This window comes from Xenopus laevis, chromosome 5S (assembly GCF_017654675.1).
Source record: "Xenopus laevis strain J_2021 chromosome 5S, Xenopus_laevis_v10.1, whole genome shotgun sequence".
NCBI classification, from domain to species: Eukaryota; Metazoa; Chordata; class Amphibia; order Anura; family Pipidae; genus Xenopus; species Xenopus laevis.
In genome coordinates, this window is record NC_054380.1 from 82,313,695 (window position 1) to 82,425,044 (window position 111,350).

The window sequence follows — 111,350 nt, forward strand, 5'->3', positions numbered from 1 at the left end:
AGCATTTACAGTACATTGCTTCCAGCCAAGTCATGGGCTCCACACATTTCCTAATGCAACCATTTGCAGGATTGGATTGGCAGAGCACCAGAGTAATTCCTGATGGGCCCAGGCCCTAAAAATTAGACAGCAAACTGGGCTGCTCTTGCTGGGGAGGGGGGTTGTTACCCTTAGGCTAATGCCATACACAGGGCAGCCATCAGAAAGCTTGAGGCCCTGTACAACAAAAAATTTTGGGTCCCCTGGGCCCTTCCCACCACAGGCCCCGTCCTAAACCTCTCACCACAGTAAGAAAACCACACAAACATGGAGGGCCTGGGAGCTAAAAAAACCATTGGTGGCCAGGGTCTCCCCTACAAGTTAAGAAAAAATTGTGGGTCAGGGCCCCAATAAAAGTTTCAAAAACTTCACTGGGGGGGGCCCTTACAAGTTAAAATACAATTGGTGGTCAGGGGCCCCATGGAAAATTTAAAAAAAAAAAACCCATTGGTTGCAAGGGGCCTATAGAGGATTAAAATAATACATTGGTGGCCAGCAGTTTAATAAAATTAAAAAAACAAAACACATTGGTGTTCAGTGGAACTTACCTTAAGTTCTTCTTCCTTGTCTTTTTTCTTCGGTTCCTTTCAGGGCTTCTCGTGGCTTCAGCTCCAGCTCCTTTTGTGACTTCGGGTCTTTTCGCGTCTTCAGGGCTTCAGCTTCTTTCATGCTGTTAAAGGGGCCTGGCTAATTCAGAAAGTAAAAGCCCCCCTTTAGGCCCAGTTTTTTGGAAATCGTTCTGGTAAAATATAAACGTTGCAGATAGGAAGTGATGAATAAAGCATGATATAACATATGCTCTTGGCTCAAGGTGCTAAATACTGGGCTAGAAATGTTGTTCTATGTCAAATGATGCATAACGTTATAAAACTGTTCCTTGGCAGCACTGAAAATCTCTCATGTATGTATGTGTGTGGATACAGAACAAGATGTTACAATATACATAATCGACAGTGTTAGCTACAGGAACGAGATTCCTCCCTCCCACCGAATACATTTAAGATTACAATATTATGTATTATGCTGATAAAATTGCTGGCAAAAAGGTAATTCCCTTTAGAGAACTTTAAAGTGAATGAAAAAGAATGGGCCGACTCTAAATTACATTACACGAGTACTGGAGTCACCTGTGATCTGAATGTAGCCAAAATAATTCCCCAAAGGAGAACACCTGAGCAAGGCTGCAGCAGCCACGGTCACATGAAGCCGCACTATGCAGACACATTCACCACCACTTTGTGGAACGTGGTTAAAATACTATAGTGCTGAGCTGTGAATATAAAGGGGAAGCGCAGGAAGATAAAATACTATAACAAAGGCTTCCGTGCGCCAGTGCAATACTGGAAGGTGAAAATAGAATCAGACACCTATTTTCAATAGGCACACTCTTCTGTGCGTAATTACGCGCAGGGCGTGCTGCAGTTCTACAAAGGCGATCTATGCCTATTACACTCATACACATATGTGTGTGTGTATTAAAGTTTACGTGTAACCCAAACGAACCTGTGGTTCCTCAACTTCTGCAAAACATAACATAAAGCTTCTGGCACAGGATGCTGGGAGTTGTAGTGCAGCAAAAGTTGAAGTGGCAAAGGTTGAAGCTCTACCAAGGCAAGTACTCTACACAGAGCAGTTTGCAAGCAGAGGAAAAGGGGTTAAGCGTGCTTTTCCTCCCCAGTTTCAGATTACAATGAGAAGACTCTTGTTTCCCAGCAGGGTCCTGCTTCCATTCCACTATATACGCCTTCAGATCTCTCTGACAGTTTGCTCTATGTACGTGCAAATAGCATAGAGACCCCGCAAAACATTCAATGAACCTGAATGCATTTTGCAAAGTAATTCAGCTGTAAAAGAGTGGGATGATCATTGACAGGGGGAGCAAGCTTTAATGTTTTCAGGGCGTTTGCTGTGGGTGCTAATAGTAAGGTTTCAGTTGCGGGTGGCTTAGAGTGTCAGTAGAAAGTAAGCTGGGGCAAAGAACTTGCTGAGATGTAGTAACGCTGAACTTTCACTACTACATGGGTGCACGGGACATGGGAATGAGTGAATGAATCATGGACATTTGCCTGAAGGAGACTTCTCATTTGCGATTTAGATTGCACCACATCTGGGACCTCTAGAAGAGACTGTCTTGAAACATGTCCTAGCCATGACTGGCATTGACCTACGATAGATTTGCTTCCACTGCTGATTAAGTTGAGGACTTCAGGGGCTTGGTGAATTTAAAGGGAAGCTGCGAAGGACTCCCACCCCTTGAGAAAATGTTTGTGGACACCTATCTCCTTAGGCTGCTCGTGGTGCTGTTTTGGAGTTTCCATGCTACGTGCGCCTTGCCTGGAAACCATGTCCACTCCAGCTTCATATACAGAAGACTGCGGAATCATGAGAGAAAGGAGATCCAAAGGGAGATTCTGTCTATTTTGGGTTTACCCCACAGACCCAGGCCATTCTCCCCAGGGAAACAAGCCTCTTCAGCACCCCTGTTCATGCTGGATTTGTACAATGCTATGACTAAGGAGGATGACCATGGCATGTTGGGGTACACAATAAGTGGGGCAATGCTGGAGAGTAGGGGGCTGAGAAAGGGCTATCCTGTCCTTGCCAACGGGTATTCACGAAAAGCCCAGGCTTATCGGAACCCTCCACTTGCCACCCAGCGCCCACCTTTAGCCAGCCTCCATGACTCCAACTTTCTCATCGATGCGGACATGGTCATGAGCTTCGTTAACCTAGGTAGGTCTGATCATTGCTAATATTTCAGAAACCTGTGGTTTGTTCTTTTTCACTCGCAGTAAAGAAGATCTGAAAGATAAGCTTTAGGGGAGAAATGAGTGTTTGTGAGATGGAGAGAGAGTCTAACTGTTCTTAATGTCTTTTAGAGGTGTCATCCACCCAATAAATATTATTTTTGTACAATAACAAAAAATTAAGAAACTTTTCAATACACATGAATTAAAAATGTTCAATGGGTTCGAAGTGTTTTGCATGCATTAAAATCGGAATCTATCTGATGTTTACATTCTGCGCGCTACTGGTTTTTATGCCTGAAACTATGCAGCAGAATTCAGCTGAGCAGACCTGGAGAAGAACTGACTTCTGCTACATCTTTTTAAAAACCGAAAACGTTTAACCAACATAGTGCCCAACATAGTGCTGCTTGGAGTTATGATTTCTTTCATTATGCCAAAAACGCCAGTTTTGGGTTGGAGATATAGTTAGTGCAAGAGGTACACGATTTAGTTATCTTCTTCTTATACATTCATCCAACTGTATTCCCCTATGTGTCTAAATGAGCCATGTTTTTGTTTAGGTAAAACATGTAATATCCAGTGAGTGATAGGATCTTGATACTACAATCATGTTAACTTTGGGAGCCAGCTTTTTCAGTTACGTTGTGTGTTTCAGTGCAATACAATATCTTTCCCAAGATAACACTGCGCACCCTCTTTCAGCACTTGACTGCTCCATGTGTATTTGGGAGATATTATCTGGCTGCTTTTAGGGGTCGCTCATTTAAGGACTGACGGATTAGCTATATTATATTGCCAAATCACCAGAAATCCATTTTTTTTAAATCGAAACAGCGAGGTTGCTACATCAGACTGAAACTGCATTTGACAGGTCACATATTGTACTGATCAGAGCCCCTTTGCCTTGTTTTAGATTGTAGCCTTCAGCACATGTGTTCCTTAGTACAGTACTTGGTTACAATATTTAGAACTTAGGTACAGTAAAGGCTGCTGCGTTATTAATCCTATTGGTTTTATTTGTTTGATCGATTTTGTTGCTTAAGAACAATTGCTTACCCAGTGTTTTGTAAGGAGTGATGTAACAATGTGACTGTTGATAACGATGCAACAATGTGTATGTTGTCTAAACCGTTTGTCTCGATTCCCTGTAGTGGTAATGACCTCACTGCAAAGCCTATGCTCTATACACCTCCGTACAGGGGCCGTGTAGGCACAAGTCCTTTAGTGCAGCCTGCGGTTCTTACCTACAGAGAACATACAACAAAATCAAGAGTCAGTCTTACAAATCCTTAGTTCACATTCTCATAATTCTCATAATTCTCATAATTACCATAATGCTTATCTAATATATCTGCCTCAAATAAGTGTATTATGAACCTATAAAGGGAGTAGTTGTAGTAATAATTACACTAATAATTATAATTATTATTTATAATAGGCAGCACTGTACCGACAACCTAATTAAGGGAATTCCCTTGATTAACATTGATGACATGCAAGAAATGTGCAGGGTAACTGCTTTTGATGTTGTAATTCTTACTTTTAATAAGTCGATTATCAAACTATTGCTACCTATTTTAAACTAATGGGCGTCATTTGAGCATAAATAAAGAGTCTATGAACTAAAAACTTATATATTTAGCAGTGCTAAAATACTGAATAATACATGCTAATATTGAGCCTATTTACACACAACAATATTTAAACAAAAGGCAAAATGTAAAGGATACATTAAAAGAATTTATAATTTATGAAAATGTTTGAAGCCCTTCTGGATATAAAAGTATTGTACAAAGAGCCGCCATTGCAGCCAATGCTGATTCCACTGTCCATGGGGAATGGGAATACATAGAAGTTGTTCTTAATGGCAGCTCCTGGGTCGGACTTTGGTGGAAGCAAGGAAGGAAATAATTAGTTGCAACCGGGCAGGATTAGAGCAGGCACTTGACCTCCAGAGCGCAATTCTCTGCCAATAATATTGTGACATAAGACAACACAGATTCCATGAACCTTAAACAGAACCAGATATTGAAAACAAAAGGTGCCGTTGTATTCCGACTTCTTCAGAGCCCCCCTCAGTCAAAATCAAATCTGAACTTCTCACCTTTTTAAAAAAAGTCCATAAACAACGCTTTGACTGAAACAAAAAGGAGGCAGCAACAAGTTAGTGACATATATTCCTACATGATGCTTTAGTACTCTAATGGTAGTGACATATTCCTACAAGGTAAAGTCTGACAAACTTAAGTGGCATTTATTTAAGCATGATATAATGTGTAATAATTGTGTCTACTTACAGGCTGCACAATCAATTTAAGAAAATAAACTGCTACCAAATAACAAGGTCTATCATGTATCCAGGGGCGTAACTATAGAGGAAGCAGACCCTGCGGCTGCAGGGGGGCCGAGGAGGTATAGGGGCCCCATGAGGCCCTAATTCATATACAATTTCAATAAATATTGGAGAACAAGTCAACATCTAAACATTTTGGGGGCCTGAAAAATAATTTGCTGTGGGGCCCAGTAATATCTAGTGACGCCACTGCATGTATCTGTCTGTCCAGTTATTATCTAATCTTCCATCTATACATCATTTATAATTGAGCATGAGTATAGTAGCAGTGTATAACTGCAAATAACTAAATTAGCTCGTTTTTGATTACTAAATTGAAATTAGGAAGGGTTATTGTTTTAGAACGAAGCAAGGAAGAATAACTACAGGTAGGGGAAAGGCAGGTAGAAATGCAGTTGATTCAGCACATGGAAAGCAAACGTCTCTGCTGATATCTTTTACATGGATTGGGGAATTTGCGCTAATATAGGGCTTTTTTCCAGACCTCGGGGGCTCATTTATCAACACTGGGCAAATTTGCCCATGGGCAGTTGCCTATAGCAACCTATCAGTGTTTAGCTTTTTAAAGCCAGCTGCAAGTAAAACAATAAATGCAGCAATTTGATTGGTTGACATGGGTTACTGCCCATGGGCAAATTTGCCCAGTGTTCATAAATGAGACCCGTCTTTTGTTTGTTATGCAATAGATTTTTCTGCATCCAGAACTGAAGAGGGGAAAGCCCTCTTTCAGAGTGGAGAACAATTTTCTAATACCAAGGACAGTCACTTTATAGTCACCGTTCTTAAGTACAATATAGGCAATAAAAATGGTCAATGAAAAGAATAAAAATGACATGCTGCTTGAACCGAACGGGAAGAATGGGAATGGGAAGACGTGAGTGGTTCTGATCTATTAAGAGAGTATATTGCTCTGATTTCAATACGTTAACATAAATACGCCCAAGAGCTTATAGCCTTTTATAAAAGACCTCTCTATCTTTCCAATTCTGAATGGGCTTTTCCTTCACTAATAGTTTTTCGAAATAGACGGCGGGGAGTGATGGGAGTTGTAGTTTAGTAACAGAGTTGCAGACTAATCACAGTTTAATGATACAGTCAGTCAATGAACATGAATGAATGGATAAAAGTTGTGAGGTGATGGCTGAAACATCTTCACTGTAATATTTGGACATGATGAGAAGATGTGAAGAGGAGGAATTAGTTCTCGTAAGGAAAGGGTTCAGGAGAGAGCAGTTGTGACAAGCACAGATTTGACTTGATTCCTCCCATCACATTCTTACTTTTAATTAAAACACATTACTAGCAGGTTTCTCAGCTGAAAAACAAGACGCCCAAGCTACAAAGAGGGACAGAAGGAATGATCTGACTTTCTTATTTTGATGTGATGGAGCCGCCGCCCAGTCCAGGAGCTACAATTTGGAATTTATCCATCAGGATTTGGATTAAGCCCCAAGCAGGAGAAAATGAACAGTTTATGAAGTGGCAGTGAGGCTCCCCTGGGTTTGCCCTGCTTGGGATTCTGCCATTTGGGATATTTCCCACACTCCCAGGCCCGGACTGGCAATCTGTGGGTTCTGGCAAATGCCAGAGGGTCTGCTGTAAGTTGCCATAGACAGGCACTATTTATTGGGCAGGTGAGGTGCTGTTTGGGCCTCTGTGTAGCTTAAATGCCAGGGCCTATTTTGAATCTCAGTCCAGACCTGCACACTCCTGCCTTCTCTTATAAACCCATTTGTTCTTCTCTACCTATAAAGCATTTTATTGCTCGCCCATATAAGATGGCCATAGGCAAGCGAGCAGAGGTAGTTCAGGTCGATGGCGACGGTATTTGCTCACGCGACCCCCAAGAAATGCCACAGCCAGGGGGTCGACGCCACTGTTAACATACTTTATAAGAAATAACTAACGTTTTGGATCTTTATTCCATAAAAAAATATAGCAGCATATTTTGACAGTCACAGGATTTCGACTGCTTTGCGGCCTGGTCTGTATGAGCACCTCACAGGCACAGCACAAATGCCCTCCTTGTCCTTAGAAGGCCTGGCATATTTTCCCTTAGTAACAATCCCAATTCAATAACACTGACTGAGCCGTGGGAAAGCTCTTGCTGCTGTTAATGGAAGTGGCGGCGTGGGTGCCAGGATCGGCCATGATGAGGAGAGGCCTGAAGGGAACAAGAGGCGCCATTGTTCTCTCTGTATTTTTGAATGACTCACGCTGCCCTCATACATTATATTTTATTAGTCATGACGTAGGGTTTCCCCATTTGCTGATTTAATAAAATAAAACACAGGACAGGAAAATGCAGGAAAAGTTGCCGTACTGTGTTAGCCAGTAAAAATGTTGCAGGACAACCCTTTTGAAAAAAAATAAATAAAAAAAGTGGTATAAAGGTGATACCTTTATTGGCTAACTAATATAATCATAGCAAGCTTTCAGAACATTTAAGTTCCTTTTTCAGGCTGATTAAAATGCACCTTACCATACTGGAAATGAAAGAACCAAGTTATTTAACAAGATTATCTCTTCGAAAGATTAATGGTTATTCCAACCGGAGCCAAATTTTTATTCCCATGAAAGGTAATGAATGGCTGGAACTGGAGCGGGACACCGTTTACATTGTCCTTTAACTTTCTGCAGGGGAGGGGGTAACTTCTAGAATAAGTTTGTTAAATTGTGTTTCCTTCAGCTTCCAGCTTACCCTTTGCCTCTTTCTATTTCTGAGGTGAATGATGTGTTTAATATCCTGTGTCATACAAAAGTATAAGTACTTCATGGGATTATGCAATATGGCCGACATGGCTGGACAGGCACCTAAACCGTTTCAGTACCTATGGGTCAACAACCAATGAATTTATTCATTATTACCTATTTAATAATAAACTACACATATTAAATTAGTCTTGTGCCATGCCATGTGTTGAACTACTAATTCTCAATAGGCACTGATAGCCTTCCTCCGTCACAGGTTGCCCATCCCTGTTTGCTGGTTTCTCAGGTAATTGGGAATATTGCTTAATTTGCTGCCTCAAGATGACTACATCAATAAAGCCTAGAGCTGGCACATTGCTGCAATTTATTTCCCCCAGTAATTTAATCCAAAGGGAAAGTCTTTGGAAATTTTTGTTAAATGGATCATTATGGTATAAACAGACAGATGATACTTGGAAAATTAATTCTCTTCAATGGAGAATAGACTTACCTTACTCACCTATAGACCAAGATTTATTAAATAGCAATTACCACTTGTTTAGAACTATAAATTGTCGGTTATTAACTCTGGGATAGTAACTCCCAATTTACTGATGTTTTTGGTCTTAAATAGGTGCTTGAACTTTTTAAGTTTCCCTTATACTGTTCTTTTTGCTAAAATAAGCATTTTAGCAAAATGGACCCTTAACAAATTATTTAATGTTATTTAAACGTGGTTTTTAGTATAAGAGTGTAATTACTTAGTCCACAGCATTCACTGCATTGGATAACAATTCATACTATGAAAATAAGGAAGGGAGAGGCAGGGCATGCATAGTGGAACTAGAAACTTGCGCTAGCCCTTACTGGACATAAGTCGAGCAGGTCAATGACTTGACAAAAACAAAGTCCACTGGAGAGCAAAGCAAGTGCAACTTGTGTATAGTTTTTATAGATGCATAGCACTATATGTTTTGTACCCCATAGGTTCTTCTTCTGGTTCAGTTTTTTTAAATGGCCCCTATTGCCAAAATGTTGACCAATCAGAACTATCTATCATTGTAGCTACACCTTTTGCTTCCTGGACATGTGTTGGCAACTTTCATTATTCCTGCAGGAGAAAATAATATTAGTCTATGAGGTAGAGTACTGCATTGGGTCAGGTGCAACCCGCAAGGTTTTCAGGTTTTGGGCAGAAAGACATCTGTCCCCTGATAATAGGGGCTGTCTCCAGGTACTCTCAGGGCCAGATTAACATAGTGGGCACCCCTAGGCCCGCTGCCATTTGTCACCCCCCATTCCCTCCCCTGTTTTCATTGTGGGGGCCGAAGCAATGGGGAATGGCACAGTGGAAATTTAAAAAACTGTCTTATCTCCTGTACATCCCCTGTGTTTTTGAACCAATTTGGGTGTGATTGGACAGCACTGGGACACCTAAAATCCTGCCGTCCTAGGCCTGTCGAGGGCCAATGGATCTGGGTTCGGCTCTTGCCTAGAGGGTCTGGGTTGGGCACGAGTCTGCCCAACTGGACCCGTACAGGACTCTACCATGATGCTTGTCACATAGGTATCACGACATCGCCGGAAAAATTAGTAGTTGCTAATATTTATGTGTGATATAAGCCTAAGGGAAAGGCACTGACCAGAAAATCATGATATCTAAGCTGGAGGCAATTTTGAACACCTGACAGATAGATAATGCTTTCAAAGGAAGTTCAGTTTACAAATAACTTTAACTAAAATTATGTAACATTAGGCCAAGCAGACTGGGTGCCTTAGGGAGCTAGCATACGGGCAGATTCAAGGAGATTTAGTCGCCTGGTGACTAATCGCCTCTTCTGCGAAAAGCCCCGAAAGCCAGGACCAATGCACTCGCGGCTCTTCGGTTTCTGAAGTCGCACAAAGTTTCCTTGAATCTGCTGTGTGCTAAAGCCCTCAGGAAACCCCCACTGTGCATGCGCATGGGCACTCACTCATGCCAACAGTGACCGACTGCGATGTTTGCGCATGCACAAATGCTTACTACCCTGAAATGTTGCACATCTGCAATAAACATGTAAGGGGTTGTCCCTGCTTGTAACTGTTTGTGTGCCAGCATTCACTTATCTAGGAAGGAGGAGAGTGACAGGGAGGGTAAACAACAGGGAGGGAAGGGAGGGGGTAAGCAGAAGACCCAGAACGTACCTGCCCAGTGCCCCCCATTGTTGCGCCCTAGGCAGTTGCCTCTTCTTCTTACCCCTATTTCCGGAACTTGGGAAAGCTGCTTAGAATTATATTTTCTTTTGTTTGGTAAAAATTTATTATTCAGGCATAGAATTAATTTGTCTGTGCCAGCACTATTTCAGTTGAAAGCTATTTTCTCTGTTTCTGGGATTCAGAGGCAATCCTGTATGAGTAGACACTAAACTGAAGGCGCATAGGTTGGATTCCGTTGTGGATAGAAACGCTAAGTGAAAGAGCTGTGTAAAATCTTCTTTTATTAAATCTTCATTAAAAGCACCAAAAACTGGACAAGCATAGCAGGGGAGTGCATGGCTCAACGCATTTCGTGACTACAACGGTCACTTCATCAGAAGCCCTGTATGAGTAGCAAGACATGTAAATAACTCCTTTTTCCAGTTCAGTTGGTTTCAGATAGATCACCAGAAATAAAGACTTTTTCCTATTACTTTCTATTTTCTATTTGCAATAGTTTTTCTAATATTGAAGTGTAAAGTTCAATTTTTCACCTTCTAAAGCAGCTCTGGGGGGTTGCCAACTCTTTAAACAGTTCTAAATTGACATTTAGTTGATACATTTATTATCTTTGTCCCTGCTGTGCAGAATCCCTGAGTTTCATTAAAGGGGTGGCTCACCTTCAAACAACTAGTTGTTTTCAGATAGATCACCAGAAATAACGACTTTTTCCAATGACTTTCCATTTTCTACGTGTCACAGTTTTTCTAATATTGAAGTGTAAAGTGTCATTTTTCACCTTCTGAAGCCGCACTGGGAGGGGGGGTCGCCGACCCTGTAAACTGTTCTAAATGGATACATTTAGTTAATAAATTTCTTATCTTTGTCCCTGGTGAGCTGAATCTGAGTTTCATTACAGGCAGCTGTTAGAATCGATACAATAGTTGCTAATACTCCAGAGATGCTGCTGAGAAATGTATCAACCAAATGTTGCAAAATTGTAACCGTTGAGAATCTGCACCTGAATTACTGAGCTGTCAGACTCAAACACCGGAGGACAGGGACATTAAACTTTAAACTTAGATTTTGGAAAAACAGTTAAAAATAAATAATGGAAAGTAATTGAAAAAAGTCTTTATTTCTGGTGAACAATCTGCAAACAACTCAATTGAAAAAAGTGTTTGGAAGGTGAATAACCCCTTTAAAGGCAGCTGTCAGAATTGATACAATAGTTGCTAATGTTCCTCAGATGCTGCTGAGAAATGTATCAACTAAATGTATCAACTAAATGTATTAAATAAATGTAGCAAACAGTTCAGATGCTCCTGGATCACTGAGCTGCCAGACTGAAACACCAGAGACAGGAGTATTAAAATATAAACTGAAAACAACTCAACTAAAAAAAGTATTTGGAAGGCAAACAACCCCTTTAATATAACATGTTGAAAATGAAATGTTATTCTTTTAATCATAAGAACAATGTATTTTGCTAAGGTTTTGCTGTCTTAAAGTACTAATTGAGAATTGTTTCCCCCAATTAATTCTCATTCTCTCCCCCAGTAAGCAGGTTAATTTGTTTAAATGGAGATAATAAGCTCTGTATAAACAAACTTTACTAACTGAGACCATGTTGGCATGTACCTGTTGTTTATTGTTCATATTTTACAATGAAAACTTTTGGTTACCTCAAAACACCATAACATTTGGTTTGTCCTTTTTAAATTAAAAGGGTTACTTTACTTCAGTCAGAAAAAAACTGATTTTTGCACAATGAAAGAAAAAGTAGCTATAAGAACCCAATCAGTATGTTAATTAAAAAAAACAATATTATTAAAGTTATTTCTAAGGACATTGGCACACCAAATTGTTTCTCCATCTGCACAGAAAAAGCTGATCCAAGTTGATCCACTCCCATTTGCTCCTTGCTGTAAGTGCACTAATAGATATGGCTGTGGTCTTTGTGCATTGAACACAGGCAAGTATCCAGTGATCAATTTGTACATTCACTCTGCAAACATAATTTATTCACTTATTAAGATTAAGGCCTAGTTGAGCTGATCTGAACAGATGACCCACAGTTATTTCATGGTTTGGTTGTGTCCACACAGACACTGATGGCACTGATTTAAATGCCTGACCATATTATTGCATGTATGGTTGGCTTGTAATTGAATGGTTGGGTATGTATGAATGAGTATGTAGGGAATATATAAAAAAATGAGATTGCTCCCTAAAAATGAATCATGCCTATCTTCTTTTTTTTTAAAGAGCCCATCATTACATAAAATTAGTTTGTACCATTTTGTGTAATATGACTTGATACGTTTCCTCTTTTTCTATTGCTAGTTTTAGAGCTTTGTTGGGGGTTCCTTCTATTATGCAAGTTATTTTCCTTTGAGTGCTTTCTTAAATGGACATGATGCTCAAACTTTGCTATGTGACTTGTTCTAACTCATAGTGCCTAAACTGAATTAAAGATAAAATGGCTGTTATTGTTCCTTTAATCCCTGATTTATAGCCATCAATGCAGATGGCAATTCAATTATCCCCCATGTCATTCAAGTACAGTTTTGATGCTGTAGAAAGCCTGACCTTGGCCTTAGGGTGCAAGGGCAAAACAAGGACCATTTATTCCCTCCAATATGTATTAGCCCACATTCCATCCATGGTTACCAACCTACGTTAACCACAGTTTGTATCACAATGCCCCCAAGCTAACTTCCAACTTTGAGAGGCTAGTGTCGACCAGGTAAAGTCTGGAGGACATACAATAACTGAGGAAGTACAGGTGAAATATGTTTTCCTGATGCTCTGGGGTAGTAGTTATTCTGTAGCTAAGTAGTATGTCTTTTACAATTATTCAACAGGATTCCACTGTATCCAAGTGCTGACACTGCAATTTCAAGAACAGAAATACTCACTTATAATGCAGTGCTTATTCAGAATATAATTTTAACAGACTAGTTTACTATATACAGTAAGTACAAAGGGACACTCAATAGTCACACCAGATCTATGGCTAAATCTTCTAAAAGCTTTTTTCATATGATCTGGTAACCTAAATACAATGCAAGGGCTTCACTAACTTTAATGCAGATCAGTAGATATCATTACACTGTGAATATATATATTAGTACCATATACTTTAAAAATTCACAAAAGCTTTTCTGGAATAATATCTCAAATATTATGTGTGTTAGATGGGTACTCACAAGCATTTAGCTTTAAAACACAATCATTAAAGAGACCAAAGTGGGGCTGGCAGGTGTTGTTTCATGCTAGTAGAGACAAGGCATGCAGAGCAAGTGTTGGGCATCTTACTAAAGGAGGGGCAGTCAGACTTATCTGAAAGATATGATTGTGGGGGTTTTAACTTGTAATGTAATGACCTTCTGTACCTTTGGGATGTATAGTTGTCATATGACTGGTATATACAGCTACTGTTTGTTTTAGTGCCTAGCTACAAACATCACTATCTTAGGGGCATTCCACATGATTGTATGCTGGTATTCTTGCTGTGAACTAAAGCTACAGAAGCTCAGATGTGATTTACCCTCATTCACAAGAGAGATACTGCTGCTAATCATATAATCTAACTATGGCTCTTAAATTACATAAGCCACATAGATAAAGGGCTAGTTTTGATAACCATTTCAATAATAAATCACAAAATTCGAATTTTACCACAATTCAGATTTCTATTTTGTCTCAAATCATATTTATAAAAATCTATGATTTGTGTGAAAACCACAAAAAACTTTAATACAAAACTGTGAAAAGTGAAAGCTGTCGAGGTTCCATGGAAGTCATTGGGAGCTGCTCTGATCCTATTGAACCATATTTAATACATTTGGACTTATAAAGGTGTAACAGGTGGATGGTCAGGGTCTGCCTTAACCTTCCTTGGGTTACTATACACTGGTTCCTGAACCCGGGCAAGGGGTCCAACTCCCAGCAACTGCCGGTAGGCAGTGGCATAACTACCGGGGTAGCAGGGGGTGCGATTGGGCCAGTGCCCGCACCCCCTCAGGGCCCCCCCGGCAGCTCATGCGCCACGATTCCCGGGCGGTACCGGGTGTACACAGGGGGGCAGGGGGCCTGGCAGCGCGTCCCGCACCAGGGCCCGCCCCCCTCTAGTTATGCCACTGCCGGTAGGCACATTATAATTAGACTCTTTATCTTAAGGTGGGGTCCCTGCTTCTTCCATGGTATATAGGAAGGGATTATCACTCTGGTAAAACAGCAGAACAATTTATTGAACTGGTGGTACACTTCTTAATGGTCAATCACATGTTCAAGATTTATGCTCAGATGATACACTCCACAAACAAGTAGTGGCAGCAGGTCATCTACACAAATACTGTATACTCACTGTTACTGTCTGATCCTTTGTTAGTTGAGAATTGAGTTGCTTCGGCTGCCTTTGGTGCACCATCCCCATTGAAGGTGAATCTCGCAGCTGGTCTTATGCTCCAAGGAGATCTCTATCCCTGAGCCTGACAACTTGAGTCCCTAACCTGGCGGCCTTGTCACCGCAGGGTGCTAACCCTTCACTAAACTCCTTGGGGCATATTTATCAAAGAATGAAGTTAGAGATCACCACAGTCCACGAGCATGAAATACTGCCTCTCTCTATTCATTTCTATGGGATTTTAAAGGCGTATTTATCAAACAGTGAACTTTCACTTTCACCATGTGATAAATACGCCTTTAAAAATCCCATAGAAACGAATGGAGAGAGGCGGTATTTCACTCTAGTCGACTGTGGTGATCTCTAACTTCTGATAAATATACCCCATTGTTGGAGCCTTAGCTGCTCACTAACTTTCCTGAACCTATCTGTCACTCCTATAGCAACGTGACACTTGCTTGCTCCTATACTGAGGTCTACCTCCACCTCAGGCCCTCCCAGCCACACACCACCTCCTCCAGCGAGTGGTGCACCAGAAAGAGAGGCCGAACACATGGCAGTATCCATTTTTATAACCTCTGGGGAACTACTCCCCCCTCCCCTCTGGCCAACTAAATACTTGGTGTAAAAAATAACTTACCCTTTTATAAAATATAATAAAATATAATCTACTGGCCAGTCACTCAACTGCCAGTACAATACTTTCACGTAGGAAAAATTAAACCGATTCCCTTCTAAAACTGAGGACCCAATCTAGGTGTCTAAATTTTGTCCAGGAGACCAAAGGACCTAGAGGTTAGCAAAACCTTTACCCTCCTACATAGGTTTTCTGATTTTTTTCCCCTTTTTGAAATGTCTGAAATTTTAAAATTTTTAGAGGTTATAGAGGTTTTCAAATTTTTTTAGTGCATTGATCAGCATTTTTTTTTCTGTTAGTACTTTTTATATTTGGTTCTTTTAGTTACTTACATGGCATTTATGGTTGTAGAGAATATTGGGGGAATGTAATAAAAGTCACAAAGAGCAGGGCCCCCATACCCCTCCAAGGGCCCCCTCTCCAGGCGCAACCCCCCGTCCCTCTCCTGCCCCGCTTGCCGGGGCGTACCATCTCATCTTGATGCGATTGGGTGGAGGGGGAGGAGGTCAGACTTTGTGGAGGAGGTCAGGCAGACAGGCACTGTGGAAGTAGGTCTGGGGCCCACCAGGTTCTTTCCTGGCGTCCCATCAGCCCAGTCCGAGGCTGATTTCGACCTTTAATAAAAATGCCTCTCTGTGCCAAGGCTTACCTAAGTGCACAAAACATGACTCACGCACAATAAACCATCTTTTCTACCTCATCTAGAACTATTTTGGGGATTTGACAGGGTTGAACTTGATAAGCTTATTTTTTCAGCCCTATGCCTTCCTCCTTCCAGTCACAGCATTCCTCCTTGCAGGCAGATTTCAGTGCCAAAAAGCGAGAGTTTGCATGTCAAATGCAAGAATAGGGGTTGATTCTAGCATTTTGTGCACTTTTGATCTGTTTTATGAATACATTCTGAGGTGAAAACCAGATGTTAGTAGTGATTAAAAAGCAATTGACCATACCGCCCAAGGGCTGGGCATATACAGTAGCCTACTATCAAGAGCTGTGTATGTTTTGTCATTTTACAAACCTGGTAAATGTCTTTATAGAAATGCCATTTGTAAAGCAAAACAAGATTACATACTTTTGCATTAGTAATGGCAAGTTATTTATTAAAGGGCAAAATAGTAATATGAAAAACATATCACTGAACTATAACTGCAACTAGACATAATATTCCCCCTTATGCCCCTTTTGAGGGAGTAGGAGTTAGTAGGGGTGGGGGGGGGGTTCTCATAGCAGCTCTATTGCAGAATGTGTTAAAGACTTAAATCTTTATTTCATTCCTCACCATTAAGCCATTCACTGTTATTTGGATTTCCATACCCTGAGCATAGTAGTGAAGTCAACATTTTTGTGAACATTTAATTGTATTTATTTTTTATGCCAAGTAGCTTAGTCTTCCTAATTGATGTTTATTTGTGTTACAAAGTGAAAAGTAAGAGCAAACTAAGTTATACTTACAAGTAATTTTCAAATTTAATAAAAGCCAGCTTTACTGCTAACAGAAATAATCAACCAAAAAAAATGAATATATAAAATGTAAAAGAAAATGAATATACATAGTCCAGTAGGGGGAAATAGTAAAGTATATTCAAAAGCACTAATTAGGAATAAAATGTGGCCACTTAAGGAGTTGATACTATTGGTCTTTTTGCACTGATAACCAAATACATTAGCATTATATAATATTATGATGTACATTCTAGGAAGTTTAAGAGGGGTCTAGTTCTTTACCTCTGTTTTGTACACAGGCGGATCTACTTTTATGCACTCAATCCTGTAGCCAGGCCCAGGCCAGGCATCAGCCTGTGTGGGGCTACAAGGCGTGGATATTGGCATGGAAACTCATAAGTATGCATTTTTGCACCAATATCTGCTCTATGTAGCTCAACACAGACAGATGCCGGGCCTGTCAACAAAGCTACACTACTGAATGCTATGTGTGCCCTTGCCCTAAAAATTAAAGTTTATCATGTAGATTAATGTGGCCATACATTTTATAGATTGATTAAATAGGGCACATGCAGGGACATTTTCAGATGCAAAGAAACCCTTGTTTTTTTACTCATAATACAGCAGCCTCTGAATTTCATCATAATTACCAGGGTGCACTGTTGCATCTACCACAACTTACATGCAATGCGCCATCACATATGAAAATTAGGGGCCTGACTTTCAACCATCATCTGTCTTAATTTACTAAAAATTTGGAGTGAAAATTGTACATGCGGGAAAAGACTTTTTAAAATTCTCGCCTGAAAAACTTGAATTTATTGGACTATCGAATGAACATCGGAGTCAAAACAGCCCGAAACACTCGACGATGAAGGCAAAAAACATGTTCCAATTGTAAAAGGGACTTTTTGCCACTAATTCAAATTTTTAGTAGCTTTGGAGCATAATAAACTTTTATTTATTTTCCCTTCTAATAATTCAAATTTTTCCTCTTAAAAACTCAACCAGAAAAATGTGCGGGTTAATAAATAGGCCCACAGTGCCCATTACAATAAATTACATGCAAATTGTTGAACATTTTCTTGCATTTGTGTTGGAATTTGTTAAAGACAACATTAACATTAGAATCCCGTCAGCTGCAACTCACTGAGGGAACTTTGAACTTGATGGCAAGTCCAGACTGACACTAATTCCAGAATGAGTGAAACAGTGAACTTGCACATAATTTAGTAGAGCAGGCTGAAGGGGTGCATTGGCTTTGCTCAAGTTGCAAAGGAGGATGTATTAATGAAAATACCTTTCTGAATAGTGTCACTGCCATCTTAATTTTGTGTCCATTTGTGCACTTGCCAGTTTCTGCTTGTATTCATAAATGAGCCTTATTGTTCCTTATTGTGTACATTTTTATTATCAGCATTATCTGTATTTAGTGATGAAGCATTTCGCTTCGATGAAAAATTTTGCGAAATTCGAAATTCGCGAAAAGGCTAAAAATTTCTGAAACGGCCGGCGTCCCTTTTTTGGCAACATTTTTTTATGCCGGCGGCGAATTGCGCAAATTCGCCGTGAACTATCTGTATTCGTTTAATAAACTTTCCTTTGATGAAGGTTCAAACTGTGACCAATTTGTTATAACAAATGACTGAATACTGAAGCTTTTACTCACATAAGGACCTTTGAGAGTAGGTTTTCTAGTTTATAATTTGAATATGAACTATAAATATGTATACACTTCACTCTCTTCTATCATTGAAGTACACTGTTTGTTGTGTCTCCAGCTTCTTACAACCTCTGTAACCCTGACTTTCAAAGCCGACTCTTATCAGATGACTGTCTGACCCCTTTGTTAAATGTGTCTAATTGATTCCATCTGTCATTTTGTTTAGTGAATTGGTCAATGCTTGAATAACATTATTATCACTAATGCCAACATACTTTCAATTCTTATAAGCAAACACACTTAGAACTACTATGCGCTGAGAAGCTGGAAGCAAATAATTATACAGAACTATGCCATTGCCTGATGGAGGCCCCAGAGTAGCCATATATTATTCTAAGCAACATTGTGATGCACTTACTAATTTGTATCTGGGGATTTCGATAAATACACCTATTTAAATTTCTATGTTCTAGTTTATTTTGAAGGAAAATACATTCCTAGTCTGTTTAAAATTGGAGATTACATTTCAGGGAAGAATCAATATGGAACTATTTTAGAAATGCCTAATTAAAGGCCTAATAGGTGGCAGGCCACTAAGGCGACACATATGACTGTAGCAAGCACCTCAATGTTACGGTGGTCTCAAATCACTTAATTACAGTGACTGTATTTAGTGCCTTGTTCAGACCAGTTTATAAAGTGTTGCCATTGGCTAAATAATCCTTCTCTCTTCACCAACAGGCACTGCTGATTCCACTTTGAACTATTTCTTCTCACAAATTGTATATTAGAGAGGTAAAAAACAAAATCATAAGTCTCCCAAAGTTTATAAAGACAATCATTATTATAATTTTTGCTTCAGAAACGCAACTATAGTTTATATGAACAAGCTGCTGTATGGCCATGGGGGCAGCCATTCAAGCACAGGATACACAGTAGATAACAGATAAGTTCTGAAGTGTTACAAAACAGAGGTGCATCCGTCCATTCTACGGTTCTGAATTGTGCTCACATTGGCAACAGGGAATCATAGAGCTCCTGCCACCTTTGACCACCAGTGGCCATCATAAGTACATGTAGAGGACTTACACCTTAATGATCATGCACGGGTATAATTTTGATACCAAGCATTCCACCAAGCATCTCCCTTATGTTACTGTACCAACATTTTTAACTGTTTGTTTTGCTTTTCTACCTAAGGAAAGCGACTGAAACCTTCAATATTTTTTTTAATTTAACATTTTTTCTTGTTTTTTAGTCCTGTTATGTGCGATGGTTTGTTTGGCTATATTAGGACTAGGTTTAGGCAGGATAGGCATGTGCCTAGGAGGCAGTTGTTTGTGTGTGTGTGTGTGTGGGGGGGTGCTAGGCACATACCTCTTCTGTCTTCAGCCTTCCTAGGGTGCCCATCTGTCCAGGCTGCCTTTGCTTAGGGCACAATTTGCTATTGTAAGTAGTGGGTTACAATACTGCTTTTACTTGTACCCAGGCCGTCTGTCTATCATCGATATTGCTATTTGTATTGTGTATAAATAATAAACTGAACAACATTAGCAGGAAGGAAATGCAAATTAGGAACAGTGAAATGCACAGGCACTAGAGTGCATTTATAAAATATCTGGCATATGGCTTCTACTGTAATGGTGAGTCACATGTTTGTGCTTAACACTAGTTTGATACTCAGCACTTACGGTCCAAATAAATATTCACCTTGCTCTATATAAGAGATCCAGTAAAAAGAATACAACACACATAGTGAGACTACCCTACTCTCGAACACTCTTTGTACCATTGTACCTCTGAGAACAAGTTAGAAGGTAGGGTCATACACCTGAAATGTGGAGGCACACCGTTTCAAACTAAATGAATTTGGAAAAAGGGCCCATTTACTAAGCGGTTAGGCTCAACTGTAGGAATGTTAAGGGATACAACATCTTGGCTGTTAGAGCTCCAAGTACTAACGGACTTGTATAGCCCCTTAAATGCTGCTGATACACTCCACAGCCTTAGCCATGTTTAAAATAAGAAATGAATATTACTTATAAAATGTTGTTCGTAACATGTCTTTTGCTTTCAGTTATTCATTTTTAATTTAGTTATACTCAAGGTAATGGTAGGGCAGAAAAGATAAATTATATTTACAGATTCACCTGGATTCAGGCTGATTGAAAAAGCAAAGATTAGATTTGTATAACATAAGCATCTCTTCACAGGTCCATATGTCACAGGCGGAAGGAATTTAGAGAATGAGGTCTGCAATTCATTGGGCTGATTTTCAACATACATAGGGGCCGATTCACTAAGCTCGAGTGAAGGATTCGAATGAAAAATACTTCGAATTTCGAAGTATTTTTTGGGTACTTCGACCATCGAATGGGCTACTTCGACCTTCGACTACGACCTTCGACTTCGATTCGAACGATTCGAACGAAAAATCGTTCGACTATTCGACCATTCCATAGTCGAAGTACTTTCCCTTTAAAAAAAACTTCGACCCCCTACTTCGGCAGATAAAACCTACCGAAGTCAATGTTAGCCTATGGGGAAGGTCCCCATAGGCTTGCTAAACTTTTTTTGATCGAAGGATTTTCCTTCGATCGTTGGATTAAAATCCTTCGAATCGTTCGATTCGAAGGATTTAATCGTTCGATCGAACGAAAAATCCTTCGATCGAACGAACGAACGTATAGCGCTAAATCCTTCGACTTCGATATTCGAAGTCGAAGGATTTCAATTCGAGGGTCGAATTTCGAAGTATTTTTTACTTCGAAATTCGACCCTTAGTGAATCTGCCCCATAAAGTTGCATCAAGGGGATTGATGTATAACAAAGGAAGGAACTGTTTAACACATACAAGCAAGCACTACCATCCTCTTAGAATAAAATTCAACCATTAATTCATTTAAGATTAATTGCTAAAAGATTTGTTTTGATTAAAGATCAAGTACACCAAAGAAATAATGATAGCCTAATTAGTTATTATCATGAATCCTGCACTACAGAAAGTATATGTATATATATATATATATATATATATATATATATATATATATATATATATATATATATATATATATATATATATATATATATATATATAGCTTTAATGCGAAGAATGAATTATTGGATTCACGTTCCATTATTCAACTAATTCCAAATGTAGGTGGTGGTTATAGGGGAAGCTAGGACTGTGGATTTATATCATGTGACCACCAGCTATGGCAATACTAGAAATTATATTGGACCTGTAGCTAATGTTTTAGGGAACCGGAACTCTGGGAACATGGCTTCTTTTACAAACATATGCCTTAATCCTTCCTCTAAACAACGCTAGCATACGGTGTGTTTTTTTTTTTTTGGCTACTAGAGGCTTTTGATCAACTTGATTTGTAGAGTTCCTGGGAGAAAAGATATCCAGATGGTACAATATTGCTGAAGAAATGGACCCCATGTTTGAAAGAAATGGACAATATGGTAGTCATGTTTTCACTAATTGCAGACAGTTGAGACCTATGGAAGCTGAGAGAGTTGAGAGCTTTGTGGAGTCTATTTAAGGTACAGTGTCCCTATAGACTTGTGTTTACCAGCCATGAATTCCAGTAGGGGACCAGTCATAAATAGGGACATATATTTTAGTTAGCAGCAAAGCTTTTGTTTAGTTGTTTACAGTTGTCATTGAGACTGGATGGGTGAATTATATAAGACACTTCAGTCTATTACCAAGCCCTGAGCAAAAAAAAAAATGTAAGTACCTATGTGTCACTGAACAGTGGAGAAAATATAACCCAAAATGCATCATATGGCATCAGTGCAGCACTTCGCTTTCTCTTCTTCTTAGTGATGTTATTTCAGTCCTTGCTGGAAACATTGTCTGTTTGGACAATGCATGAAATCAAGTGAAGAGGCCACCCAATGAATAAGACAAATATATAATGCAAATGCTTTTTAGCATTAAGGAGCTGTACTGTATTAGTTCAGAGAATATTGAGAACATTTTCCAAAGCTCACTGGGAAGAGAAACATTCATCATTTTGAAGGCCACCTAACTTATAGAGTTACTGTGAGTAATTCAACTTCAGTAGTGTATATATTTTTATATATTTCTTCACACAAATGCTAAATTATATAAGCAAAGGAAATTCAATTAAAGGATTGCTTGTGTGCCCAGAGTGGAACTGTTTAACCTCCTCAATACTGAACAAATAATAAAAAAATTACTGTGAAGAAATAATGGGGAATTTATTGCGATGTGACATTCCAGTCTATTGTTTAGCCTTTTTTCATGTCACTTAAAAAGTAAAAGGTACACATTTTTAAGAAGTGCATTTAATCAAAAGAAATGAGATTTAAATTATTATTCATAGATTGAAAATTTCAATTACATATTTAGTAAGTGCTAATAAAATAAATTTGATTACCAGCTGCTTATAAATACTATATGGCTTGTGTGCAAAATCAGTTTATATAAATATTGTGTCTAGATGAATATCCCATATAAATGAATGGAGAGAGGCAGTATTTCCCTCTTGCAGAATGTGGTAATCTCTATTCTCTAGTGTCACTTTTTGATAAATACACCCTAGACTTATGCATATTTAAAAAAATATAAATCAGATTACAAATGTCAAATGAGTGGATAGTCTATACATGTACAACTCAAGTACACTATACACATCATTGCAATACTAAGGGGCATATTTATTATGCTGTGTAAAAAAACAGTGGGATAATACACCACACATCACGTTTTTCATAGAGTGGCTTCTGCCCGAAGCAATCTACAGTAACGGCGTCAAATCTGACTTTCGCATGGCATAAAATTACACACACCTTGATAAATTTGCCATTTATTTTACACAGCTTTTTACATCTAAATTTCATTTTACATAGCACAATAAATATGCCCCGACTCGTTGGTATTCTACCAATTCAGTAACCCAGGGGCAAGTCAAAATTAGCTGATCAGTAGTATTATTATGATACATAGGCAACATTACTATTTTGGGAAAGTCAAAATATATGTGTTTTTTTGAAATGGCTAAAATGTCCTTTTTTTCATTTTTGGTCTCTTAATATTAATTAAGTATTTACATTAAGAATTAGCTAGAAACAGCTAGGAGGGGAAATTGAATTTGTCCTGATTATAAATTGTTGTGCGTTGTGAAATCTTTTAGAAGAGTCCAAACTAGGTATTGTGATGTAAACCACACATTTATAATTACAAGTGTATGTCTTAATCAGTAATCTTCTCTAAGGATGTGAAAACAATCTCTCATCATTAAAGATTTGCATTGAGCACCACGAAGTGCAGGAAAGCCCCAATGGGGTGGTGCTTAAATTACAGTCACTAACATCCTTTTTACTTAACTCATCATTTAGATTAATATTCCTTTGCAATCATTACAACATTTTATTTGTTAGCCTTTTTACAACTGGCAAAATGTATGGGTTCTATCCCTATCCATGTCATAACTTAATGAGCATAAAAAGACCACAGGAACACTAAACAGTTACATCAAAGAATGAATAGATACTTAATACATTTGTCCTGTGAATTTTGAGTCTGAGAAATAAAAGATTATTATTATTAATAAAATGTGGTTATATAGTGCCAACATATTATGCAGTGCTGTACAATAAATGGATGTATACATATAGATAACATAAAAATAGAGACAAATTCAAGAGGTAAAGTGTGACAAAATACAAGGCCGTTATTATACAGGTATGGGACCTGTTATCCAGAATGCTCGTGACCTGGGGGTTTCTGGATAATGGATCTTTCTGTAATTTGGATTTTCATACCTTAAGTCTACTAGAAAATCATGTAAACATTAAATTAACCCAACAGGCTGGCTAAACTTCCATTAAGGATTTAATATATCTTAGTTGGGATCAAGTACAAGGTACTGTTTTATTAATATAGATTATCAATTTTAAAAATTTGGATTATTTGATTATAATCTAGTCTATGGGAGACAGCCTTTCTGTAATTTAGAACCTTCTGGATAACGGATTTCTGGATAATTGGTCCCATACCTGTAATATGACATAAAAAGCCTTGCAGTAAAGTGGCATACTCTAGTGCCCATATTTTTTTTTTATGTATGCAGACATATACAGTGGATAGAATGGCAGTAATGTGAATGGCAGTTAGTTGCTGATTTAAGGAATGCACCAAAACTGTACTATACTTGACAGATGTATACCCAGTAACCTTATCAACTGTCATCAACTACACCTCCCTGATTGGCAAGACTCTTGTGTACCATGCTGCATACAGAGATCACATATATTGCCCCAATGTTGGACTGGGATGCCAAGGGCCCACCAGAAAACTTTATACTTCCTCTCCTCACTCAACCTCTTTATTCTTCTAGTCTCTTTTCTCTACATACTATACTCTATTCTTCCATTATTAAGCATTATTTCCCATAAAGAAATAGGGAATGACCATGAAATAGGCCAAATGGTTTGAAGCAGGAGGCCCACTGACACCTGGGCCCACCGGGAGTTTTCCTGGAATGCCTGTGGGCCAGTCCGACACTGTATTGACCTTTGTCAATATATCCAAAGGCGTTTACTCTTAAGGAAATGTTGTACATAAAGATATAAATAGCTTTAACCCTTTAAGTGCCAGCAGAATTTCACATTTTGGTTACGCGAAATGCCAGCCGTTTTTAAGCATTTTGTGCTCTCTCACTTTAGGGGCATTTTCTGAGGGGAAACCTATAGTTTACCTAGGAAAACTATACATTGTTTTTTTCGGTAGAAACTGAGCTTTCTAAATCTGCCTGAGTTTTCATGTATTTCCACCTGTGCAAAAAAATTTATAGTGCTAAATAACAAAAAAAAATGAAAAATTACCATTTTTCATTGTATATCAATTTATACCAGAAAAATATTTCATTTTACAGATGAAAATCCAACTGATTTGGAAAGCCTTATGTCTCTCGAACGTGCCAATACCAGATATGTATAGTTTTAGGGAGATTTAGGATTTCTGTACAGCAAAAACTCCCGGCAGTATATTACTGAATTTTGAAAGCACTAAGGCAGAAAACGGCATGCTTTAGATTCCAAGGCAAAAAATCCTGAAACCATAGGTTTACCCCAGAAAACCATACATTTTTGAAAAGTACACATTCTGCCGATTACAAAATGGGTAACTATGTCTCTCTACTCCCAACTACCAAACAGAAAAGCTTGTCTGAACATAGCGGTTTTTCAAAATAAAATTCAAAATTTTGAAAAATCATTTCAAAGGTTTTATTTTGCTGCTCCGTATATCCCAAACTATATTACGTACCAAGAAAAAGCACCTGAAATATGATTGCCAGGGGTCCACTGAACAGTTTGATATCCATTATGCATAGGTTTACCAAAGTATCTGGCATTTAGAGACACAAATATGAAGTTAGCGCATCCAAATTGTTCAGGACTTTACTTCAGCTACTGAGAAATCAACACATTGACTGCATTTTTTGTGGGGTAAAAACACAGAAATATATGTTTACCCCCCAAACCCATATATTTTTGGAAAGAACACATTCTACAGAATCTAAAATGGGTACCCATGCCTTTCTGCTCCAAACTACTGAGTCGCAAGGCTTTCCCAAAATTGTCGGTTTTGGTGAAATATCTGAAAATTGCCTCAAAACTTCAACTTCCCAGCACCATATCACCCATGTATCATTACGTACTAAGAAAAAGCACCCTAAATATGATTGCCAGGGTTCCTCTGAACATTTTGGTGACCATTGTTCATAAGTTTACCAAAGTATCTGGCATTTAGAGGCCCCAAAATGAAGTTAGCGCATACAAACAGTCCCGTGGGTAACTTCAGCTAATGAAAAATCAACACATTGACTGCATTTTTGTGGGGTAAAAACACAGAAATATATGTTTACCCCCCAAAACCCATATATTTTTGGAAAGTTCACATTCTACAGAATCTAAAATGGGTACCCATGCCTTTCTGTTCCAAACTACTGAGTCGCAAGGCTTTCCCACAATTGTCGGTTTTGGTGAAATATCTGAAAATTGCCTCAAAGCTTCAACTTCTCAGCACCATATCACCCATGTATCGTTACGCACCAAGAAAAAAACACCCTAAATATGATTGCCAGGGTTCCTCCAAACAGTTTGGTGGCCATTGTTCATAGGTTTACCAAAGTATCTGGCAGTTAGAGGCCTCAAAATGAAGTTAGCGCATACAAATAGTCCTGTGGGTAACTTCATCTAATGAAAAATCAACACATTGACTGCATTTTTGTGGGGTAAAAACACAGAAATATATGTTTACCCCCCAAACCCATATATTTTTGGAAAGTACACATTCTACCGAATCTAAAATGGGTACCCATGCCTTTCTGCTCCAAACTACTGAGTCGCAAGGCTTTCCCACAATTGTCGGTTTTGGTGAAATATCTGAAAATTTCCTCAAAGCTTCAACTTCTCAGCACCATATCACCCATGTATCGTTACGCACCAAAAAAAAAACACCCTAAATATGATTGCCAGGGGTCCTCCAAACAGTTTGGTGCCCACTGTGCATAGGTTTACCAAAGTATATGGCAGTTAGAGGCCCCAAAATGAAGTTAGCGCATACAAATAGTCCTGTGGGTAACTTCAGCTAATGAAAAATCAACACATTGACTGCATTTTTGTGGGGTAAAAACACAGAAATATATGTTTACCCCCCAAACCCATATATTTTTGGAAAGTACACATTCTACCGAATCTAAAATGGGTACCCATGCCTTTCTGCTCCAAACTACTGAGACGCAAGGCTTTCCCACAATTGTCGGTTTTGGTGAAATATCTGAAAATTGCCTCAAAGCTTCAACTTCTCAGCACCATATCACCCATGTATCGTTACGCACCAAAAAAAAACACCCTAAATATGATTGCCAGGGGTCCTCCAAACAGTTTGGTGCCCACTGTGCATAGGTTTACCAAAGTATATGGCAGTTAGAGGCCCCAAAATGAAGTTAGCGCATACAAATAGTCCTGTGGGTAACTTCAGCTAATGAAAAATCAACACATTGACTGCATTTTTGTGGGGTAAAAACACAGAAATATATGTTTACCCCCCAAACCCATATATTTTTGGAAAGTACACATTCTACCGAATCTAAAATGGGTACCCATGCCTTTCTGCTCCAAACTACTGAGTCGCAAGGCTTTCCCACAATTGTCGGTTTTGGTGAAATATCTGAAAATTGCCTCAAAGCTTCAACTTCTCAGCACCATATCACCCATGTATCGTTACGCACCAAAAAAAACACCCTAAATATGATTGCCAGGGGTCCTCCAAACAGTTTGGTGCCCACTGTGCATAGGTTTACCAAAGTATATGGCAGTTAGAGGCCCCAAAATGAAGTTAGCGCATACAAATAGTCCTGTGGGTAACTTCAGCTAATGAAAAATCAACACATTGACTGCATTTTTGTGGGGTAAAAACACAGAAATATATGTTTACCCCCCAAACCCATATATTTTTGGAAAGTACACATTCTACCGAATCTAAAATGGGTACCCATGCCTTTCTGCTCCAAACTACTGAGTCGCAAGGCTTTCCCACAATTGTCGGTTTTGGTGAAATATCTGAAAATTGCCTCAAAGCTTCAACTTCTCAGCACCATATCACCCACGTATCGTTACGCACCAAAAAAAAACACCCTAAATATGATTGCCAGGGGTCTTCCAAACAGTTTGGTGCCCACTGTGCATAGGTTTACCAAAGTATATGGCAGTTAGAGGCCCCAAAATGAAGTTAGCGCATACAAATAGTCCTGTGGGTAACTTCAGCTAATGAAAAATCAACACATTGACTGCATTTTTGTGGGGTAAAAACACAGAAATATATGTTTACCCCCCAAACCCATATATTTTTGGAAAGTACACATTATACAGAATCTAAAATGGGTACCCATGCCTTTCTGCCCCAAACTACTGAGTCGCAAGGCTTTGCCAAATTTGGCGGTTTTGGTAAAATATTTTGAAAATTGCCTCAAAGCTTCAACTTTCCAGCATCGTATTGTCCATGTATCATTACCAGCATAAAGCATCCTAAATATAAACATAGGGGTCTACTAAACAGTTTGATGCCCAATGTGCATAGATATACCAAACTATGTGGGGCACAGAGACCCCCAAATGACAATATGTATAGACATTTTCACGGCTGACGCGCTGGCTGCTGCAATATAACCACCCGGTGTGTGTATTATGCGACATTAGACCACCTAACAGTACAGAGACCCCAGAAAACCATATATTTTCAGAAAGTACACATTCTGACGAATCCAATATGGGTAAATATGTGTTCCTACTGCAAACTGTCAAACTGCAAAGCAATGCTGAACGTAACGGTTTTTATCAAATTTCTGAAAATCGTCACAAAGCTTGAATTTTACCCCATTATATGCCCCACATTTCGTAACTTATCAGCATAAAACATCCTGAATATGAACGCCAGGGGTCTACTGAACACTTTGATGCCCAATATGCATAGATATACCAAACTATGTGGCGCACAGAGACCCCCAAATGACAATAGTGTATATACATTTTCACGGCTGACGCACGCTGGCTGCTGCAATATAAGCACCCGGTGTGTGTAATATGCGACATTAGACCCCCCTAACAGTACAGAGACCCCAGAAAACCATATATTTTCAGAAAGTACACATTCTGACGAATCCAAAATGGGTAAATATGTGTTCCTACTGCAAACTGTCAAACTGCAAAGCAATGCTGAACGTAACAGTTTTTATCAAATTTCTGAAAATCGTCACAAAGCTTGAAATTTATCCCATTATATGCCCCACATTTCGTAACTTATCAGCATAAAACATCCTAAATATGAGCGCCAGGGGTCTACTGAACACTTTGATGCCCAAAATGCATAGATATACCAAACTATGTGGCGCACAGAGACCCACAAATGACAATATGTATAGACATTTTCACGGCTGACACGCTGGCTGCAGCAATATAACCACCCGGTGTGTGTGTATTATGCGACATTAGACCACCTAACAGTACAGAGACCCCAGAAAACCATATATTTTCAGAAAGTACACATTCTGACGAATCCAATATGGGTAAATAAGTGTTTCTACTGCAAACTGCCAAACTGCAAAGCAATGCTGAACATAACGGTTTTTATCAAATTTCTGAAAATCGTCACAAAGCTTGAATTTTACCCCATTATATGCCCCACATTTCGTAACTTATCAGCATAAAACATCCTGAATATGAACGCCAGGGGTCTACTGAACACTTTGATGCCCAATATGCATAGATATACCAAACTATGTGGCGCACAGAGACCCCCAAATGACAATAGTGTATACATTTTCACGGCTGACGCGCGCTGGCTGCTGCAATATAAGCACCCGGTGTGTCTAATATGCGACATTAGACCCCCCTAACAGTACAGAGACCCCAGAAAACCATATATTTTCGGAAAGTACACATTCTGACGAATCCAATATGGGTAAATATGTGTTCCTACTGCATACTGTCAAACTGCAAAGCAATGCTGAACGTAACGGTTTTTATCAAATTTCTGAAAATCGTCACAAAGCTTGAATTTTACCCCATTATATGCCCCACATTTCGTAACTTATCAGCATAAAACATCCTGAATATGAACGCCAGGGGTCTACTAAACACTTTGATGCCCAATATGCATAGATATACCAAACTATGTGGCGCACAGAGACCCCCAAATGACAATAGTGTATACATTTTCACGGCTGATGCGCGCTGGCTGCTGCAATACAAGCACCTGGTGTGTGTAATATGCGACATTAGACCCCCTAACAGTACAGAGACCCCAGAAAACCATATATTTTCAGAAAGTACACATTTTGACGAATCCAATATGGGTAAATATGTGTTCCTACTGCAAACTGTCAAACTGCAAAGCAATGCTGAACGTAACGGTTTTTATCAAATTTCTGAACATCGTCACAAAGCTTGAATTTTACCCCATTATATGCCCCACATTTCGTAACTTATCAGCATAAAACATCCTAAATATGAGCGCATGGGGTCTACTGAACACTTTGATGCCCAATATGCATAGATATACCAAACTATGTGGCGCACAGAGACCCCCAAATGACAATATGTATAGACATTTTCACGGCTGACGCGCTGGCTGCTGCAATATAACCACCCAGTGTGTGTATTATGCGACATTAGACCACCTAACAGCACAGAGACCCCAGAAAACCATATATTTTCAGAAAGTACACATTTTGACGAATCCAATATGGGTAAATAAGTGTTTCTACTGCAAACTGCCAAACTGCAAAGCAATGCTGAACATAACGGTTTTTATCAAATTTCTGAAAATCGTCACAAAGCTTGAATTCTACCCCATTATATGCCCCACATTTCGTAGCTTATCAGCATAAAACATCCTAAATATGAGCGCCAGGGGTCTAATGAACACTTTGATGCCCAATATGCATAGATATACCAAACTATGTTGCGCACAGAGACCCCCAAATGACAATATGTATAGACATTTTCACAGCTGACGCGCTGGCTGCTGCAATATAAGCACCTGGTGTGTGTATTATGCGACATTAGACCCCCCTAACAGTACAGAGACCCCAGAAAACCATATATTTTCAGAAAGTACACATTCTGACGAATCCAAAATGGGTAAATAAGTGTTTCTACAGCAAACTGCCAAACTGCAAAGCAATGCTGAACATAACGGTTTTTATCAAATTTCTGAAAATCGTCACAAAGCTTGAATTTTACCCCATTATGTGCCCCACATTTCGTAACGTATCAGCATAAAACATCCTAAATATGAATGACAGGGGTCTACTGAACACTTTGATGCCCAATATGCATAGATATACCAAACTATGTGGCGCACAGAGACCCCCAAATGGATATATAGTAGATAAAATTTACATAGGCAAAACAAAATAACACAGAACAGTGTGAAATGCAAATAAATCACCAAAAACTAATAAAACCACAAAAATCAATGCTTTTTTTTTTCACACTAGTGTAATCGGCCACCAGAATTACCGTTTGAATATTTTAGCTGGGCCAAATCGATTATACGGGCAGAAACAAGTGAACAACACAAATGCAGAGCTGAAAATGCAATAAAATGGCTAAAAATTCAATAAAATGGCTAAAAATGCACCAAAATACCCAAAATTGCAATATAACCACCAAAATAACATACAAAAGCTATTGCACAGTACGGTTAGCGAATACGCTATTCGGAACGGCAATAAAACATTTTTTTTAGCCCAAAAAGAGACGATGCGATAAGAAAAAAAAAAAAAAAAGCCACAAAGCCATATATGTACATATGCGTGTGCACAACGGGTAAATTGCATGTTATTTGCGCATGTGCGCGTGTGCAAGTGTACATGGGTGCTGTGAGTGTGTGTGACCCCCCCAATCCCCAAAAATCTATGTGTGAGTGTGTGTAAGTGTGAATGTAAGTGTATATTACTGTAATAAGTGTGTGTTGGTGTGTTTGTGTGTTTTTGTGTGTGTAAATGTTACACTTACCTGGGGTAGATGCTGCAGATCGATCAGAAAGGGTCCCACGCAGCAGATCTCCAGCTCCAACGATCATCAGCCATGTGGGGGCGGAGCTGGGCGGAAGTGCGGCGCAGGCAGCAGCAGGACGCATAGGAAACGCGTCCCTGCTGCTGCTTTGGGGCCCCTGGGCGATCGCGCCCCAGGGGCCACACGATCCCCTGCTCTGCTCGTTGTCTAGGGGCAGGGGATCGTGAAGGAGCGGAGCGAGCGGCTCTAACAGCCGCTCCTCCGCTCGCAAACCCGGAAGTGCTGCAGAACGTAGAATCTACGATCTGTGGCACTTTGGTCCTTTGATCCACAGAACGTAGATTCTACGTTCTGTGGCACTTAAAGGGTTAATGAAGAGTTATTATTCTTACACTTTTCCATAGAAACAGGGGTGCTTCGCCAATGAGGCGAGTTGAGGCTGACGCCTCAGGCTGCACCAACCCACTAGGTACCAGGGGCAGCAAAAATGCTACTCCTGGTACTTTAAGAGAGGGGGGGCAGCAGCAACTGCTGCTGCCTCAGGCGGTGGAGGGGCCAGGATCGCCCCTGCATAGAAAGGCTGAAACATAAAATAACTGCACAAAGTTCAATGTTCATGTTATTAACGGAATTATTTCTAAAATCTTCACATAAACTACTTTACTAGTTTCATTTGTAATGTTTATCTTGAAACGCCAGCAACATTTATCTTGAGCACTTAAGACTGCAGAGCAGGAAAACTTTATGTACGAGATAAGACCTAGTTATTTATATCACTTAGTGTTTGATTCAGTAAGTGTTCTACGCTGACATATTTCAATGTTTGAGGCTGAAGCAGTTTCTGTCATGCCACTACAAATTGTCGGAATCATTTCTATCATGATGAGCGATGCTTGTCTTCTATGTGCATGTCATGTTTATGTTTGCTGAAAAAGTATGTTCTTGTTAGATATAACTTTCTACTTAAATCAATACATCATGTTTTTGTGTAATTGTCTTTCTCTGTGCTGTAGGGAACATGGAAAATAAAGGTTTTTTTTCTTTACAAAAACTGTAATGCACCTTTATCAAGCTCAGAAATACAAAAAACATTGTAAGGGGGCATTGTTAAGGCTTTAATGCTGCTAAAAGGGATACAAAAACCTTCATGCACCTCTGCACCACAGAGTTATACTCAGTGATAAAAGCACATAAGGTATTATTTGTAAGATGCTGATGATCATGTCAGATACAATAATAGTTACAGCAGAATTCTATGACACCCAGGCCCGGATTTGTGGCAAGGCCACAAATGCCTGGGCCTAGGGAGCAAGTCTTATGGGCGACATGCCGTCCAGCGGCACCTAAGGAGCATGCATAATCCCCAGTGTTCCATCGCGCATTCAAGGGTGCAGGCGCTAGGACCCAGAGGGCCTAGGGTCGGCCAAGCCCAAAACTCTGACCTGATGACAGGATCTACAACCTGGTAGATTTAAAGGTTCATCTTTAGGGATTTTATCTTATGCAGTCCAGATCTCCTACAGCAGACATTACTCTGGGAGAAGAATATAACCTGAATCCCTCTTTAGTAATGTGGCCCCTTCACTTAAGGCTAGTAGAGCTTAGCGTAAGCTACTTCCAGCTAGCAATACTTGTTGAGAAGTATTCTATCTAACTTTTGAAATTCCTTCCTGTCACGGTCGGCACCCAACACCAGAACAAATGCCAAGCACCCTGGTCTCGGCTCGTGCTTCACCTGTAGTGTGACCGCCTTTGGCCTCGGGAGGAGCCCTCAGCTACTTGGATGCCACCAGGACTTAAACGAGAGGTGCAAGGCTAGAGGTTCTGGATAGGCAGAGGGGCACGACTGTTAGCGTGAGTCTTTGGTCAGAAGGTCGTAGTACAAGGCGTTAGGCAATAGGGTAGTCAGATCAGGCTGGATCAAGGCAGGCAGAGAATAACCGTAGTCAGGCAGGCAAGGGTCAAACCGGGATATCAATCAGAAAGGATTTAGCAGAAGAGGTAGTCGGTAAGGGTCAGAATCCAGAGGTCAGAATAGTCAAAAGCAAAGAAGGGATCACAACAGGAATCAAAACAGGTTTAGACAGATTTAGCTTAAAGCTCAGAAGCACCAGGGACAAACTCCTAAAATGGGCAATGTGCAGAAATGCTTTATTAAATTTTAAATTTCTCGTCCCCGCCGAGGAGGTTGCAGGCGTCCCTGCAGACCTCTTCCCACTAGACCACCAGGGTGAGTTATCACACTTCCGTACTAGTTCTATTACAAATGCTAGTCCTATTCTAGTGACCTTGTTCACTATTAGGGTTGTCCCTCTGTGGCAGAACTGGGCCTTTTTGATCATAGGATGAGTCCTGGACAGAACCAATTTTTGAAACCCAGATCCAACCCAGACCCAAAACCTGCACTTGGACTTGCAACCCCCATTTTTACCCACTTGAACCCACTACCCAACCGGCAATTGCCTTATCTATAACCCAATTCTTGACCCACTGACTACCATCAAACAGGAAGTTCTGTTGCTGCAAACCAGAAGTGGCATCATCAGAAGTGGGTAAAGAAAAAAATTCTATAAAAGGAGTAAAACTTGCTACAGATAGGACCACAAACTGACCTGCAAACCCTCAGACCGCCATCCCGCCTCAGAAAGTCTTACTTGCTGCAGGACTCTAATCCCAGACTCCCGAAAAACACATCCACCCAGGTTAGCAGAGGAATCCCAAAAAGGAAGAACCACCCCTTTCCAAGCACTATATGACAGGAAGTGGTGATAAACTCTGAGAACCAATACTTTGGATTAGAGATTAGAGAAATAAGATACATGCCCTTCTGCCCAATAACTAGGGAAAATAACTAGTAAGGAATTAAAACCATAGGGGCTATTTACCCTATGGGTCCCTGCTTAACCATTAAGTATGTGTGTATGATTAAAGCACCTTTCAGCAGCTAACCTTTCATCTATGTTGTTCTCTTTGCAGCTTCACTAAGCAAACTGGTCTGAACCATTAATTATCCGCCATTCCATTTTTATCAGGCAGGAGGTAGGGCTTTGATAAGTGCTGTTTATTCATATTTTTTTCCTTTTTAAAAGAAAACCTTGTAATAAAGTTTTTACAAAGTTTTAAGACAGTCAGGTTTTTACACCACGCATGTCCCTTGGGTGATTTAGTCAATAACAGGTTGCCACATCATATCTCCACCTGTACATTATCAGCCCCTGTGTTCCATTGGCTCACCCCTAACATCACCATTTACTCCCCCCTCCTGGATTGCAATGGAAGGTTGCACCTACAGTAGCTCTTTGAAAAATGATGTCAAATGTGTAGTCAGTACATTTGTAAAAGAAAGTGGGTGTAATGCCTAGGCCATGCTGAACCCACTGTGGGATTTAGGTGCACTGAGGCAACAAAGAGCTGGGCCTAGGGCGGTAACATTTCAAGGGTGGCACGCGGCCCAGCTACATCCTAGAAAGAACAGGGGAGCTGCAGCTCCCCAGTTAACTCTGCCTGTGGTGCATGAAACTGGGCGGGCGATGGAGCACAGATGGAGTAAATTCAGGCCTAATTGCACCCACCGCACCCTTGGTAGTACCACCACTGAATGCTGACAACCATCAACTTTACCTGCTGTAACTGCACATATGGGACAGGTTTTGTTTTAAAAGTGTACACTTTTAGTTAGTGTTTAGACTAAAATGACTCCTTTTTCCATAGAATTCAATAGCGTTTTCATATGAGATATGCTTTTCTCATCTAATTGAATTTGGCCCAATATGTGATAGGAACTGGTGGGATATTTTGAACTTATATTTTTAGGGCATCCAGTATATAATGTATTAAACATATATACATTTAAATTAAAAAAAATACATACAGGGACATATTCATTTTGATGAGAAAAAAGATTATAGTTCATGTTGTGAAAACTCAATAGACATGAGAAATCAGGGCTTTTAAAGCATATTGAAAAATAATATATATTTTTAAAGGGATACTGTCATGGGAAAATTTTTTTTTTTTTAAATGAATCAGTTAATAGTGCTGATCCAGCAGAATTCTGCACTGAAATCCATTTCTCAAAAGAGCAAACAGATTTTTTTATATTCAATTTTGAAATCTGACATGGGGCTAGACATATTGTCAATTTCCCAGCTGCCCCAAGTCATGTGACTTGTGCTCTGATAAACTTCAATCACTCTTTACTGCTGTACTGCAAGTTGGAGTGATATCACCCCTCCCTTTTCCCCCCCCAGCAGCCAAACAAAAGAACAATGGGAAGGTAACCAGATAACAGCTCCCTAACACAAGATAACAGCTGCCTGGAAGGTCTAAGAGCAGCACTCAATAGTAAAAACCCATGTCCCACTGAGACACATTCAGTTACATTGAGAAGGAAAAACAGCAGCCTGCCAGAAAGCATTTCTCTCCTGAAGTGCAGGCACAAGTCACATGACCAGGGGCAGCTGGGAAATTGACAAAATGTCTAGCCCCATGTCAGATTTCAAAACTGAATATAAAAAAATCTGTTTGCTATTTTGAGAAATGGATTCAGTGCAGAATTCTGCTGGAGCAGCACTATTAACTGATACGTTTTGAAAAAAAATTTTTTTCCCATAACAGCATCCCTTTAATGTATTCCTTTAACAAAAACACAATTATTCATTTGCATGATTTGTTTCCTTCTAATGTCCAAAACCAGACCCAACATATAATTTATTGGGTTTGGTTATACATCACACTATACCTATTCTTTTGCTTTCAGCCACAAGTTATTTTATGAGTTTCCTACGACAACTAACAGATCTTTAAAACAATTTTTCTATAATAACAGCAACTATTTCATGTGATAAAGTATCTTTTTTGTTATATTTGAGATAAAAATATATGTACTCTGTAGTGCCTGGTCTTACTGTAGTTACTGTCATCTTCAAGTGGTTAAAATGGCATGATTTACTTTAGATCTTGTGCAGAAGAATTTGAGAGGTCAAACAGTGAAATTAACTGAGATTAGTGTAGTTGACCTTTGACTTTTACATGATCTAAATGTTTCTCAACTTACAGCATTAGATAGGCTGTGAAAAGCAACGTAAATACATAGTATAGGTGTATAAAACTAGGATTTCTATCCTCAAGCTAGGTTAGCATAATGCTCTTTCATAGTTGAATAATCCAAACACCATATGCAAAGTTTAAACATCAATGTGTTGAATAATCACATTGTATTGAATAGATAGTCTCTTAACTGGCAGTTCATTTAAGCACATATACATTTAACCAACATATACAGGCCTATTCTGTTCAGTATCCAGTCAATTGGCCCATGAGTAGTGATGGGCGAATTTGTTCCATTTCGGCAAAAAATTCACGAATTTCCAGAGAAATTCGCGAAATGGTTAAAAATTTGCGAATCGCGATGCAATTTGCAGGCATTAAAACTGGTGACGGGGACTATTTTGACGCCAGCGACTATTTTTTCAGATTGCATTGAAGTCAATGGGTGCGTATTAAATTGTTGCCAGCATCAATATTGTTGCCACGTCAAAATAGTCGACCACGTCAAATATTCGTGGCAGTTTTGCAAATTTATTTGCTGGCGGTGAAACATGGAAATTTGTCGCAAATTCGCACCTTCATATTATGGCCACGATTCTCTATATTCACTATGCACTACCCGACAGTAAATTAACAGATGAAAATATGAATGCCCAATGCTTGATATCTTACATAGATATTGGTTGGGATCATACACAAACCAAAAATAAAAAATATGAAATTTGAGATGGTAACATACATGTTTGCCAACTTTAGAAGAATAATTATAATTCTTTGTCACATAGTAAATAATATGACGTTGGGTTGTTTTAATTTTGGTGCATGAGCCAAAATCTCAAGTCACAATACACTCCTGTAATAGGGACCATTGTAGCTAGGGCCTGAGCGGTGGGAGAAGTGTCGGTGTTAGCAAGTGGAGGAAAAGGAGAGCAAGAAGAGTTGTCAATTGGGGGGTGGTGCTTATGGGGCTAGGGTTGCCTGTGGGGAAATCAATGTTGCACCAACCGAATCACATATAATTGAATAATATGTATGTGCAGGCCATGTGACACCCCTTTCCCTCATAAGTACAAGTTTCTCCCATTTGTTCCAAATTCACTAACCTGAGCAAACCTTTGCTTACGATATACTAATCATCTCAAAAGTTTGTACCTAAATTGTGTTCAGTGCATAAATTGCTTAAAGTGGACCTGTCACCCAGACACAAAAATCTGTATAATAAAAGTCCTTTTCCAATTAAACATGAAATCCAATTTCTATTTTTTTATTAAAGCATTCATAGCTGTTGTAAGCTCATTTAAAAATATCAGCTGTCAATCAAATATTGTCTGCCACTCCTCTATGCCACTGGCATAGAGGTGGGGCAGACAATTACTTTCACTTTCCATTCAGCACTTCCTAGATGTCACTGCTCTCTACACATTCCCCCGTTCTCTTTACCATTTAATTGTGTAGCCAGGGCATGGAAATGGACATCAGGTCCCCCATTCTGGTGCACAAACAAGATTCTGAGATGATTTAAGGCTTGTCTTAATAACAGTGTCCACAAAATGGCTGCTGCCTGCTTGCTATAATTTTGAAATCCCAGACTGAAGGAAACAAGATTCAAATAATTTATATAGTGTAATTAAAGTTCATTTTGCTTGGCTAATGTGATAAAATAGGATTTTGAATAATTTTTTTGGGTGACGGGTCCCCTTTAAGTTACAAATGAAAACCAAAAAAAGGTCACAATACGTTCAGAAGCTTACATATGCTCTGTAATGCAGGGATGGGCTGCCTACAGTCCTCCAGATGGTGTTCGATAAATCACTTAACTTGAGGACTGTGATATCTTACAAACTTGCTAGAAAAATAAAAAAACAGGGTAATGTTACACCAATTTTTTGAACATATAGCAGGATATTTTTATCAACCTTTGATTATAAAATATATAAAAAAAAATTAATTGAAATGGTGTTAATTTCTAGTAGGGATTTTTTTAACAGAAATATATATTTTACTGTGCAGCCAAGCCACACAAACTGGAAAATCAAAAGAAGACAGCGCTAACCAATTTATTAGATAGAATAAAGAAAATAACATTTGTTCCTAACCCTTGATTACATTATTTTTGGCTCTGAGATTAAGTAATTTCCTTCCAAAGACAGCTCTGTTGAAAATTCACAGCAACAGTCATAGCTACCATGACATATTATAGTGCTAGTAGGGTTTCTTGTTACGGTTTATAATCACATGTAGTTACATGCAATTAAATGCTGTGTAATCCAGGCCTTAAATAAGCATTGGGCTAAAATGACACAAATTGGTATGTAGGCAAATTTAATGTTTTATTGTCAAACTTTTTTTAAAGAATATTTTCATCTAATTTGCTGAATTCCGTTGCTTTTATGAGAGACTGAGAGTCATACTGAAAGTCATTATATTCCACATTTTATTCCACATATTCTTAATGTAATAGTTGATGCTAGAAAACATTGTTTTGGTTTGAAGTATTCACAGTTCTCTTATTGCCATTAATTCAAATGTGTTTTGCCTTATACTTCAAAAAGTCATGATGTTGTAAGAATTTGTATAATCACAGTTGCTACTGTTACTGTGTATTGTAATGTCTGAAAACCTTTTATGTTAACATAGGGATCTATTATGCAGAATGTTTGGGACCTGGGGATTTATACATAAGGGTATGGGACATGGGGTTTTCCAGATGACAGATCTTTATGTAATTTGGATCTTCATACATTGCATCTACTACGAAATCATGTAAACATTAAATAAACCCAATAGGCTGATTTTGCTTACAATAGAGATTAATTGTATCTTAGTTTGGATCAAGTACAAGTTACAGTTTTATTATTACAGAGGAAAAGGAAATCATTTTTAAAAATCTGAATTATTTGGATACAATGGAGTCTATGGGAGACAGACTTTCCGTAATTAGGAGCTTTCTGGATAATGGGTTTCTGGATAACAGATCCCATACCTGTACTGTTTTATTATTACAGAAATAAAGGATATACCTTTTTTAAAAAACATTTTTTTACAATGGATTTTATGGGAGATGGCCTTCCTTTAATTTGGATAGTGGGTTTCTGGATTAGGGATTCCATCCTTGTAATGGTATATTCATGTGATATTTTCTAATATTATTTTTTTCTATATATATATTGCTCATTGCATCTTTTTCTATAAATAAATAACATCTGATTTATGGGTATTATTTTATACTTATTTGTTATATTAGTTCTTAGGCCAAGGGCAGATACATAAATGCAGCCTGAGACTCAGCCACTGTTTCAAAGTGAAGCAAAACATTTGATTGCAAAGGATTGCCCTGTGATGTCCTAGTGGATAGTCATTTCAAAGCTTCCACCTGCTTTGATGCAAATGTGTTAAAAGGCAGTGAAAGACATGCAGTTGTGAATAAGTGTGGGTTAACCAAAAATAAATTGTCAACCAAACTACTTGTGTCTAAAGGGAACTGTGGGTACGAAGGAGGCAAAATTAACTATAGCAATGCAATTGAAATATCAATCTTGAAATAGCCATTATTTTACATGTTGTTTCCAGACTAAAGGAAGATAGCAGCATTCCATATCACTAAATATTTTGTAGTCAATCACATGCTTTCAAGAGAAAACTCTTTCATTTTTAAACTTTGTAATCATTCAAACGTGTAAAGGTTTTAAACTGTACATATCGAACGCGGCATTAATAAAGAGGAATTGTCATACTTATGAACCCACAAATAAAGTTAAACACTTTTTTCCTTATAGTTTTTGAGATAGAAATGCATAATTAAGGTGGCCATGCACTGACCACCTCCTGGACTGAGTTTGTAGCTTATTCTCCTACTAATGTGCCATGTCCAACCAAAATCATTGCTGAGCGGTCCTCCTCCTCCTGATGGACTGCATTTCCATCATTGATCAGCCCGATATCTTCCACCTCAAGGTAAGCATATAGAGGAAAGATCCACTCAGGGTCGGAACTAGGGGTAGGCAGAAGAGGCACCTGCATAGGGCACAACAATAAGGAGGTTTTGGGCAGGTACCTGTTTAAGTGTCTTCTGCCTACCCCAAGTCCATGTTGGCTGACTTTTGTTGCTCTCTTCTCCCTCCCCTTTGTCACTAGCAGTAAAAAAAATGTAAAATATTATGAGGGTCATTAATAACTGCATGAGAAAGTCCAGTTAAAGCAGCTAAAATTAACTCAAATGCTGCATGTATTAATGCCAATTCTTGAATGTAACGATAATTCCAGTGTTGCCATAGTTGGGTTGAGTTAATAGCTGCATGAGAGTTACACCAAAATAAAAGAATGGCACACCAATGGTGGTTTAACACCCCCTTAAAGTGATGTATTTCCCACTTTGAATAGCAACAACGTGCACGCAGTTTGTAAAAAAAAAAAAAACACATGCAGTTCAGTTTTTACATTTTTCATTTTCAATACTAACTGGTAGCTATAATTATACCAAATGGGCTAACCAAAAGATTTGGCTGGACATTCAATAAAGTGTTGAAAAAGTTATTATCAGAAGATGGAAGATATTGGAACAGTTCTGTTTTCAATCTGCACAGTCTGGAAAGTAACCAAATCATCAAAAGATTTTCACCATGTGATTGACTGTATGCATGGCATCCCAAAGGAATTCTTGATGTTACTGGGGAAAGCTATGGATTATATCCAAATATTTTAAAACCACACAGGGGCCATCATTATTGTAAGGAATCATTTTCAACAGGTACAAGAGTGACTAAATACCTGTGGCCAGGCACCTGTGATAAACTGAAATCATAGCAATCGGTCATATTAATTATAAACGAATCCAAAAAAAACTTTAAAAGGAAAAGGAGGAAATCTGAGAAATCTACACAAGATCGCACATGATGAACAGTCCAATCACATTCTCACAGGCAAGAAGCATGTGAACTGTATCAGCTGTACTTTCATTTAACTTTAGTCTGCATTTTTACTTATGCTTTTATCTATATACTGCATCGCAAATGATTTTTCCTGTTATCTGTTCTTATACAGCAGTACATTTGCAGATTTCAGTATTTTTCCCAAAAGTGCCTACATGAAAGCTTTTAAAGCAATTTCAGGTTTTTAGCAGTTTATTATAACTTCATTCTTAGAACTGGGAGCTTCACATTATGTGCAAATGTAAGGTACAGTGTGAAACTTTGGAAGAGAGAGAGAGTTGTGCTTGTGGAGCATATTCAATGCAAAGTGAGAATTTTTTTTTTTATAGGGAAACATGGAGGTATGTTACATTTGATTTTGGCTCTTTAAAAAAAAAGAAATCCAGCAGTTTAGCAGTTAGTGATAGTGATCATCAGGTAGTGTATGTTCTACCATATCCTGTTTCACTTCACAGACAGCTCATTTATCTTGGGGTTGAGTTTGGTCAGCTCTATAAGTCAGCCTATTTTCTGTCTCATTTCTCCTCCTGCTAACCTTTACATGAATAAAATCTCAAATCTTTTTCGCATTTGAAGTCAAAGGGGCTGTTAAAACCATTTCCCTCCTTGTGTTTGTTGTTGGAAGAGGATGAGGTTTTGTTACTCAAAGGGGACTTTGTGTAAACCATGTTGGAAAATTCACTCACTGAAGATTAAAATGTGTTTAGTGGTTATTTTTGGTAACAAATTTTAAGAAAGAAAAAAAAAATTCTGTGAGCAGATTTTTTTCATATACATATATTTATATATGTTAATACACACATAAACTTTATATGTTATTTTCAGTCCTAGCATGACCTGTGCTAGCTTACAAACAATTAATTTAACCATGGGGAACCATGCCCAGGCTAACTGCGCAGCTGTCTGAGTATATTGAAAATAAGTGAAAAGGAGAGATATCATTGGACTTTTTCTCTTTCTCATCGGCCAATGAAATTTTTAGTTATAGGATGTATGTGACTCAATGCAATTGGAGGACAGGCTTTTAAAAACTGTAGCTTCCCCAAATGTGTGTGGTTCAGTTAGCCAAACTTTCTGACTAAATCTTGACATGTAAGGTAACCACTGCTTTTTTTAAAGGCTTAAGGCCTTTGCTTACCAGGATGCATTAATGTTAATGGGAAAACCCATTTATAAAGATCAGCCAATTCTAGAGAGGCAAAAATCCTTATAGATGTAATATGAAGTGTCGTTAATTTGTCCAGCTAAAATCAAGAAAAAATGTTTGCAGTAGACTTTGTTTTCCAAAGACTTTGTTTTCCACATACTCAGCATAAAATGTCAAAGAATAGCTAAAACTTCAGTGATACTTAAAATCCATAACCAACTCTGTACCTGAATAGATTTAGATTGTTAACTGTGTTATTGGAAAAAGTAGGTAAATGTAAAAGAAATTATCAGATTTTGTGGCAGATTTACTAAAAAGGTGAATTGGCCGTCGGTAATGAAAATTCACCAGAAATCCCATCCTCAGGAAGATCACCAATTTACTAACTGGCGTAGAGTACAATTCACTAGCAAAAAAGTTCATCGCTAACAAAGTTTTGTGCCCTTTCGCCAGGGCGAACGATCATTCACAAAACTTAGATTTTCCATAATGTTACCCCTTTCCCCAGAGATTCTTTCACAGCTTAAGACCTGGCGAACTGATAAGATGAAGCTACATCCTCCTCAATCTTATGTCTGTGACATCATATCCTGTATGCTGAAGAGTCATAAAAATGATTAAAAAATGCTGGCATTTTTTCACATTTTAAAGTAGAATTTATGCTTATTTAAAGTAGGATGTATGATTATTTGTTGCCTTTGCAAGTTAAAAATGCTGCAAATTTTTTTCATTTTCCGATTATTACGTAAATTGAATTTCCACCATATTTTGTGCTCTGTATCTTTATTTTTAATATTTAGACTAGACCCAAGCTGATACTAGCCCCAAGCTGGTATTAAATCCACCCATTTTCAAGCAGAGAAGCATATAATTGCTCATAATAAATGCTCATACTATGACAACCCAGTGTATATTCATATAGCTGTGTTGTGGTTAAGATGCTTGTGTGACTAAATGACACTGACAAATGTAATGTAATGCATAGGATAAATGGCTGAATGGTTGAATGGAATCGTTTAAGCCCACATTTACCCAGACTTACCCAGAGATAAACCCATTCAGAGGCTATAGATATGGGTATTTATAGTTTATGTAAATGTATGGAGGGAAAGGGTCAGTGTCAGTGGGTGTGTGTATGGATGTTGGATTTCATTTGGGGGGTTTGAACTTGATGGATTTTGGTCTTTTTTCACCCGATCTAACTATGTAACTATGTAACTATTATCACCATGAGTGAAATCAGCTTTCATTATATCACCTAGTAAGCTTAATTTCATAATAACAGTGTAAAGGATAGTGTAAAGTGATACTGACACTAAAAATGACTCTCCAAAATTTTAAAGGGGTCGTTCACCTTTAAATTCGATTTAAGTATGATATAGAGCGTGATATGTTGAGACAATTTGCAAATGGTTTTCATTTTTAATTATTTGTGGGTTTTGTAGCTTTTTCTTCAGCAGTTCTCCAGTTTGCAGTTCAAGTAATCTGGTTGCCTTCGTTCAAATGACCCTAGCAACTGGGCATAACTTTGAACAAGAGACTGGAAAATGAATATGAGAGGCATAAATAGAAAAATGAGTAATAAAAAGTAGCAATAACAATAAGTTTGTAGCCTAACAGAAAATGTATTTTTTAGATAGGATCACTGACCCCCGTTTTAAAACTGGTTAACGAGTTAGAAGAAGAAGGCAAATAACTCAAAAACTATTAGAAAAAAATGAAGGCCAATTAAAAAATTGCTTAGAATTAGCCATTTTTTAACATACTTATACTCATAATGTCATTTTCGTCATTAGGCTTTTATTATCATAATAGCATCATTTTATTTTATTTTATTTTATTACTGCACACTACATCTCAAATGATACAATTATCGCTATTTAACTGATACTGAGGTGCAAAGTGTTTGCAAAGGCAAAATTATTCACTTTGAGAACATTGCGAGTGATTTTTGCGTTAGAGAGTATTATTACATTCCCCCATAGAAGTAAACTTATAGGTGAAACAATCCTTTATTGTAATTTAAAAATGTGCCTATAGGTCATGTTGATCATTTTCCGCTGCTTTTGTAAGAATGGTAATTTGAAGTTCCTAAACCTGACTGTCCTTCTCAACCAGTCAGTTAGAGTTTCTAATGCTGCACAAATATGACAGCCCACTCACAGTGGAACATAGGGGTGGGGTCAGATAGGTAATGTAAAAGCACCTGGCAGATACCGGGCAGATATGACAAAATTGCAAATTAAAAATAGCATGTAAAGACAATGTTATCAGATTTCTATTAGAGTGGTGTGGAATGCATCAATCTCAATGTTAATGACATTTCAATTACAGTCTGTTTACTGGTTTTTAAATGTTATAGGGCTAATTTATTCTAATTTATTCTAACAATTCAAGTTCTTCAACTTTTCACCAGTCTGGTTCAAAGACTCTACTCTACTTTATAGCTTTCATTTTAAAGATGATGTTGCTGGCATGAATCCAGTCTAAATTAGTTTGGTAGTAACATTTAGTAGCATATTCAGGTCCAGTGTTGCCCTAGGCACTGGACCCCGTGTGATATCAGTGGATGTGACTGCGAAATCTGAATGCACCATGCGATGCAAGATTGACACCCCCAACTCTGCTGCCTGATTTAATAGAAAAGCATAGGAAAAGTAGGAAAGCATAATTTTTTTTGGAAAGTTTTTTTTTATCATGCAAGCATCCATGGGCCACCCCATGAAAACTGCTGCCCTAGGCACAGGCCCTCGAGTGCCTATATGGTAAATACGCACCTAGTAACATTGTGAAACTTTGCTTGGCATCTCATATACACCAGTTTTACAAAGTGTATAAAAGTGAGAAAATTACTCCGGCATGGTATAATAAGACCATTCATTAAAACTATGCCTGTTGATTCAATTCCTTTATGAGCAAGGAAACATAACTTTCTGAAATGGTCACTTTGAAATGTTTATTGCATGTGTTTAAATTATAAAGACTTCAGGAATATCTACATGCTTTTGGACACTCCCTGGAAACTTGTTTTCTTTTGAGCAAGCCTTGATCTCTTAACCACAAAGGTTAAGCCAACATGTAATATCCTGACTTCTGTCTCTTAACATGAAAAAATATTGTTACATTCTTGCACTTGGGAGTTTTCCTCAATTTAGATTTTGTCCTTGTGACCTGTTAGATATTTATACTTCAAAATGTTATCTATGCTTCATCTGTTCCCCAGTTTGGATTATTTGAACATATTCAATATGCAACCTGTTGTAAACAAACACATACAGTGGCTTAATGAAGGAAGCAGACCCTTCGGCTGCAGGGGGGCCCAGGAGGTATAGGGGGCCTATGAGGCCCTAGTTAATGAGAAATGTCAATATATATTGGTAAAACAGGACAACCTCTGGAAATGTTGGGGGCCCTAAAATTAATTTGCTGCGGGGCCCAGTAACATCTAGTTACTCCACTGATGTAGTTAAAAAGCACAATGAACTCCTTTGTACTGCTTAAATTACCAGCATAGAAACAGGTTTAGTACTCTGTGGGGATTATATTTTTTGAGAAGCTGTATATCAATATTGAAATATATGTAATGGAGTAGACTTTCAGTTATTATTGTTATATTTTGTTTCAGAAAGTTCATGCTACTTCTATTAGCCCGTAATCAATATCGAAAGATATACAGTATATATGGGAGAGCACTGTCAATCATGTGTGGGCTACTGCTTTAAACTCCTGAATTTACAGTATATATCAAATAAAATGGCATAAAAAACAGTTATTGGGTGTATAAAAATAAATATAACTACAATGCATACCATCATTTTTGTCTAGTGGAAGAAGGAGTTGGTTAGAGATCAGGGAGCATATACATTATGAATACAGGTATTGGATCTATTATCTGGAAACCCATTTTCCAGAAAGCTCCGAATTAAGGAAAGGCCATCTCCCATAGACTCCATTTTATCCAAATAATCCAAATTTTTAAAAACGATTTCCCTTTTCTCTGTGATAATAAAACAGTACCATGTACTTTATCCAAAACTAAGATATAATTAATCCTTAGTGGAAGCAAAACCAGCCTGTTGGGTTAATTTAATGTTTACATAATTTTTAGTAGACTTAGGGGCAGATTTACTAAGGGTCGAAGCAAAATCCTTCGAATTCGAATATCGAATTCGAAGGATTTTAGTGCAAAAGGTTCAATGGAACGATCGAATAAAAATTGATCGAACGATAAAATCCTGCGAATCGAACGATTTTAAGCGATCAATCAAAGGATTTCTATTCGATCAAAAAAACTTAGAAAAGTGCTGTGGAAGGTCCCCATATCCTAACGTTGCAGTTTGGTAGCTTTCATTTGGTAATCAAGTATGAAGTCGAAGTTTTTTTTAAAGAGACAGTACTTCGATTATCGAATGGTCGAATGGTTGAACGATTTTTACTTTGAATCGTTTGAATCATTTGATTCGATCGTATTCGATCGAATCTGACCATTTCGATGGTCGAAGTACCCAAAAAATTACTTTGAAATTCAAATATTTTTGTATTCGAACTATTCACTCGAGCTTAGTAAAGCTGCCCCTTAAGGTATGAAGATCCAAATTATGGAAAGATCCCTTATGCATGAAAACCGCAGGTCCCGAGCATTCTGGATAACAGGTTCCATACCTGTATTTGCTTTTTTCGACTTTATTCGATTAACCTTTACCATGCATGTCATCATACCCTTGTGCAGTTGTTACATTCTGCATTGATTTGCTACTCTTAATAGTATATAATATAATAAAGATAACTTTCCTTAACTGGGTAAACCATTTTTAAAAATTATTTCTGTTCTTGGCAACTGATTTGTAAACTGGCTCACACCAAAGTTTCTGCATACAGTTTGGTAAGATAATAATAGAAAAACTGAGGAGCCTAGTGAATTCACAGAAAAAACTGTGTAAAAAGCTGTGTAAAGTAAATGGCGAATTTATCATGATGTGTTTTATTTTACACCATGCAAATGCCAGATTTGCCGTTGTTATTTTACATTGCTTCCGGCTGATAGTGATAGGCAAATTTATTTGCCAGGCGCAAATTCGCCACGAATACATTTGCGAATTTCAGCGAAAATTCACCTTTGTCGGAAAAATGTTGACGCCGGTGACAGTTCCAAAATCTCTAATGCATATATGGCATGTATGATTTTTTGTTTAAGGTTCTATCTGCAGTTTTTTTTTGCATTGCATGGTCTATGCCTATTTTTAAATACCTATGTTGACGTTTCAGATTTGTTTTCATTCTTTGGTAACTTGGTTGTTGTGTAGCTGTTGATCTGTTTACCTAACTGTACTGAGGTTGGGGATCACCAGGTTTTTATTGATCAGTCTCTTATCTCTCCCTTAAGTACTTTTTTATTTTTTGGGATATAAACAAAATTTTCCACTGCATTCACTGTCTATATTCAGGATAAAAGGACGCTATCTTATAATAATTTGCTTAGAAATGAGTTCCTGTTATTGCTATAATAAAGTCCTATACAAAAAAAAATACACAGGTGTAATAATCATTCTAATATATATAGTTGGAAATAAAAAATAATTCACAATTATACATTGAGATTGGAACCCTTCTGGCAAATGGTTCAACAGTATTTTCAACAGTAGTGATAACAAAATGGCTTCATTATAAGAACCTAGCATCTAATACAATAACTAACTGGTTAAATTCTTATAAGCATATGCAAGTAACTAGATTGTCCCAATTGCACCATAAATTACACTGTAGATTCAATTGGTAGCAGTAGCAATACTGCTAATAAATAGTTTTTTTTTTAGGTGTTTAGATGATGCAGTGTACTTCGCACTCTCACATTTCTAGTCCTCTCTGGAAGAAACGTTATCGTCTTAAATATACTTGGAGATACAAGAATGGACACCTGAAAACAGTGAGGCAGTATCCATGGCTAGATGTCCATGGTTGAATGCCCAATGGATCATTTAAAATGACAGAATACTCTTTGGGCCATACCAAGTAATCAGTTCTAAGCAAAGTGCAAAAAGTTCAGGCACATTTTCGACAACAAACAAACGATTTATACCTAACTGGTCAGTACAATGTCCTAGATCTCTGAGTAAACTAAAGAATATATTCAGCAATAGAACAGAATAAGTTGGCAATAAAAATATATTATGTGAGAGAACAAATGTTTACACACACAGTAAAGGGTTGGCATAGGCTTGGCAGTATTATATTTGTTTTAGAGTTTGTATGGGGAAATGATTTATTCATTAAAATACCTATGCCAGTTTGTTAGATTTGCATTTTCCATAAAGGTATTTCCCATTCACAACAGTATCCTCTTTCATTCATACCTTTACTTTGCCTATTACTGAGACCGTTTTTATATCTGGACTATCAAAACGGTTTCAGTTTTATTTCAAGGTGCACTCGTGAAATTTTAGTACATCTTAGTAAATTTGCTCCCTTTTGAAGTCAGAACTACTGCTTCCTTTACCTGGAAGCAATGTCTGGATTTGTGGTTTTGCTGTTTACCCACTGTCATAGCAGACGGCCAAAATGTTTTTATTTCAAAGTCTTATAAATTCACAGTTAATCATTGACTGTTTTTAGGACTTAACCTTGGAATTTTCCCTTTTAGTTGAAAGAGACAAGGACTTTTCGCACAATCGAAGGCACTATAAAGAATTTCGTTTTGATCTTACTCAAATCCCACATGGAGAAGCAGTGACAGCCGCAGAATTCAGGATTTACAAGGATCGAAGCAATAATCGTTATGGGAATGAAACCCTTAAGATTAGCATTTACCAGATCATCAAGGACTATTCAAACAGGTATAACTCTTTCACTATCAATACTGTATATATATATATATATATATAGGCCCGTCGGTGCGCGACAAACCGCCATCAGGACGCGGGCGCACAAGAAGTACCCAACGCGGAGGGGGCAGAAGAGGAAGGGGCCACAGACTATAGAGGTACCTATTTTCAATCTTTCTCAACACACTCTGTCGACCCCAGAATTAAGTGTATTACGGAAGGGTTTATCGTTTGTCCCCACTTGCCCTTTTGATTCTTTAGATTGGGATATTGATTTTTTTAAACTTTGCAGGGGATTATGTCTGAGAGACCATTTCAGAGATCCGTCTGGGACTACCGTGGATCAAACCAAATTAAAACTAAAAAGTCTCTTTACCCCTCCATGTGTACATCCCACGATTAAACTTTTTAAGCACGCTGTAGAACAAGGGTTGGAAACTACTACTCCCAGCCCTCGGATGAGACAGAATATCACTAAAAATGAACGTGTGGCAATTAAATCTCTTCAGGAGGATTCAAATTTAGTGATACGCCCAGCGGATAAAGGCGGGGGTATAGTACTTCTAAATTACTCCGACTATAGAGATGAGATATTAAGCCAATTGTCCGATGTAAAAGTGTATAAAAAGCTATCTGGCGATCCTGTGAAATCATATATATCCCAAGTAGATTCTGTACTTGATCAGGCTTTCTATGATGGAAACATCGATTCAACTCTGAAGGATTATTTGAAACAGGAGTTCCCTATCTGCCCGATATTATACACTCTGCCCAAGGTGCACAAAAGTCTTCTTAAACCCCCCGGCCGCCCGATAGTCTCAAGTAGGGGGTCTTTATTACATCCAATAGGTATATACCTGGATAAGATTCTACAACCGATTGTACAGAATACTCCTACATACCTGAGGGACACTCCCCATTTGCTTGAAAGTCTAAAGACTCTGACCTTGCCAATAGGAACTAACGTTTGGATGGCCAGTTTGGATGTAGTGAGTCTCTACACATGTATTCCACATGAGGCTGGACTAGAGGCTGTAAGACTCTCACTTGAGCAATATGATCTTTACGATGGTCCCCCAATACCGTTTGTGATGGAGTTACTAAAATTGGCTTTAACCATGAATTATTTTCGGTTCCAGCATGATTTTTTCTTACAGGTGGCAGGCACGGCGATGGGGGCAGCGATGGCACCCGCATACGCTAATTTATTTATGCATCAGTTTGAACAACACTCAATCGTGCCAATTTATGGGGACCAGATACTCTTCTTCCGTCGCTACATCGATGATGTCATCATCATCTGGGGTGGCACGAAGGAAGGGTTTCATTTGATGGTTCAAGAGTTGAATGTGCTAAACAGTCCTGTCAAATTTACCCATGAAATCCATACGGATCGACTGCACTTTTTAGATATAGAATTGTGGAGACAGGGTGATCATGTTGAATTTACATTGTTCCGTAAACCTACAGATAAAAATGTTCTATTACAGTATAACAGTTGTCACCCAAGTTCAATGAAAAAGTCACTACCTATATCACAATTCTGTAGGGTCCTTCGGAATAACTCGGACCCAGACCAGGCTGAACAACAGCTCTCAGGTATGTGGGAACGATTTATTGATCGGGGTTACCCCAGGCCTGTTTTGGAACAGGCATTATCTCAGGCGAAACAGAGAGTGGCAGCTCCAGAGGTAGGAATGAAGAATCAACCTAAATTTATTTACAGCACCAAATATACGACTGGATCCAATAAAACTAAAAAGCTGATTAAGGATCATTGGGGCATAATTCAGGCAGATGCGGGTTTGAGAGATGTGGTCCCTAGGGACCTTATGACGTGTTACCGACGAGGTACTAACCTTAAAGATCTTCTGGTTAAAACAGACCCAGTAGGATGTTATACAAGTAGACGGAGTACCTGGCTCCGTAACGACTTACCAGGCTGTTTCAAATGCCCAAATTGTACCTCCTGTAGATTTATGACACCGGGCAACAGCTTCTTACACCCACAAACCGGTAAACGATATTTGATCAAACACCACATTACCTGTACAACCACACATATAATCTACCTAATAACCTGCCCCTGTGGTTTGTCGTATGTGGGGAAATCAGACCAAACACTGCGTTTACGCATGGATGGTCACAGATCTGCCATTAGTACTGCATTTCGAGATGGGTTCACCAATAAGCCAGTGGCAAACCATTTCCTGGAGGCCGGTCATAGGCTACCTACATTTCGTTACATAGCCATAGACCATATCCCCCCACTTAGGAGAGGGGGTGATAGGTCAAAAATTTTGCTTCAGAGAGAAGTGTTTTGGATTAGGAAGCTGAACACTCTGGCACCGACAGGGTTAAATGAACACTGTTCTCTCTTATGTTTTTTGAATCAACGCTGAGGGGATCTGGCCAGTCAGCCAATTAAGTTGTAAAGTAACATTGTATGATCTAGCTATTGATAGATTTGTAAAAGCTATAGATACATTTTTCGACATGATAGTAACAATTGATTAGGTTTGTTACTTTATTACCAGGAATGTAGCCTTAAGTAAAGCTCTAGTCTGATGGCAGCATCAATATTGTCCATAGTCTGACACGGTTTTTACGGGTAGCACAGCCCCCACAAGGGGAGTGGTGATCCTGATCACATGGGTCATTCTAGAACACGGGTTGGGTGAGTGTAATTGGTTTTAGCTATTTATTCACTGTTTTTTAATCGTTGTGTGTATGGTCTTGAGAAAGGTCTTAGGCAAAGACCGAAACGTTGACCTGTTTTTATAAGATGTAATAAATAAAGAAAAGATTTTTTTACCCTTCAAAGGTTCCTGGTGTGCACCTCGGTCCTTCGATATTTTTATATATATATATATATATATATATATATATATATATATATATATATATATAAATATCAATATATATATATATATATAATTTTTTTTTAAATATGTTATTTCCAACTCGCTTTTCTGCCATTTGGCTATATATTGAAACTGGATGATTTATTAACTCTTTCGGGGTTATTTATTAAAGTCCAAATGCCAATTTTTTTTTTTTTTTACTATAAAATCCAAATTTTTCGTGGAAAAAAAACATGAACTTTTCTAAATGTATTGCACCCCGAGGATGAAAAAAGTCAGAATCTGAAAATCTGGTCTCTCAGACCTACCAAGATTGTATATCGTATATATTGTATATCTGTGCTGGAATTAGCCCGAAAATCCAACTATTTCGGACTTCTCGGGGAAAACATTTTTGTTCAACCCCATATAAATTCTGAGAGGTCGAAAGTTTGTATTTTTAGGTTGCAGGAGTACTTTTGGAGAGTTGGAGCGATCAGATGTTAGCTAAGAATTCAATCCCAGCTACTGTTTGACTTCTCAATGAGAATTTTGGATTAAGAGGTTGGCTTGGAACCAGATATAATTCCATTCCTATGTGCAGCAGCTTTCTGAAAAAGCAAGAAAAATAATTGTATGTCTTGTTTTTCCATGTCATAACTTTCATGTACAGTAGTTCAGAAGATATAAAATAAATTGCATGTTTCCTTATTCAAATCTCATAAGAAAACATTCATTATATTTAATCTCTTCACCATCTCTCACAAAATGTAAATTTTTTTCAACATTGCCCTTAAAAGTAAATAATCATTTGAAACAGTATCAATGTATTATTGTTTATGGATTGTAGAGGTATCCTGTTTTCCTTATTCTGCCCTCTATATGACAGATGAACAAAACACATGAGGTTTATGGCAAAGTTTGCTTATCTTAAACCTTTTTCAAATTCCTGTTTCTTTCTTGGTTCACCACTTAAATATTTAAAATAACGGTTTCATTGGAAGGATATTTTTTTTATCCATTCTAGAATCAAAATAAAAGTATATAATTTTGTTAAACCAAAAATGTAATTTTGCTTAAATTCTTTTAAGTGAATGATGTGTAGCCAATGAAGAATATTTTGGGATTTGTAGACAGCTCCTTTTTGCTTGGTGGTTCAACCTTCCCCTGGAGGACCAGCTTTAATTCAAGGTCCCACTTAGGTCATAACAGGGTAACAGATACATGAAAACCATTTAGCCATATTTCTAAATATATATAGAACACAAAATCAGAACAAATGTAACTGACCACCTATCTGGGCCTTCAGGGGTATCTAGTAGAGCAAACAAGCATTTTTTTTTAAACTAACCCTAATTGGAGTTTGGGCAGAATCCCATGCAATTGCCCCAGGTCCCCAATACCTTGTGTATTAGAATTTACAAAAAGTTTAATTACTACGGTAATATGAAACATTCTGTATATATATATATATATATATATATATATATATATATATATAGTAAAGAATGGACCCGCACTCCAATGTTCTTTGGAGTGCGGGTCCATTCTTTACTACATATGCAAAAAACTTGACCAACGCACCCATCATCTAAGAAATCCGGTAAGAGTGCGCTCACCACAATTGACTTTATATATATATATATATATATATATACAACACATCAATGAGTTATTTTTATTTATTTTAGCATGCTTGTTAAATGATAACTGCAAAGAGTTCAAACCCATGCTACTGTTTAAGCAAAGTACGTAGAAATGTCTTCCATGTATTTTAAACTGGCTGGGTGAAGTTGACAGCTACTTGTATTTTTAAATGGTGTAAATACAATTGTCTTGGAATATGTGGGGGCAGATTTACTAAGCTCGAGTGAATAGTTCGCATCAAAAAATATTCGAATTTCGAAGTCATTTTTTGGGTACTTCGACCATCGAATTGGTCAAATTCGAACGAATTCGATCGAATCGAGTGATTCAAAGTAAAAATCGTTCGACCATTAGACCATTCGATAATCGAAGTACTGTCTCTTTAAAAAACTTCGACTTCATACTTCGCCAATTAAAGCTACCGAAGTCCAATGTTAGCCTATGGGGACCTTCCCCAGCACTTTTCTAAGTTTTTTTTTTTGGTTGAATAAAAATCCTTCGATCGATCGCTTAAAATTGTTCGAATCGTTCGATTTCATCGTTCGATCGGACAATTTTTATTTGATCGTTCGATCCAAACTTTTGCGCTTTTACTTTGAGGGTTGAATTCGATGGTTTTTTAACCCTCGAAATTCGACCCTTGATAAATCTGCCCCGTGGTGAATGCCTGTTGATTTAAGCACACTTCAACTGGTATATGTACATTCAAAATAATTTTCTGTGCAGGAAAAGCTACACCCACAATTTTAGATAGTTTTTATATAAAATGTTCTTTTACAGTTTAATGTCCAGGAAAAGGTTTCTGTTTTTGGAGTTCTTGCGATTATTACAATCAATTAATTTAAAACAAATAATTAACAAACTAAATTGTGGACAAGATAAATTTTGCAATAAAATGCATAAAAAGTATGTGAATGCATGTAACAGATATGCAACTGTTTATGGGATGAGCATTTAAAAAGCCAGGTGTCATTGTGATGCTTAAAGGTGTGTTCACCTTGAAGTTAACTTTTAATATGTTGTAGAATGGCCAGTTCTAAGCAACTTATCAATTGTTTTTATTTTATTTTTTTTAAAGTTTTTTAATTATTTGCCTCCTTCTTTCCACCTTTCAAATGGGGTTCACTGACCCCATCTAAAATCGAATTTTCTGTTTTGTGCAATACTCATATTTTTATTCAGACCCTCGCCTATTAATATTCCAGTCTCTTATTCAAATCATTCTATGGTTGCTTTCATCATTTTTTAAAAAATTGGGTTATTTGGTTAAAATGGAGTCAATGGGAGATGGCCTTTCCATAATTCAGAGCTTTCTGGAACAATTCCCTTACCTGTAAATGTAAATTCAAAAATTAGTGAACCTAGAATGACTGTTGACTAAAAACAAAAGAATTCTTTATATCTTATTATAGCCACATGGTGCTGACCTATTGTAGGTATTCTAGGTAGTTGTTTTTTATATTTAGTTTATTTATTTCTGTGTTTTGCAATGCTCTGGCTTGAATTTCATTCTATTTAATCTGATTGCTAGGAATGGATTTTCCATGCAACCAAATATAAGTTAAAAGTCAGAATTGACTATATGCAATAAAAAAAATTAAGAATCATGATAAAACCAGAGCATATCAAACTGTTTTTGGTAACTGGGGTAAGTAATCCTGACAACCAGATTTTCACTAGCCAGAAAGATTCCGAATACAAAGACTAATAATCTGAAAACCATAAACATGAAGAAATGTAGACCAAATGAAAAAGTTACACATTTTTACCATAAACATGGATTTAAAGGAGAACTTCCCCTAAATATTATTTATTCATTAGCACACTGAGATTCCAAATCCTGCATTGAATGAATATGGTCATCATTTCTAGGGCTAGCTTTTATGTAATGTGGGTGCTGGAAGCTGTATTTATAAAAAATAAAGGGATGCAGGTTGGACTACACTGATATAAATGGGGCTGTGTAATAACAGATACAAATTTTGTTGCAGGTCTAGCAAACTATAGTAGGCAACAATTACTGGCCAGTTGTTTAAAGTCATATACTGTTTTGAATTGGTTGCTATTGGTTATTAAACCAGGGTAAACCTTGTGTATTTTATTATATATGAGGCCTTGACCTGCATGTCCTATTATGGCTTTTAATTGTCCCATTCTTCTTACATCATAATATTCTATGAGACCCCATTATTTGAAAGACTGTCATCTCAGTGAAAAAAACACAGCTTGGGTAACCAATATTGCCAATGGAACCATATTCACCAAGCCAAATAAGGGTGTCTGAGATTTAGTAGTTTAATGCTTTTTTGTTAGTTGCCACTTTTCCCCAGCTAACTCCAGAAAAAAACACTGGTTATAAACACCTTTGGAAACTAACCTTCTGTACTTCTTAGGTCAACAATATTGGACATTTTTTGTCAGCTACAGTTGCCTACAGTCACTTACAGACCATCTATTGTTTTCTCTCCACCGGCTAACATTCAAATCTCCTTGTATCTGCGAGGAAACTTCGGGCTACTTCGGAAAGTAGCCAAACCACATATGTTTCCCAGTGGCCATTTGCATGTTAACTGGTGGAGAGGAATCAAATGTTGTTTTGAACACGCTGTGTCAGAGAATTACGGATGACAAGACAACTTTTATTACCATCAAGGACATTCAGGCTTATAAAATGCGACCTATCTTTCATATCTAGAGGGGCTGCAAATTAGATCTAGTCTACTGCTATCTAATACATGCTTATGATGTCCATTTTCCATGACGCTCTCTGAGGTCTGATCTTACCTGGACACTCTCTATGCAGGAACCTTGCCACCCTATTCTATCAGCTTCATCTGTTCTCCTCTCTGAGGGAGTCAAAGAGAATCAACAGAACTACACCCCTACGCTCCCAATGGAAATGTCTATACCTGGTCAAACTACATACTATTCCCTATTTCCAGCTTGTTACACAGTCCAGCCAACCAACTACAAGACTAAATCCCTATTCCCCTACACTAAAAATGCCACTGAGGGTTAATTAGGTTAACTACTGCCACAACTACTTGTTTGCAATAAAGAGCAGCAGATCACATTTTGGAAGAATTGCATTGTGATGTAATTGGCAGTAAAGCCAGCAGCAATCCATAATATTCAAAGCAAAAATCTTCATTAATTACTTATATTAATTAAAATTTCGCTCTGTACCAAGTCATGTGTTGTAAAAAGATTGCAGCTGTTAAAATGTTGTTGTTATATATAGTTCCCCTTCATGGTCCCATCAACATTTTTATATCAAATGATTTTTTTTTATTGGTGAAAATGTATCAATCTATTGTTAATTTCCCAAAAGAAATGCATGACTCATGTTTCCATGGCACGATTAAAAGAGAAGTATGTTCTCAAATAAGGTGTAAATTATTAAACAGATCCTGCTTTTGGTAAGCGATATATTTTGTGGCACATATTTTTCAAACTAAAATCATTGTACAATTGCCACCCACATGAAAGACTGAAGAAATTTTGGAAAAAAGAGTTCTCGCAGTAATGTGATATATATTATGTGTTAGCACTTTCTTCTAAAATATCGAAGACAAATGTCCTAATTTCACCAGATGTTCCATTTAAAGAAGGCAAGCTCTAATAACTATAGCATGTGGATATTGTTTCCTACAATTAAAGACAAAATAACCTTTTTTCATTTTAATAAAGCACATTTGTTGCTTTTCAATGGAAATATAAGTATTGTGAAAACATTACTTTAAGAACTTCAAAATTAAGTAGGATAAATTAAGTAGGATAATCAACAGCAACGAATTACATTCTTTGTACCAAATAAGTGCTTGAGCATCAGCTCAGGGTAACCAGATCTGGGGTTGGGGTGCTCTTTGGCATCTAAACAGGATTCTCTCTAGTTTAGAGTGTGTTTTAAAAAAATCTTCATGCAGAGAGGTTAGTCAATATATGTCAATCTTAAATTATGCCTTTGAATATGAATGCATCCTGCAGGTGTATGTGTGAGTAAAATAATGCATACTTCTGCTTTACAGTATTAGTTGGACTACATCTCCCAGTATGCTGAGGTTCACCTGGAGTGCAGTTGTGTGTGCATCAAAAGTAGTTTATTAGTCTTCCACAATTTATTAAAATATTGACTGCAGAGATGTAAGCAAAAAAGCAATGAGCAATACATTGCATGGGTAGAAAGTCAGATTAAGAGCAGAGGGAGGAGTATGAATCAACATAAAGTTATGTACCACATTATTTTTTATGTGTAATAATACCTGGGAGGCGGCGGGGGCGTGCCGCTTCTTAGGTTGATGCATGCGCCACTTGCCACTTGCGTGCTTTTATACTGGACACAACGCATGATGTCATCTCGCACAGTTCAAAATTCAAATGCTTAAAGGAACAGTGCACAATTGCTCATTGCTCAATGTAGTTCTATTCTAGATCCTGGATGCACTTTTTGTCTGAATTATTGTTCCTTGACCACTGCTGTATTGCTGCCTGAACTGACTTTTGCCCGTTTTCTGACTATGCTTCTGGATCCTGTCTCTGTACAATGTTGGCTGAATGGTTATTGGCCCAGCCTGTTTCCTCAACTTTGTTCCACTCTTTCCTCTGTTACTCCAGTTGCAAGTTTCGGTTCCCTTGCCTGCCCAGAATGCTAGCCTTGGTTCTCTCACTGGCGGCATCCGAGTAGCGAAGGGCTCTTCCCAACGTGAATGGTGGCTATTATAGGCAGATGTGTGAGCCATGACTGGAACCTTCGCATCTATTCTGGGTTTGGGATACCAAACTTGACAGTATGGTTATCCTGATTGATTTCATTTTACACTGAATACTAAGGGGCCAATTTACTTAGTTCGAGTGAAGGAATAGAATAAAAAAAACTTCAAATGGTTTTTTTTGGCTACTTCGACCATCGAATTGGCTATTTCGACCTTCGACTACGACTTTGAATCGAACGATTCGAACTAAAAATCATTCCACTATTCGACCATTCGATAGTCAAACTACAGTCTCTTTAAAACCTACCTACTTTGCCATCTAAAACCTACCGTGGTGCAATGTTAGCCTATGGGGAAGGTCCCCATAGGCTTTCTATCAATTTTTAGGTCGAAGAAAAATCGTTAGATCGATGGATTTAATCGTTCGATCGAACGATTTTTCGTTCGATCGAACTATTTGCGGTAAATCCTTCGACTTTGAAGGATTTACATTCGGCAGTCGAATATAGAGGGTTAATTAACCTTCGATATTCGACCCTATGTAAATCTGCCCCTAAGTGTTATGTTTTTTTTTGATGGTATAAAACCTTTTAGGGCTTTACTTTCTACAGATCAGGGGGTTACATTTTGGCAAGTTAAGAACTAGGCATATTATTGACAACCTTATGGTGTAATCAGGAAAAAGTAATCATGTTATTTTGGGACATTTAGTTGGCTCTTTTCAGCTAAGCAGGGACAGAGCTGAATCTAATAATCAAAATAAAGTGTTGATAGTTAATGGTTAAAGTGATCACTCTGTATTATCAAAGATGCTAATTTCTTTGAAATGTTTACAACAACAGAGTAATGCATATTCCTAATTATTGTAGATAATCTTCAAGGGTATGAGTATCAGTTCTAATATATGTGTTATAGTTACAACAGAGGTGTATTATGATTCTACTAAACATGTGGAATAATTTCACAGCAAATTACTTCAATGGTGGATGTAGAAATTCTGGTAAGTATAATTATGGTGTTGAATAACATTTTGGCATCAATTGGTAAATGTATGCAATCCAAAGCATTTTACTGTATTTAAAACCTCATCTAATAATTAACTGAGTTCTGTGGATTATTTTATATTATAAATCCAATAAATGCATATAACAATTATTTCACAGTGTAATCATGAATAATTTGCACTTGTTCCAAGGATGTTACTAACCACAAACCTTACTTTAAAGTTCTGTCTTAGTAAAATAAATGTGGCTCTTACTCATATAAGTTTTTTTTAACTCTTTTTTTTTTAACTTTCTTGACAACAATTCAAGCACAACCCAGTTATTTCGTTTGGGCTACAATATTGTGACAGTTTGCAGATGCAATTATTCATTTTCATGGAAGTAACTCTAAACCGCCTCCAATTAACATATAATTTATAGAATGTAAAGATGAATGATGGAATACTTGAATATGTATTTATTTATTGTAACTTTCTTTTGATAGGGATGCTGATCTCTTCTTGCTAGATACACAGAAAGTTCAGACATATGATGTTGGCTGGCTTGTGTTTGATATTACTGTAACCAGTAACCATTGGGTTATCAACCCACAGAACAATCTGGGGTTGCAACTATGTGCTGAAACTAGTGATGGTAAGTTCAGTTTATAAAATATTTATCTTGTGAAATTTACTTGTAAGTGTTATTTATATTTAGCATGCGTGTTGCATGAAATTAATCAAACGGCAAGCACTCTTAGGACCAGCTGATATAGAGGTAAAAAAGATTATTTAATTCTATGTGATTAAAACACACATGCCTGACTCGTTTCATGTTCATAGACATGTAATCATAGGCTGTGTATTGCATGTAACCTGATATTAATAAAAATAAAATATTTATTTTTTAGTATAATATGGCACTAGTACTTAGTTTTGCATTAATGTGCCTGCAAATTATGTCAATTGTGGGGTGCTTATGCTGTAAGCATCAGTTTACAGGTTGTTAGTTATAAGCTGGTTGCTTGTCCGAAAGAACAATGTGAATCCCAGGACTCTCTTGCATCCATGTACTCTATACTAAGCATCTTGTACCTCTACCTCGTACAGCAAAGAGTACACTGCCAGCATTTTATTGCAAGATGGAAGTATAAAGCAGTTTTTGTATAACCTAAAGTTCCTTTAAACATTACATGTTGCACAGATCTAATTTATTACATGGAAAAATACTTTGTTTTTTTTTTTTGGGGGGGGGGGATCATGTGCCTTTTAACATTCTGCTTACCTATTTATGCACTGGTATCAGCAGACCTTGCATGTATTTAGTTAGGGTGCAACAAACTTTCTAATTAAAAATCATTACAAAATCATTTGGTGTGGTACTTTTTATAAACAAAGTTGAATTAGGGGTATTTTTTATCAAAGGTCAGATATTAGAGTTACGTGATTTTTTTTTGGCTCAAATAAATTCGAATGTACTCACAAAACAACTCAAATGGGAGGTTATTTATGAAAAAAACGTAAACGTCTAAAATTAATTCGAATAGGAACAACCCAAAAATTCGAATTGAGTTTTCCCTCCGAGAAAAAAGTTGAATGTCAGGAATTGTATTAACTTCTTCAAATGTTTCAACGGACCTCTACCTTTGACTTCTACATGAACTTGGCAGGTTTTAGATGGTTTTGTTTGGTTTACCGTGCTGCAACATTTTAAGTGTGACACCAAAGTGTGGAATGCAAGAAAACCCTGTGGTGATTGGAGATTTTGGAAACTGGGCTAACTAAACTAAAAAGAGTGTGAATATACTACACTATATTTTTTTCTTTTCTTTTTTCATACGGCTTGTTTCCCTGAGCTGTGATAGCGCTGACTCTCTATAAACCAAACGCAACTTTGTATTATACTCGAAGGAGAACGAGTCCATTGGGAGCCGGCAACTAAGGGAAACTTCAGGACTCCCTGGGAATACTTACTGAATTTCTGAGGTTTTAGATGGTGGAATATCAAATATGAGCTGTTTTTAGGGTTGTGGTGTAATAAATCTTACATTCGAATTCCAGTTGGTGGTTTTAAATTTGAAATTGTGAGTTTGACCAAAAAAGCATTTTGAAGATTCAAATTTACCATTCGAACCTTAGTATCTTAAAGTATAAAAGCTTCTGTGCACTCCACAATTTTTGTGCACTCTCAGTTGTGTGCATACACCATGTTATTAACATGTTGTATGCACACAACTGCACAGAGTAAACAGGTTATAGTCAACACTGTGCAAATGCCATCTAACCCTTGTTACGCTAGGCTGTGACCTCTTGTTCAGAGGGACTCTGATTATCTCTGGCTACATGCAGAACCACGCTTTCATAGGCATTTCTTTTTACATGCTTGAAAAAATGAAACTGCAGGACAAGCATATTAATAGTGTAAATAAAAACCATATGCCTACCCAAGGCCTTTTACAAATGGAGTTAGTGTTGCTGATTTACAAAGGTGCTAAACAAAATACATTATTAATTAGTAATGCAAAAATATAACTTATAGAAGGGGTCCGCAACCTTTTTTTTTTTACCCACCAGCCACATTTAAATATAAAAGGCTGTGGAGCAACATAAGCATGAAAAAAAGTTTCTAGGGGGGTGCCCAATAATTGGTTATTTAATAGCCTGTATGTGTACAGACTACAGGTGGGTGTTTGTTTGGCAGTATACATGATCTTTATGCCTCCAAAGCTTGCTTCCAAGTCCAAAAACAAGCACCTGCTTTAAGGCCACCGGGAACAGCTTCAAAGGGATTGTGAGCAAAAAGTTGCTATCTATCTATCTATCTATCTATCTATCTATCTATCTATCTATCTATCTATCTATCTATCTATCTCTCTCTCTGTCTGTCTGTCTGTCTGTCTGTCTGTCTATCTATCTGTATGTGGTCTCCTCCAGCGTCTCTACATTTTTTTTTATTCAAACAGTGTGAATTAAGTGAGCATTGTGAGGATTTAGACATCAGAGAATAAAATGAATTGCTTTGGATATTATGGATTTAGAAGTAGTGTAACTGTGTTATATCTACCCCTGAACTCCTTTATCCTTGGAAAGTTATGTATGACTATGTCTGTATATGCTAACGATAATCATACGGATGTTTCTTTTGTGGAAATATGCTTTGAGGGGTACTGATAGAAGCATTGTGTACAGTTCATCTTAAGACTGCCAAGAAATTTTGGCACGTAGTTGTCAGGTGGACCCTTCTGTAATTGCAAACATGTTCTTTGGCAACATTCACTATTTCATCTTAGTGTTAAAAGGTGTTTTTCTTGGGACTTTCCTCAAAGTTGGCCCATAGCCCTTGAACTCCTCATGGTTTCTATTTAGGAGTTGTCATCACCACCTTTAGTTTTAGAATTTGGCAAACCATTGCTCCATAAAAGAAAAACATCTGGGTCTTCTATGTCTTTGGGCTAATAAAGTAATCTCATGTTATAAAATCTATTTTGTTTAATTTCCTTCAATTTTAAACAAACTATTGATTTTAAGTGATGTTGAGCTCTATGAGTACCAACAATACATTTTAAAAGTGAAAGAAGTATAAACTACAGATATGAAAAGTCTATCTAGCCTGTCCTCTAGTATCCTTAAATACACTCCCCAACCTTTTTACCTGTGAGCCACATTCAATTGTAATTAGAGTTGGGGAATAACACAAACATGAAAAAAAGTTCCTGGGGATGCCAAATGAGTGCTGTGATTGGCACCTGCTATGAGGCCACTGAGAAACCCCATCAAAGTGGCTGGTGAGCAACATTTTGCTCATTAGCTACTGGTTGGGGACCACTGCTCTAATGGGATAACATCAGGCCTGTATTTGTGGCAAGGCCACATAGGCCCGGGCCTAGGGCGGAAAAATTTTAGGGACGGCATGCTGCCCTGCCGCATCTAAAGGAGCGCTTGGTGCTCCAATACTGAATAGCGCACTCGCGTGTGCACAGGGCCAGCGCTAGGACCATGCGGCTGGCGCTAGGACCGCACAGCCATGGGAGGCCATGCACGCGAAGCGTCTGCTGGCCTCGGGGCGCTGCTTCCATAAATCCGACCCTGGATAACATGCATTTAAAATGCAAGCACAGAAAGGGTCCACTGGTTTAGTGTCTAGTATTTGTACAATTTATTTCACATTTTTGACAGTTGTACAACTCTGTGTGGACATTGGCTACTCTTATTCTTTATGAATGTTAAACCAATGTTGTACATGTTGGCAAGGGAAGGTTTTGCTCATTACCATTAGCAAGTGTCCTTTTGTTTACATGGACTGAATCTTTAACCAAGGTACAAACTACTGGCACTAAACTCGGAATGAAGTGAAGATCGTCAAGAACATATCTTAAAGTAGATGTTTATATATTTTTTCCTATTAGATATGTTACTGTGTCTTCTCTTGGATCACATTTGTTGTTTCAAAAGGGTTGGTAGCAGCAAAAAGTGCTTGAAATGAAAGATAAGCAATTACTAATTAGAATACAAATAAAAGTAAACCCTCAAAATCGATTTTCTTATGCCAGTGTCAGTTTTCAGTTGCATGTTAGAATAGATATTGTAAAAATTTATAAAAGGCGTTTGAATAGGCCCATCTTTAACATTTTAATTTTAGTTTCATAATTTTCTTTGCCCTATGTTAAATGTAATCCCAACCACCTACCACTCACACTGTCTGAGCTGTTTTTTATGCCAGTGGCCTATAAGAAATATAATGCTAGGCCTTTACAGTAAGATCTATATCTTGTGAGAGTTTTTTAAATCCTACAGTAAAAAAAAAACCTCATGATTGATTACCTGATAAAAAAAATCCCCCCACTATGTTTCAAATAATATTATTTCAAACAATACTATTCACAGCACATTCACTGTATGTATAATATCAAACCTTTTTTCTTGGGGCATTTTTAAATGTATATTTGCTGTAACATGATACAACATATCTTAACATGTATCTCAACATGTACTCAAATAAACGACATAAATACAGCACAAGATTGCTGTACTGTTTCCAGCTGAAATTATCATGCTAAAATGAAATATATATAGATAAATATCTAGATTTATACAGTTGGAAGAAAAGTATTTTACCAATTGTACTAATTGTAACAAGGTGGATCTAACACACAGTGTTCTCCTGATTTACTCTATCCTTTTGGCTGAATGCCCGTGTCTGACAGATTTGATTAAATAAACATTGCAGACTAGGCCAGTGCCACAGTAGATATAGCTTTAGCCAGCCCCTTCCCTGTATTAACATTACTACTGAGAAGTGTTTGCAGAAAACATATCTTGTGACAATTTCTAAACATTTCTAAGAATTACCTAATTGGCTGTAATATAGACAAAAATAGGAAAGTATTTGTTTTGATATCACAGGTCATTTTAGGATGATGTAAAATGATCAGTAACATCTTTATATTACAGAATAACTGAAGTAGTCCCTGTATTTTATGTTGTATGTCGTTTTAATTAAGGATGCACCAAATCCCAGATTTGGTTTGGGATTTTGCTGAATCAGAGCTATTTTTAGCAGAATTTAGTCAAATCCAAGAGACCGGTTGAATTGAATATGAACCCTTTTTACCCGGCGGGGGGTGGAAATACATTCGCACACATCTGATATTTCAACTGATGTGCCTGCTTTTCCAGCAGAGAAGAAGGGTTTGGCTTCAGTTTGGTATTTGGCCGAATCGGTACCACTGGATTCGGGTATTCAGCGAAAACCTTAAAAGCAGGGTTTAGTGAATCCTTTGTTTTGATGCAGTCCCCTGGGAAACATAAAGTTGGGGTTCTACCATATGTTCAAAGTACAGTATAGAGTTTTTTTTCAAGTCCATTAAGTGGTGCCACTTGCCGCTTGTTAAGGTCCAAGTGGACCCTATGTTCTGCATACTTTTGTATAGAATTTATCTAATCTAGTGTCCTCTTCTACTTCAATGAAATGGCTCGTTGCACACAGACTCACTGTGTAATTTGTAGGGTGCTGGAAGGAAGAAAAGGGAGTACATTTATTGTGCACTTTGTATAGGATTCTACTTTTCTTTGGTGTTATAAAGCTAAAATATAGCAGGACAATTTTTCTGGAAGGGCATTTACATTAGGGGGCAGATGTATTAAGGGTCGAATATCGAGGGTTAATTAACCCTCGATATTCGACTGGCGGATTAAAATCCTTCAACTTCGAATATCTAAGTCGAAGGATTTTGCGCAATTCGTTCAATCGAACGATCGAAGGAATAATCAATCGATCGAACGATTAAATCCTTCGAATCCTTCGAACGATTCGAAGGATTTTAATCCATCGATCGAAGGATTATCCTTCGATCAGAAAAAACTTGGAAAGCCTATGGGGACCTTCTCCATAGGCTAACATTGACTTCGGTAGCTTTTAGATGGCGAACTAGGGGGTCGAAGTTTTTCTTAAAGAGACAGTACTTCGACTATCGAATGGTCAAATAGTCGAACGATTTTTAGTTCGAATCGTTCGATTCGAAGTCAAAGGTCGTAGTCGAAGGTCGAAGTAGCCAATTCGATGGTCGAAGTAGCCAAAAAAAAATTCGAAAATCGAACTATTTTTCCTCTATTCCTTCACTCGAACTTAGTGAATGGGCCCCTTAATCTATATGCAAGAGTGTGACCCTTAGTGCTTATGTCTGTCTGGGAAAATAGCTGCATTGTACACCTTGAACTAGATATAAAATCTAATGCAAGGTGTGAAGCACAGCATCAGAGTGCAGGTAGTACAGCTAACTAACTTGAGCATCTGAATAACATGTAATTCAGAAGATGAGGCCGCCTACATGCTCCCCCATTTCTGCCCCTTAGAGTTCTACCAAAGTTAATGATCCCTTTGATTTTTAATTTTCCTGTCAACACAGTGCAAATCTGTCATGGATATGCCATCTAATGTTTACTATCCAACTGCCTCTAAAGAGGGACTGAAAATATTTAGGGCAATGCCAATGCATGCAAAGGCATTTTGACCAATTACACAATTTCAGTGTTTTAGGAGAAACTATTCTCTCAAAGTCTATGACAGCGTATTCTCTGGCATTTTGTAGCTACCACAAAATGTGTGGGACAAATAGCACCGCATATCGTTGCCCTTATAATGTTCATAAGTCCAACATTCTAATGGACTTCAGTGAATTTGAAAAAAAAAAAAAAAAGGGTAAAAGGGTAATATCTACTTAAATATATATATCAGTTTTGTAAGATTTTTTAATATGCCACTTAATATGATATAAACTATCTTTTCCTTAAGTATTCATTTTGGGGGTATAGTTTTCCTTTAAAGTGGATCACAAAGGGGAAGCAAAATGAAAACTTACCGCAAATCAAACTTGCTATTTTTTTCTTTTTTTATGCCATCGAAAAAACACGGATCCTGGCATGGAGCCACTGTGCGTTTTTAAAGGAAAACCTGTATGCGTATTTGTTTAAGGCTTATGTCTATGAATAAGTAAGATTTTCTTTAATCTTTTGAAACATTTGGGACGCAGATGCCCACTTTAATTCAGCATAGTTGATTTCTATTGTATTGCTACAATGAAGTGCTGTGAATTTTTTATTTTCAATTATTGAGCATATTTTTTTGATGTGTTTAAAAAAGAGAGAAAGAGAGAGAGAGAGAGAGAGCATTGATATTGCACAGATCAACATATAGTTTTCTCCAAGAGTCTTCTTATTGAAAGGACCTTTGTGTCCCTTCCTGCCTAGAACAGCTGTATAGCTTCACATGACACTGTGTGTATTTCATGTGGACACACAAAGCTATTTAAATAGCCAAAGGTTTATTTGTAATAAGGTCCCTGATGCAGTTTTAGTGACCTGTTTGATTTCTTTTGTTCCCTAGTGAAGTATATGTTTTAAAGGTGGCCATACACGGGCCGATAAAAGCTGCCGACAGACCAAGTCGGCAGTTTATTGGCACGTGTATGGGGGCCCCCGATGGGCCTCCCCGATCGAGATCTGGCCGAAAGTCGGCCAGATCTCGATCGGATGGGATTAAAAATCCCGTCGGATCGCGGCCGCATCTGTTCGTTGATGTGGTCCCGCGATCCGACTGCCCGTTTGCGAATGCTAGGATCCGATCGTTGGGCCCTAGGGCCCACGATCGGATCAGCACGATATTGCCCACCTCAAGGTGGGCATATCGGAGGGAGATCCGCTCGTTTGGCGACATCGCCAAACGAGCGGATCTATCCATGTATGGCCACCTTAATACAAGATAACACACAGCTATTCATGACTGACTCACCACACCCCATTAGAGACACAGAGCATTTTTGGAAACATTTTGATGCAACGCCCATATATGTCTGCACTTAACATGTAAAACATTTAAACGATTGGGGTTGCGTGCAAAAGGATGTGATCACTTACATACTTAATACACAGGAAACAAAATTTGCAAATAATCCTCAAAACTTGCACTTAATTGTGTTTTCTAAAGGAAATTTTCGGTTACTTCATACAAAAACATACCATATATATTTCAACAGAATTATTTAAACCAATAACCCTGGTAATTAGCTCTCCTATTAGCTACTCACTATTAGCATTTCACAATTTCTGGGTGAAATGGATGAAAGCGTATGTGATTAGAGGCTATTTAAAATGCAATTCACTTTCAAAGAGTTTTTCATGACATATAGATGTGTTGTCACTGTGTGTAATTTCAAAAGAGGAGGTGTATTTTTTTTTGTTTGTTTAATTATTCACTTTGTAGGGAAACCTGATGAAGTAGTTCAAGCTTGTTTTTCCTTTTCATTGCAATCCTTTACATTAACCTATTTCCTTATCCCTTAAATTGTGCTGTGTATTTTTACTTGGAGAAATCTACTTGTTGGCTTGAGATAGTTTCCCTGAACATGTATTTTAGGGTAGGTACATCAACAAACAATTTTACAGGAATTTTGTGGAGATCTCAAAGAACAAGCTAATCATTTTGCAGATCTTACTTACAAAACAGTGCAAAATAAAAAACAAATATTGGTGCAAATCAGACAGGTGAGTACGTAGTATGTTCATGATAGGTGAGCACTAGTGATGGGCGAATTTCTCCCATTTTGCTTTGCCGAAAACTTTCACGGGAAATTCACAAATTTTTCGGTGAAGCGAAAACGCCAAAAAATTTGAGAAAATTTTGTGCAACTCAAAAATTAACGCGTGTTAAAGTCAATGGACGATTTTGATGCAAACGACTTCGGAATTTTTTTTGCTACTGGTGAATTTTTGCTGGAGTTTTGCTGGTGGTGAAACACGGAAATTCGCCGTGAATTTGCGCCAGGCAAATTTATTCGCCATCACTAGCGAGCACATATAGTATGTTCATGAATGGTGTTTTGACTTGTACAATTCTGCACCAAAGTTTGTGCTTTGTGATCTTAAATAAATTTATGTCTTATTTATGTCATTGGACCCACATACTTATTTGTAAGTGTTTATACTGTTTTAAAGGTCGGAGTGTAGGTGTTAAGTCAGCTGGCCTCATTGGAAGACATGGCCCACAGTCGAAGCAACCTTTTTTGGTTGCCTTCTTCAAAGCAAGTGAAGTCTTCTTACGCTCTGTTAGAGCTACAAACACAAAAAAGAAAAAGCAAGAAAGAAACAAATCTACAACTTCACATGACAGCTCAAGGATGCCAAGTATTGGAGGTAAGGCATAAGATTTATTACATATGCAGGAAGATTAGTGTAGCTCAGCAAAACAAGGATGCCTTTTATAAACAATTTACACTGTTAAGCCTATGCACACAAGCTGTTTTTGGCATTGCTGCTTAGTAGTGACACATCAAAATGATGTGGGCTGTTGAAAGGAAGCAGCCATATAGTAGGCTTACATGCTTTGCGCCCTATTTTTAACTTTTCAACTTATCAGAGACATGTAAAACGTTACCATGTACTTTAGCTACAGGGGCCTAAAATTGTGCTCTGTCAACAGGCAACTGCAAAGTACAGTTGCATTTAATGACACCAACCTTGCATCGATGCACTTCTAATGCAATGTGTTGTGGTCACCCTCATTTAGTCCAATGGCTTGGGCTAACAGTCGCATCACATGGGAATAAGCCCATTATTTTTGTTTCTTTTTTCAATGTATCCTAAGTAAAATGGTTGTCTCGTTTTTTCTGCATCCATATGATAAATAACTATAAATCCATCTCTATGTGAAATAAAAATATCAGGTTGGATGTAACATTGTGCATATTAAGAAATTAACTATTGGTATTCTTATAGATTATAACACAAGTGAACAGAAGCCAGCATGTAAAAAACACGAACTTTATGTCAGCTTTCGTGACTTGGGCTGGGAGGTAAGAACTACATTTTATGATTTTATACAGGTATGGGATCTGTTATCCAGAATGTTCAGGACCTGGGGTTTTCTTGATAATGGATCTTTCTGTAATTTAGATCTTCATATATTAATGGATTATAATGGAGTCTATGGGAGATGGCCTTAAAGTAATTCAGAGCAGATTTCCGGATAACGAATCCATACCTGTGCCAGATAAAGCCTATGTTCACCAGCACTTTCTTAATTAGGGTCAGAAACTTCCTTTCAATGTGTCGTTTGAGTACTGATGCAGTTATTTTATTTTGTTACACCACTTCTTAGACATTTCAATTTTATTTAGTATGTTGGCAGCATTGGCAAAGCAGTAGTGATGGGCGAATTTTGGGCGTTTCGATTCGCCGAAAAGTTTGCGAATTTCCAGCGAAATTTGCGAAACGGCGAAAAATTTGCAAAATGGCGCCGGCGTCTCGTTTTTGACGCCATTATCCGTTTTCTTTGACTTCAAATTCGCTGGCGAAAATGCGCTGGCATCCAAAAAACATACGAAATTTCACGACGGTTTCACGAATAGCAGGAATTCGCCCATCACTACACAACAGATCTGCCTAAGTGCTTCTGTGCTGGTGGCCTGGTGGGTTGATTAAATATGCAGGCGACTTTTCTAATGAGAAGATACTTTACATATCCAGTGCTTTCTGCCCTCAAGCATTTTCCAGCTGTTATGACAGATGAATGGAAGAATCCTCTTCCTTCTGGAACAGCACAGCTTTTCCAGTGATCCTGTTACATTAAATCAAGTTCTGCTGGTGAACTGACCCTGTCTGGAAAAATTGGTTTTAAAGTACTCATTGGAGGTTAATGTTCTTTTTAAGAGGAGGAGTAGCTTCTATAATCCACTATTCAGATGCTGTAAGCAGCAGTAGTGTAGTTACAGTTTGTGAAACATTTGCTGGAACATGGAATTACCAGAGTTTTAACTAATGAGCATTATGATTTTATGAATTTAAGTACAGGTATGGGATCCGTTATCCAGAAACCAATTATCCAGAAAGTGACAAATTACAAAATAGCCATCTTACATCGACTCCATTTTAATTAAGTAATTTAAACATTTTTAAATGACTGTTTAATAATAAAACAGTGCCCTGTACTTCATCCCAACTAAGATATAATTAATCCTTATTGGAGGCAAAACAATCCTATTAGGTTTATTTAATGCTTAAAGGATTTTTTAGTAGACTGAATGTGTGGTGATCCAAATTACAGAAAGATCCCTTATTCCAAAAACCCCAGTTCCCGAGCACTCTGGATAATAGATCCCCTACCTATATAATTTAAAACAACACATGCATATAATATTGTACATATGTAATATATAATATTTAGCTTCTAAAGACTGAATAGTACTTTAGATGTGTACTGCATGACTAGGCAGCACCCAAAAATGAAAGTTAGGGAGTTCTTTGCATTTAATGCAATCTGACAGTAATGCAAGCAAGAGTAATTTGCATTTTTAATGCAATCTTAGTGGCAGTATGTTACTAAAACTACCTTAGTTTTAGTAACTGCAAAATGTACATTTTAGTCATTGCTATATTGTGTACTGTCTTGCAGTTGAGCAGTGTTTCTACATACTGGATTTAGTCGAGGATTTGTCAAGCAGGAACAGGGCAGGGCTCGTTTTCCACCATACATACACTGAATATCGTACAAAAATTTGTTTTGTACGATATTATCTGTGCTCAACTTTTACTTTCTCAAAAGTGCTTACTGTTTTTTTTTCTCTTTATTTATTGTGTTTTTCCAACAAATACATACATTGTATCTTTATATACTTCTCTAAGGCATAAGATCTAACAAAAAGTTCTTACTGTTTGGTACAAAAGAAGCAAGCCACTTGCTACATTGTTTCCAATATATTGCATACGTGTTATATTTTCTATGCTGTGACAAATGCTGTTTGCTTTAATTTTTTCCAGGATTGGATAATAGCTCCAGAAGGTTATGCAGCCTTTTATTGTGATGGAGAATGTTCATTTCCACTTAATGCTCATATGAATGCCACAAACCATGCTATTGTGCAAACGCTTGTAAGTAGCTTGTAAAAAGGCAACATGTCAAAATTGAAGTATATTTGGTTCTCTAGTGCTGGGATTAAATTATTCTTTACTTTTAGGCAAAGTTGGTAATAGTAACCTTCTGCCCATTACATTTCAAATACATTACATTTCATTTAATGCTTTGCTACTGGATATATTGTAGAGGGCTTCAAATGAAAGGTAAGAAAAAAAAACACAAAGCTGCACAGTCAATAAGTATTTTGCTTGTAGTAGGTTAATGACTTACGATGCCTTGGGCATGTGTATAAGATGGAATACTATTGGTCTGTCAGGCTTTGGATTTAAAAAAAACAACTTCCTTTTCCCCTCCTGCCAAGATGCAGAGAAAAATGTTCTTCTAAGGTATAGTGAGAATATAGGTATTACCTTAGCAGCTTGCACTATACTCCCATGTTCAACGTGAGTTCAATAAACAGGGCTTGTATTGAATAAACGTTTTGCCTATTCTTTAAATATTTAAAGGAGAAGGAAAGCTCCTAGACAGTTTATTGTCAACAGATTAGCCACAATAGTGCAAGATAGAACGCTATATTTATTCTGCAGAATGCTTTACCATACCTGAGTTACCAGCTCTAGACACTGTCTCTGTTTGTTTAGGATAGAGCTGCCATATAAGCTTGGTGTGACATCACTTCCTGCCTGAGTCTCTCCCTGCTCACTTACAGCTCTGAGCTCAGATTACAGCAGGGATGGGAGGAGCAAACTGAGCATGCTCAAACCCTGCCCTGGAGGTTTATGCTGAAAACAGAAAGTCTGATACTGAAGCCCATGTGTACACAATAAAAGGAAAGAAATATGTGTTTCTTTTGACAGAGGACTCAGAGCAGCATTACTTTGAGGGTTTACTGGTGTATTTATGTAGACCTTTCTGATAAAGCTAACTTAATTTTAGCCTTTCCTTCTCCTTTAATACCTATTTTTGATATTTCATGAGCAAAAATGTAGAGTCACATTCTGCTTCCTGTTCATACAAGCTTAATTAAAGAAAATCTTCAGTCCACTGTATAAACAAACCCTTCCCTTCCCCTAGCTGTAGTCTGTTAGGTTGTGAGCTAAAGAGCAGCCTCATAATATTCAGTTGATTTATTTTGGTTGTGCTTGTTGGGAGGAGGAAGAAGAATATGACTTTACTTTCAATTTCAGGTGCTGCCTTGTTTACACATATACAGTACATTTCTTAATTAAAACAATTGGCCAAAATCCTATTCATTTAATTAATGTTCAAAAAGGGGATTTACTGGTCCTTTAACATAAACTCAAAGTCAACATTTTTAACATTTCAATATCTCATATTAAAATTCAGGCAAATGTATTTGTACAAAAATAGCTTTTTTCATATCTAATTTTAGATTTATTTTGAGCTGCTTTACTTAAATCCCTTTTTTTTTTAATTAACAGGTCCACTTGATGTTTCCAGAACATGTTCCCAAGCCATGCTGTGCCCCTACAAAGTTAAATGCTATATCCGTATTGTATTTTGATGACAGCTCTAATGTCATATTAAAAAAATACAGAAATATGGTTGTGAGGTCATGTGGCTGCCATTAGGCTATTTAAAGAGAAATCAATGGGTATTTACCCATACTGTCACAAAAGTGAAATGTCTGTGGCTGCGTACTTCACTACAATATACATATGTGTGTACAGTGTTATGTATATATTAGACTTTTGTAATTTATTTAATACATTTAAGTGTTCTAAGTACATAGTAATAATTATATACTGTTTTCATTGATACTGTAAAATGATGATTTAACTTGTCAGGATAAAAAAATCTAGCGTTATTAGGTCAAAAACATACTATTTAATCCCAGTCTTTTTTCAATATTGTTGGTTATGTTCCATTTTTCAGGGCTGAGCATCGGATAGTATTTATTTAGAAATATTAAAGATTGAAACAATGATTTCTGGGGTAATTACATTTTTATATAGGTGGTTTTAGTAAAGAAATATTAATTTGTTTTGCAAAAACAGTTTTGGTTGAAAACTTTTTTTGTGCTTCTGTAACCATGTAAAATAGCACCCTTAGGGCAGAGACACACGCTCAAATTCGGGGAGATTTAGTCGCCCAGCGATAAATTGCCTCTTGTTCGGGATGACTAATCTCCCCGAACTGCCTCCCGCTGGCTATAATATAAATTGCGGCGGGATGGCACTCGGATCGCTTTGTTTTCCGAAGTCGTCCGAAGTTTCCTCGTGAGGCATCCCTGGGCGATTTACATTCTAGCCGCCGGGAGGCAGTTCGGGAAGATTAGTCGCCCCGAAGAAGAGGAGATTTGTCGCTGGGCGACTAATCTCCCCGATTCTGAGTGTGTGCCTCTGCCCTTATCAGTTTTGGTACACATAAGTACACATAAAATGCAGTTATTTTGTAAAAATAGGGATAGGCAGATTGACTGACACCCAAATAAGGTTAGTAACCAAATAATATACTGAAACTGTTGATTTGGTTATTTAACAGTTCTGTATAACTTGGATAAAGATCAAGTTTTTCCTTATTTTCTCACTGATCACAGACTACTTGTTTGTTAATAAAAGGGATCATGCTACATCAGGATTTATGTAAATTACAATGGTGATGTTATCCCTTCTAAATACGATGATTCTGTATGAGCTGCCACAACCATGTGTTAAATACCATCAGAAAAATCTGGTAATTGTATTAGTCACTCCAAAGAGTTTTACCCCACCAAGAATGTTGTGGACTGAATTATAAGTCCGTGAACCTCAATAAACAGAACATAAATTTTACTGGCTTCCTCTTCAGTGCAGTTATGGGAATACCTTATACTGGCTCTCAGAAATACAGTTGTCTGATTCTACCATATGCAATTGTTCTTTCTTAAGCGTGCCTCCCATGCTTCTACAGATATACTTGCATTGCAAAACAGTGCATGTTGTAAGTGGCAAGAATTCCCTAGGGCAGAATAGTTCAACTTAAGTATATCACATTAACATTTTAAGTGATTTTTTTAAATTTTACTTTGATTCCTTTTTTGATGCCTATGTGGATTTTGTAGGTGTTTTTCCATGAGACTTGGTTGTGATAAATATACACACCACAAATCACTCAACAGCTATGCCGCCCTACCCACTCACACATTCATGGAGGAATCAAAATAAATTAGAAATGCATGCTCCTCTTTAGCTTAACTCCCTGGTTCTCTCACTTCAAGTCTGCTACACATGCCTGCTCCTATAGCTACCATATCTCTTCGAATTCCAGTGGAAGGCACAACCAGTTATATGTGAACCCATCTCCAGTCAGCATGGGAAGTGGAGAAATCCTTCCTGTCTGCAAAATGGCTTCAGATTCACTTTATGCATCAACTGATTTAATAGCAGATAGTTAAGAATAAGAACCTATGTTTTTATGCACACTGGTGTTTGAGATATATATATATATATAAAGTGAGCCTTCCTTAGTTGTTTTACCTTTATTTGGATACATTAGCAGGTGTATGCCTTTAAAACTACTTATTGGAAATTTCTATACCAGTCATCTGTGTCTAGTGCTTACACTGCATTTTCAGGTGCTGGCTCCAATTGTTGAAGAGAGAATCTCAACTCTAGCTCCATGATGCTTCTGAAAAATGGCCCTTATGCACCTGCAGCTTGAAATGACAGGACTGTTTTCTAGAAGATTTTGATAATATACATTACACATGGAAACTGCACACTGTTACTAGAGTCATGCAAAAATAATCTGTAGTCAAGCATAATATATCTGTACATAGACATTCTTTCAGTTAGACAACATACCGTTTTCAATAAATTAGCAACAAAGCAAATTATTCACTTAATAATAATACTGCTACAGTTCTTGGTACTTGTACTTGGTACTTCTATTTTGGCAGCCTCCCTCATTGTCAATCCAGCCCTGATTCAAGCTCTGAAGTGTATCTAAGAAAGTCAACTTTCTTGAATGGAAGTTCTATTTCTATTCTAGTTCTATATAGATCCTGAACCACAGATCCTGAATTTTATTCTAATACTTTGCTGAGGTGCAGTAGAAAAATGCAGGTACATGCTTTTTTTAAAAGTCCTGCTATGTCTTGTGTTTTTTATGTTCTATATCGTTATCGGATTGCCACAAGTGCTTCCATATGGGACATATTAAGCAACTCATATCTCATACCAGAGAATGGATATATGGGGAAATATTCTAATCTGTACCATATTTTTTTAGTACAGAAAAATTCACATTGCACCTGTTTTTGCTACTCTCTAACACTAACTACAAAATATCAGAAGCAAATAGAGACATACAGTAAAGTGCAGGGAGAGACAATCACTATTAAGAGTATGTGGGCTGCTTTTGTTTATGGATTTTACTTATTTTTTAGATAGCAATGGGAAATTTTGTACCAAGGAACTTAGTACTAACCCCAACCAGTCCAGTGACTAATTTAAAGAAGGGCTCATTAAGAAATAAAGTTGAAAAACTTTACAGATCTGACTCAACATAAATAAAAAATTGTGTTGCAGCACAGTTTAGGTATAATTTGTACAAGTATGAGATCTATTATCTGGAATGCTCTGAATCTTTTATAAATAAATGGTATTTATGTAATTTGGACCACCATAACTGAAGTCTGCTAATTAAATAAAGCCAATAAGACTGTTTTGCCACCAATATGGATTCATAAAGCTTAGTTACCATCAAGTACAAGCAGCTGTTTTATTATTATAGAAAAAAAGGAAATTTTTTAAAAAAGAATTGGAATTATTTGCTTAAAATTTACTATATGGGAGATAGCCTTCCCATAATTTGGAGCTTTCTGCATCATGGGTTTCCAGATAATGGATACCTGTACCGTTTTATTGTTACAGACAATGTCAGCCCCCTGACCCCACTAGTGATGTCCTCCACTCCACACACCAATGCTGCAACCCGTTTGACCCCCCTCCCATGCCTACTTTGTACATTTTGCTTGTAACACAAATTTTCCTTGTAACACAAATTTTTGGCTAATTTGCAAAAAAAAAAAAACCAAAAACCACCCATAGGCTCCAATATATACTGCACAAAAAAGTTGCTGTGAAAAGACAGCCACAGATTCCATGTATTTTGCATGGAAATAGTTGATATGGAAAGAAAGTTCCAGCGATAAAAGGTCTATTGACAACGTGTTTTGCAAATTGTTGCCGTTTTACAAACTTTCTTACTGTTAATAAACAGGACAGGTTAGTTCATCACTGTTTACCACTTATGGATAGTATTTATAAAGTCTTCAATTGTTTACCCATATTTATGTTCACTAATGCATATTCAATTGAAATTTAGCTCTTGAAAATTACTATTGGGAAATCTAGTATTCAATATGCATTAAACATTTCCTTTGGAATCGATTTGACCAGCTTTGTGGTTCCTTGTAAGTTCCTTTGTGAATAACCCTGGAGCTCTTTATAAAAAAATGGCATCTACCAACATTTTCATTTTCTTTCTCCCAGAAACATCTGCCACATAAAAGGTTTCAAAATCTATTCATTTCTAAAAGATTCTGTGTAAACTATTACTAATTCATCCAACCCAGATTTGTTGAGTTGTTATGCCCTTCTCAATGTCACTTTGGTTGAGCAACAAGTTCAAATGGTGTACCATAACTCACCCTACAATATGTGATGGTCAAATGTTAATATTGGCTAAGGACCCCATAGTGAGTCCCCATGCAAGTCAGGAAAAACTCAACCTACACCGACCCTAACCCTCACCCAATCCTAACAAGCAATATGTTGTCATTGTAGGACTGTACCCAATTCCTCTCTCTCTGTATGATACTTCTGTGCGCACCTCTGGTTCCAAGACATAGGAGCAGCATAGGAGTGTACTTTTTCCAGTCACACTGCACCCAACCCTCACCTGAAATGGTTGGCAAAATTCCATCCTGAACCCGCTTAACCAGTGTTCAACCCATGGGTCATTGCGGGTTTCAGGTCAACCTGAACATCACTCATAACCCAGTTCCCTTCATGGGAACATGATACTCATTTGGAATGGTCCACCATATAGCTCCTACTCAATCCCTGGTAAGATTTGAATAAGTAAAAAGAAAACAGTCAGCACAGATCATTCCCCTCAGGAGCCATAACCCTTGGGGGTAAGAATTATTTATTGACTACACCATGGCCCCCAACCTCCCCCCAAAGCAGCTGAAGAATGGTTATGTAAATAAATTCATAACCTTTCTGCCCAAGCCCAATCTTTGTTCACAACACTTACTCCCACCAGTGGTCTAATAGAAACAAAAATTGATCCCTACACAATATTACATCTACCCCATACGTATGCACTTATGATGGGAGAAATAACACCTTTAATTAGTATCCAAAGAACTGACTAAAAAGCTTAATATGTTCCACGGTAACCAGAAAACCTTTTTTAACCAACCACATTACTGTTCACAGAGTTCCTCTCCTCTGTCATCTTAGTATCTACTGATGTCTTCCTTGAAAATACAGTAATGTTGAAAGCATATTAGAATTTTTATAAAGGAGAAAAGATAATGCCCATACATTAGTTTCTGCTGGCTAAATCGTGAAAACATCCACTTTAAAGCTTATTGCTCAGCGCTTCTTTAGTGTTTTACTTGACCCATGGGCTATATTTCAGCAAATAAATTCTCTACCTGACACCCCTTCTTCAAAAGTACTAGAAAATAATGATGACAATATGATTGATAATAAAGTACTTTATTATAAAGGATTGTGACAACACATTCCTGAAAATTAGCCAGTTTTTGTCAAGATATGGTGATAAAAAGACTGATGGAGGAGTAGAAACATCTGGATTTATTATCAAGAGACAGAATATGTGGTTTGCCATTGACAGTTTTTAAATATATATTTTCTCACTTTCTCAAGTAATTTCACAAGAGATGCTATGGGAGCCATGCAACATAGCAGCAAAAAGCACACAAATAAGCAAATCGGTAACAGTAAAGCATCATATCTAATAGAAGACCAACTCATCAATTTATTTGATTATCTCTCTCTGTCTGGAGCCTACATTTTACAATTTTGGATGGTCTTGTGGTCATAAGGGTAGCTGTAATTCTGTACAGTCCTCAGAATTGGAGTAATCAGTTGCTGTAACTTGTAGGTGGATTACTTCCCCAGAGTAAGCATTACAGTATGTCTTTTTTGCGAATGCTTCCAACAAGTCAAGTAGGTCTGATGCAGGTATGGGATCTATTATCTGGAAAGCTTGTGGCCTGGGGTATTCTGAATAATCTTTTGTAATATATATTTCTACATCTACTAAAAAATAATAAAAACCTTAATTAAACCCAGTAGGAATATTTTGCCACCAATTTGGAATCACCAAGTACTAGTTTAATCATTACAGCAAAAGGAACCGTTTTTAAAAATTATAATTATTTGACTGTGTTATTGTAGAGACTTTTAAATTGAAAAATGACTGTCCAAACGGGATTTATCTGAATGGTCAGCTTGTTTTTGTTCAATCTGAAAATTAAGACCTGGACAGTAAATGTTGTTTCCAAATCGACATCTTACTACGATATACTGTATAATAATTTCCTGAAAAAGATTATTCCGTTTCTTTTATCATATGCATTGTGTGTGTGTCATATTTTGCTTTTTTCTTCTCTTCACTTCAAACTTGAGCTTGAAAAGAGATTATTTATATAACGTTTAAATCCAAAGTAAAGTCTGTGCACATTTTATGTTCAGTGCCTGATATACAGCAGTAATTTGCTACAAGTTCCCAGATGGGAGTTTTCTGCTTTTGTGCTTCAGACTTTTCTGCCATCGTTGTTATTGTTTCAAATTCTGAAAATGCTTTACACAAATTTTCAAAGCACAACATTTAGACAATGATAAATTAATGCCATGAATGATATAAACTCTGGTAAAAGACTTTACAGGATACAGTCTAGGAGAGCAACACATTTCCAGCTGTGTATCTTTTTGAGGATGAAGTGGAAATGAATCCTGTCTGGAATTTAACTAGTAATTATTTTCTATGATTATAAAGGTTTGCTCTTCTGTTTTTCTCAAACTAGGTAAAGGTAATAAAGATTTTTTATATGTATCTATATTAAGGGAGTGCATCAGTAAGGCTATAAAAGTAAAAAATGAAAAATAATAATGAAAGATAAATACCAAAAAAACCCAGAAAAAAAAGAATCAAAAATAAAAATCAGCAATTGTTGAAATATAGGAAATGTCTATTAATTAAATAGGTAGTCCAAAAAATCCCAATGGCCAATGAGCATTTAATCAAGCCACACTCCTTCAATCTCTAGTCACTGTCTCTTCATATTGGTGCACCACTTGCTTATATAAAAGATCATAACTATTCCTGTAATTGGCCGTAATTGGTGCTGTGAAGGGAGTTTCAGAATGTTATTTGCTTTGGACTCATATACTGCAATGTAAGTACCCCACAAAACCGACATTCATAGAGTTCTATAGCCTTTAATGCCTTTCATGTGCATCTTTACTCAGACTGAGGTCTTCTGTGTTGCTTGCCTCTATATACTAATGACTGAAGTCAGCATCAGCAGATTCAAGAACCAGCCAACAGGTAAGCACCGGCATATAGCGATTAAAACACAGACAGAAAGAACCCATCTGAACATTACCATGTTAAAAGTAATTTGAGCATCTATCAGTGAAGAATCAAGGGCCAGCTGCCAGATACTGTGGAACAGATATCATCATATTGAGAGCCCTGTAACCAGGACTATCAAAATCAGGCAATCTTGCATCACTATACTGATCCGTGAAGCTGTCTGAATAAAGTGAATGTCCTGCTTGGTCTGACAGGGTTATTTTGAACCAAATGTGCTCTTGACATGAGTTTGCTTAGATGATGCTGTATATCTGATCATAGAATTATCTAGCCTCTGTTTTACTTCTGTTTCACAGCATGGCAGCTTTTGAACTGGGGTGTGGGTTGGAGACAACACTGTGCTGAATTGGAATAATATAGGGCACCTTAGAACATAAGGGAAGAAGGAGGATGGTTAAAGCTACAAGTAAAATAACAGAGGTGGATGCCACACATCCATATAAGGTATAGCATTATATGAAGAGCAAATATCAAGAACTGAAATAAGTCAGGAAAGTTCTTTTGATGAAATAACAGATGGATTTATTGTACAAGAGCAACAAGTATTGACCACAGGTTTACTCACGTATGAGGTAAGTGTAACAACTCACAGAGGAGGGTAGATAGAGGAGGATGATACAGAAATCACAGATGTCACTCCCATAAGTCAAATTGTCAAGCGTACATCAGTTCCCTCAGGCAATACACCTTTAAGTGGTCCGGATCCCATCCAGTGGGGTGGTTAGGGAGAAGAAGTGTAGCCTAACACCCTATCCACTGTGGTCCCTTCACTAAAGGCATACAAGGCAGCCTTGTGGGAAGCTACTCCCTACTATTATCCTTGATGGAGCACACAACTGCTCTTTCTATATAAGCTGTCTATCTTACTCTCCTAGAGAGTCTATTAAAGAGTTTAACCTGTGCTTGCTAACCTCGTTCACGGGGTTTCCTGGTCCCCGACTTAATCTCTAAAGGTAAAGGTCCCTTTAGGGTGGTGGCTTTACTGGGCCTTGGTGTACCCAGGCTCAATGAGCACAACCAGTAGGTAAGGACACCAGCAGCCAAAGAGGAAGAGGCCACTCCTTTCCAACACTATATGGAAGTGTGGCAGGAAGTGGTTATACAACCTTTGGCCAATAACTGACAGTGAAATACTTAAACTAGATACATGGAAATTTGCCTAGTATCTAGGGACTAAGGAAGGGTAGGGATTTAAAGCTATACTAGCATAGCCGATCCTATAGGTCCCTACAAACATATCAAACACTTTCATGCACATTCAGTTCATGAAATAACCCTCAATATCTAAATAAAGAAACAAAAAAGGAAACAGAATGAGTTAATAATAATATTAACATTTGGAGGATAATATATAATCTAGTAATATGATGATAAGGGGGAGATTCGTAATTATCTTGATAGCTAATAGAGAATATGGGTACCATAGCCCTATGGAGACCCTTTAAACGGGAATGCAATCGCTGGTGGGACTTATTGAAAATGAAAGGCAAAGAGCTTCGTATTGCCAGGTTGACATGTTTCCCAACTTAAAACTCATAACCAACGTAGAAATATATTCGACAGAATTAATAGTCTAATTCAAAATTTTTATTGCATTTTGCAAATATTTTACAGTGACTACAATCATCTATTAGGATTGATTAATTTACCTAAAACCTGTGGTGGTGGAGGGATAACCTTAGTGCCTTATTGCAAATTAAAGACTCCTCAGAACCAGTAAAGCCTTGCTCCAGATACAGTGTGACGGCCTTAACAGTAATATTACATCATTCATTTCTTTGTCGTCTTTTTTGATTATACATTAACTGTGATTTCAATCTGTTTCTGTCATGATACACATGTTATCTTTTGGTAGCTAAATTTCAAAAGATCACTGTGACATAGTGCAAAAGGCCAAGGTGAACCTTTAATACCAGAAGAGGTTGGTTTCAATAATAATGTTTTTAATAATTTATTGCTACACTCAGTATCTTTTAATATAGGATCAGTTGTAGTCATTTAGAACTGTGGCATCTATGAAGATTTGCAGTGTCTAAATGAGATTAAATGTGATATCCATCAGTGCACAGGAAAAAAATCACTAGAGAATCATTAGGGTCTAAGCACCATGTTTTAGTTATTATTAGTGATGGAGAATTTATTCACCAGGCGCAAATTCGCAGTGAATTTCCACGTTTCGTCACTGGTGAATAATTCGCAAAGTTGGCACGTAAATTTGCCAGCAACAAAGTTTTTTTTGACTCCGGCGACAATTAAACAGACGCCCATTGACTTTAATGTGCGTCAATAGTCGAAATTTAAGATAGGAGTACGAACTGCGAGTGTCAGGTACCTTGGAGTTAATCTGCTGGCATGAAAGGACCTTGGGTTACCAACCCAACCGAGTGTGGGCTCTATTAACCTGCACCTTTGGTTGGGGATAACATTTTTGCCCAACAGGTGCTCTTTAAATGGCAGATGTCTGACAGGAACACATTGAAACTCTTTCTGGGTAACATAAACAGCACAAAGCTCGCAAAGCTATAGTGACCCAGAGCAATCAATCATATGTTTGCTTTCAAACTAGTGACCAGAAATTGGTTCCTATGAATAACTAAGCCAATAGCAAACTTTGCACCTTTTGTTACATTAACCCACCTGCTAACAAGAAGAACATATTGGTGAACATGTACCATACTACGTCCACCCCTCCCTAATTGCAACAACTGCATCGGAAACACTGTGCTGGCTTCTATGATACCAGCAGATGAATGTACAAAGTTGTATAGTTACAGAATATGACTAGTGATGGGCGAATTTGGGGTGTTTCGCTTTGTTTTGCGAAAAGGCGAAAAATTCACAAAACGGCACCGGCGTCCTCTTTATTGACCATGTTAATTATGTTATCAACCCAAAAGTACACTGATATTTAACACATAAAGGTTATTTAGTAACAATGTGGAAAGTACAAAATATCAGCAGAATGGCCCATGATCTTACCCATGATGCTTCATACTTACCTCCCTTTACATTCTTTTCCTGAAAGATAATTTAATAGGTTGCAATACAGCACCCATCTTTAAACCTAGCACAGCAGCTTGCAATCATAAAAAAGTTCTGTAATACATAGTCACATAGTAAGTTATGTTGACAAAAGACACACATCCATCAAGTTCAACCTTTTCAGTCTATATATAACCTGAATAACTGCCAGTTGGTCCAGAGGAAGGCAAAAACCCCATCTGAAGCCTCTCCAATTTGCCTCAGAGGGGGAAAAATTCCTTCCTGACAAGTTGCCAATCAAACTAGTCCCTGGATCAATTTGTGCTACAAGCTATCTTCCATAACCCTGTATTTCCTCACTTGCTAAAAAGCCATCCAACCCCTTCTTAAAGCTATCTATGACTGATTCAGGGAGAGAAATCCACAATGTCACAGCTCTCACTGTAAAAAAAAAACGCTTCAGAATATTTAGACAGAACTAGTGATGGGCGAATTTGCGTCTCGTTTTTGACGGCGGCGCCCATTTTTCTTGACGCCGGCGCCTGTTTTTTCGGAAAAAAAATATTTGCTGGCGGCAAATCGCGAAAATTCGCCACGAATTCGCGCCTGCCGAATAAATTCACCCATCACTAGACGGAACCTCTTTTCTTCTACAGTGGATCAGTAGGAAATAAGATGGGGAGACACCCCGGGGCATCATTGGAGGCACAGATACTGTATTTACTGCTAAAAGGCCGTGGTTGCCTTGGGCTGGTATAAAAAATCAAACATTATGTGCAACAATTCTTTAGTTCAGCTTTAGTTCTCCTTTAAGTTATTCAGTGAATTTACAACCGGTCTCCACAGATCCACACTATTACTGTTATGTGGATGCAAAAATGCAATTTATGCTGACCAACTAAGCATTTTACAACTAATTATACTGACAATGATTAAGTATCAATTAGGGATCAGGAACCTTGGCTCTCCAGCTGTTAAGGAACTACAAGTCCCACAATGCAATGAAGGAGCCTTTTGAAGGAGTCTAAAGGCAAATGCATTGTGGGACTTGTAGTTCCTTAACAGCTGGAGAGCCAAGGTATAGTGATGTATACTTTACAATTCTACATTTAGACCTTATTTGGAAACCCCTTATGCAGAAAGCTCCCAGTTATGTGTTAGCCATCTTCCATAGACTAATCCAAATTATGGAACAATCCCTTACCCAGAAAAAACCCAGGTCTTTGTGGATAGCAGGTCCTTCACCTGATAATTACTTTCATTTACCAAATATAGATTTTTTTTTTCAAACATTTTTATTGTTTTGCAAAGTTTGATACTGAGATGTCTCAAACATAAATCAAATCATTTACATATTTTCCAGATAGTATAGCATCTTTGGTTACATAGTCTCATAGAAGTTGTGTTATTAAACACCATTTTCCACATTGGGTTTACATCTTTATATACCAAATAAAGATTTTGCAAATATTAATGATAAAATAGCAATTTTAATTATGAACCATGTTTATCATTATGCATTTCAAAACAGTAATCACAGTGATGACATGGTACATTAACAATTACGTGTTCTTGGTTTAAAAATGGTAATGATGATATAGAAGAGGAGTTTTGACTTTAAAGAACATTGTAATATTATAGGAGATAGAGTTTGTTCATTATATCAAGCAATAAAAAAAACACAGAGGGGCTGATTCACTATGGGTCGAATATCGAGGGTTAATTAACCCTCGATATTCGACTAGGAATTTCTTGCTGTTAATACTTTCTAATAGATGGCTGGATAGTTAGCTAAAAGAAAGGCTGAATGTCAGGTCAAAAGAAAATTAAAATTATTGATGCTTATAATGCAGTGTTGTTATAGAGAATGGTCTGATTGTTGTACTGGAGAAGGGAATGGATTATTGACCACTTGTAAGGCACACTAACAACAAATATTTTTAGCTTTCCTCTGGATCAGCTACAGGTGAAAGATTGAAATATACAGTATACTGAAATTGAAATAAAGACCAGTTATTAGAATACATGAAATAACTAAAAATAGGGTATATGTTGCCTTAACAAATGGACTTTCTTATAATGCTGCACCTTTTATCCAGCTTTCCTTAAGTACTCATTTAACTAGACAGTTTGCAATGGTAGCTGTAATATGCAGCATATTCACTTTAGACAAGCTTAGAAACTTTTTAGATGCAGAGAAAATAAACTGGCAGACAAAAATTAAAATACCTTAAAGTTCGACTGGATAATTCAGAAAAAAATAGTTTGTTAACTCCTGATATTTTCTGCTTAACGGGGTGGTTCGCCTTCAGGTTAACTTTCAGTATGTTATAGAATGGCTAATTCTAAGCAACTTTTCAATTGGTCTTCGTTATTTATTTTTTTATAGTTTATGAATTATTTGCCTTCTTCTCCTGACTCTTTCTAGCTTTCAAAATGGGATCACTTACCCCATCTAAAAACAAATGCTCTGTAAAGCTACAAATTTATTGTACTGTTCCAACCCTCCCCTATCAATATTTCATATTCTCATTCAAATCAATGCATGGTTGCTAAGGTAATTTGGACCCTTGCAACCAGATTGCTGAAACTGCAAACTGGAGAGCTGCTGAATAAAAAACAAAATAACTTAAAAACCACAAATAATAAAAAATGAAAAACAATTGCAAATTGTCTCAGAATATCGCTCTCTACATCATACTAAAACTTTACTCAAAGGTGAACAACCCCTTTAAATGAAATCTCCTAAATCATCAACAGTGTCACTAAAGATGGCCAGTTGATGTCATAAGAAAGAATTAGAATCTCATTAGAATATAAATATATGCATTAATTATTCTAAGATGAATAGATCTCCAGAGTGTAATCAGGTGACATGCAGGAATTGAGGTGCACAGAGTGCAAATTTTTCTTGTACCACCCCTCCTATTAAACAAGCCCTATTAAACAAGCCCCCATTTAACCACACACACAGTTACGGACAGGAACATGTATACAATGCATATAACTTCTTCATTTCCTTTCTTTACAACAAACATATTCTAGGTACAGACTGGTACAGACTATCAGCACCATATTTGGTTTTAGGGACACACGGAGCTACTACAGGTATGGGACTTAACATCCAGAATGCTAGGGACCTGGGGCTTTCCAGATAACGGGTCTTTCCATAATTTGGATCTTCATACATTAAGTCTACTAGAAAATCATGTAAACATTAAATAAACCCAATAGACTGGTTTTGCTTCCAATAAGGATTAATTATATCTTAGTTGGGATCAAGTACAAGATACTGTTTTATTATTACACAGAAAAATGAAATCATTTTTAAAAATTTGGATTATTTCATTATAATGGAGTCTATGGAAGACGGGATTTCCGTAATTCGGAACTTTCTGGATAACGGGTTTCCGGATAATGGATCCTATACCTGTAGTAGCAGCTACATTTCATGGCTATAAAATAATGTGTGCATTGGAAATCAGTGCATGGAACATAGCAGCTGGACATACATGTACCAAATACTGGAACCCAATAGTAGAACGGATTAACCTGTGTTTACAAGGGTTTCTGGGATGTTCTTGTTTGACATAGTAACCACCCATGTCAATAGGCGTGATGTTAATCTGGATTTTGTTTATCTATCTTTATTTAAAAAACTCAGATAAATGGTCAAAATATAATAGTTTCTACTTCTATGCTGATACTATGGAATGAAAGCAGAAAGTGTATTTTTTATAATGTTTTGTTACAGTTTCCATTACATTTACAATATATACAACAGATAATTTTCTAGCCTTTAAACTTAATATGTGAACAAATATATCTCTGTTCATTGAATGTGAAAATATTTGAAACAGAAATTGTCTAACATATACAGTATATATATTTGAATAGAGTAGCTCTTGATATGAAATGGAATTTTTTCCAAGGAAATATAGTCAGTCATAAGGATTTCTCAGTGTTGAACACTGCGTAGTGTATGGAAACCGTCTGAAACATATACCACTTTACAATCTAGTTTAAACGGTGATATTTATTTATATAACTATGGCAAACCTTAGTGAGCAGAAGATATGTACACTTTTAGCAGTGTGGTTTTCTCATATTTAAGGACATTCAACAACTACATTAGATTTAATTAAAAGCTCTAGCAGGCCCACAGAGATGTAAAAGGTCTTGATCTAGCAGTGTGTTGACATCAATTGAAAAATGAGGCCACCTGCTAGCTCCACTTTTGGCTTTGTGGATAGTTTGCATTCATGTGGCCTGTTCTCTGCATGATCACTCTCAGCACTTTGTAGTTCACTGAACTGCTTAATATCTTGGATGCACTGCAGTCAAGAAGGTTATCTTTTCTGTTAAGATTAATGCACTATAAATGAAAAGCTGTTTGCATTATTATAACAATGAGCGTATAATGCTTTTAGTTAGCATGTTCCACATCAAAGGAAGGAAAGAAGTCATGGCTTAAGATAACATGATTCTATTCCTGTCTAATATCATTAGCTCACTCATACATAAAGTTGAAAACTACACATTTCAAATCTTTATGTCTAGCACTGCTGCCCATACTGTACATCAGGTGGAAGAGGGTCCTTATTGGGCTAATCTCACCCTCGGGGAACCTTGCATATTCTCTCAAGTACATACAGGTATGGGATCCATTATCCGAAAACCCATTATCCAGAAAGTTCTGAATTAGGGATTAGTCTCCCAAAGACACCATTATAATTAAATAATTTCCGATTTTTAAAAATGGTTCCCTTTTTCTCTGTTTATAATAAAACAGAATCTTGTATTTGATCCAAAGTAAGATATAATTAATCCTTATTGGAAGCAAAACCAGCCTATTGGGTTTATTTAAAGTTTACATGATTTTCTAGTAGACTTAAGGTATGAAGATCCCCAGATCCCGAACATTCTGGATAACAGGTCCTATACCTGTACTAGAGACGGATGTGCTTTAATAAATCAATCTTTTATTTTACAAATGGGACCATGAAAAAGTTTCTTATTCCCTGAAAAATGCATTGGGCCAGGGTATACTCTTTACATTGGTGCACTGCCAGCACTGGCTGATTGACTATGGCCCTTTCAGATGTCTAGGATGGTATGAATTGTCAATATGAAACAAACAAATGAGGAACTGGCACACAGGAGTAAATGCAGAAGGAGATTAACCCTTAAGTGTTTATTGTGTCAAATAATACACATTTGTGTCAAATGATACACATTTGACACAATAAACATTTAGGGGTTAATCCCCTTCTACATTTATTCCTGTGTGCCAGTTCCTCATTCGCTTGTTTCCTGTGGATTCAGGGGGGGACGTCTCCCTAGAGGACTGAGCACCAGACTCTGTAATAGAGGAGGGCCAGGGAGTGCATCCACACCTTTTCTATTACATGAATTGTCAATATAGCTGTTTGGAATCATTTGCAATATAGTTGGAATTGAAAATGTGATTGTGCTGTACTTCTGCATGGTACCAGACAGCCAACATAACCATTGGGAAGCTACTAAGGGTGGCGGAGTAGGAGTAGACCATTGGTCTGTGCACTTTTCAGGCACCTACCTGGGGAATAAGATCAGCAATTATATAAATAGACCCCCAAGTGATTTTAAAGGACAATTTTCTTTATCCGTTAAAGGGATACTGACACCAGAACCTGTTTTTACAACTAACATAACATTGTCTTTGCATGTGCTTTACAATTTTGCTATAAAAGTATTAGCCCCAAGCTTTTATTTTACCAATCTAATTCCCCATGTTTCTGTAAGAGTGGTCTATCATATTTGTAATGCAAATTAAGTCCGTGAGCTTTAGAAAGTCTAAATAACGTTTTGAAAAGTAACCGTCAGGTCAACAAAACAAAAAAAGTCAGGTTTAGGAACCTCAAGTGACAATTACTTACAAATCAAACAACCTATAGGCAACTTTTTGGGGGTTATTTGAAGTTATGTGAATTTTTTTTAACTCTATTAAATTAGAACGTACTCACAACTGGAATGGGAGGTTCTTTTTGAAAAAAAAGTCTAACATTTGATCGAATAGGAACAACTTGAAAATTCGAATCAAGTTTGCTTCCGAAAATAAATTGACCTCTGCCATTGACTTTTACATGAACTCGCCAGATTTTAGGTGGCGAAGTATCGAATTAGAACTGTTTCCAGGGTCGAGGGGTGATAAATCTCACAAATCAAATTCGAGTTGGTGGCTTTCAATTCGAAATAAAAAAAAGTTAAAAAAAGTTGTCAGCATTACTTTTCCTTTTGTTTAAACATATAGTAAGTGGCACAGTGGCTTTACTACCTTGGAGTGCTGAGGTCCTACCTTTGATTCCATTCATGTTCTCCCCATGCTTGTGTGGGATATCGTGGGGTGCTTCCGTTTTCACCAACACTCCAAAAACATAAAGGCTCCTGATAAAATTGACAAAATTGACAATAGCATGCGTATATATGTGATAGGGACCTTAGATTGTAAACTCCACTGGTGCAAGGAGTGATGTGAATTGTTGTGAAGGGCTGATGCATATGTGTGTTTTGTTATCAAGGATGATGACAGTGATCCAACATTTTAAACATGTTTAAATACATTGCTCATAGCATTACATAACTGTTAAGGTGAGAAAGACATTTAATGGTAATAAAAAAAAACAACATAAATTGATGGACTTGTCCTCAGGTACCACTTACAGATCAGGATAACAGTTTTTCTCCTTTAAGACAAAAAAATTATTTACATCAATTAATCTTCCTATTAAATAACCTCTGTTTAAACAGCCGTGGCCCAACCCCTGGGATCTGAATAGTCCCTGATGAATTTTTGGAAATCAATGCTTCAAAATTACAAGATTAGACAGAAATACAATTATCTGCCTAAAGCCTAAAGGATCACAAGTGAGCTTAAATGGCCCGTAAATTGAAGAATGACCTTGCATTACAACAGATGCTAAAAACTGAATGCTATATATATATATATATATATATATATATATATATATATATATATATAACAAATATATATAATATATATATATATATGTCTATATATATATATATATATATATATATATATATATATATATATATATATTTATATACAGAAGGAATGGATCCGCACACTCATTGTGGAAGTGAATAAAGTGTTTTATTGGTAACACAGCATTGTATCCGACGTTTCAGTCCCATCTGGATGAGAAAGGTCTCCAGGTGGGACTGAAACGTCGGATACAAAGCTGTGTTACCAATAAAACACTTTACTCACTTCTACAATGAGTGTGCCGATCCATTACTACTGCATATTATGAAAATTGATTGTGCACCTCTACTCTACCTGAGACTGAGATCGAGAGTGGACACCCAGAGCATTCATATATATATAGAGAGAGAGAGAGAGAGAGAGAGAGAGAGAGAGAGAGAGAGAGAGAGAAGAAAATTGTATAAAAATGGTATAAAATGGCGAAAAACAGCATCATAGCTTACTTCCCAAATTCCCATTCCTTTAGTATCCAGTCAGACTCATCACTATCATGTTCTGTTATTATTTTGCAGATGGGAATGTACAAAAAAAATTATAAGTAAATGAAGCCTCGTGTTAAATAATAAAGTGTATATGGCTGTCTTTTCTTCCAAAAACAATGTATTAGTCATATAATCATGCAGTGCAGCCTTAAAGGCAGGAAGGTGATAGTTTTTGTATTGAGAAACAAGACTCCTTAAAAATGAGCCACGGTCTCATAAAAATTAAGCAGAATAGCTAGAGGGTGCCACTAAAGAGTGAAGAAGGGCAAGCAGATCAAGTACTCTTTTTAAGATAATTACTAGAAACGTGATACCTTAAAAGAAAGAAACATCTTAAACCATTAGATCTAGTCAGTGGCTTTATTTTAATTGTAGTACTGGATAATTTGAGTGACATCATTCAACAAAATATTATACCACAGTTTGAGGACATTTTAGTCACTTTGAAAGAACAGTAATTAATTCTGTAAAATCCAAATAAAGCTTTTCCCTGATGCTCAAAACAGATGCTGTTGACAAAATAGAGTGTTATAAGGCAGGATAAAACAATGTGGAATGTCATGTAGGGAAGTACAAGTTCTGCTCTTTTTTGTGAGTGAGGGCATGATTGACTTGTTTTGAAATTACAGACAGCTGCCCCGTAGTGTGTAAATGACTGCTTTAGCTTTCTTTCCTAATAAAACACATTCCAAAAATTCAGCTCCTCTCTCTCACTGTGTTCCTCCCTCTTGGTCTCCCTTGATAAATAAATATATATATATATATATATATATATATATATATATATATATATATACACACTTGCAGGATGCCGGCACTCACGAAAAAATTAGTTAAACAAACGCCTGGGTGCAATCCTTAAATGTATTATGAAAGTAGTCCTCAAGAAGGAGCACTCACAGGTCTTATAACTGAAAACAAACTATTTAATGCGTTCACAAAACTAACGTTTCGGCTGGGACACCAGCCTTTCTCAAAGTTATACAACACTGCAAAAAAATTGTTGTATATCAACCGTTTTTTTGCAGTGTTGTATCACTTTGAGAAAGGCTGGTGTCCCAGCCGAAACGTTAGTTTTGTGCCCGCATTAAATAGTTTGTTTTCAGTTAAAAGACCTGTGAGTGCTCCTTCTTGAGGACTACATATATATACACACACACACGCACACTTATATCTTTTATCCAAATGCTTGTCCGATAAGGGGAGGGGCTTCCCATAATTTGAATTCTATTCATTAAGTCTGCTAAAAACTCATTTAAACATTACATAAACCCAATAGGGTTGTTTTGCTTTATTATTACAGAGAATAGGCAAATTGTTTTTAAAAATTATTATTAAAATTATTTGTTTAAAAATGAACTCTGGGCCCATGGGTCTGGACTATGGGTGATGGTCTTCCAGTAAGCCAAAGCTTTCAGGGTAATAGGTTTTCGGATAAGGGATCCCATACCTGTATATCTATAAAACAGCATATGTACAACTCACATAAACAGAGCAGTAGTCTGAAAAAACCTGCTAAGATCAATGATCATTGCTCTTTTATGGAAGGATATGTATATTCTAGTTTGCCTATGGGTACTCTGTATTGCTCCCACATACAGACAATTTAACTGGGGAAGGGACTATTGCAAATGATACTGTATAATTCCAGTAAAAAGCTGTATTATATATCAGTGCTACATAAAGGATACAAATTATAATAATAATAATAATAATAATAATAATAATAAAAATAATAATAATAATAATAATAATAATAATAATAATAATAATAATAATAATAAAGTGACTGCTGCATGTATGTAGATGTAACTGATTGAAGTTTGTTATTTTTTGTGCATTTGGTTATTTGTTTGTTGCTTCGATAAGCTTTGAACTCCATTTTGGAGCACAGAGACCTGCAGCAATTCAAAATGCAGGACAGATGCAAGTGTGCAAAACTGAATGTTGGTGCCTGTTATTTGCACTTTGCCTCATGTCCCACACTTTGTAAATGGCACTTTATTTCTGTTTCCCTCTATTTATAGGGGCTGTTCACCTTCCAACATTTGTTTTAGTTCTGTTGTTTTCAGTTCACCAGAAATTGAGACTTTCTTTGATCAAAGTTATTTCCCTTCGAAAAAAAATATTATTTCCATTAGTGCAGGATTAAAATAACTGAAAGCATCATGAAAATCTGAACCCTACCTTCTGGCAATAATTACTACACCAGAACCAGCTGTGTTATATATTTTTTAAAAATTCATATTTTTGAAGCTTCACTTGACAATGTTAGCTATGACAACATAAAAGGCTATTTAGCAAGACAAAATAAATACGTAATATGTAATATGGACTGGGAATTAAGCGGAAAAGGCATCAAGCTCTGCTTATTTGTGTTGAATTGTATGCAAAATGGTGTGGAAAACATAAATACTAGCCAGATGGATTAAAACTTAAAGGTAGGAAAGAGACCTTTATGCTTTTCCAGCTGGAATGCACCATGCCTGTTGACAGTGTTAAAGCTATTAAGTTGGATTGTTTTGTTATACAGCCCAATGCTCACATGAATACTAGGTTTTGATAAGATGAATATATTTTAACAGTTTTTTGTTATCTTTACTGAAAAATGGAACAAGGGACTTTGGAGAATTTAATGGATTCTCTGACTATTATATTGTACCTTCTATATGAGGCTTCTGATTCTGATAAATAATATGTGCCCTGTCCTCCGAGCCCTGTCACCCTGTTATTTCTAGTTCCTGGCTTTTCTGATATACATACTGTATATATAAATTACTATATGCTTCATCTGCATAAAAAGGGTTATAACTGCACATACCCAAAAGCACTATAACTTTAAAGCAATGTATGAAGACTCTGCCCACTTCCTTACATGTTTGCACACATCTGTGCCTTGCCTTTATGAGCATGCCAGATTGATCATTTATTGTAAAATGTTATTGCTTATAATGCCTGCCACTTGGTTCATACGATAACCTGACCTTAACTTATGATGTATATCCACATCTACTCTAAATAGAACATGTTTTATTGATCATAATGCAAAGTCAGTGTAAGAGGGTCTGCATAGGTCTGGAGTTGGACTATCCCTGCCATACTACCAGCCTCATCTTGTCTTGAGTAGCCCATAACCAGACAAAATATTTGTTCCATGGCACCCTAAAATCCAACATCTGAAAAAGAGAGGCTTTACCCTAAAAGATTATTGTTTCAGCCTATGAAATACCAAGTTTTTCATTTCACTGTAAGTATGTTATAGGTGGAACTATTTACCGGTAGTTGTTCTTCATTATTTATTTTGTATGGTTTTCAAATTAGCCTATCTTTATTACCATTTTTTATTTACAGTATTTCTTGAATGTGAAGGGTAGAAAACATATCAAATATTTATAACCATGAAAAGTGTATTCTGTTAGACATACCTGGTGCAATTCTGAGAGGTGGTGGAGGGTGGATTATGGGCTGGTGCATGAACTGTGAGATTATTTCATTGTTTAAAAGTCCATAGTTTAAGACAAATGGCACATCTGGCCATTCAAAGTAAAACAGCTGCATTGAAAACACATTTATTCACATCTTACCATCTGTAATAATTCGTAACAAGCCAATGCTGGCGTTATGCGCAAAAGGTCTTGCAGCAATACATGCTCATGCCTATGGTCCCTTTCAGCATACTCTTATGATGTAGATTTTTTATTTTGCTGAATTTTTCAGTAGATAAGATTCTTTATTTGTCACATGCATAGTTATACAAGTACAACATGCAGTGAAATGCATCCTGATCCACTTTTTTAGACTGTGAAAAATTAAAACATACTAGTTAAATACTACAACTAAGTACAAAAAGATTACCATAAAAAAATTCTACATTTTTTTAAATTAAATTTTTAATTAATGACGTAATGTGTCACTTAGATCCAGTAGGCGCAAGTGACATAAGGTGACATAAACCATATTATATACATAAGTGACAGTGAGTGAAGATTGTATAAAAAGTATAAAAATATAAAAAAAACAGCAGTGCAATACTGTATTGTGGTGATGTAGAGTGTCACATAGGTCAAATAGGTGAGAAAAAGAAGGGGGGAAAGGGATATGGGAAATTATGGGTAAGGTGGCATGTCCTGGTTCAGCAGTCTAATGGCCTAAGGATAGAAACTCCTTTTAAGTCTCTCAATTCTGGCCAGGATACTGCAAAACCTTTTCCCTATTTAAGCAAGTGAAACAGTCCATTACTGGGATGTGATGAGTCCTTGAGAATCCTGAGGGCTCTGGTCCTGCATCTCTTGGAGTAAATGTTTAGCAAAGATGGAAGAGCTGACCTGCAGCAGCATTCTGCTGCACGTATCACACTCTGAAGGGCTTTGCGGTCCTGGACACAGCTGTTTCCAAATCAGGATGTAATGTTCTGTGTTTGGACACTTTCCACAGCACTGAAGTAGAAAGTCTTTAGGATCTTCGAAGAGACCCCAAACTCCCTCAACTGTCGGAGATGGTACAAACGCTGCTTTGCCCTTTTAGTTTGAACTTGGATGTGTTTAGACCATGTCAGGTTCTCAGAGATGTTGACTCTGAGGTATTTAAAACTGCTCACCCTCCCCACTAGGGTCCCATTGATGTTAAGGGGTTTGTAGAATTGTGTCATAAAAGTTTCAAACTTTGATACAGGTCTAATAACAAAAAACAGCCATTTAACAGGTTACCAGGTAAAAAATCAAACATTTTATTATTGATGGCTATGGGTTACTGCACGTGGGCAAAATTTTAACCATTTATTACATATGAAGGTAAGGTGTCATTTCCTCAGTTTTTGGTTAATGCACATTGGCTATTGTTATTTTAGGTGCAGCTAAGTTCTGCTTTAGGATCAGAGGAAGCAGAGTGCAAAATGCAAAAACAAGGTGCAATCTGCCATTTGTTTACACCCTACCTTTCATTCTAGTTTCCACAGGCCTCTGCGCTCAGTTTTAGAGCACAGAGACCTGCGGCTACAGCACTGCCTGTATTTAGAAATTCCCAGTCTTCATAAAACCGCCTTATTTTTATATTGGCATAAATAAAGCAGTCCTCCATTCAAGCTGCATTTGGCAGGAGCTGGGTGGTCAAAGGCACATAGGCATCAACACCAACCCCTTATCCGTTCCCTAACTTCCTCAACCAGATGCTCAAGTTAGGGTGCAGTGAAGGACACAGAGTGCTGTACTTACCTCCTGTTCTTTGGCAATTTTTTTTCTCTGCTACAAAGTGCGCAGTGTAGCCAGACCCCAATTGCACCCATAGTGCTTTTACACTTCTGTCTGGGGTCATTGTATATTACCCCTATTATCTATAACTGTTTCCTGATAAGTATGTACTTATGAAATTCCTTTATAATTTCCTGAAATCTATACCACATCATGTAATTTGTTCTTGATTTGGGAGTTTTTTCTTCCTGTAAATGAGTTTGCTGGACCTTTGTAGTACATGTGCTATTATCATTTTGTTAAACTTTACCACTTTACCAAATGATTTGCTGGGAATGCTGCTTGGTTGTCTGGCTTCAATGAGCCTGATTACCGCAAACGATTGATTGTGAGACTCTAATTTAACTCTTTTTATTTTCTCATTGCTGATTGCCCTCTACCATTCAAAATTGCTGGTCTAGTCAAACCCTATTATTATTTTTAACACATGTGTATACAGCACCAACATACTGTATGTTGCAGTGCTGTACAATACAACGTTCTAGCAACCAGAACAGAAATATAAGAGTTCACAAGAAATAAAGAACGAAGACAAATGGTTCTTCAACTTTTTATCTTCACCATACTAAAATATAGTCTGAATATGAATTACCTCTTAAAAACCAATGAAAATAATACTTCTATTGTATAAGAATTAGAACTGTATACAAATAATACGGGTTTTATCTTTCAAAAGCAATAACTCTGAGCTTCCTTTTATTTGCCATTACTCTTTTATAATACTATTTTGGAATATTATTGGTTATGGAATCCAGCAGCACCATCTTGTGTTGCCCTTTTAAATATATCTCTGGCTTGGCCCTTTAATGCAGATGTGATAGTGTTTGCTGAGCATGCCTATTAGGCTCTGTTGTGGATGCACTGCACAGTGACATGCAGACACGCCGGTAAAACACATCTTACTCAGCTCTGTGCGTTTTCATGGGTAAGAAGGAAAACAAAATGCAGTTCTTTTTATAGATGTAGCATTCAGTGTTTCATTGTAATTACAACACAGACATTAGTGGTTTATGAGATAAAAATAGAAATACTGGCAAAAAGAAATGTGAAATATGGTGGCAAAAGCAAAATCCTTTCAAACTGAAATATATTTTCTTACTAAAACCGCTTTAGCAAGCCAGTAAAATACATGTAGCGGGCACAGCTGGTGACATCCCTGTCAATCTGGCAAAGGTCTACAGAAATTCAGTCATATAAAAGGACACACAGATACAGTATACTCTAAATATCAGTTTTGGAATGCAGAGACTACTCCCCATAAACAGGCAAAATATAATCTTTACTTTGGCTGTCCAATTTTTTAATTAATTTAGGGGCACATTTACATAGGGTCGAATATCGAGGGTTAATTAACCCTCGATATTCGACTGCCGAAGGTATATCCTTCGATTTTAATCCATCGAACGAGCGATTTCTCTTCGACTAAAAAAAGCTAAAAAAAAAAAAAAAAAAAGCTAAGAAAGCCTATGGAGACCTTCCACATAGGCTAACATTGAGGTTCGGTAGGTTTTAGGTGGCGAAGTAGGGGGTCGAAGTTTTTTTTAAAGGGACATTACTTTGATTATCGAATAGTCGAACGTTCTTTAGTTTGAATCGTTCGATTCGAAGTCGAAGTCGTAGTCAAAGGTCGAATTAGCCAATTCGATGGTCGAAGTTTTTTCTATTCTATTCCTTCACTCGAGTAAATGTGCCCCTTAATGTTTTTATTTTTAACTCCTTAAAATCAGCCTAAAACCCCAAACCCCAAATAACAAATAACATAATACTTGAGGTTGAAATAACTTTTCTCATGAAACCTGCTTTATTGCCAGGTTATGCAGATTGAGCAGAATGAAAAAATTTACGTGAAACCCTCAGAGGGTGAAAAGATTACTTCCTGATTAACCCTGTATTTTATCACTTGTTAAACATCATTCTAGTCTTAATGGCCTCATACCTGCTGGAAAAACAACTTTAAGCATTAGAGAGTTTATTGTATTGCCCCCTTTATAGAAGGGCGAAAAATTTGCGAAACGGCACCGGCGTCTCGTTTTTGACACCGGCGTCCGCTTTCAGGAATTTGCCGCAAATTCGAGCCTGCCGAATAAATCCGCCCATCACTACTTCTCTCTTTAAGTAATATCCGCTTGTCATTTCCTAAGGCCATAATTGCAATTCTAGATGGGGCCTTAACAAGTGTATTATCCCAATTTACTTATAGGTCCTACTCCATCATGGATTTCAGCTATACATCATGTGTATTCAACCCCTCGGCCCACAGGCCAAACGGACAGATACAATAGAAGAAATGATACATAGTATTTTCTATTGTTCCACTCATTTAGGCAGACAGTCCAAACAATCTGAATAGAGGAAAGCAAAGACAAGCTGTGGCTCTTCTTTACATGCTCATCTGCAGATGCACCATGCTATGGCTTACATGGTACATTTTTAAATTAAACGACCTATATCCAAAATAAGATATATAGATATTGGTCAGGATCATCCAGAATAAACTCACCAAACATCATGCAAAACAAAGTTTGTTTGTACAGTTTATGTAACAGAATGTTTTCCATGTCCCCGGGTTATGTACGAGATAGGTCTGTGTAGGTTTATTCTTAAGTTGAATTTGTATGTAAATTGAAACATATACAGTACATTTACTTATTGCAATTTAGGCAGATCACATAGTATTTTTACCTTTCTGTGCTCTGCAGTAGACACCACACACCATAGGGGATTGGGGCAGGTGGTTTGAGTACAGGTATGGGACTGAATAACAGTGCTCTCTGTTGGTTATATGAAAGAATAACAGTGACTGCAGTATCACACAGCGCCCTCTGTTGGTTATATGAAAGAATAACAGTGGCTGCAATATCACACAGCGCCCTCTGTTGGTTATATGAAAGAATAACATTGACTGCAGTATCACACAGTGCCCTCTGTTGGTTATATGAAAGAATAACAGTGACTGCAATATCACACAGCACCCTCTGTTGGTTATATGAAAGATTAACAGTGATGGCAATATCACACAGCGCCCTCTGTTGGTTATATGAAAGAATAACAGTAACTGCAATATCACACAGCGCCCTCTGTTGGTTATACGAAAGATTAACAGTGATGGCAATATCACACAGCGCCCTCTGTTGGTTATATGAAAGATTAACAGTGATGGCAATATCACACAGCACCCTCTGCACATGGTAGTGGGACAGTGGGACAATGCACACAGTAATCCGTTTGGCAATTCTCTGTCACCATCAACTTTGCAAAGAAGTCCGGTTGATTGCTGGGGGAGGCTCTAGCGGAATGTGCGCTGCTGGGAGACAGGGCTGTAGTTGTGTCTAGCCTTATACTCGAGTCAATACGTTTTCCCAGTTTTCGTAGGTAAAATTAGGTACCTCGGCTTATACTCGGGTCAGCTTATACTCGAGTATATACGGTAAATAGAAATTTGGGGGTTCATATATAATGGTCACCAAGCCTAGCAACTAACTGCTAATTTAGACAGCTATAGAGTAAATAGAAATAAGTAGATAAATAAATAAAGATGCATAAATATCCACTTTACCCACTGTGGGTAATACCCACTTTACCCACTGGCTTAGAATGTCACAGGTACAAGGTCATTCATGTATGTAAATATATATGAAACGCTATTATTTTTTTATCCCACTTTTGCGAGTAAGGAAAGCAAGAAAAATCTGGATAGTCATACACTTGTATTCCCTTGGATTTTAATAGGTTGGGCCAAGAGATGGTTTACAGAATGAAAAGGTATTTTCTTACATAATATAAAAGGTTTAACAATACAAACAATGATGATGTGCACTAGTTGGTATTATTAAATCACAACATTTTAAATCTTTGTTTTCTAAGCTACTCATTGCTCTTAAGCGCACCCTGTGAAAGTTTTTCAACCTGTTTTCATGATGTGATCCTTTTAAATGTGGAAGTCTAGCACACACATTTCTTCAAGCAAACCAAACCATGTGGGGTGATAGCCCCTAGTAACTACTTGGTTTCGGTTGTTCTCTATGGGAAATCTAGGCTTTTCTTGTGCCTGCTAAATTAAGAGGGACCAGGTTGATTTCAAGAATACTTTGTATCCAAGTTGTATATCAGAGCTTACATGCTCTGTCTGCTTTCCTCCCCAACTAAAAGGATACATGCCTCTATATCTGGGTCTAGTATCCAATATAAACACACACTGTGTCACTAAACTTCTAATCTATGTAAAAGTAGTGTTCTAAAACTATCATTACTTAGCAGAGGGTTGCCTGTCAGTAGGTTGGCCATACCAAATTTGCATTGTGTATTTGCTTGGGAGGGTGATTAAATAAATGTGTAAAATTTGTTCTAAATCTTTTAGGGGCAGATTTACTAAGCTCGAGTGAATGGTTCGAATGTCCAAAAGTTTGAATTTCGAAGTAAATTTTTAGGTACTTTGACCATCGAATAGGCTATATTCGATGATTCGACTTCGATTCGAATGATTTGAAGTAAAAATCGTTCGACTATTCGACCATTCGATGATCGAAGTACTGTCTCTTTAAAAAAAACCTTTGACTTCCTACGTCGCCAAATTAAAACTACCGAAGTGCAATGTTAGCCTATGGGAACCTTCCACAGCATTTTCTAAGTTTTTTTTTGGTCGAATAGAAATCCTTCCATCGATCGCTAAAAACCGTTAGATCGAACGATTTAATCGTTAGATCGAATGATTTCTATTCGATCGTTCGTTCGATCAAATGAGCTAAAAATCTGTCCACTTCGATAATCGAAGTTTTTTTAACTTCAAAATCTGCCCCTTAGTCTAGACTCGGAATAAATAATATGATTGTATTCAAACAGCATGCAAGTAAATTCTTTCTGCTATGGGACTGTTAGCATTTCCTCAGGTGAGACAGTACACCAACCCTTACTTTGTATTTGAATTCCGATACATACAGACTCCTCTTGAGGATTATATATTATCCTAACTTGTAGAAATTATGATGCAATATGGAGGTTTAGTTATTAAAGGTGGTTTTTAAAACCACAACTAAAGTCACAAACTCTAAAAGCACGAATGTCATTGAATTTATTAAAAGATCCGAATATAAAAATTGTGAATGAAACAAAGCACCGAACGATGCTCTAAAAAAAATATGAATACCTCGAAAACCTTGAAAAATTTTAGCTCTTTTTTGGAAAATTACAAGAGAAAAATCCAAAAAACTCTAAAAGTCGGAATTGATTAAAAGTGGCCCAATAAGATCAGCACAGCTGACATGATCTATTCACCTATTGACTTCTATAGGACCTCTACAACTTTTACTTAGTGATGTTTTGCCTTGTTTTTGTGTTTTTTACACTAAGGGGCAGATTTATAAAGGGTCGAATTTCGAGGGTTACAAAAACCCTCGAATTCGACCCTCAAAGTAAAATCCTTTGAATTAGAATAAAAATCGTTCGATCGAACAATAAAATCCTTCGAATCTAACGATTTTAAGCGTTTGATCGGATGATTTTTATTCGATCAAAAAAAAACTTAGAAAAATGCTCTGGAGGACCCCCATAGGCTAACATTGCACTTCGGTAGCTTTAATGTGGCGAAGTATGAAGTCAAAGTTTTTTTTAAAGAGACAGTACTTCGATTATCGAATGGTCAAATAGTTGAACGATTTTTACTTTGAATCGTTCAAAACATTCGATTCGACCGAATTTGATAGAATTTGACCAATTCGATGGTCGAAGTACCCAAAAAATTACTTAAAAATTCGAATATTTTTTCATTCAAACTATTCACTCGAGCTTAGTAAATCTGCCCCTTAATAAATCTTGAATTTTTTTTATAGTTTTTTACGAAATGTAGGAAAACCAGGAATTTTTTGAGATTACTGAAAAAATAACAATTTGATGGTTAGTTAATGGGCCCCCTAGTATCTGTTTTACTAAATAAGCCCCTTTGTCTTTAAACATTGTGCTGCTGGGCTGATTGTTAACTGCACTGCAAATAATATGTTACATTATTCTGGGATTTGTAGTAGTCCTGCAACAGTTGAGTAAATTTTGATTGAACAGTGTAGTGCAGTAAGGTTTAGCACTAGTGATGGGCGAATTTGCGCCGTTTCGCTTCGCCGGAAAATTCGCGAATTTCGCGAAACGGCGAAAAATTCGCGAAACGGCGCCCGTTTTTCCGACGTCGGCGCCCGTTTTTGACGCCGGCGGCCGTTTTTCGAAAAAAAAATTTTGATGCCGGCGAATTTTTTCTGCGAATTTTCGCGGGAGTTTCGCGAATTTATTCGCTGGCGGCGAATCGCGCAAATTCGCCGCGAATTCGCGCCTGGCGAATAAATTCGCCCATCACTATTTAGCACAACTTGAAAATATTGCAAACGAAAGGGAAGATTTAAAGATAATCCTTCCACAGGAATTTGTGCCTTCAGATGTGAAAACTGAATTCATTGATCGGCTTTCTGATACAGGATTACCTGCTATAGAAGTTACCAGCTTTGTTTCTTTTAAAATGGATTCCTCTCGGGTATGTGGGGTTTTTTTTATTTTCATTATCATTCAAATATCATTTCTGTTTCATTTTACATTTTCAAATGTCCCTTACCCTACCTATTGAATAACAAGCTGGGCATGCTGTATGCACTCAGTCTATAATAGAGACAATCACACTGTACCAAACCAGAATCAGTGGTTGGGGGTGTTGAGATGAATAATGGAGCATGCATTAATGTAGCATAAACATTTGACATTTAGCAAAACATATAGACATTTGACATTTAGCAAAGCATATAGTTTTATCCAAAACAAATGATTGTTATAATATTGGTGATGTATTTTAATGTTATATTTTCCTCCCACCGCTTCTCTTCCTACTTCTCATACTGGAGGGCTCATTTACTATTACCTTGGATGCAAATGCTAGAACAGTAACTAAAACAACTTGTTTTCCATGATAAAAGTCAATTACATCTTTGTATAATAACTGTGCGAAAAACAACAAAAAAATATCATAGTCTGCCTAAAAAGCTGTTAGTGGCTGGTAAGTTAAAAAGCCTCCAAACAGTACAAGGAGAAAAAAAAATATAATTTGTTTTTGTCTATTCCAAATACTATAAATAGGCAGAGCAAGGCTGTTCTCTAATTATACAACCTTATTAAATGCATTATTAAATTAAATTCTCACATCTGTGTCTCAGTTTCTGTGACTGCATTTCCTACATTATTTATGACTCCTGTTTTAATATTGAGCTATGTTATTTGTTGCTGTTTGTTTTTCTTTTTATGACACATCAAATGTAAGGGCTACACTGTCTTTGTGTGGAATCCAACCACTGTGGTGCCTGTACACAGAAATATCAGTGGGAATTAAGAAATAGCCAAATGATAAAGGAAAGCCCTGGAGCTATAAGTGCAAGGGCTGCATGACAAGGGGTCTGAATGACCAGCAGCAGCTGTGATTGGATGAGAAGCAATGATTTAAACACCAAGAAACACCAAAAAAAGAAAGTTATTAAAGTAATGAATTATAATGTACTGTTGCACTGCACTGGTAAAACTGATGTGCTTGCTTCAGAACATCTACAATAGTTTATATAAACAAACTGCTGTGTAGTCATGGGGGCAGCCATTCACAGCTGAAAAAGCAGAAAAGGCACAGAATACACAGCAGATAACAGATAAGCTCTGTAGTATACAATGGGATTCTTCAGGACATATCTGTTATCTGCTGTGTATCCTGTGCGTGAACGGCTGCCCCCATGGCTACACAGCAGCTTGTTTATATGAATTATAGTAGTGTTTCTGAAGCAACACTACATTATATTGTCCTTCCTTTAAAATACTTTCATTTTTTTGATGTTACTGTTCCTTTAAGGTGGGGAAAGCTGGGCTGGGGGGGTGGAAGAGATGAATGTGATATCAGGGGAAGAAGCAGTTCACTTCCTTATCTTCTGAGCAGTTAGAAACATCCCATCCACCCTCCCACCCCCTTTTTTGCATATTTTGTGAAAAGTCAGGAATTTTCTTCTTTTGTTCTCATATTATTTATTAATAGCAGAATGTGGATGGTTCCCTGATTGCGGTTTCTGTACCTTTATACAGTATAAATATGAGAATCAGCATTGTATTCATTTATGTTAATTCCTAATGTTTGATTCAGGGAATGTTTCCAATCACCATTCGGGATGGAATTTTTTTACCCCTTGAGGCATAATTGGCCCTAGCTTCAAGCTGGATTCTTTGCCTTCCTCTGGGTCAAAACAGTGTATATATGATATTATATTAAAAAAAATTGTTACAGTAGCAGTAGGTCCTTTCCAGAATACTGCACAGGTAAATATAGAAGAGAGAGAAAGGAGGTTCTTTCCTGTGACTGCACGGTGGGTTGATTGATACAGACACTACTACTGGAGATAATGGATTCAAACAAGCAGTTCAGTCACAAAGTTTCCGTCCAACGAAACCAAGTTAATCAGGATAAACAAGATGTGAAGAACTGTTCAAACGCAGTGGGTTGCTGCAAACTTCAGTGCTTTATTTCACACGACATGTTTCGAGCATAGCTCTTTTTCAAGTGTAACATGAGAGAACCCAACTACCACAATTTAAACATGGAGCTCCACCCCTCATTAACAGAATCACTGGTTAGAATCACTGGGTAGTATCACCAGTTGCAATTTCTGTTAATGAGGGGTGGAGCTCCATGTTTAAATTGTGGTAGTTGGGTTCTCTCATGTTACACTTGAAAAAGAGCTATGCTCGAAACATGTTGTGTGAAATAAAGCACTGAAGTTTGCAGCAACCCACTGCGTTTGAACAGTTCTTCACATCTTGTTTATCCAGACACTACTACTGCTTGCACTAGGTGACAGCCTGCTTGGATTTTCTATCATCGACTACAGACTACAGATTCAGGACCGACAGCAGGTCTGCTGAACTTTTTGCTGAACATTGTGGGAGATGCAGCTTCTGCTGGTAGCAGAGTTTGGGGCCATCCTCTCTGTAGGTAGAGGCAGCCTACAGGTAGTAGTGGATTTAATGACATAGTGCTCAAGTGAGGAACAGCAGAGCATAGTAGTGATCTCTTATGGAATTCTGGCTTTGAATATTTCCTTGGGGTGAGGCTGGCAAGGTCCTATTTATTTGATTAAATGTCCCCAGCTTTGCAACTTGATGCAGTGACACAAAGGGGTTATTTACTAAACTCTGAATGCAAAAATCGCGAAAAATTTGGGATTTTTTTTTTATAAAAATCAGATTTTTAAAAAATTACGAAATTAAACACAGAGGATGGAAAAGTCTGAATCTGAAAATCCGGCATCTCAATCCTGTCGAGGTTGCATATAAGTCAATGGGAGAAGTCTCAATGATTTTTTGATGTGTGCTGGTTTTCTTGCAATACCCCAAAGTTTTCGCAAAATCCATGCATACCAGTGATGGGTGAATCTTGACAATAGAAATTGACGCTGCAACTTTTTGGACACGCATCCAAAATTTTATGACTTAGGCAAATTTTTGCCGGTGAACTTTAGAATTTATTCGCCGGCGGCGAAATGCGGAAATTCGCTGCAAATTCGGAAGATGCTAATTTATTTGCCCATCACTAATGCATACATCTTAAAAGCAAGTTATTTCAAGGCAGCACATCTGATGACATGTAGAAACAGTGTTCTATCAGGTGCTGTGACTTTTTGTGAAAATGGAGCTGCAAAGCATAGGACACATATATATATATATATATATATATATATATATATATATATATATATATATATATATATATATGTAACGCTAATTTGGTTACTGTCCCTTTAAATAATAGCTTCCTTGGCAATTCAGGGGCCCTGAGTCCCTTTTGCAAGTCGAAAAGTACTGGGAACTGGGAAATCACAGCGCAGTGCCTCCACCTAGGGAGCACTGAGGAACTTACCTCAGAGGAATCCCCTAGGAAATAATAAACACACACACTTTGCAGATAACATTATTTAACTTTATATAAACTGTAAAGTAGTAACTAATACAAAAGTCACGCCTGTATGGGAATATAAGGGACACTACCTAAATCCCTATTAGGTTTTAACTATCTGTTCAAACACAGTTCGTATAGTATCACAGTCCCACTTGTCTGGAAGGGTTAAAAAGCACACAGTTCAAAATACAATGTCCCTTTCCCCAGAGCTCTTATTCCCCCGGTAGCGCTACCTTTCCCAGAGTACCTTTTCCCTTGGAAAATAGCAGCTTCCCACGTAGCAGGCAAAATTACACAAGGCCTGTCTTCCTGTTAGGCTCAGTACTGTGGCAAATCCTCTCTTCAAGGGATTTACTCAGCGATTTCTCTCAGAGGCAGATCACACTGGAATCACAAGTAACTCTTCTCCAGAATCACTCTCACCAATGGCACTTTCCTCCTCTGAAGCTTTAGCAGCGTGGCAGGGTCAGACAGCCTCTTTCTGCACTCCTGCAGACCTCACAGATCCAGCAGCTCTTGCAGGACTTTTCTCCCTTTTGATCCTTTCTCCACAGCACGTGTTAGACTCAATCACACGGCCTACACACACACTTCACAGTCTGGCACACCCTCTCCTCCCAGGATGCACTGCGGTGTCCAGCCAATCAGGTCGCTCTCCAGCCTGTTACTGGGCTGAATGATGTCACAGACAGAAAAGCAGGGAAAGGATTTCTCTTCTCCCCTACATATATATAAAAATATAATGTATACATTTAATAAAGTTTCATAAATGTATGTGATACATTAGATTATACATAGTTGGGTAAAACTGTCCAATGATTTAATCCATCCCACCAATTACCTGTTTAACATCATCAACACCTTTGGAAATGTTCTTTTAGTATTTCCATATGTTAAGGTAATAGTCCAGCAAAAAGAAAGAGTTCTAAATTAATAAACAGTGCCTAAGGGGAATTTATAACAGAAAAAATTAATTAACAAAGGAAATCACTATGTAACCTTTACCAGGTCTGTGTGCTTCAAACAATGTAACTTATTAGACATTCGGCTCTGTCCATGGTGCTCACCAGTAGACGTGTGATGCCCTATTACTCTGACTAATGTCACCATAATATTCAACAAAAACAATGTTTAGAACTTACAGCCTGCACCTCTACTGTGCAATATGTTAGATACATTTATACATACATATAGACAGATAGATAGACAGACAGACAGACAGATAATATAGCAGGCAGTTTCAGGGGATATCTCCCATTTGTTGTTTTGAGGAAGCATATTTTTGCTTTCCTAGGCAGTTCTAAGTCAAAATGTATCATGTGTAGCACTGCTTTTGCAAATTCTGCAACCTCTGCACAATTACATAGTACATTAACAGAATTGTTCCCTATAATAATAAAACAGTATCTTATACTTGATAATAACTAAGCTGCATTAATCCATATTGGTGGCAAAACAATCCTTTTGGGTTTATTTAACATTGAAATGATTTTTAGCATACTTAGAGGCCCTTTAATTGACAAATGAATTGCGATTTTTTTCCATGAAATTTGTGGTTTTCCTAATTTTCTCTAACAATTCTAATTTAACAATTGAAAAAACCACAAAAGCCTTTCACGCCAAACTTTGCCAAGTAAAATTTCGAGGTGCTGTAGACCATTTTAGACCAATCAGAATGTTAAAAGGTTTTTGGATATTTTTTGATTCGAATTGTACAAAAAACTTTAATTTTTGCGAGATTTCTGTGGTATTCAGGGGTTTTGCAGACCATTCAGCTCTTTTTTTTCATTCTTACTTTTAATAATTGGAACTTTTAATAAATTCAATGATAGATTCAAAAACCTCTAAAACCACTCAAATCCGACCTTTAATAAATAAGACTCATGGGGCAAATTCACTATAGGACGAAGCGCCTAACGCTAGCGTTAATTCGCTAGCATAGCGCCTTTTTGGTTAATTCGCAGATTCACTAACGGACGCTGGCGCCGACGCTCGCTAGTGTTACTTCGCACCCTTACGCCTGGCGAATTTAAGCAACGGATGTAACTATGCAAATTCACTGACGCGCGCATTTTTCTGAACGCTACCTTTTACACCAGACTTCCTTCGCTTTGCTTGGCGAATTAACGCTAGCGCAACTTCGCAACCTTACGCTTCCCTTGAGCACAACTTCGGATTTTAGTGAATTTGCCTAGCGCTGGCAAAAATACGCCTTGCGAAGTGCGCGCAACGGACGCTGGCGCAACTACGATTCTTAGTGAATTTGCCCCATAGGAGGTTATTCATTAAAGTTTGATTTTTTTCTAGTCGAAAAACACCATTTTTGTGAAAAAAAAACTCTAAAATGTTTCAAGATTAATGAAAATTCAATGGTGTTAAAAGTCCAAATAAAAAAGTACTCCAACTCAGACCTACTAAGTTCATGTAGAAGTCAATGGCAGATGTCCCGTTGATATCCTGATCTGCGATGGACTTCGACCAATAATGCAAAGATTTTGTGTTTTTCAGACATCAAATCCAAAAAAGTCCGAGGTTTTGCGCATCAAATCCGAAAAAGTTGCAGTTTTCAGACAAATCCGAAAAATGTGTACGATGTACTGATAATCAATGTGTATTGATAAATATGGGGAAAGAAAGCCTGTGTAAATTTGGTCGGATAATTTTCAAAAATAGTTAGAACTTTTCGGATTTTGATAAATAACCCCCTTTAGAGTTTGGTGATCCAAATTACAGAAAGATCCCTTATCTGGAAACCCCATTGTCCCAAACAATCTGGATTATTATCCAATGTCTGTAATAATTGTATTGTCAGCTCGATTCGTATAAGAAAATATACCTGCCATTGTGGGTGTCTTGATGACTGGTGCTACATTAGCAAATGCAATAATCTGCAAGGCAAAAATGAGAAAAAATTATAGAAATTAGAGCCAATAATAAATCTGAATTATTCTTGTAATTAAGATCTAATGCATTCATTTTGGTGAGTTGTGACCTAGCAGTCATTTATGTCAACGCCATTTACTGCTATAAACCTATAATAATTCTGCAGATTGTATGGGTGCCAATGTATAACTATTGCAAAAGACTACAATAATGAATAAGTTGTATAAATTAAAAATAAATTACATTTATAAAGTAATCATTACCATTCTATCAAGGTATTAATGCATTCCTTAGATCAAATTATATTAATTACAAGTATTTCCATAATAACTATTAATAACTAGTATGAATGAATTCACGAAAAATAATTGTATCACATATATTTGCCAAATTATCCCATTACATATATGTGATAGTAAGCAAAAACATGTGTGGCAAGGATGTCAGATGTCAGTGATAAGATCGTTTGCCATTATCAGATACATTTAAAAAATGTTTTGTGCATGCTTATGAGTACAAACATAACATAACATACCTAGAGACTTAGGGGCAGATTTATCAAGAGTCGAAGTGAATTCGAGGGAATTTTCTAAGAAAAAAATTTCGAAATTCGAAGTACTTTTTGGATACTTCAACCATTGAATAAAATACTATGACTTTGACTTCGAATTCGATTCGAAGTAAAATAGTTTGAATATTTGACCATTCAATAATCACAGCACTGTCTCTTTAAAAAAACTTCGACTTCAATACTTCGCCAAATTAAACCTGCCAAAGTGCTATGTTAGCCTATGGGGACTTTCTAGAGCAGTTTTCTATGTTTTTTGATGTCGAAGAAAAAACGTTCGATCGATCACTGAAATCCTTCGAATCGTTCGATTCAAAGGATTTAATATGGCCAAATTCTATGAAAAAAACCTTCGATATTCAAAGTCGAAGTAATTAAATTCGATGGTCGAATTTCGAAGTATTTTCAACTTCGAAATTCGAACCTTGATAAATCTGCCCCATTCTGTACCTTGATACACACAAACACATATATACACCTTATTTTATTCCTGTTTTTCAGATTGCAGCTGGAGCTACTGAGGTGTCTGTTTGGGGCAGCATCAGAAACATTCAGCAGAATGAATATTAATTGTTCAGTTGAGGAAAGCATGACAAGGTTTGAAGATATTATTAAGGCTGCTGGCAATTTAAATGAGCCAGTTCGAGGGTACAGTCTGTGTCATATTTGAATATTTAATCTCATTGCTGCTCTACTTATTATTACTTATTATATTACTTATTATTTTATTTGGGAGACACAGTTACATTTAGAACTTGTATCCAAAAAGTGATTAAAAGTATGCAGACACGTCCCTGTTTTTTTTAACTTCTTAACATTAATCTAAACTCTCCATATACCAAAGTATGAAACTGAAGCTGTGTTTAAGAAGATGCAGGGGCTAAAATGTTTTAAAACAATTCTTGCCCAGAATTCCTGCTGAATGGCACACATTTTAAAATCAATGCAGTTCTTTGTGCTCAGAGCCAGAGATTTCCACTGAGTAGTAAATAGCTTACTTCAGAGAGCACCCAATTATAAGTGCAACTTGCAGTGGAAACCCTATACATAACACCTGCTCAATGTAGGTATTAATAAAAGGCTCCCTTGTTCTTCCTTGTCACTGCTGCTGTACCCTGCTCTTAAAGGAACAGTAACACCAACAAATTAAAGCATTTAGGCGGGTAATTTATCAAGGTCCGAATATATCCGAACCTTGAATAATTCGTAGTTTTCGGAGCAAAAAAAAAACTATGAATTTTTTCGAGATTTATTAAAGTCTGATGGTCTAAAAATTTAGAGTTTTC

At 37.3% G+C, this 111,350-nt stretch overlaps 1 protein-coding gene across 2 annotated transcripts; it reads left to right on the forward strand.

Annotated features, from left to right (window-relative positions):
• Nucleotides 1–2,288: 2,288 nt before the first annotated feature.
• On the forward strand, nucleotides 2,289–73,852 carry bmp5.S (bone morphogenetic protein 5 S homeolog). 2 transcript variants are annotated; one of them, XM_041564722.1, is made up of 7 exons: nucleotides 2,289–2,772; nucleotides 49,490–49,682; nucleotides 60,361–60,509; nucleotides 69,344–69,541; nucleotides 70,124–70,200; nucleotides 72,164–72,274; nucleotides 73,703–73,852. In XM_041564722.1, exons 1-7 carry the CDS (start codon nucleotides 2,301–2,303, stop codon nucleotides 73,850–73,852), a joined length of 1,350 nt encoding a protein of 449 aa, XP_041420656.1. In that variant the 5' UTR covers nucleotides 2,289–2,300. The 2 variants fall into 2 exon arrangements, with proteins under 2 accessions (XP_041420656.1, XP_018121040.2); XM_018265551.2 differs by lacking the exon at nucleotides 72,164–72,274.
• The last annotated feature ends 37,498 nt before the right edge of the window (nucleotides 73,853–111,350 follow it).

Excerpts from the sequence above, each read along its gene's own strand:
- bmp5.S (XM_041564722.1), top strand. The coding sequence starts at position 2,301 with ATGTTTGTGGACACCTATCTCCTTAGGCTGCTCGTGGTGCTGTTTTGG. Across the intron at positions 2,773-49,489 it reads CATGAGCTTCGTTAACCTAG|TTGAAAGAGACAAGGACTTT; the intron begins GTAGGTCTGATC and ends TTTCCCTTTTAG. Across the intron at positions 49,683-60,360 it reads ATCAAGGACTATTCAAACAG|GGATGCTGATCTCTTCTTGC; the intron begins GTATAACTCTTT and ends TTCTTTTGATAG.